Raw genomic sequence first — 144,179 nt, 5'->3', positions numbered from 1 at the left:
GGTTGATAGTTTAAGTAAATATTCTGCTGCCTGTAAGGTTACTACAGAGTAAGTAGGTTTGCATTTACACCTTATACAAAAATACAGTGGACCAAACAACATTACAGAACTAAAGCAAGTGGGCTGGAACCATCAAATACTAGAAAGTAAATACACAGGTAACTGTGTCTGTGTGCCAAGTTATGAGCTACTCTTTCAGGACATGAAAAAACCTGCTGGGCACTCAGCTGAGATAGCTGTACATAGCAAAACAGAGAACTCCAGAAAAACTGCCAATTGGCTGGAATCTATAAACGTGTTTGCCATCCCTGTGGTTTCCAAACAGTGGCATTAACAGTACCTTCAGCAGAGATTAGTTGGTCCTTCCCAATGCAAACACTGACATTTAAGGACTTTATATTCTGTTCAATTCTTTTGATTACCTTTTTTTAAGCAGACTATGAAAAGTACAAGTTGTAATTTCATAGCTGGGTGGAAGTTATGGAGATTTAACAATAGGAGAAATCACACTCACAAACTATTCCCATAGAAGGCAGTAATGTAGGAATTCACCTTTCAGCATTCTCAAGCTTCCTGTTTGCCTAGAGTATATTGAAGTGGTCAAAAGCTCTTTCCTTTTGGCTAGTGCACATGCCTTCTCTTCCTCCTAAATATATGTAATTAAACCCCTAAGGGTATAGAGCATGCCAAAGAACACAGAGGCAGAGAAAACGGAATCATCTGGAAGAAATGTGTGGAGATAAGCAAGGTGCTGAATTTAATATTAGCAAGGTCCCTTGTCAGTTGAATATAAGGAACTAGATTGATAATTATTTAGCCACCAACCCATGTCTGCCATGATTTTACCAGTCTGAAGGATTGCTGGTCATGTGCAAGATATAGTCACTGACGTATATTAATGTGTCCCAAGTTCACATTTTCAAAGCTTCTGAATGTTCCTCCACACACCAAAAAAGCAAAGCAGAAAACTAGAAAAACTCTGATCACTATAAATGTTGCTGTTAGAATTTCCTCTGGCTTTTGCTCAGTTACATTGTGGGGTATACTTCCTTGGGGATGCTTCAGCTCCATCTATGGAGATAATAGGACTTCCCTTTTACCACTGCTTTTTTATCTAGCTGTGATCTCTTGCAATATCTCAGCATACTGAGGCATTGGTTATGATGTCTGAATCAAAATTTCTAACTTTTGGATACATTTTGGAAATGTATTCAAATGCTTCACACAATCATTCCAGCACTATGTGGATTTTCACCTAGTGTATTTATTTGCAAGATGGTTACTTTGATGATCTCACTGCCCCAACACGGGTGTTTGGAAGAAGAGCAGCAGCAGATTTTATTCCTCCCTAATGGAGGACAATATTGGCTGTCATGATTCAAACCTAGTATGATGTCTGATGATACCTACCCTCATGCCCTCAGGCACAGGTAAAATTCTATTGCCTACACAAAAAACTGATTCATTTTCTTTTTTGTTGGGGGACAAAAAGACAGGAACCCAATACCACATCACTAAAAAATAGAAGTGAGATCAATAAGTCTATTCAGACCTTAGACGTCCATTTCTTGACAGGTTAAACATACAGCATTAGAATTAAAAATCACAGAAGGAATAGTTTAATCTTCTAATACTTCCTCAAAGTATTGAATATTCATTTTTTTCAGGAAAACAATACACTATTTCTGTATTACTAAGCAATAGAAAGAGAAATAATATATGAAATAATAATATGAAGTCCCTTTTCAATGTGAAAATGTTTCAAAGCAGTGCTAAGAGTATCTCTAACTGCAAAACCCAGGGAAGAAACTCTGTTTTTGTTACATGTAGGCTGAACTCTGAGCAGGCAGTGACTCATATCTTCTACAGCTGATTTAAATGTGTTTCTCATTCCAGTAGACCATTTTATTTTTCTAAAAAACCAAACCCAAACAAACCCCTCATCAAACCAAACCCCTTTGAAATACTGGAAAAAATAGTCAGAAATTGAGCAGTCTTTTTCCTCATCAATTCTAATTTTACTCATGAATGAAGCAATTGTGGTAAAAGCTGAATGGGTGTTCCTTCTATAGTCAAATTTCTGCAAATATTTTGAGACATCTTGGGCAACTTTTGCTTCAAAAAAAAGTATGAACCTCTCCTTTTTTTTGGGCATGGAGGCATCCAAGAACAAAATTTCAACACACAGAGAAATGTCACACTTCATGCTAGAGACAAGTTGTATTCATGGTTTAACTTTCGTTCAAATGGATAAATAACTGTAAAATATCATGGAATATAACTTTAAAAACCCAAGCAAGAATAAAAATCCCAACAACTCCTGAGCTCTTCTGCAACCTCAGTGACTTTCTGATATTCATAGATATGGTCCAGGTCTGTATAAAAGAGGCTTTTAATGTTAGCAAGTCTTTTAAGGTTAAAAATCAGGCAAAGTTGAGTAATACAAGTAAATACTGATAAAATAGACTTCCTACTTTTCTGCTGCAAACACTCATCTTTGGATTTAAAAAAGCAGGCAAACAGGAAAATAGTAACAAAGGACATAAACTTACATACTAAAGAAAACATACCTGGCTGTGAAAGAAAAGAAGTTTCATTTGTAGTGTAGCCAACAATTCCAACTGACTCTGAGTCAAAATGAACTATTTTAAAAGGATGAACATATTTCATCATTTCGTTTGCTAATGGAGTTTTCCCTTTAATATTTGCACTCAGGACTGTAAAATTTGCATTTTTAAGAAGAGGATCCAATAATCCACTCACACCTTCATCAAACTCATGGTTACCCAAAGCCTGCAAAAAACAAGAAGAAAATATGAGACCCTACCTCAACTATTTGGTGTAAATAGTCTCATAAGTTATATACATGGTATGTTTGAGAAAACAAAGTCTACGTTCTATGAAAGAAAACCTTAACTTGTCTAAACTAACACATTCCTGTTTCTCATGAACACAGAAGTGGTTGGGTTATTTTTCTTTTTAGATGTATGTTTTTGTTTTTCAGACTCTCTTACATGGATTCAGATGTGAAATACAGATGATGTGATACAGATACACGACACAGATTTCAAAATCCAAAACCTATCAGTTTGTGACAGTGTATCAGATCAAAAGCCATTCGTTTTACATCCTGTAGCTCTAAAAAGGAGGATTAACAATAACCACAAAGGAAAACATATATTTTGTGTATGGAAAATACGTTGTTTAAATACTGAAGAAAACAAATATTGTCATTGATATTTAGCCTTTTCTTTAAATAAAAAATGCATTTTAAGAGCTTTGTGCTTGGACTACTGTTTTTAAAACATGCTTGTGTTGCACTTAGTAAAGGTTCTTCTGTGCTTTACCATGTAACAAGAAAATATAATTTCCTATCCACCATCACTATCATTACTTGCCTGTGGAAGATGTAACGTTTATCAGTTAGGGAGAGTCACCAGAGTCAATGCACAGTGGGTGTGTGTGCACACAGGTGGGTGTGCACTTAGCAAAGTGTCGAGACTGCCACACAAAACAAGCAGTCCTGTTCATTTATTAGCAAGGCAATACCACCAGATGAGAACGTTTGGTTCGGAAAGGGACTTACCTCGAGGGAAATTTCTCCTATCTGCCCCTTTTTCATGCTCAGCCTAAACTGCCAGCCTGTAAGTTTGGTGATAAGCCTGTGCCTGTAAGTTTGGTGATAAGCCAGCAAAACCTCCATAGATGGCATTTTGCAGAAGCACAATACACGCAAGGACTTTGTAACATATTTAGGTGTTAGGCAAGGAAAAGATGGAGCCACAGAAACACGACAATTGTATAACCTGGTAAATAGTAAAACTATACGAGGTTTCGGGTTGCAGCTGGAGCAAAGCACATAAGAGGTATCAAAGCCAATGGGCCAACTCTTCCAGGCAAAAGTATTCTGAAATTCATTCTGAAATTAAGTGGGTAAAGCTGCATTCATCATCTCAGAAGGCTTATGTATCATTCTGTTCTACTTAAACAGCCTACGCACCCAGCTGTGCTTGCCCCAGCTTTTATTCTGCAAATGGCTGTATTAACCCTGATCACATTCCAAACCAAGGAGCACCTTAAGCCACCACAGGTCTGGGAGCTCCGTATTTCAGTCAATTGGTTGGCAGTGTATTTCTTTCGGGACAGACAAAGATTCCTGGCTCCTTTTATCCTCACAGGCAGGTAGTCAACTCTCAGTGGAAATTTCAGGATATCAGCAGTAACTTGCATTGGAAATCAGCTGTTCCTGCTGACACTGGTGAGAACACTGCTCACACCCCTGGGAAAAAGCCAAATTGCTTGTGTGCTGCTACAGCACTTTTCCAAAAGAACCAAGAACTATCTTTAAAAAAATCTTGACTTCGGAAGACACAGTAAACTCCAACTATGCTCCATTTCTAGCTGTATTCTAATTGCAATCTAATTTGCAGTAAAAAAAAAAAAACAACTAATAAAGAGAGAGAAAAAAAAAAAGACATTCATCTTGATGCTGTCTGGATGTTCTGAAAAGATATCTATGAACTGTTAGAGTATATAGAAAAGGTCAAAAGCTCTTTCCTTTTGGCTAGTGCACATGCCTTCTGTTCCTCCTAAATGTGCAATTAAACCCCAACAAAAAAAAGGTTGCAAATGATTAAGAAATTGAATGGGATATAACTGCCACCAGCTTGTTGGAAGAAAAAACCCCAAAATTCTAACCCAACCAATCAGTTAGGAAAGATTGTTTCTCTTGGCTTTGTTGTCTTGCATTTGGATTATTTCATGTCCATTAGGACACTAGCTTTAATCAAAACTTTTCCCATGGTGTGGGTGGTTACTAAGCTGTTAATGAGAAATCACCGGTGACTAAAAATACAGTTTTACTTTTGATGCTGCTTCTCCTCTGAGGAGGAAAATGTGGATCATTTTGGGTTGCTACACTCTACCTAACTGCCCTTACACCCAGAGCTCCTGGCACTCTACACCTGTGCAATATCCCTTAACCAAAACTGAATCTGTTGGCCAGCATAAGTGCAAGTCACAAGGGGGAATAAACAGAAATATTCAAGCACACAACATGTGATTATATAATCCTGTTTTGAACAAGCAGCAAGTATAAAAATATTTCAAAAATCAGGAGGCAAATTAACAGAAGGATGAAACTTAAAAGTAAAGCTAGAAGAATTGTATCACCTCTCCAATTACTGCCTTTGAAGAATTTATATTGGATTTTAGTCTTAATTATACCAGAAAAAAATTAAGATTTTAGTCTTAATTATACCAGAAAAAAAGGCTGGTGCCAAGAAAATTTTTGGGAGGAAATGAAGCAGGGGAAAACAGATCGGAGGTGATAACAGGTATAAATGAGAAAAAGGTAAACTTAAAGAAGGAAATTTCTCCTATTTGTGGAGAAAACCTCAAATGCTTCCAGGCCGTCCTAAATCCTCCTATTGCTCCTGCCCGCATCCTGTAAAAACTTTAATGACTCATGCTCCCTCCTTCATCCTGTTTGTTATCCTAGTCCTGTAGCTCACTTCTAAAATTTCAGTAATCCCCACCCCTACTGTCAGGGATGTGGCTTCCCAAATTCTGCTTAAAGAAACACTAGCTCACCCTTCTCAGTGCGGTTCTTACCTTGCTCCCTGTGCCCCCACCCAGCCACCATCCCCACTGCACGGCCCCCCACGGTCCACAGACGGAAGAATAGAGAGATGCTGCAGCACTGCCCGACACTGGGCATCTATTCCTTAGGGTCTTTGGCAGCAGAGAAAGACTGAGAAGCAACAGAACGTTTAGCACCTACCCTGTCACCTTCTATTCAAATTGTAATAAGCAGCACCTCCACCGAGAACAAGTGGTTGACTACTTCGCCTAAGGCATTCACATCCAGCACAAGCCTCCGGATATCTGGTATGGGGTGGGTTTATTTTTAAAGCTTATTTTGATGAAAAATTTTTGGTATCTCCAAAACCAGATTGCTCCTACATAACTTTTCTAAAACTAACAATATTTCAACACTGCCTGAAAAAATTTCTTCTTGTGATATAATCAGGAACTGTACAGGCTCGCAGGCTGCCCACGAAGCAGTTATACCAGCAAGCACAAGACTGAAAAATGACAAAGCTTTATGAAGAAAGGTAGGAAAAACCACCTCAAGCTATTTCTTGCACTGCAGAATCCCAAGGTGCTCTCCAGCTCTCAGTGAGGATGGGTCCTGAACGTACACACTCTCCATCACCATTAGGAGGAAAGACCCTGTTAATGTTAGTTTCACGATTAGAAAACCGTTCACTGGGGCACGTGAACAGGGAGCAGTATCCCTCACAGACCTGTTGGGTGCTTAGCCTAAGAAAGTGCACCGGGGCATGACTTTCCCTTCCATAGCTGTCCTGAGGCAGAGGGAATACACAGATGAAGACATTTTCACCTGGAAAGGAAAGAGCCGTCCTTTCCAGACAAAGCAAAAAAAGATGAAGACAGAGAATGTGATATGCCCAGAAGATTTTCCTCTCAAGCTGACAGTTGGGATGAAATAAAGATCCAGTCACTCTCACAACAGCAGTCATGCTCAAACATGACTTTAATCTCTCTCCTTTCCGGGGTTGTACACAAGCAAAATAAGCCACTGCTCTGAGACGAAAGATTTAAGGACATGGTGTGACATCCCCCAGTCTCAGCCACGAATTCTACCTTCCTCTCAGCACTTGCATGACCAAAAGAGGCAGAGTAAAAGTGAGCGATTAGCACAGTCTCAGAGACCTCCCTCACTATGGCGCTGTTGTGATCTCTGGGCTGTTTGTACACAACCCCTTATATACCCTGTCATGACCACAGCTCTGAGGGGACTGGACATAACCAGGGTGGGATTGATGAAAACTAAAAACCTCCACCCTTTGAAATAGCGCTGCCAACCTGTGCCACCTGTGCCCTCCCGCAGGACCGAAGTAGGACAGGCTGCAAGCCTCAGGCAGAGTTAACTCCCTTGTCTCAGACCAGACTCTTGGCCTGGCTTTTGTTGGGGTCATTTCCATGGCTTGCCAACCCCTCTCCAACAGAGCCCGTCCAGCCCTTTGCCCGCATCTGCCAAGGAGAGTTCAATTGCATCACTCTGTGTAGCCTTGCCATCATCTCCCGGTTTCTGGCTACTGGTGGGGCTGCCAGCTCACGACTTAATTCGGCCGGGAGCCCATTACCCAACAAATCACTTCCCTTCTCCTCGCCTGCCTCCCACCTGCCTTTGACCACGATTTTAGCATTACCTACAGCCTTTCTGATGCAACCTTACGCACTGGAGGAGGCGGCAAAGCGAAAAACAGGCATCGGGCGAGGAAAGGCACGAATAGACCCGGCACCCAAGGGGAGAGAGGGAGGGGAAGACCCCACCGCGCCTCTCGCCGTCCCCCGGCCCGCTTTACCATGGCATCGTAGCGCAGCAGGTTCATGAAGTGGACCGCCTCCCGGCCCTTGAAGCGGGAGAACCACACGGTGCCCTGGTACTGGTCCCCGGCGTCCAGCAGCAGCACGTTGCGGTGCGCGGCCCGCTCCGCCGCCACCCGCGCCGCTCTCCGCGCCACGCCGCCGAAGCATCCCGGCGCTCCGGCCGCGCAGCGCCGCGGGCCCGCTCCCTGCGCCTCCACCCGCCCGTGCACGTCGTTGGTGTGCAGCAGGGTCAGCCGCAGCTCCGCCGCCGCCGCCGCCGCCGTGCACAGCCACAGGCACAGCCCCAGCCCCGCCATCCCGCGGGGGCTGCGCGCCGCTCCGCCGCTCCACGCACGGGCTGGCTGCGGCCGGGGAGGAGGGCTGGGCAGCGGCGGGGCGGGAGCGGCCGAGCCTCCGGAGACACCCCGCAGGCTGCGCGCCGCCCCGGGCAGCCCCGGCGGTGACCGCCCCGCCGCCAAGCACGGGCTGCGGCGGGCGCAGGTGCTCCGCGTCCGCTCGGCGGGTGCGAGAGCGCTCGGCGCGGCCGCCCGGGCTGCCCGCTGCGCCCCGTCGCGCCTCGCTGCTCACTCGCTGTCCGCCCGTCCTCGGGGCTCTCCGAGCTCCGGGAAGTGTCCTGCGCCCGCGCACGTCCCCGTCCCCGCTGTCCCACCGATGTCCTTCGCCCGAAGACAGCTGTTGTCGGGTTGGAGAAGGGCTTTCAGCCGGCTGCCGGAGGTCAAACGGGATGAAAATCCAGCCAGCAGGGAAAGGACAAACTCCAGTGCTCACAGGAAGCCTTGGTGAATGTTTAGTACGCTGAAAGGAGTTTCCAAGCCTTCACATGGAAATGTTTGCCTCTCTCCTCCTCTTTCTCCAATGATGCTTAAAATAAAGACTGCTATTTCAGCCATAAAAAGAGCTACACTACTTTAAGAGTTGATTTAATTATAGCTCTAGTGGTTTTAGTGTAGACTCATGAATTGCTTTCAAGATTTTCCTTCCGTGGCTAAATGGAAAGCTCTTAGTTGTGGTTTGGCAAATGCATGGTGAGGGGAAAATCTGCCAATGCCTTAAATAAACAGCTTGTTAGGGGTACAGTACAGGGTGACCATCTCTTGGGAAAATCAGACTGACTGCGGATCCCACCTGCTCCCTTGATTCATGCACTCACACTGTGAGTCCACATCTTCTTCCACTATTAAACAACAAAATTATCTGGAGAAAGAATTTTTCAAGGTCGAAGTGCTGCCACCTCTGTACACTTCCTTGGAACTTCTAGACAATCACTCACTGTAAGTGGTGACTGACAGGTCACCCTTAAAAACACGAGCTCCCCCACTGTGCAGAGAAGCGGTGGTTTCTTACAGCACTACAGAAGCTGAACGAGCTGCTGTCTCCTTTCTGCTGGATGACGTCATGCCCCAGTTTCCTGGGTACCCGAAGACCACAGAATGGAATCTGGACTCATTTGGTTTGTTTGTTTCCTCAGATGGCTGGAAAGTGAATGAATCTGTATTTTCTTCCACGATGGCTATGCTCTGCTGTTCCCGTGCTCCCAGACGTGACTTGAATTAAAACAGCTGGGTGGTATCTTGTTACTGCCCTGGTCATTGCACTGTGCACTGCCCACCCCACCACAGGGCAATTCTTAATGGCATGAGCTGCATGCTAGCAAAATCTGGAGCTGTGCTTCTTGCCCTCCTTTTCACATCCTCTTTGGCTATGCTTTCTTCCTCAGCTGGCCCCTGCTGGCAGCCTGGCTGGGATTCAGTTCAAAGCCAGGACACATTCAGGTGTCCGCAAGGAGGTGACTACATGTGCTCTAGTTCACTTACACTTTCAGTGTGGCCAGAGAAAATCTGGTTGGGACAGTCATGGGCAGTTAGAGAGGGATCTGGTCACACTAAAACAGACACACCAGCTGGGATTCATCACTCAAAGGTGCTGGTTTTGCTTGGTGCTCTCCAGGTTTCCCTCTAGTAAGGAGGATCCTGTGTAGGTCTTGTGCCATACCTGCCAGCCTCATATGGCAGAGGTCTGGGTGTCTGTCTGGCTCTTTTTGGGCAGCCGAGGGTCTCACACCATGGCAGGCCTGATGGATTGCTCTTTGGGGTGCACTCCCTAGACTCGGTCTCTGCTGATCTGGTGAGTTTGGATGGCTCACAATATGTTGAAAGTAAACACCAATCCTGAGTTTAGTCACATCCACTTCATCCTCATCCAGTGGCCCTGCTCTAATCTGCTAGACAAATAGCAACACCATCATCACCAAGTGTCTCAAATCTGCTAGGAAGTCGGCTGTGTGAGAAACAAAGATAACTCTGGCCCGTTGCTCTGCTTCTGGATGTTTGTGTGCACCAACACCATTTATCTCGTTGGCATCTGTCTGGCCCTGTTTCCTCTCCTCATCAATCCCTGTCCACAGCCACACCATTTCTAAACAGATGCTGGTTCTGCCCACCACAGCTGTGTGCAAACAGAGAGACAGTAAAACCCCAAAGGAAGCAAAAAGGACTTGTATATACAATATTGTCTTTGGCTTTGGCCTGTACAGCACAGCCCTACCCCATATGCCACAGAGCTCTCCATGGCTGCAACATGCATGCTTTAGTCTGGCTGGGCAGAGTGCAGCAGAAACAGCCCCAGCTGTCCTGAATTGATCCTGCACCTCATGGAACAGGGTGGACACTGTTGGGGGGGTCACCCTGCCACCTGTGTCTGCTGGCCTTGGCCGTTCATGATGACTCTCTTAGGAAGCTGCTCCTTCTGATGCTGTGAAGGTCCCATCTCATGTGACATCCATTTACGAGGTGATCTATGCATAAATAGGCATCCTTTTGCTGTGGGAAGGGCTCTTTGATGCTGTTTTTATCCTGAAAAATAGCTTCTTGGATATTAATTCAGGCAATAAGAGGAAAATGTGTGGGACTCGCTTAATGCTAAAATGGCCTACTCCAGAATCATGATGGGATGCCCAAAATGAGGGTATCAGAGCCAAGGGATGTGCTACTAAAACAAGATGTCACTGGATACCTAATCCAACTGCTCCTATCCCTGCCTCTCCAGCCTATCACCGATGCTTTAAAGAAAAGAGTAACATCATGAAAATATACAGAAATAAACCTGAGACTGCTGGAACTGAAGTGAGAGAAGACAAGAGAGCATCAGAGTGTCTGTCTAGCAAGTCTATGAGAAAGAGAGAGAGCTATCGAGAGAGAAAAGGGCCCAGTGTGTGATGCAGTTGACTCCTTTCTTCCTTCCCTTCTGTTCCTGGGAAAGAAGTGATTAAGACTTGCTCCAGAATGTCAGTGGCACATCCCAGGACAGTGGAGATCAGTCTTCATATTCAGAACAGGCATATATCTAATAAATGCTCTTCTGAAGTTTCTTTAACCATCTTCAAACCTCTCACACGGGACTAGTTCTGACATGGGCAAGTGTTGCAAGCCCTGGTTGGTGACCTCCACAGCCAACCAGCAGTACCTTGAGAGACCATGGGTATTACCTCTCCTTTGTTGTTTCCCTCTATGCAGTAGATTGCTCTGTATTGTTCTTCTAGGTCACTCAGCAGAAGCGGATGGGAAATAAATTCTTGGTCTTACTCTGGAGGCCAGCATGGAACAAAGGCTAATTTATATATCTTGACTTTAGGGTTCAAATGTTGCTAGAAGAAATTTCTAGAGTATCCACAAAGGGCTTCCCTGTAAAAAGCTTGTTTTGTCGCTATATTTCTTCCTGACATCTCTGTTGCAATTCCTAGCAGCTCACATTAGATATTACAAAAAACTTGGTTTCCAAATGTTCTGGAATGGGCCAAGACAGGGCCCCTCAGCTGTACTGGATGAGGAACTCAGAGCAGTGAGTCCTCTCTTCAGGGACTGGCTCTGAGACAACTAAGAGCTGTCACAGAGCCTGCCAGCCAGCTGGGTAAATGTCCCACATAGGTGGAATTTCTCATGCTCTACCACAAAGATTCCAGGGTGATGTGGCTCAGCAATCTACTAAACTGCAAGGAATGGTGATTCACAGCATTTCTTTCCTTGGAGGTATTACAGGAATAACCAGACTTCCGTCTTCAGACATCATACAGGCTATCCTTCTAGTTTTGTGACAGAGGGAGTTTGAACTGAGACCCCAGAGCAATGAAATGTCTCAGCAACTTCAGAAGGCTATCAGCGACATAGAAAATGTTCTTGGCTTCTCATATAGCTCATCACCTCCAAGCATGGCTTCATTTTACCCTGGCTTACATAATCTCTGAGACATGCTGTCACTGCTTTTCCAGGGCTGAACGAGAGCATGCTCTCCTTGGGCACACTCTCACACCTCTGGTAATGGGCTCGTAGGCATGTCTTATAAGACAATACAATTCTCCACACTGTTCTTTCCCTCAGTAAATCCTTTGGACATCATTCTCACTTCCATCCTGGTGAAGTGGGGATCCTCATCTACTGTCTCTCCCTTCTGTGTCTTAGAAGTATGAATTTTCATTGCAATGTTAGTCCAGACTCAGTCCCTTTTGATGCAGCTGTATTTTTTACCTTTCTCAATATCACAGAATGGGGCATGTTGGAAGGAACCACAGTGGTTCATTTGGTCCAGCTTCCCTGCTCAAGCACAGGATTGCATCCAGATGGTTCTCAAATACCAGTGAGGGGGATTCCACACTCTCTGCGGGCAATCTGTTCCAGTGCTCAGTCACCTGCACAGTAAAGTTGTCCCTCATATTCATGGGATATTTTCTGTGCATCAGTTTCTGCTGATATCACTAATTGCTGTTAGCCTTGTGGTATTAACTGATGTAATATCTACTGCTTTATCTCCAGTACAGCAATTTTAATTTAATAAAATGAGAAGGTACTTTGCTTTCCTTGAGGACAATTCACTACTCTGTGCATATGACTGGGGAGATAGGGAAAGGAGACCGTCTGTTGCTCCTAATTTTATTTCTATAATGAAATTTCTCAGGCAGTTTAGCTAGTCAGAAATGTGCAAAAAAACTCTAGAAAAATGCCCCTTCCTTTCCACACTAGAGTAGATCTGAGTGGGAAGGTACCAGTGACTCATAGCATCCCTTCCAGCTGCTATGGGACAGTCACTACTTCTTCCCTGAGAATGGAACAGCAACCACGTGTGGTTGGTTGAAGCCTGTGCTGCTACTGAAAGCAGATTTAACTTCCTCAGTCTCTGTTTCCATTCCTATGGCACCTGCATGTAATGGTTCACTGTAGAAATTTTACCAGTACTCTTTAGCTCTCCTGGATGCAGTGCAAGATTCAGCCATGGATCTCTGACTTATGCTGCTTCACTTCTGCTTGACTGAAATCATTATGATACTGGAATTATGAGTATTTATTATTTGTTCTACGGAAGTGCTTAGTTTCAAACCCAAGAGGTGTCTCAGATGTTAGGCGTTACATAGACAGCACATAAAAAAGAGACCCTAGCCCAGAGTTTACAGTCCAGATTCAGAGTACATTGAACAGGCTGCTAAACGGAGAACTGTCTAGGGAAAAGTATCAGGTTGAAAAAAAAAAAAGGGTCTGGAAAAGATAATGTAGGAATCAAAAATAAAACAAGTTTTGAGATCAAAGTTGGGTTTTACTTACTGCTTTATTGTTTGGTCAGAAAATAATGTTTGGAAATCAAATTCACCAGATAGCTGTGTCTCTTCTTGACTGACCGGGTGTAGTCGTGTATTTTGCACATGCCATTAATAAAACACATTGGTTTTCACAAACAATGTGAAATAGCACAGTAATTTTTAAGCCATGAAGCAAAATACCTAGTTCTTAAATAAATTTTGAGAAAGCAGCTAGCAAGTAGACACAGAGAGACAAGTGCCCTGCCTGTCACGGACACCTACTTTGGAATAAAATCCCTACTGATGGGAGCAAGTCTAGATGACTAAAACTAGGTCAGATGAATCCCATGTTGGCCACACAATATTAATTTCACTTCACTCTGTGTGGGTTATGATCAGGTTTTAATTAGAAGATCATAAAATATGCTTTTCAATTCCACCTCTGATTCATGTGCAAGATGGACTATGGAATCCCTCACTGCTGTACCCTCAGTGTTACCAAAATGTTATTTAATTTCTAGATTGCTTCTCTGGGGTAATGCAGAGAATGCAATGACATCATCATGACAATTTTATAAATCAGAAATTTATGATGCACAGAAATCAAGATTAGAACTGTCACTTTCCCCAGCTTCAGTCTCCTGATACCTGGCTTTCCGGAGTACTCAAATGGGTTTAGTCCTTGTCTCAAGCATGGTACTGCTTCAGCTGTAGTCTTTGGTAGTCCTACACACTGTACACCACTGATCCTCAAGCCAAGCACCCTATGACATGATCATCACTTAGAAAACAAAACTGAGCTGAAAAAAGCAGAAGAAAACAAAAACAACTATCAAAGTTTCACTAAGTGAATTCCCAGATATCACAAAGCTAGGAAGGTGCTAAGGCACTGAAGTGCTATTGTTCAGGGTTTGTTCAGTGACCTTTACCATGTCATTGTCCTTCTCTACAAACTTCTCTCCACATGTCTTATGTCCCTTGTATTTCTGCAACAAAAGAGCTGTAAAGGGAGGGAAGTCACCCTCCTTCACTGTACAAATCTGATCACCCCCAAAACAAGCTTTTCCATACAGAAAATGAAAGAGAATTCCAGTGGCAAAAGACACAGGTGTCCATGTGCTTCAAGGACCCATCACAATGCCTTTTCACAGAGGATTGGCTAAAATCCTCTGACTGTCTCATTGCCTGACTTTTTCAGATTTGACTCTGCAAACTTAAGAAGGTTTTAAAAAATATTTTTTTCTGCAATGTCATAGTTTTTTTGCAAAAAGAAAATGAGAACAAAAAAATCATAAGTTCTATCACATGGCAGCATCTTACTATCTCCATGATACCAGAGTTAGTTTTTGGGACCTCTAAATCCACAGTATTGACCTCTTCCTGGTGCCTTTTTTCAAAAGGAGAGACAGCAACAATATGTTTTCATCATTGATAGGACAATATTATATTACGTCAGACATGGGGTTTCACAGAAACTCGCAGGAAGCAGTATAGTTCCACATATGCATCCCAAGGTCTCTGTAGAGAGATGGGTTTTTACTGGTTAACAGATTATTCCTTCTGCTTATTCCTTCTCTCTTTGATCCCACCTGTCTCATCTCTTCCAGTATGCTTTTTTATTTCCTGTCTCTGGCTTTAGGTACTAATCCTGTTCTCTTTGCCTATACTTCCTCTCATTTCATTCTCTGCTGTCAGTTCCATGAGTTCATTTATTTCCAATGTCCTGCCCTATCACCAGGCTACCCATCAACTCATTATTTCTTTGGCTGACCCCCACTCTTCCCCATGTGTCTGGCCTGGATCTTCCTAGCGCCCACTTCCAATTCCAGTCCCAGACTATTCCTCCTACTTTCCATTCCCAACACACTTATCATATACAGTCAATCATTTAAGAGCACCTAAGTATTACTCAAAAGTCAAAAATTGAAAGGTGCAATTAGTTTTCTGAGAGATTTATTTGCAACAGACACCTACTATTTTATCTTTATTGGTAGGCTGGTAGGCAAGCGGTTCTCAGCCTTCATGCTCATGCACAGCTCGTCCAGGGTGATGCTGCACTCTGCTGGAAGTGTCTAGATCTGCTACTTGTACTTTTTAGTCTGCTCTGCCCTATTTTCCTGCAATTAGTTTGCACTTTTCAATACATTTCTACTTGGCAGCATCGATTTTCATGAAAGCTGACTGACAGCCCTCTTTCTGATTCGGCTTCCATTATTCTCAAATTCTAAGCCATAAGAAAATCAGAGGAAGATAAAAAGACGTCTGACCATCCAGGTGTTTCCTTTGTGTTTGCCAGTCCCCAGTTCTGCAAGTGCCATCTCCTGTGAGAATTCTCCATAGTCCAAGCTCCTTTAAGCAAACATCCCAACTATGATAGGCTCCAGGCATCTTTCTGTAGTTCCTCTTCTTTAGAAGCACCGCTAAGGAAAGGTCTGCATGAAATTTGCAAACAATCAAGGACTCAACTGGTCTAATTAAAACAGAATGTACCAAGAATGTATAGGAAAATCAGAGTGGACTGAAAGGACTTGTCTGAGTGAGCAACTAACTCAGTTTACTCAGTAAATGTCAGGCTACGGAGGTACATCTTGGATTCATTACAAAGGAAGCAATATCTTACTTGTCCTCAGCTCCTATCCTCGGGCAGCTGTCAGCAAGACAATCTCTTCCTTCCTCTCCTTTCTGATCCTCTTGACTACAGCGTCTCAGAGACACAGCCTCCAGTGTCCGACATTTCTTGCCCCTACTGCTCCCACAAACACCGCTCCTTTATAGCCTGTGACCACTTTTGATGTTCCAGTTGTGACAGATTTCATTACCTTATAACATGCGCTGGTCACAGTTGTATTTCAACAATGAAATGTCTGCACCATCTGGGATAAGAGTCTCTCTTCTCTATACAGTGGTTAACACCTTCTAACATGACCCTCATCCCTGCCCCCTCCAGCTAACTCTGGAGTTATATTTCCCAATTTCCTTTCTCAGAACTTGGCATTTCAAAAGCCTCTTTGATCTTGCCATCACCTCAGCATGCCTGAAGGGTAAAGATGTATAGACCATGGTTTGCATGTCAGTCTCCCCTCATTCAAGGTGTTGGACTGGCTAGGTCAATTTGTCCATAAAGCAACAAGACTGGTATTTTCATATAATTTTATTATTGATACTTCTTCATAACACTGATGAATTATTGACAAATTAAAGTCCACCCATCCCAGTGACTAGGGAATTCTCTGCCTTTTGGTCCATAGAGTTCTGTTTCTGGACTGCTTTTAATTTTGCCTTTCTCATATCTATTGTGTTTAAATCACGATTGCCCTGAATTGTCAGCAAATCAAAAGAAGATTTCAGATCAGACGAATGACAAGTAAAATGAAAAGTACAACACTGCACTTCTGACTCCTTATTTATGGCAGGAACAGGTATGCAGGATCTGAAAGGCCTCACCTATAAAGAGTAAGTCCAGTCAAACTCTGGAGAATAAATTTAAACCATGTGTTCACACAGGAATGGTGTCATACTACTTAACTGATACTACCATGACCACTTAAGAGTACAAATGCAGTAATTTTGCTTCTCCAGTGCTATGCAGCCACAAAAGGCAGTATTTTACTCTACAGAAACCCAGGACAATTTCAAACTATATAGTTTTCACTGAAGGACAACCTCAAAAACCTGTAACTCTTTTCTCCTGTTCCAGCTCAGGTACTTTCCTTCTGACACTGTTCATAACATAAGCACTTCACCAAGGGCCCTGAACACAGGAAGGACCCAGCAGGCATCTTCTTTTGCCACATTATTTTGCATACTCAGAAGCCAGCTGCTGCTTCTGAGCCACTTCCATACAGCTTAGTTCCTCTTAGAAAACGACAAGTATTTTCCCTTAGCCCAATGTTTTTTACCACCCATTTCACATTTTGAAAACAGATTTTATTTTGTAGATGGTACTGCCATGGCCAAACAGTAACAGCAGGAATTGCACACTGCTACATCTAGATACTGGAGACACTGGGATTTCAGAAGAGAACTGGGATCTCATGGAATTTGTGATGCCAAATAGTGTTGGTGATATTGGAATGATGATTATTATGATGATTATTATCCCACTGGACAATGCTTACATTTGGAACAAAATGTCAAGCTAAAAGGGTCAGTTCCTATTAATCTTAATGGAAAAGTGTTTTGAAGAGATGCTAAGAGCATAACCTATTTCACCTTTTAAATTAAACTTTTTTTTTACATTTAGATGGGCACATAATTTTGAATTTTAGCTAATTTATTATTAAATTGGTGGAAAAGTGTTAAGGTCAAAATAAAACTACTTTTCAATTTTTTAGTGGATCTATTTTATTTTCTATTCCGATTATTTGCTCATGAAAATATCTATAATGGTGCCCTTTGGCTAGTTTTAGAGCAAGACTCAGTTTTCTGCTACAAATCTTTCCAGCAGAGCTATAACGCCACTTGCCTGGAGTGTGTATAGACAAGTTACTCACCAAGCTCACAGATCATAGCAGGCCTGTGGGTGACTGCAACAGAATCACAGAATCACTTATGTTGGAAAAGATCTTTGAGATCATCAAGTCCAACCTATGACTGAACACCACCTTGTCAAGTACACTGTGGCACTAAGCACCACATCTGGTCTTTCCTTTACTGCCTCCAGGGATGTGACTGCACTACTTCACTGGGCATCCCATTCCAATGTCTAATCACCCCTTCTGTGAAGAGTTCCTGCTAATGTCCTACCTAAACCTCCCCTGGTGCTGTTTTAGGCTACGTCCTCTTGTCCTGCATCTGGCTGCTTGGGAGAAGAGGCTGACCCCCATCTGGCTGTACCCTTCTTTTAGGGAGCTGTCGAGAGTGATAAGGTCACCTCTGAGCTTCCTCTTCTCCAGGCTAAACATCCCCAGCTCCTTCAGCCACTCCTCATAAGACTTGTGCTACCCAACCTTCCCCAACCCCACACGGGAAAATGCAAGAAAATACAAAATTAACATGGAGGGGTATTTAGGCAAGAAGGCTGGATCTGGACTCAGGCGGGCTTGGATCAAGCTCCGTGAGGTGCCCAGGACGCGGCACGGCCCCGAGGCTCGGCACCGAGCATCTTCAAAAGGCTGGTGGGGGTGGCGGTAGTAATGTGCGGGAAAGGTTATAGCATGAAAATTAAAATCCAGCTCTAAAACCAGCCAAAAGGCACCGCTTTAGATATTTTCACGATTCTGAATAAAAAACGGGCCCACTGAAAAGTGGAAAGGATGTTTCATTTCGACCTCAACACTCTCCCACCAATTCAGCATAAATTAGCTAAAAGTCCAAGTGATTTCCCAGGCCGTTTTCCTGTCTTTTCTAAGGCGGCTCCGAGCGCCTCCGGGCACCCGCTGCCCTGCGCTCCCGAGGCACACGCGGTGGATGCGCGGGGGATCGCGGCCCTTCCCGCGGCCCTTCCTGCGCCGCCCTCCGCACCCTGCTCACCCACCGCCCTGGGGCGCTGGCAGCGGCGGGCGGGGCCACCTCCAGCTGGGAAAGGCCGTGGCTCTGCCGGCTCCCTATCGCAGGGCTCGGTCTTCGCCCCGCTGCCTCCTTCTCGCAGCGCGGGATGATCGCGGCGGAGGCTGGAGCCCTGGGACGGGATGACCGTCGGGAGCGATTGCGTGAAGCTCTCTCTGTTAGGCGGCATGTGGCTTACTGGGGGCCGCGGGCCGCTGAGGGCACACAGCAGGTTTCCTCTTCCCCGTGGCCAGCGGGGAATTGCAGCGCCCTCCCTGAGGGGCCGGTGCCTTCAGGAGGGGCCGGGACGGAGCCCCTCGCCCCCCTCGGGTTCCGCACGGCCCGAGCAGGGCGCCTGCCTCCTCCTGCTCTCGGCCCAGAGCATCTCCTCCGAGGCAGAAACCCCTCAGGGCCAAGGGCTCGAGCAGGCCTTCCTCAGACCGAGCCGTAGGAACGTCCTTCGCCGGCGAGGGAGAGCCCTCAGGGGCCTGGAGGCTCCTCCGGGGCCGGCCGGGCTGCTGGCTCCACACGGGAGCTCTCCCAGACGGACGTGCTGAGGAGATGCCTCTTCCCCCATCCAGGGCAGTGTCTGGGTAATCCCACTCTGAGTCTCAGCTAGCTGCAATTCCATGTGGAAAAGGGACACTACGATCATAGAATCCAAGTGTTAGCTATTTCAGAACATTTAGGGTTTTATAGAATATGTAAAACTTGAGTAAAATCTGTCACAAAAAACTTTCTGCTGGTCTCTTTCATTCAAAGCTCTTATCTCCTCCTGCTTTGCTCATCAGAGGGAAAATCTAAAAATTACATTTGGTTTAGATCTTAACAATAACAATAAAATAAAGTAACAGTCAGAGAGCAGAGCTCATGTGGGTCTCTGTCAACAGGGTACAACAGACCTAGAGAAAAAAGGCTGCTGCCTTTGTGCATCTGCAGCAGTGATGGAGAATGGGGAAAATGCACACAGCTCCCTGTTTCCCTGCCACATTCCTTGGCCACCCATCATCCTTTGCACGTCTAAGGTTTTGCTCTGAAACTTTTGGGTGTCTGCATTTGTAACTTATTCAATAATGTGCAATTCTTAGTATTTTGCCTTCTTAAAGAGTGTTTGAGTGGTCAGTATTAGTATTAATTGCTGTTAACCCTAAGGTGCTGTTCATGAGTATTGTAAGGGCTTAGATATTTCAAATTTGCATTTGTTTTTTTTTTTTTTTTTGGTGTAAAATAGGGAGTGTGTGTTTGAAACCGGTTTGAGGGGATTTTTTTTCACCAGTCCTGCTACTCCAGTGGAAGGGAGAGAGGTTGCTGGGTACTGGGCACAGTCATCTTCACAAAAAACTTCAAGTCTGTGACTCTTCTACAGCTTCCAAATCAGTTTGGAAAGGACAGTTGATATCAGAGGTGATAAAATTTAAAATTATGAGCAGCCTGAAGATGCTCAATACCTGACACACAGGTAAAGTAACAGATGAGGGAGTAAAAAAATATTCCTGTTTTCTCACAGCTCTTTTGTGATTGTCTAAGGATGTAAATGAGGCAAAGTTTGCAGAGAGAGTTAACATGTTTGATTAGGTTATAGACCTTATAGAGCTAGAAAAATACATACTAGCTCTTGGGCTCTTACATGCACATAAGCACTTAACAGAGTTTACCTGTTTCCCCAGTTATATATTTTTTTTATATTCAGCTGAATATTTGAATTTTCAGGTGTCTGAATTTGTCAGAGCCTTTCAAGACCTTTCTCAGAGACTGTTACACAAATTTTGTAGTTTATGTCTTAAATTTCTTTCAGTTCATTTATTTTACAACTTGATGTATGCATATGCAGTGCCCTGATTAATATTAATACAAATATTAATACAAATGATGGAAATGGAAAGAGCATTATGCAAAAAGTTCTTTCCAAGCAAAAAAAGTTGGTTATTATAGTAGATAAGCATACAGAAGACTGTAAATGCATCCTAGTGCAGGAAGTGAGAATATCTTGTATTGCATACACAATTTAGGATGTGTCACTTTCCAGTCAACTCTTACTTCCCAGTAATAGCTGCTATCCATCAGAGGGCACTCCTGATCCTACAAAGAAATAATGTGGTTTGCTAGAACAATAGTGAACAGCCAGACTTTCCTAATCTGGAAACATGCTTTACATGATTTATATCCCATTGGCATCTGGATTATGAGTCAACAGATGATAAAGTCAGATATTTATGACACCTCCATTTACCACCCTTTACAGCACAGTGCTAAATATCATATAACTGATGCACTTGATTTAAAAGTCACTTGCAGCATAGTAGTTCTAGTGATTTCTTCACAATTTAATATGGTGCTTAGCTCAGGCTGTGAGAGAAGTTTGCTAAAAGCAATGATTAACAATAGAGCCAGTGTTTCTTTAGCAATGTCCTTAGTGTCCATGTAAGAGTGTTAGTCTGGGTCAAGATACTGAGCCTGCTGCAGTGGGGTCTGTTCTTACTGACATTCACCTGGGAGCAGCTTGTCTGGTTATGTGTGAGAGGAGTCAGACAGGTTAGCTGTGCGATTAGCAGAAAAGTTTGGTAAACTTTAATATTTCCTTTATTATGGTCTTATACCCCTGTGAATTTTGCCTTATATGTCCTTTTGTATGAGTATCCTTTTTTTTTCCTGTGAGAAACATTCCTAAAGTATGCATTTCTTTTTTTTTTTAATGCACTTCTATCCTCTCTTTGAAAGGGAGCGCTTTTTTCTCCTTGCAAAGCAAAAGCTTGAAAACTGTTTCTATTTCTTGAAAACAATTTCAAGAGTTTAGAACAAAATGTTCACAAAAGCAACAAATCAACTACCAGAACTTTTCTTTTTCCCTATCCATTGAGAAATGGGTTATGCAATGACACCTCTAATCCTAAGACAGGCATAGAAGGTGGGGAAGAACCTGTCAAACCTTGGTTTTTTACCTCCAGCCTCAGCCTCCCAGGATATTAGAAGGTTTATTCCTTGAGAATATGCAGCTTCATGCAATTGGTTATACATGGTTCCCTTTGTACCCATGTCCAGACTTCATAGAGGGATCTGACAGAGCAGGCATTGTTCACATGGCTGATCCACTGGTTTCAGTGTTGAAATTGTTCCATGCTGTTGTGATGGCACAAATTGAGCTGACTTCTAGCTTGACTCAAAATCCCAAATCCCATCCCATCAGTATGTCTCTGGGAGAGTTCTGGAGAGAATTTGCTGGCCTTTGCCACCGCTGTTCTGTGTCAGTTGATGGCTGGAGAGCAAGTGTATGTAGGCATCTTCAGAGGTGGTTTTCAAGTTTCCTGGAGTGCAAAAGGGAAAGATGTCTCCTTCATATTGTCATAATAGGCTCATTACTTCTCTAGAACTAATTTGCATCCTAAGGCATTGAGAAAATGACATGACAGAGGTCTGATTGATTACTTAATACTGTGTCTCACATAGATGACAGAAATACCCAATATGAGATAAGAGTTTGCTTTTTATGACTATGTTTCCTGTATGTAACTTGCTGTTGAGTTCTGGGCTTTTAGGAAGTATTGCTGTTGAGTCAGCTCTGTTTCTGTTTATAGTGTAGATTCAGAAATACTTTAAACTGAGCAAATTCATCCAGAGCTTTTTTTGTGGCATATTAAAATGTCTTTACTGATAGCAAAGAATATGAAAACAAAGTGTGGGTTGGGAGTACGTGCCAAAAGTAAATTTCTCTTCAACTGGTCAAATATTTCCAAGCTGGGAACAAGAAACATTTTTAATGGCCTGGCACACTCACAGGAGCTGCCTGAGGAGCATGTGTGTGTATACACTGAGCTCCCAAAAGATGACTGGAAGCATGGAGGAATGGATAGCCCCTGGGCTGGGTGGGATTTGGCCTGGATCAAGCATGCATGATGGCTAAGGTGAGGAGAGCCAAGCAATTGTCACCTGCTGGTGGGATACTTGGACTCTCTGCTTCAGGCCATGGTCAGATAACCTAAATCCCACCTCATCCCCTCTTCCTAGCATGTGGGGAGAGCCAGGCAGCTTTGATAGCTTCTGGAAAGCAGCCCAGAGACCATAAACAAGGCACTGAGCAGGGAGATACCTAAAGGAATAGGGAAGTGGAGTTAGCTTTGCTCTGTAGGAAACATGGGCAGAACGTCCTGACATGCTGAAAACTGAGATTTGGGTGGAATCACAGCTATTAGAATGTAGTTCTTCTGTTCAGTAGTTATTTCTCCCACCTTAAGGAGGGAAGTATGCAGCTGAACTGCTGAAGAAGAGGCCAAAGTCAGTCGCACTGCTCATGAGAGAGCTAGTATCCACCATAACCCATGCAATCAGGGGCCAAGAACTGATGTAGACTGCATGTTCTGTGTGATTAGAAAAACACAGACCTCATATTTTGACAAAAATTCTAAACTTCCCTTAGAAGGACAGTACAACAGATTTTCTGTGGTTCAGACTGGCAGATTACTACCTATTTGTTTTTGACTTTTTTCCTCCATGGGAAATTATGACAGAGAACTCTTGTAATTACTTGGCTAGAAAATTACTTTAAACTGTCTGTTGTTGCTGTCTATTTTGAAAGTATTTCTCTTATCAGCGTCTCCTTTTCCCCCATATTTATCTCACACTTTCACAAGATTTATTAAATGCTTTTCTGCTGGAAAGAGTTGGGCAGGGGATTTCTGCTCCTCTTAAATCAAGGGCAGCGGTCATAAGACTTAGACTGCATCTGATCATAGAACTGTTTTTTATATTTCCTTGAAATTACCCATTCATGGAGAAAAATGATTCAGGATTAAAGACATTGTTTGAAATTCAGAGGTCAAGTCTGCCTGGAAATGACCTCCAAGGGATTTAGGTGTGGTGATAGCAGCCATTACAGACCTCATGATCTGCCACCCTGTGCTGTCCCCAGAGCAGAGCTAACAGAAGAGGGCTGCTGGGGCACAACATTTTCTGCCATCTCCAAGCTAGGGGTGGTCACCTCTGGAATTGGCAAAAGGTGCAGCCTGGGGCACTGGTGTCTTAGATTGCCTCAACTGGGCCTGTCAAAGGCTGTACCATAAATCCCAAGCAGAACAAAGAGCTTGTTCAGTCACAGCCTTCCAAACAATCCCGATGAAGCTGAGCTCATCCTATTTGTCATAACTACAGAAGTGATGTGTGAGGTTGGCTGAAACATTGGGAGTGTAGAGATGCTGGGGAGGGACAGGTGGAGGGTACCAAAGTGGCCAGAACCCTGGAGGATGTGCCCTTTACAGAAACATGAAGGGTGCTGTGCTTGTACAGCCTGATGTGGAAGCAGCTATGGGCAGTCTGGAGCTGCTTGAAGGCAAGCTATGGAGATGATGAAGCTAAACCCTTCTTCACAGCTTCAAGTGGCCAAAAAGGGGTCACAACGTCAAATTGTGGCTGTGGAAGTTAGAATGAAGGCTAGGAATAATGTTTTTGCTTTGGATGATTGGAGCAGGGTACCCAAAGAAGAGGCAGAATATCTATCCCTAAAGGTTTTGGGGACTTGACTAAGGAAAACCATGGATAGCTTGGCCTGGTGCTGGTGATAGTCCTGCAGACAGGCAGCTGTAGTAGATGACTTCCAGAAGACCCCTCCAGCATCAGCATTTTGGTGATTGTGTGAACAATGTAAATTTTTTTCACAAAATCGCAGAATCAATTAGGTTGGAAAAAACCTCCAATTAGGTTGGAAAAGACCTCTGAGATCATTGAGTCCAATATTTGGCCAAACACCCCCATGTCAACTAGACCATGGAACTAAGTGCCATGTCCAGTCTTTTCTTAGAAACTTCCAGGGATGGGGATTCCACCACCTCCCTGGGCAGCCTGTTGCAATGCTTGACAATCCTTTCTGTGAGGAAATTCCTCCTAATGTCTATCCTGTCCAACCCTTTTGCCCAAGATTGGCTTAAAAAACCCCCATATTTGCAAGTTACAACATATTGCAACTCTGAAGAGGTGAATTTTTAATAAAATTGATACCCAGAAGTGTTCACAGAAAACTTACAACACTGCTTCTCAGTGTTTTAAACAATGCCAGTGTAGCTGTAGGCTTTGATTAAAATTATCTTCATTTTTAATAATCATAAAAAATGAAGTTCTGCCACTTAATTCACACAAAATAAAGAACTTTTCTTTACTTTTCTTTCATAACACTGAATAAGCACTGCAGTTGATTAGGTATTTCTCCCTATCCAGTATGTATGAATAGCTGCTGCACACATGCATGTGTGTGCATATATAGGGTATCTCTAGAAAGGATAAATGCAAACATTTTTTCACTCAGCAGACTGCTAGCTCTCAGTTGTCACCTCATAACTATAAATAATAGCTTTGGAGTTAGGTATATTTCAGACAGAGGCACAGAAAGAGCAAGCAAATAGAGTTATTTTTTTTCTCTGTCATTGGCACACCATTGTTCCGCTGTGGTCAGTGGTAGGATGTACAAACAGTATTTCAGATTCCACAGGAACCTGTTTCCTATTTATACTAGGCTAGCATCATGTGTTACTCGACCGACCGGAGGGATGGGAATGATAACCAGCAGCTTTCTTGGGCAAGAAGGAAGAGGTGCTCTTCCCTAGTTAATAAAGAGGCAGAAACTTGAAACAAAATTGGACTAAGATATATGCTTTTGGAACTTGAATTTGCCTACATCAGCTAAGTTTTGTCATAGCAGAAGTGCAAAGAGGAATGTGGGAATGCTTTCACCAGGTTGTCTTCATCTGGAAAGACAAAGCAAGAAAGTAATCAAATGTTAACCAGAAATTGAACATTAGCCACTTCTGTGAGTCCTTAAACATTAACGTCTATAGAAGGAATACTGTATTGCTGTGGCTTTTCCTCAGTGCATTTGCAGGAAATGCCAAACCGTAATGCTCTCCAGTTAAAGACATTGAGTCCTCTGACAGAAGGAAAACACACATGTAAATAATAGATTTTCTTCATAAATTTTATGGAAGTTATCATTGTTTGTTTGTTTGGTTGGTTGGTTTTAAATCAGCTTTTTGCCATAGTCATTTCTGTGGCATCACTAGAGAAAAGCAATGCAGTGCTTGCACACAGCAGTATTCTGGCAGTGTCCTGATACTCAAATGCACCGCAGTTTGCCCCTGTTGCATTAAGGGTGTTTTAAAATGGGCCATCATTTACAGAATACATCTAAAGTAGTTCTCAACTGGCCCTGCAGTGCATCTTTATTACCATTTCCTCTGCCGCATATTTGTCCTTGGAGAGTTACAAAATGCAAAGACCAAGTGGTTGTTCAGGTTCACTGAAATGCACAGGAAGGATTTCCATTGATAATTTCAAATTCTGTACTAACTTCATGGAAAAAATATTCAATATCATTAGTAACCTGACCATAGAATTCCCCATGCCACTTTATGGTATATTTTCATGCAGTTTTAAAGAAGGACAAGCCATACTTGAGTCTGACACAACTTACCTAAAAATTTTGGAGACCTTAGCCTGCCGTCTGAGATTCAGAGAATAATTGTTGTGGGTTTCTAAATTTGTATCATGGCAGATTAATGCTTTGCAGTTTGCCTACATGGAGTTGAATTGCCAAAGTGACCATTCTGTTGTTGCAGTGATGTCCTGTCAGCTCTGTCATTGATAAGCAGGCTTATCTGTGACTAATCAGGCACAGAAGGTCATAAGGAAATACAGATCCATTGGTTGCTCAAAAATTAAGAGCACCATGTGCTCTTTCAAAATAAATTACTCAAAGTCAGTTTCCAGTTAAGATTCAGTTTTATCTTTAAATACATTATTGTGGAAATCTTCTTACATCATTATTGGAAAGACTAAATGACCTGCTCAAAAGTTGCCTTTCTGCTCATTTTATGCTTTCATTGTTATAATTCAGAGAATTCTTTGGACACATTGCAGTAGAAATTACTGGTGTTTTATAAATGTATCTGTACTTTCCTATTTATTTTGGTACCAAAGGGCCAATGGCAGTTATGTACAGTAATGCAAGTTCTTAACACTTAAGTCTGGTCCTGTGTGTATAATAAATGAGATCTACTCCGAAGAATTTGGAAAGCCAGGAGGTTGCAGGGTTAGCCTGCTATGGAATACCAGGGGACTGAGGCCCTGATCCCCAGTCCATTCTTATTTGTAAAAGCACTTCAGCACATATGTATCTCTAGGCATGTGTTTAAGACCCATTGACATCAATGAGACTTTAGCTGATGCTTAACCTCTGAGCATATGCTTAAGTTTCCTGCTGAATAAGGAGGGCCTTGAGCATATGCTTAAAAATACCCTGCTGAATTGCTGATCTCTCTCAGGCCTCTAGCCTGCCCCAAATACAAACCTTTACTTGCTCCACTAGGTCACTTGTTTTGGCTTGGACTTCAGATTTTTTCCTTTTTAGCATTTCCTTTTCACTCAGCTGGCCAGATCTATTTTCTACAACCCCCATTATCACACACACATGGTGTTCATTATCACTCCACATTGCTCCACATTACGAAGTCAAGTACCCAGTTGGTTAATTTAATGCTTTCAGTGAAAGTGCTATCTATTTATAGTTTTCTGCAAATTTAAAATCATGTATGGAAAAAGCTGTTGTCAGTTAAACAAACATGTTGTTTATATTCAGGTGCTGCTGGGATACAAACCTTTCACTATAATCTTTTCACACTCTCACCGTGCAACATTATTACTGCACTAGGTGGGATATTTAAAAGGTTCCAAAAATCCATTGTAGCTCTCTCAGGCTTTTGGATAAATTGTAATTACTCTTGGCCACAGTATTTAGTGCAGAAGATTTTCTTACCAAAAATACTGTTTTGTTAATGCCGGTTTTTTTTTTTTTTGGTGTTACTTCATTTCCACTGGAAATTTTCAATTTCCCATAGCAAATGCCTCCAAAAGTTTTGGTTTTTTTTTATACTAAGTCATGTTTTTCATACTAAATCACTGCAACTTTAAAGGAAAAAGTTCAAATAAAGATTCCTTTTTTCACTTCCCATGTGAAATAAAATGTGACACATTCCTTTTACTTGTAGTTAACAATGCAAAATTTACCTGATGTCTTTTACTACTACCAAGAGAAACTTGTGAAAGAATAAGCTAAATATGGGCGGACTATTTTGAATTTTTATGCAGTCGTTGTTGTGTTAGAGGACCAACAGTGCTGATCCAAGCCATGGATGTGAAACCCCACAAAATTAATGGGTCTTAACATAAGTGTTTCTCAGGTCTAGTAAAGGCTCTGAATGTGCCTGCAACTCATGTCTTTCTGTTAGAACACAGAAAAATCCTAGCACGCACCTTGGTGCATGTGAAAAGATAAAACATATCCCAGTTCTAACAGTTGTCTTTGGAAATGAAAATTATTATTTACTTGACTGTTGTTTTCATTATCTGATGTCCACTTTCAGATGTTTGCCATTGAGCATTTATGACTGCAACGGTTTCTGCTGCACATGCTGTTTGAATACATTTCTTGGACAAATCCAGAAAACCACCAATCAACGAACTGAAACTCGAGCTCCTACTCTACTTGTCAAGAGATTCTGGATCCTCACATTACATCAAAAAATAACAAACTGCTAAGACCATTTCATGCTTTGTTGGCTTCAAATAAACCAGAGTACCCTGAAAAAGGTTTCCTCCAACTTTCATTTGCATCTGAATTTGCCAAAATTCAGATGTTCGGCACATTTTTCTCCTGGCTTCAGTCACTGCAACTTACTAGTCAGGCAATGGATTTTGATTTCCTTGCAAATAAGGAAGAATTTCTTTTTTTTTTTTTTTTTCACTGAGCAGTGTGGTTCAGGCAAAAGGGGACATTTGTATCTTGCTGCCCACACAGGCCCACAACATTAGCTTGTAAGGTGTTGTCCCTGGCTGATGGAGTCCAAACCCTCCATGCAGTGATGGAATTTGCTGTTTCACTGCAGGCACACGGGTCCCATGTGAGTGCCAGGAACTGTCATGATCAGAGTGGGTATCTTCCAAGGCAGATGGAATACAACACATATTTTATAAGATTTGAGGACAGAATGGATTCTTAATTCAATGAAAAATTCCTCCTTCTGCTGTCTTTCACCCCCCCTTTTTTTTTTTTTTTTTTTTTTTTTTTTTTTCCTGACTCAGCATATTGTTTGCAGCTGGTCCAGAGTGAGAATGCCTGTGTAGAAGAGTTATATGACTTTTTGGAAAAACTAACTAGTATGGAACTAATTGCAGCCCACCCAAACCTAGCAGGAGGCTGGGTTTTCCTTTCAATTAAAAGCATTCTGCTAGAAGGCAGCACACAAGAACTGATGTGTGTGTTCTGATGAACCCTTAATAAGAGCTTTCATGGGCTTTGAAAAAAAGAAAAAGAGGTCTTCAGGAATGAAGGCAAATAGGCCACAGAATTTAAAGAAAAATATTAGCTAGGGGGTCCAATACCAAACCAGAAACTATGAATATTTTTCTTGAAAAGAATTTCTCATCTACTAAACAGAACTGAAAGAAAGATTAAAAAGGCCATTATTAATTGGACTGTTCCCGTTTATTAGAACTTCTATAGCAAGCTGGCACTGCTGATCTCAATCCCTCTTGTTAGCTAAATTTCTGGCTTCTCCATCTCTCTTGCTTATTTGGAATCAGGTAAAAGACACTGACTCCATTCTGGTTGTAAGACAGCTGGAGTTGGGAGAGCAATTATTTCTTAAAACACAGGGAGCTGTGATTTAGGACAGGATTTTACTGAGGAAAGCTCAGAAACAGCTTGGCTCAGTTAGCAATTGTGTTTCTGCTCTTATTACTCAAATTACTGACAAAACCAACTCATCCCCACAAGGCTAAAAGATTTGGATTAAATATGGTGGAGGGGAACTCTTCAAAGCATGCTGTCTTGTCTTCCAGATGGTAAAAATGAGGTTTGAAGCTGTCTGCTGTACAAAAGAAATTGTGAGCAGGGAAGACAGGAATGGAAATGAAGCTGTGGAACAGCAGGGGGAGATGATCTGATCTCTAGTAAAAGATAGGCTAGAAATGGTGATGACTTAATGATTTACTCTCATCAAGTGGGATGGGGATTTTTCACAAAGGCTGGTAGACAGGGGAAGGTAAGAAAGGCTGAGGGAGTCTGTGTGGGGCTGGTAAAGGGCCTGAGGAATGCCCGTGGTGCTGTGAGGCACCAGCGAGGACGAGCATGAGGTACATGTGAAATGTGCTGGGCGGACTGAAAACCAAGGTACGAGAAGCTCCTGTGTCCGGGGGCTACAGGAGTCTGCATGCAGGGAAAGGACAGCTGGAGCCTGCTGGGTCAGAGGTGAGGACCACAGCACTGCTGCTGCTCTGGCACAGCCAGGGACAGAGGAATCAGGAGATCTACTGGAATTTTTATGATCCCACGGAAAGCTGGGCTACTTTGCCATCCTACACAGCCGTTATCACCCTCCTATGTTGCTCATTATTTGGGGTATTTTGTGGAGAACCTTTCCTCCTCCTCCTCCTCTTTTAGAAATATAATCAGAATTTAAAAAATAATTTTTCATGTTTTTTTAAGTGAAAGGGTCCTGCTATCTGCATAGAACCTCTGGCTGTCTTTGAAGAATAGTGTTTGAATAAGGATTGTTTTCCATCCAGTAATAACGGAGAAAGATGTAATCTTAGTATTGTGGTGCAAGTTGCAAAAATAATTTCTGCTTGCTTGGTAACTTCATCCTTTGAAGTATCCAGATTCTCTCAGGGGTGTATGTGACCTCACCTTCTAGTTACCAAACTTTTCCAAATGTCGGATTACACTCAACACCAGATTAGGAATGTGCTTGACATTTCTTTATAGGGTGCAGGAAAATATCTGGGTGGAGATGAAAGCAGATACAAGTGTAACTGGGATACTGGAATAAATTATATATTGCTACTATTACACTTCTCTTCCTGTGTTTCAACCTACCTTTGTGCTGGATCTTTGGCTAGCATTCAGTTGTCTGCATACTTGCTGAGGATTCATAAGAAATTTGTATCATTATAAATCTGAATCACCTGAGAAAAGGGACTGCAACACTTTGCTCTTTAGCATTCATATTCAGGAAAGCTGACAGCCTATTTTTACACCCTTGACTATTTACGTATGCATCTTAAATTACAGGTGGTGTTGCTAGTGCCGTACAGCTACCAGTTTGATGACTAGGGACTACTGGAAATGCCAGCAGAGTGTTTGAATCTGCTATTTGTATCCAGAATTCATGTGTGGAAAACTGTAAAGCAACGCCTGAAAATACTTCAAAGAAATTTTTGTTTTAAAATCATAGAAAATGAATATTTTAATATTTGTCAGAAGAGTCAATGACTGATCATGCACCTCACCAAGACCTCTCCTCTGTCCTTTACCAATAAACCTTTTTAAAACCTCGAGACAAAACTTCACCATTTGGAATAGAGAAGAAGCAGGAGTTTGCTGGAAGCTATGCAGAGCTACTCTGTAGGAGTGCTGAGCTCTGGTTATGACATGAATAATAGAGGCATCATCAAGATAATAATCTCCAGGCATTCAATATTTCTTATTCATTCTTATTCAATAGCATTCCTATGGTGCATTCAGTATTCAGTTGGCATGGCTTATGTTAATACATTGTTGCTTTTCTTAGGCAGCATGGATCTTAATATTTATCATAAACTTGTTTAAGTGAGTTCAATTCAATGAGCTGAAAAATAAACCAAGTGTGTCTGTTGAATAATATTTCCTGGTTTGTTTACTTTTCTTAGTAAGTTTTGTACCTATTTACTGATTGCTCTTTTTTCCCAAACAGTCTCCCTTTTCTAGCTGGGGGTGCAGCTAGAGGGACCTTTTAATTAATCTCTTGCATCTTGACCTCTTCCTTATTTGAGCCTTAGTTCTGGTACTTACTTACAGAAATGGCCATTGACTGTACCTTCTCACCAAGTGATGCTCTGCTTTTCTCTCTTAGCAAGTTCTTTCTCTCTGGCCATTGTCTGGTTACTTTAAGCAAACTATCACTTGTGTCTCTCATTCTGGTTTTCACTGAGAGCAATGCATGTGCTCTCTCTGCCATTTTCAGGCTTTTTCCCCCTTATGACCTAGTAGGATTGTCTGATTGTCAACAGATAATGTGGTTTTACCTTTCCATGGTATCTAATTCAGATTCAATGTTCTTATGTGAATGAGTTTGTAGCTGCTCATTCACTCTACTCCCTTCACAGTTCTTGAATAGCTGGGTTCCTCTGCCAAGCCTCAAGTCTCTCCTGCCAACAACACTTCAGCCCAGAGGTCTGCTTTGGCTTCATACTGCTTAGCGTCTCCTAAGGAAGAAGCTGTGACTTATGGACCTTTTTGACAGTGTAAACATAATTTTTGCTTCCTTCCGAACCATTAGATTTGACATCAGGATGAGTTTCTTTGTGGAAAGTGCTGTCACACCCAATGCATTGGCTGCCTAGGGAACTGCTGGAGAAACAGCCATCACCTGAAAGTGCTTCACCCTGGATGTGCTCAAGAACCAGCTGAACATGGCATTTAGTGCTGTGGTTTAGTTGACAAGAGGGTGTTCAGCCAAAGGTTGGACTTCATGATGGTGGAGGTCTAAGGATTCTATGATTCTATTGTTACAGCCCCCAGCAGTTATCCACAGCCCTTTTTATCCTGCAGCTGGCAGTGGGAATGAAGGTAAGGGTGAATTAAGTGCTGATGCTATGCTGCCTGTGTCAATAGCGGGCTGTGGCCTTGTCTTGCCACATCATCTGCTGTCACTCACCCAGGGACTCCCAGTATGGTAGCTTATAAGACAGAAGCAAGTGATAGAGAGGATCTGCAGCTGAATAACACTGGGGTTAGCAGACCATAATGTTTAGAGCTGAGCAGTACTTGAGATTTAAGTGTTTACTCTTCTAATAATTTTGAAAGCTGCATGTGTCTGGACTACCTTGTATTATGCTTTATCTCATGAGGCTTTAGCTATAATTTTGATTTCTGAACTGCGGGTTTGATGTGTCCCCAAGTCTTTCTTGGCAAGCAAAAGCAATTAATAAAATGCTTTTGGCCACTAAGGTTTTTTTTGCCTTGTTCCTAGAGGAAGGACAGCATGGGGGTTGAGTGTGTGCCTCTGAGGTTGAGGCAGTGGCTGTGGTCTCGCCCTGAGTGATCAGTGGCACTTGTCAGTCCTGCCCATGCAATGCAGACTGAAGCATCTGCACAGGACAGGACTGGGTGGAGCCCTCTGCAGCCAGCTTATCCTGAGGAAAGTGGGTGGCTCATTGGCATGTTCTGTGGTTACTGAACCTGTACATAACATGTACAGTGGAAGGTGAACCCTATCCCTGGCAGAAACCTGAGAGTGACTGTGAGCCTGTTGTTGCTGTTGACCTCTGTCTGTCACGGATTATGTTTTTGTTTTGTTTTCACTATTGGGCAATATGCCCTACTAAACTATAGTTAATTTTGAAGGCATTATGAAGTTTCCTTGGAAGCCAAAGAGGCCACTTTTTTCTTGTGCAAGTATTTAAGAATGATTGCTGACTTGTGACTACTTTTCAAACCTGAGGGAATATTCCAGAGAGCACCAATATCTGCTGATTACTTAGTGTTCATTAAAAAAAAAATGAGACAAAGGACACTTGTGATATTGTAATTGCACTTCCTGAAAAACAGACCTGGCTGTAACTCAGACCGAGGCATTTCTCATACAAAACCCTGTCAGTCTGATCGGTTTTGTAAGAATTCTTGATAAATTATGCAGCTTCAAAACTGAGAAGCAAGTAACAAGGATAACAGTGAGAAGGAATGGGAATCTTTTTGGGTTTCACAGGCTGATGTCCAGTATTTGGAAAGATCAGGAAGAGAAGACTGTGAGGGGATTGAAAGGAGCACAAAACTATTTGTGGCAGTAGTGGAGGGAGGGGAGCAGGATGGGTGTACTTACTTTGGGGAAATATTTGGGCTATTCATGTTAGGCCAGTGGGGAGAGTTCTGTTCTGTATCTACATCTGTAGGAGCTGCTCTCGACTAACTGTGGAGAGAGCCAAGAGGAATTAGCATCTTTAGGCTAAAATTAGCTTTACTGGAGTCTGCTTTAGGAAATGACTGAGCTCATCTACTCCACTGCTTATTCCAAGGCAATTATCTACATTTTATTGCAGGCATTGATGAAAGTTGTTCATAAAACTTGTTAATAGATTGGGACTGTTGAGTTTCCACTGCACCACCTCACTAGTCTTGCTAGAGAAAGAAGTCTCTAATGTCAACCTAAACCTCTTTTGCTGCAAGTTCAGAGCATTTTTGACCAATTCAAAATCAGACATGCTCATGCTTACTGGTCAATCTCCTTCATGTTGCACTACTCTATCTTTAGAGTATTATCACAATTTTGTAAATCAGTCTGGATTTTTTTCCCCCGGACTTAAATGCTCTGAGTTCCTTCAGCAATTCCTAATTTTCCTTGTATTTCTAGACATCTTCTTCAGACTCCCCATCTTTTGTGAAGTGCTGTGCCACCATCTGACAGTGAGACATGGATTGGAAGAATTACTGCTTTTTGACAATGCCCTCATTGCCGCCTTTTTAAAGAACTGGACTCCTTTTCTTCCCCCTAACCTGTTAAAATGGCATTTCTTGATATCTATTTTCCTAAATTCCATTGTCCTTTTTGCTCATTGCCACTTTGTCTTCCAAAAATCCCCGGTCACAAACCCACTTCCACTTTTCACCCCATTCTTCCCTATTCCTTAGAGTGGAGTCCAGGCAAGTGCTGTCCTTTTTGGTCCAGGACAGATACATTTCAAGAACTTGCTGGGACAGAGTCAGCTCATGTATCCTACACATCTAGACATTGGATATCTAGACCAGATGTCCAGGCTGTCTCTTCAGGCAGTGGATAGGAGCACCCCCAAGATTGTTTGACTCCATTTAGAATATCTGACTAGGATTAATAGTTCTTGTCAAATATTTATGACTATAAAAGCATTTGAATATTTGGCCAACTTGAACAGGCCTTGTAATATACCTTTTTTTCAGCTAAAGGTTGAGAAATTCAAAACACCAAATTATACACTTGAGGTGATTTTTGTTGCAACTGTCACAAGCTTTGCCGTGTGAATTTCCCAGTGTGATGTTATTCTGTGTTCTAATCCAAGACAGTCCCAATAGTCTTCTAGCCCTTTTAATATTGTCCAAAGATCTTAAAGCAGCACGTCTCCCTCTGTTTGGACTTCAGAGAAAGTGTATGCATGATTAGTATGTCAGATTTTTCCTTTCCACTGAACAAACTGTAACCTTCTCTAAATATGCCAGTTCTATATATCATCCACTGCTATTGAAATATTGCAGTAAGACCTTGGGCTCAACAGTCTTTTCCCCTTAATTGGTTCATGGAAAAGGGATGGTTCCATACCCACCATTGTCCTTTAGCCTCTATGACTGTAGTGCTAATTTACCTTTAATTATTTTAAGCCCCGCCTGTGGCTGCCCTCATTTAACCATTCCCTGAGAACTTCAAGTGTAAGTGTCCAGCAGTTCTGGTTTAAAACCATGCTCGTTATGTTAGTAAGCCAGTGTGTAAATATATTGTTCTTTGTTAACAGGGAGCTTACTTTCTGAGGAAAGATGGTGAAATGGTGGATCACTGGAGAAAAAAATCTGCAAAAGAGGTCAAAACACAAGCCTAAATCCATTTGACTTCGAAAGTATAAACAGAAATTTGAAAAACAAAATTGAAATCCAAGTTTCTATCCAAAATTTTGCAGTTCTGGCAAGCCTCTTTACTAAACTAAAGTAAAAGGCTAGTTTTTTAATGCTAGTTAGTCATCTCACATTAAAAGAAAAATCAGGTTTATTTTAGCAAGACAGGTTTTCTTGTGGTTTGTTTCCAGTCTCTTTCACAGTGTGGTGATGCTAACAGAACTTGACAGTGGAGTAGAGAAGGATTTGAAATAGTATGTGAAACATAAAAGAAGAGACTTCAAATTTATCACTGGAACTTTTGTACTGCAGGGTAGTTTGAAGTAGAGTTTTTCTTTATTCTAAAATTAGTTTGAGTCTGAGAGATCTTGTAAGAACAAATCTGCATGCCTGGCAGTCATCTATGTGATTTCCATGCTGCTCCAGTGTGAAATGTTGCTTTCTAAGCAGGCAATGAAATTCTCTAATGCTCTAACTTTTTCCGTTGGCCTTAGGAAAATGTAAAACCTGGTTGTGATTGTACTTCATTAAATAAAATAGCTGTTAAAGAGTGTTTCATAGAATCACAGAATGGCTTGGACTGGAAGAGACCATAGTTTCAATGAATTTCAGTTCACATCCAGTTACTAGAGAACTGGCCCCACTGAACGCATCCCATCAGACTTAAACAGCTTAACAGTTTTAACATTCTGCATTGATTTTGGAATTTCAGATGGCTGTTCAAACACCAGATTTTCAAGCAAGATGGGAGATTGTATTGGCTCATCCTTGCAGAGAGGCAAAACTATTTGCAATTTCAGCCTAGGTGTCACATCTAGCTCTCTGGAACTTTTGCTGTTGCACCCAAATCTGGTCTAAGCTCATTTGTGAGTCCTTCTGCTCAAGACTTCTGATGGATTAATAGCTGCTTTCTTTTGATGGCAGAGGAGTCTGCTTTATCCTCTTTCTTTTGTACCACTGGTGGTCCTGGGAATCTAGGCCTTCTATGTGCTTGAAAAATTGCTGGATAAAGGGTGTCAGTGATTCAGTAGACTGCCAAAATGACATGGTCTGCGTGTTAGTGATGGCAGCTATGCAAGTGATGGAGTTGCTTAACAAATGAGCTCATAAGAACTTGAATACAGGTATGCAAATAACTGCTTCAGAAAGTATTGGAAAACTTCACACATTGATTTACTTGCCTTAGGTGTTGATATTTCTTCTCTGTAATCTTAGGATATCAGATTCATCTGAAGTGTCATTGTAGACCTGGGAAAGAATTCTTTTATAGGACGTCTCCTACAGAACTTGGTCCTTAATTTTGTGAAATGGGAGTTTAAGTGTTTAGATACTTATTAATACATTTAGTCTGTAGGTCTATTCTCTAATCAGAAGCTAGAAAAAATTGAGCATTTTTGTGACTTGAGAAAGGTTGAACTTATGAAGAACAAGCTTTTATTTATAAATAGGACTCAGAATAAAGCTGATTATGGTGGCTTACTGTACGACCATGAAGATCAGACCCTCAGTTTATCTGAACCCTCAGCAAATTACCATGCCTTCACTGAATTCAGAGAAGCTGCATCCATTTATACCAGTTGAAGATGACAAATTTTCAAGGCCTGGAAGTGGGTGGAGGCATGAAATTACTTCAGTATTATTACTTCAGCAAGGCCTTCTACACATGTTCCTACCATGGGACCACCATGGAGCATTTGTCTGAGGAGCAGTTTTGTCACATCAAACTAAATGAGTTTCTGTTGCGGCTCTCAGCACTCAGTCCCATCCAGGCCCCTCACATGGCTGCTCCAGCACACAAGAATGCATTCAGGAAGGAGCTGTGATCAAAGCTCTGCTGAAGCTGGGAGTCTGGACAGAGGACCCGAGCAGTTCCACAGAGCAGCACCCCCGGGGTGTGTACTCATGCGGCAAGGAGGAGGTGAACTCCCTGCAGCTGGTGGGCGTGGATTTCAGTTCTGCTCCAAGTTACATGTCTTCACTTATGTTTCCTTCAATGCAAAATTATGTTTATATGTATTTAATTCACTTTAACGATTTGCTCTAATTTGTCTGTCTTTATTCGACTTCATAGAAAAAGTCCAGACTGTATCAAAGAAAGGCCAAGTCAACTGAACAAATTTGCCTGGTGTAGGTTTCTCAAGAGCCCGTGATCCACAGTAGCTGTAGTCTTGGCCTTACTTAGTTATGCAGATTTTGCTGAGAGTAGGGGTAGATCTGGGGTAGTTTCCTGATTGCAAGTTGCAGCAGATGACTTAGAGCTCCTCTGTCCTCAGAAATGGACCTTCTGAACATGAACTGGCAATCGAGCAACCAGTTTCCTGAGCCAAAAATGCTGTCAAAGTGGTCTCCTTCACACTTCCCGTCTGCATGTGCAACCACATAGGGCTGTCTGTGGGACTGAGAGACCCTCTGGGAGCTGATCCAGCTCACTGTAGTAGCAGAAAACAAGCCCTGCAAAGAAGTGGATGATTTTCTGCTGTGCAGTGAGTTAAACTGCCACAGCAAGGGTCCCGTGAGCATCACAGCACAACAGAAGGGATGGCTTGGTGGGGCGGGGAGTAAGAGTGGGAACAGGAGTGAGATACCCTCCCTAACTCCTTTTGGGAGTGTGCTCAGTTGGCCTTGCTGAGCATGGAGCTGTGAATTAGTTGCCTGCAGTGTTCTCAGGCAGAGGAGGAGAGTGCCTGATTTATTTGAGTGCCTAAAAGGTTAGACAGTTCTCAAAAGAAGGCAGAATGGATCACTCTTGGTTTACGTGGATTTTAGAGGCTGAAGTTTCATCTTTGGCAGGATTTGAGCAAGCCGGATCCCACCCTGGAAGATCTGCTTATAAAACAAACAAACAAAAGAGTTGTTCTGTGTTTTTCACTGGAACGCCACTAACTGTGTTAATGACAATGGGGACCACCAATAGTGTGAACTCCCTGTTCTAATGCAATACTTCCAGGCTTCTTTATAAGAGGCATCAAAGGCGAAAAAATTCTGCATTAGCTCTATGGGAGCTGTGTGCATACATCAGAGGGCAAATTTGACCCCCAGCATTCTCCCTGCAGTGAATTTGAGTCTCTGATAGCATCAGTGCAAGAAGAATAGAGCAGTAGCTTAGGAGGCATGTGGCATTTCCTGGCTGGGTGCAATGGATTCCCCAGCTGAAACCAATAAAAATCAGTTCAGGAAGAATTTTTCAGAAAATCAGTGGTGAAAATGACAGTCTTGAAATGCTCACACAATTCTTGCAGCTGTGGAGTCCTTAAAGTCAATGAGTTCCAGGAAAAATGACAATAGTTCTGGAAACTTTCCCATGACTGCCTCTGGGCAGGCATTCAGAATAGCTCATTTACTTCAACGATGCTAATTCATTAATCATTAGAATACTTTTGTTCAGTTCCCTTTGAAGTTGGCCACAACTTTTCTTTTCTCCTAAGATGAAATGTGGTCAATTATATCCATACATGGATATAACACGGGGCAGGTTCTTCTCTTTGACAAATTATTTACTTGCTTTGTCAGCCCAGACTTCTCTCTCTCTGATGTTTCTCAATTGTATATACTAACCAGAAAATGTTGCATGTGGTCCAGTTTTGCAGTGTTAGATCGGCTTTTATTTCAGCTCAGGCCTTTATGTCCTCAGTCGCTGTGGTAAACTTTGTTGTGATTGGTCCTTAATTTTCTTATTGGAGGACACATCATTTTTTGTGCTCACAGCCAACTGTAGCACTACCCTTTCAAAGGCATGACCAGTCCAGCAGTACCCCTGCTCCAGGGACTGATAGGCATTGACAGCCTCCCTTGCCCTTCCTGCCTCTCCTTCCACTGGGAGCTGATGGGTGATCAAACTTCAAGCCAGAGGGTATCACAACTCTCCTCTGAGAAGACTTACCTAGCCCTGATTTTCTAGCAGCTTGGGCCCTCCAGCACTGCAGCTGGACTAGAAAGGTCTCATTCTATCTCTCCCAGTCCTCTTCAGAATATCTGGCCTCTCCAACAGGTTTTATCCTCTCTTGTGGGTGAGGCTTCATGAGACAGCTGATTCAGCCCACGAACTTGCTGCTGGTGAAAGGGCCAGGCCTGTTCCTGGACACACACCCCATTTGTCTCCCTTCTGTCATCCCTGGGATGTGTCTGATCCATTAGCTCACTAAAGTGGTGAAAAGTATTCACTTTTTCTTGATTTGTTTTGTTTTGTTGGGTTAGATTTCTGCCAGTTTAGTGAGCTAAATTCACTTTCCAAGGGGTCAAATTAATGCAAGAGCTGGTGAAAGGGAAGGGTAGGTCTCCATAGCTGGCAGCAAGAGAGGGACCAAATCCAGTGCTGGTTAAACTGAGCTGTTTTGGAAAAGTATGGCAGCCTCCACTGCCTTTTGCATGTTCCTTCAAGCACTTGCTGGATTGAGTGTCACAGGAGAGATTAACAGAGTTTGTGGATCTGAAGAAGATTCAGGCCTCCGGTAGGTGTTGAGCTGCTCAGGCAGTTCATCCTGTGGTGTTTCCCAGTGGTTGTCCAGAGATGGATTTTGAAGGGCTTCAGGGGAGATGTAATTTGGGGACATCAAGAAGAACAGTTTTGGAGATTAGTCCTAAGTTCTCTTGTATGTCCCATTTGTTTGTGGGTACTTCTGCCTTCCGTTTGGCCAAGAAAGTTGTGGTGGTGAGGATGACTCTATAGCAGGATATCATACTGGTCCTTATAGGCTCTATTTGGACTTGCAGTTTTGGCATGTAGCTCTGAAAATTATCTACAAGAGAGGGTCAATGAATCCTGCAGTAGGCAAGAGACCTCTCCAATACCTCTTGTGAGATATGACAGAGCAGGAGAACAAATTTCTGTAACAAACACTATAATGTTAGAGACCTTGGCTACTCACTGTTTTGGGGAGAGTAGGATTGACACTAAAAAATAACTGTGACCTGCAAGGAAATCTGCTGCTGGCTGTGATCCTTAACTCTGAAGGTACTTACATCTTATTTTGAAGTTGTTCTGCATTTCTGCATCTCAACTAGTCACTCAAAATCAAGACAAGTAGAGAACTAAGAATACACAAATCTTTCCCTATTTTAGTTGTTCATCCTACAAGATCTGTGTTTCTAAACTGGAGAAACATGATGTTATGGACGAACCACTCAGTGGATAAATAATTGGCTAGATGATCATTCTCAAAGACTGGGATATCCCTCAAGGACTGGTGTTGGGATGGGGGTTGTTTAACATCTTTGTCAGTGACAGGGACAGTGGTACTGACTGCATCCTCAGCAGGTTTGCTGATGGCACCAAGCTACAAGGAGCAGTCAACACACTGGAGGGAAGGGATGTTATCCAGAGGGACCTGGACAGGCTTGAGGGATGGGTCTGAGTGAACATCATGAAGTTCAACAGAGCCAATGCAAGGTCCTGCCCCTGGGCAGATCAATCCCCAGCACAAACACAAACTGGGTGGAGAACGGATTGAGAGCAGCCCAGAGGAGAAGGCTTTGGGAGTGATGGTTGATAAGACACTCAACATGACCCACAATGTGCCCTCACAGCCCAGACAGCCAACCATGACCTGGGCTGAGTCAAAGGGAGGGTGACCAGCAGATTGAGGAAGGTGATTCTGCCCCTCTGCCCTGCTCTTGTGAGACCCACCCAGAGTGCTGCATCCAGCTCTGGGGCCCCAGCACCAGAGGGATGTGGAGCTGCTGGAGCAAGTCCAGGAGAGGACCATAAAGATGATCAGAGGGCTGGAGAACCTCTCCTATGACCAACAGGCTGAGAGAGCTGGGGTTGTTCACCCTGGAGAAGGGAAGCTCAGGGGAGACCTTCTAGCACCTTGCGTTACGTAAAAGGGAGTGGCAAGAAAGCTGGAGAGGAACTTTCTACAAGGGCTTGTAGTGACAAGGGAAAATGGCTTTAAGCTGAAACAGGGTAGGTTTAGATTAGTATTAGGAAGAAATTCTTTTACTCTGAGAGTGGTGAGGCACTGGAACAGATTGCACAGAGAAGTTGTGGATGCCCCATCCCTGACAGTGTGCAAGGCCAGGTTGGATGGGGATTTGAGCAAACTGTTTACAGGAAGGTGTTCCTGCACAAATCAGGAACTAGATGATTTTTTTATCATCCCTTCTTACCCAAACTATTCTACGATTCTATGATTTGATCGTCATCATCAGGGGGAGTATTGCCATCTGTTTCTGTGTTACTCATTCTGGAGGAGAAAAAGAGAAGTTCACCAACACTCTTTTCTTATATGTAGGAGCTATTTGTGTTCCTGGTGGCCCTGTTCAGCTATTTCTGGGCAAATTTGTGGCTGTAGGAAGGTTCTATATGTCTCTGCTTGAGTGGAAGGGCTAAGAGTCGGCAGACCTACAGGCAACTGAACCCACGCCAGAAATGGGACACTTTCCTGGGGAGGAAACACAGAGGTCTGAAAACCTCCTAGTAGATACAAACAAACAAACAAAGTGACAGATCCTAGTTTCAGCAATCTCCTTCAGAAAAAATCAGGCAAATTAATTGATGTTTAATGCTTTCGGTGAGTGGTTGAAATGCTGAACCTTAGTCTCCAAAAATTACACCTTCAGGATGAAATAGTTAATTCTGACTGATTTTTTTTGGTGATAAGTTGAGGCCAAATAATTTTTGCAGGGCGTTAACATACATGGGAGTTAGCTATACAAAAAGAGAAGTACAGTAAGTCCTTAGATCTATTTTCTCTATTGATTATGCTTTGCCAATTAAATTGAGTTCTTGGCTTGCATCTGTGGAATATTTGACATTTCTTATATACTTTCATCAGGTACACTTCTCTGTTTGCATACTTTTTATTGCATGGGAGGAAGTGAGATTAATTCCCATTATAAACTGAGGTGAATTGATTATACATTAAGTGGACTTGCATTCCTTTGTCTCTCTGGTGTCCTAGGCTGTTCTTTTCCAGCACATGGAACTTTTTTCCCTTCTCTTTTTTTCTTAGTGTCTTAATACAGCAAGAACTGCTGAATAAACTGAATTGGAGACTGTTTTGTCCTCTGGACATATGATTATTAATTATCAGAATACATAGGTCTCTCAGAATTGCATACATACAAAAATAATGGTGGTAAATATTTTCCCCTCCTTTATATAGTAGAGACACCTAACACCATCTCATTTGTCCCAGTGTCAAATGACCTCTGTCAAAATATTGCCTAAACACAGTGTGGGCAAATGTAGATTTGCTGAATATCTGTCATGTTTTTGGTATGGAACATCAGATAGGTTAGGCTTGTCTTCAAAGGAGAAGCAACCCTGTTGGACATTTTGATATGAAAAGTGACTTACACATTTGCTGGAGGGTAGAGAGGAAGAAGAAGTAAGCAAGAAGTACCACTTGGAGAGTAAAAGAGAAAACAAACCTCCCATTTATCTAACTTGGTGTTGAGGGATACTTTGGCCTCTCAGGAGCCATACTCATGCACCTGATGCAATCAGCCACTCCTATCAATGACTTCAAGCCTGAGAGTTACACCCATCTTCATTAGGGAATGGAAATATTCCTCAAAGAATACTTAATTCTTTAGGACTTCAACCTTTAAGATACTCTACTTTATAATTTGTTTTCTGACCAATCCCATTTCTGTGATTTAATTCCAACTGCTGCAAAACTTGGCTTACAGTGTACTGAACCAGGCAGGCAAAGCAGAGCTAACTTTGTGAATCTAATTATTCAAGGAAGCAACTATTTTAGTTACAAACTAGAGCTGGTTTTGCTCCAAATCTTAATTCTGACCCTTCTCTGTTATTGTTTTTACTAGACTAACTGATAAAATAACGCAGACAAGATTTCAGGCATACAAGCCCTCTTTCAGATATGAAGCAGGAGCAAATGTCAAGGGTGTAATTCATTGCATGTGTCCATGCCCCATTCCATGAACACTCGTTCTTCATGCCAGTCTCTGTCTGCTGACTCCTGTGTTATGCTGACAGAACCATTTGCAACAGCTCCTACTGAATTTGATCAGAAAACTGATGCAGGTGAGGAATGGTTGCGTTTTCCTTCTTACTTCTCATCCAGGTGAGCTCTTTGGTGCATTGCTGCCTCAGTGCTTGTGCTTGCACAAGGGAGAAAAGAGCTGAGTGTGCAGCAAAACAGGGTGACACCAAGCCAAGGGCAGGGTCTGGGGGCACCATCTCCAGCCCTGCCTATGTTCAACACAAAGTTAGGATTTAGCAGTATGATGTAGTAGTTGCACCCAGGAGGACTCATCTCAGCTTACATTGCAAAGACACATATCCTTGGAAATTGTTCTTTATCTCACCTTTCTTTTTAGCTCAACTTACTTGTCCTGGCAATTTCACGTTTCTATTATGACCCATCTCATATTTTCCTGCTGTCTGTTCCTCGCCTGTCTAGTCTGTTGTGCAAGTTTTTATGTGGTATCACCATTCTTGTGCATATTATCCCCTTTTCCACGTGTACCTCATTTCCATTCCCTGCACAAGTTTCTCCTTGAGTTATTCTTCTGCAGATTTGTTTTGTGGTATCTGCCTGTCTCTCTCATTGATTCCAGGAGGATTTGAAGTTATTCTGAAAACACCGTGACATTGTACTTGCAAATACCTCTTGTGAACTGAAGGTAAGAAAAACCTACTGGAATTTATTTAGTGTCCAGCTCATCCTAAATGGTCCAGCAGGGAACAGTGGTCACCCTCTCCCCTTGGACATCTTGTCACAAACGCCATTGCATTGTCATGCTGTTGCATAAAGGATGAGAGCTGTGCTGCAATGGATTTTATCTGTTTGCAGTATTTCTCTGTTTAATTGTGTCCTTACTTCTGAAACTAGGAACAGTACATTCCTGGGAATTATGTTTCTGAGAAACAACGGCAGCACAAAATGGCATGCTGCTCTGCTGAGAGTGACCCTTTGAAATAAAATGAATGTTCTCTGACATTCTTTCTCTCTTCATTGTAGCATAACTGGCATCAATACAAAGGTTTACATCTGTATTAAAGATGTTGGTGATTGCTGAATGCATGATACATGAATGGCCATTATCATCTGCAGAGAGTTAGTGTACTATGCATATAATCAATCAGATTCTGTTCATGTCAGGAGCTGGCCAGTTCATTACAGCCTGTATCATATTAACCCTTGCAGCAGAGTGATAAAAGGCAGAAATATTCTGGAACAGGCCAAGTGGTCATCCAATCTACCTACTTTTTTTACGTGACAGCCCCATAGAAAAGCAGATTTATTGGACACCAACCCAGACAGCCTGAACACTTTCATTTAGTCACTCGTGTCTAGTCTTGAATCTGTTTCTCACTCATTCAAGAGAGGAGTTTATTTCCCATTTAACACTGTCCTAATATTCAAATTCTAGGCATTCTGGTACTGTGTCTGGTCAGGGAAGCAACTATCCTCATCTGACATGCTGCCATCTGCCTCGAGCAGGAGGTAGAAGGGAGCCTGACTTGTCCTTTACTCTGCTTGGGCCAAGGGCAGAATTGGGATTTCAGATCATGCTCCCAGAGCTCTTTTGTTTTATTCAGTGAAAAATCATTGAAGGAAAATGAAAACAAAATTGAGAGCATGGCCTGGAAGGCCAGCTTCCTAATGTGCACACTCTCCAGCAATCACCAAAGTAAATAATACTTTGCCAGTAAAATAATACAGGAAATTATGCATTTCCTGGAAAAGTTAAACAGCACTGATAAAGCTACTTCAGCTGTGAGATATATAGATTTGAGGAATTTTATCTGTTACAAAGGATAATCTATCTGGCATCATAATCTATGAAAGGCCTTGATTCCCGGATTTGTTGATCTACTAATGCTTCACAGCAACAATGCTGGCTTGACTGGCCACATCCAGCAGGGGAGGAGACATGGCTTCAGCAACAGCTGGAGAAAGATTATGTGATGTGTAAATCTGTCATTTTGCCATGACCTTTTCAAGGAATATGAAAAAGCAAAGAACCTCATGTTTCAACCAGAGTTAGTTTAGCATGATTGTGGCTTTTGGTGCTCAACTCATTGCTAATTTCCATGATAAGTCTCAGGCTCTACGGGATACTGAACATGCACTGAGGAAAGTCCAATGCACGTTTGAGAAGCCCAGAGATGTCCTCAAACATGTGCTCCCACCTCTTGAGTTGACTGTGCTGAGAGCTGAATCCCTATAAACAGCTGAGGAACCTCTTAAAATAGCCTTAATTTTTACAGCAAGATGATGACATCTTTGAAACTGTAGTCAGGCTTTGAAGCTGACAGTAGCAAAGCTGAAGCTTCTGGAACTGCAGTCCCAGACCAGCACAGATGCCTGCTCTTCACCCTGCCTTTGATTCATAATTGTTGGTATAATTTTTGAGTTATTAGAATTTCAAGAATAAGAAATTCATCTAATCTAAACAAGTAAAATAGCACTATAAATAACATTTAATCTTCATTGTGACTAAATTAAGTGAAGCAAGACATTATTAAACACATTTCAATTCATTGCCATAGCTTCTCTTAAATTTTATGTGAAGCAGGAAGCTGCAGTTGAAAGCAGGGAAAGACAAAAGTTTCTGGCTGAGCCAAGGATGTGGCACAGCTGGGAAAAAAGTAAATATAAATCTCAAGCAGAATATTGCTAGCAGAAGCATTAAACAAAAGAGGAATTTTTTTGTGTGGTGCCAATATGTATGACCTTAGCTGAATTCTCATACAATTTTATCTGCTTATGTTAAAAACCACAAAAAATATTCAAATTGAAACAGGTGCAGAGAAGGGTGGAAGAGGAAGCCTGCTTCAGGAGGGCAGACTAAAAATAATTTATATTTAACCTGATTGATGAAGGTTGATAAGGGATGTAAATAGTTGATAGATGTATTTTGTGGGTTAGGGCAATAAGAATAAACACAGTTGAGATCTACTCAGTCTTACTAACTCTCTTACTAACTCTCCTAACTCTGGAAGAAAGGCACAGGGCTGCAAAATGATATAGATACATTCAGACTGAAAAGTAGGAGAGCATCTGTAACCTCTAGATTATGGTTATTTTACCACTAGATTGTGGTTATTTTGTCCTTTTCCTTTTAGGACTAATGTTCAGTCCTAACCAAGTCTTCATCAGCTGGGAGGGGGCCAAAAAGAAGGAAACAGAGGAATTAGGCCATGAAGAGGACTGATGAAAGCTGAAATAACATGGCATAAAGGCTGGGAAAGGGATTGCTAAGGGATGGGTTGTGGGACACTGAGTGCCCAGGGAAATCGTGGGAGCTTCCTGGTGTGCCAGGTTCTACTCAGAAAGGGGAGTGAAATAGGGGATGCATGTCACCCCCCGAATTTACTGTGATCCTTGCTGTCATTTATCCTCCTCCTGCAGACCTGGGGTGCCTGCTTTGCCAGGCCAGGAGGTGACAGTGGAGGAGACTTGATGAAGTTGCCTTGCAGTGTGGCTCTCAAAGGTAAAAAAAACTGTTACCGTGAAGCTGGGACTTCTCTGCACGGGAAAGAACTGTATGTTTAACTTCCAAGGTGAAGCCAATTCATAGGAAGAGTCCATATGGTTTTCTGCTCTTACTGTCTGAGAAAAATCCCTCCAAATCTAACTCTTCCTCTGGTCAACAGTATAACTGATGTCTGCAGATTTGTTTTGTCCCAGAAGAAGCTGATTTGCTCATAAAGCTCATTAGAAACCTGCTAACTAGCATCATTTTGCATTTACAGCTTTGGGAAGCATAAGTCAGGCTTTTGGCTGTTTTGTCTTTTTTCTTCTCTTTTCTTGAGAGGTATGGTAAAAGGCTTCAGGTTTCATATCAAGCTCTGATCACAGTAAAGAAAGCTGGACAGAGCCAGTTGTAATGACAACTGCCTGTTTGATATTGACATACAGCAGGATTTTGTTGTGAGGCTCTTTTAACCTAGAAGTGAAAAAAATGCTTCTTGGATTAATATCTTTATGTGTCCATATTTCATTCACTGCATGGAAATGGGTGAGAGCCTTGACAATGTTATGTGCTGGAAACTGCCTTGTGAAGACATCTTTCAAGCACCTGGCATTGTTAGGTTTTCAATGTCTCTAAGATTTAGACAAGAATGAAGAGAAAACTCATGACATTGCAGCTAGAGTTAGGTGCAAATTTCTGGAGCTATTTTGATACAAGTGGCAAAGAAAATAAATTTCCACTTGTCTGGAAGAAACCTCATAAGAGTTCATACCAGACTCAAAGTGGAAGCATAATTCCATCAATGTTGCTCAGAGATTCTTTTAAATTACCCTTTTATTTTTCCTTTCCAGCTCTGCAGCTAGTTCTAGTCACCATGAATTTGTTGGAAGAATGGATACCACTAGAGTGTGTAAGCACCATCTGACATGTCCTATGAATCTCTTTTGTTTCCTTGTCAAAATGATTCCTTTTGGTATGAAATAGGCTCTTGCTGTGGTATGACAAGATGCATATATGACACATAACATACAACATCATTGCTGTTGTTGGATGACCTTCTGAAATCAGTCTGAGACACCAGAGAAAGGTTAATCCCTAACTTATTATATACCTGAATTCATTATCAAACCCTAACTGTTAAACAGCCTTAGAAAGGTTGTTTAACAAGCTTGTATCCTTGGGAAAATATGAATTCACATATAATAACCCTAAGTGGAAGTAATAATTTTTATTGGACGTTTTTATGTTAAGCAAAGCAAAAAAGATCGCCTCAAAACTCTCCAAACCAACCTCCTCTTTAAACACTTGTATTTTTACTGCCCTGTGATAAAAGCTTATCAATGCTATGAAAATAAAATAATGCCCAAAATCTATAATGATATCTACTGGAAGAGCAAGTTTCATGGAACCATCTTGAATCTCCAACATCTAATGGGTTTTTTCTTTTACATTAGCCTGAATAGCAATAATCTGAATCCATCAGAGGTCATATTAATTATGGAATAGTGTTTCTTCTGTGTCTGAATTTTAATGTTTTCCCTACCCTGTTTTATGCATTGTCTCTTTCAACACTGTTTTTTTTACAGTAGAACAGCTGGACATGCATTGAAGCATATTATTTCTCTATTTGCATAAAGCATACATTCATCTGAATATAAATTTAAAAAATCCAAAAACCAAATAGTTTTAAGATGCTTCAAAGGTCTTCCTCCCAAGCAAGAATGACAAAGCATTACACATATAAGAAGTAGAGACCTAGAAGTATTTTGCTATCTAAAAACAGACTTATTGACCTTGGTTAATTTTACATTATTTTCCTGGCATCATTAAGAAGACTGTCCCACATTTGGCTGGCATTTTTCTCATCTGAATTTACGTGTTCAACTTAACTAGGAGTTTTGTCTAGACTGTCTCTACACTGAGACAGGTGACTTTAGTCAGCTGGTCGAGGGTTGGATGTCCCACCCTCAGAAGCATTTCCCTCCCTCTCTTAAATACATCTAGAATTTAGGGTGAGCTTTGAATAAGGATTTAACCTTTGAATGACCACCTTGGGATAGCATGTAATGAACCTACACCAATTAGGTAAATGTGGTTGTGACTCCAAGGCATTGAAACTTTTTCCCATTATGTATTTAGGGTTAATTATGGCTAGGCCTATTTTAAGTAATCAGCTCTACTAATGATACTCTCTGCAACTAGTATTTTACTAAGTTGTACTACAGACTTCATAATTTGGTCTTGAGAAAATAGTGTTTTTTATCTAGCTCAACAGTTTGTGTGAAAGCAAGAAAAAAAGTATTTTCTAACTTGTATTAGTTATGCTATCTCTTGGACAGCATATACTCGAGATAAGAAATGGGCAGTTTGTGCAGATTTAAAACATGTGATTTGAAACAAACATGCATTTAAGAAAAGGAAACATTTGGAACTTGTTAGCTTTGTGAGCACTTCTTGCAAATAGATGTAATTCTAATGGTTTTAAGGATCTATGCAAGGAAGAGAAGGACTTTATCTTCGTTGACCTCTGAAGAAGAGTAATGGGCAAGTATTGGGACTTAATTTGTTGGAAAACAAGTGATCTCATGGCTTAAGTGGCTTTGTCAGTGAGTGCAGTAAGAATTATGAAGATGCAAATCACAGGGAATGAAAGAAATTTGGTTCCACATCATTTTATTGTCATGAATGTTTTCAGTAATGTGTTTACTCTAGTATTGTCTATGCCGATGTACAGAAACATCTGTTAGTCAGAGAAGTCCAAGTTTTAATAATTGTCTTTTCAAGGCACAAAAAGATCAAGTAGCTTGCTCAAGGTCACAAGAGAGTGAGATTCAGTTTGTGTTTGCAGAGAAGTATTGCTGGATCCCAGCCTTTTGTTTAGCCGGTGGAGCTCATATTCTCCTTAATATTTAGAACTTGTTCCATATAGCACATGATTAAAGCGCTTGCGGCTACAGCTTCAAAACCTGCTGTTATTTGAGTTGGAACCTAAAGCACTTCCATTCAGAGTGCAAATTAAAGGTATTAGATAGAAAAGTAAACAAACCACGATTTTGTAATATGTAGCTCTAATCATTTGGAAAAGTTAAGTTTGCAGAGGATAGTACAGCTGCTAGCAGCATAAAAAGTAAGGTGCAGTATTTTAATCCTGCTGTTTAGAAACATTTTTGACATTACTTCTAGACAACTGGGAACAGAAAATGATCTATTCTTGTCTTATGTATTTGTTATTTAACACACCAAACAGGTTTTAAAACACATTATAGTTCTAATCTCCTTAAAATTTGTTATTATTTAAAGAAGAATCTTTGCTTGTTGTTTTAATTTAAAAGATGTCTAAAAGAAATATTTTGGAAAAAAACCTCCTTCTTTTTAAAGATGGAATCTATAACTATTGTAAAGACAATTAATTTTAATAAAAATTTAGGTGTGTGATGATGCAGAATGTGAAATTTCTTTTGCTCCTGCATGAGTTTGCAGATTGCTGCCACATCCTGCTTGTTTCAATTGTGGCTCTTGCCCTTTGATAGCTATATGATGGCTCTTTGCAGTGGAAGCTGCCATGTGTATTTGAACCCTTCTTCACGCTACCCAGAAATGTAGGCCCACCTAAATTTACAGTATAAACCAGCCTAAGATAGCTTTTAAATTTCTCAGTGATTCCCAGATCTCCTCAGGTTGTATTTTTATATATATTTTACAGACTTGCCCAAGAGGCCATTTTGTGCTTTCATGTTTGCCCTACTTTCAGTGTTTAACAACTCAGCTCCCAGCTTTCCTATCAGGTCTGTCTAGGGTAATTTTTATTTAAAAAACCTTGGGTTTGTTGCCTATGCAGTAATCTTTAGGCCATGATAGAAGGAAGATTCACTTTGAATTATGTTTAACTGTTTTTCACTATTCTTGTTTCCTTGTTTTTAATGCCCATAATTTAATCTTATTCTTAATTTTCTTAATTAAAAACTAGAATGCTAAAAATATAAAATCTCAGGTTCTCAAATATTACAATGAGAGGACTGGAAAAAGAGTAGATATTTTTAGTACATTAATATTACAAATTTTGAGCAACCCTGGTACCTTGCTTAAGTTCTGTGCACCGTTTCAGTTCCTGTTCCCTTTATTTTTTCAGACAGATGGATCTGAAAAAATAAGGCGCAGTGAAATTGCCAATTAAAAAAACCTATTTCAGTCATAAAGCTTATCCTGAATAAATAGCTTACTTTTAACAGAATCATAAAAATAAATATAATATTTCATGCTTTTTTTACTTTTAAGGGTAATGTTGGCAGCTTTCCACAATATTCTTCAAAACATTCAGTTCCATCAAATCTCAGGCTGTGGTGAGGTATTTGGCACAAGCACCAAACAGTCTGGCAAAACCAGATCCTGACAGTCCTTGAGCCTTCATTGCTGCTCTTGTGTCTGATCACCCAGTCTCCTGACATGTCCCTGTGTATATAAGCTACAGAGATGCATGTGTAAATGTGACTGGTATTGGAAAATATGTCTTTAAAATAAATGTTGCCTGCCACACTTTATCCATTCCAACACTTAGATGGTGAAAAAAAATGATGTAAAAGGACTTGGAACACTGGTAGGAGTCTTTTCCATTGGAAAGGAAGGTGCAGTATGGTATTAAGCAACTGCTGGGGAAAATGGCTTAAGTGGTGAGATATAGAGTCACTCTTGTCCAGAACTGTCCTGAGGTACTCAGCTTGCCAAAAATAAAATTTACTCTGCTTTTGGTAAAAAAATATCACTGCCAGTCTCAGGCATTTGAAAATCATAAATCAGGCCTCAAAAATCACATGATTAAGAAGAAAAGAAGAACTTTTAGAAACAGGACACATTTGAAGATATTTGTACCCTGTTTTTTCAGTATTTCCCGTACATTACAACATGTTTTCCTAGTAATCTCCCACACCTTTGAGGGTTAGCAGATACTCTCAAAAATTGAGAATTTCATGAGGTAACATGACTTGAAGAGCTTGGGTTTTGTGAAAACTATTGGCTATCAGAAACTTGGATAATACATTCAAAAGAGTTGGCAATAAAGAGTAAAAGAATGGGGAAATGAAGTACAAAGGCTTCAGAAAGCTTAAACTGCCTCTCTGAGTGAGTTGACAGCACTGTTACTGAAATTAAAGTGAGGCTGGCCAGATGAGAAGAGACTGTAAAGATTTTATCGATTAACCTTGTGCAGGGAACGCACATCTCATTTTTCCTGGTAAAACAGAACAGGCTCCAAAGAGTAAAATGTGGTGATTTAGGAAACAGCTCAAAGGAGAAGCAATGACAGGATTTATGGCATTCCTAAAAACACAGAAAATAACTAAAATGTGGGAATGTTGTCTCTGTCACTTAGACAATCCTTGCATTTTGATAGTCTTATGTAAAGATCTTAAAGGGCAGAAGCACAAAACCCCTCAAGATACATTGTTTTCTGTTTCCAGAATTATCAAACTCAGCTATAATTTTTTACAGGCAGCTGGGAAGAACAATGAGGAGCTGTATAAGAACAGAATTATCTGTTTCGATGACAATTACTACCCTGAAGTTCAGAAAATTTGGAGACGTATTGGAACTAAGCAAAACCATCTTAGGAAAAGGAATAAGGTTCCTTCATTTCATAATCATCTCAGCTAAGATGAATATTATTATATAAGAACAAAAGATCCTAAAGAAACGCTGCCAGTGCTTGACAGTTCAGGCATTGTGATTCTTCAGAGAGAAGCAGCAGCAGGATTAAACCTCCAGGCTGCTGTAATTAGACCAACATCTAACTTTATAGCAAATTCACCTAGATTTTTAGACATGAGGCCTGATGTACACTGGCATTCCAGAAAGGGAAGCAGAGAGAAAGAAGTGAAATATGAAGTCCGGATGCTCTATTATGTCCAAAGAGCAAAAAGGACACCCAGGGGAGGAAGTATAAAGCTGCCTTTTTCTGAGTTGCAGTATTCCTGCATCCAGATCCTTCAGAAACTTCCAGCAAACTTAAGGCTGTTTGGGGTTATGTATTATCTGGCAATGGACTCAAGGGTCCAATAAAGCAGCTGGGGATCAGATTAGAGAAATACTATCTCCTGTGGAGGCAGCAAGAAGAAGGGGAAATTCTGAATCTAAATTTCTCATTTTCTAGCAGGCATAAGAACATCTCTACAGCTGTATGAATCCCTTGCAGACTGGATATGTCAGGCGTAAAAGCAAAATCTTTGGGCTGTGGAGCCACACTATCAAAAAAAGCAACAAACTTTATAAACTCCATGTTTTACATTGTGCTATCATGGTAGGTTTAATAACCAGGTGTCAAAGATGGGTATTATGGATACCAGGAAGGAAAAGAAATGATGGGATAAAGCTATTAAAAAGAAAAGGCTGTATGCTGGGTAAAATGTGTGAGGAAATACTGATAGAAGAAGGGGTAAGTAAGCAGAGGAATATACAGACTGCTTGAGTCAACCCCATCTATTTCAGACTTACTTTGTTCCTTGTTTTCTAATTCTGAAGAGTAAAAGAGCAAAAATTAACAAAAAAAGGTAAAATATATTGCAGTTTTCTGAACTGTTTCTCTTTTCTTCTTACTCTTTTAATAAGAAGCAAAAGTTTTCTGGGGAACCTTCTGGAAAGGCAATTCTTTGTCTGCTTCTGCTGTTAAAAACAGTAGTCGTAGCTCCCAGCCTACTGATCCTTGAAACCACACAGGTTTTCTGTCCAAACGAATTTGAGTTCAGGGACTACTAGTTTAAGTTATTTGCTGATCATAACCAAGTTAGGATCAATCTGTTTTCACCAGTCAGAATGACTTTATATCCAGAAAATATTTAATTATAGCTGCTATCTTTATTGCACTGTGCTAGATACATTTGTATTGGTGTATCAGGAACCCAAATTTGGAACAAAAGACTTGCCTTTTTGGGGGGGGGGAGGGGGTCTGCTTTTTTCTTTCTTCAGTCCCTCTGCTTACAGAAGTAGGTCCCTACCAATACATTAGAAAAACCACAGCCCTTCTGTCTTTTATGTGGGACAACAGCAGTGGTGTTTTTCTTCTTTGCATTAGTTTAATTTTCAGGATTATTAATGTGAATATATAGATTTTTGTACAAGATTTTGTGGCTCGATTATAAAGCATGAATACTGAGAATTTAATAGGTGACATTTGATATTTTAAGGTAATGGTGAAAGAAATTTTGGACATTATTCACGTAGAAAGAAGTTTGAGAATTGAACATCACAGAACATCTACAGTATTAATTGTCAATTAACGTTTCTGAGCATGGGCTCCTAAAACTCAGATGCCAGCAAGGGGTAGAAACACCTGAAATTTAGTCAGCAGGTTGTGGGCTAAAACTTCTGGACCTCCTCAGCTGTGCTGTGATTACTTACAGCGGTATGAACACCAAATTAGCTTTGCATTAAGCTCAAAACACAGCCAACCAGCCATAGGGACTTTAGGGCTGAATAGATTCTGCTTTGTTCAAATACAGCTAATACAAGCAACACATCTGCTGATGGTTAAAGAGACCTCAGTGTGGCTGGGAGACAATGTATTGTAAATTGTATAAGCAAATTATTGTTGGCTCTGTCTGTTACTATGACAGTAATAGTGTGTAAAATATGGAGCTACAGCCAAGGTCAGGATGGACAGTATCTCAGTGAGTAAGATACTAAGGCATGGCTTTCTCTGTTATTCTGGCCAAATATAAATTTATGCTTTCTATGTTTTTTAATGTGGCACAGCTTAAGTCTCTGAAGACAGAACAGAAAACTATGCTGGCCTTAACTCTCAGATGATTTATTTAAAGATAATAATAGGTACAAGTAACCCCGTATAGATAGCTATTTTGTATGGAATATTTACCCCTGTTCTCTACAGCCTTGTCATAACAGTGCAAAATCTACATAGGCATTCTGCTTATGTGAATTTAACAGATGACATAACTTATTGGTGCTAAGATTTGCTTGTATCTGAGCTGTCAGAAATATGAGATCATCCTTCTTTCTTGCTTAGGCTGACCTTTTCCTCTAGAAAATACTTTAACCATAATTTCCATTACAGTCCTGCTTTAGGCATTATGTACATGAACAAAAAGGACAGAACATTTTAACTAAACAACACTTTCATCCTCCTCTCCAAACTTGAGAAGAGTACCTGTCCTCATATTCCACATCAAATGGAAAAAGTAAATAAAGAAGAGAAAACAAGGAAAGCCAGCAACTAGTTGTAAACTGTGTAATTAATAAATGAGGTCTTAGCACTTCAACTGAGAATCTTCAAGCCTACTTGTCCTAACTTGTTTTATATATTATTCATCTTTTCTTGCAAGACATGTTCAGATACTTCTAACTTTACTGCCACAGTCTACCAATCATTTTGGTTTATTTTCAGCTGTAATATATTTAGTTACACATCCAGGGGTACAGAGTAGAAGGGTGAAAGCTCAAGCAACGTGATGGTAAATTGCTGAATCTTGTCTTTGAATTCAAGAATTAGGATTTAAAACAGTCCAGAGCCTACCTGTTCCTAGGCTAACTGGAATAACTAAACTAGGCCCAGAAAACTGCAGACTTTGGAGTATGATGGTGAAAATCATTATCTGGTTCCTGCAGGTAACATTTAATAACAATTCATTTTAAAGGTAGAGTAGCATAGCGACTTTGTTGAGACTTTGTGCACTTTTGGTTTAATAATGCATATTTTTACAAATGTGGCAGTGCCAAATGCAATTGTTCTCTACCTGAAGTTCTTGAATTAGTCATATTTTCTGGTACCACATTCCAGAGGACGAGAAGGGTTGGAATGCTGGAAAGCTGACTGGCCCAACAAATGTGATGTTACTGCTTTCTTTATTGCGTGGGTGAGGTTGAGCTTTTTCCTCACATCATTGTCTGGCTTGGTGACTTTTCTCAATCTGGAGTTCTGCTTAGTAATTGTCCTTCCAGTGGTCGTGCTCTCTTGTGCATCTCTTTGAAGTGTTTCAGTCACTGGATGTCCAAGCTGCCAGGCTCAAATTTCTGAATGGTGGGCTAGTAACCCTACATGATTCCTTGGTATATGTTGTTCTCAATTTTTTTTTTTTAACCTCTGAGTTCCTTCTTGTGTAGAGCCAGTCTGCTCCATTCCTAATTAAATACTGAAGGCCTGCCCAAGTCTAGCCTTGCCTCTCGTGTATTAGATTGCTTGCCCAGACTCTGTCTTCCTTAATGGTCTCAAAGGGAGCTTCTGATTTCTTTTTTTCTCATTTGGAGCTTCTAATTTCTTCTTTTCTCATTTGTGAATTCAAGCTTGTGTGGAAATTTGTCATGATCCTTTTGTCATTTTTTCACTTTTTCCCTTTTCTTATTACTTTGTACTGCCTTCCTCTGCTTGCTCTTTCTCTTTTGTCCCTTGCCCCAATACTTCTATTGATCTCATCCTGTGGATGAACAACTGCTTTTCTGACACACCAAGGTCAGATGTTGCAAAAGACTTTTGTTTCCTTCCTCTTCCTTCAATTTAGTCCCTCTGGGCTAAAGTTGTGAGCAGCAGGCAATGCTGCAGAAAACACCTTTGCAAACAACTACAATATATTTAAAATCAGTTCATAAGACAGCACATCAGGGGAGTACTTACATTGCAGTGGTCAAAATTAGCAAGCTCCCTGCCTTTCTTATTAGGGTACAACATCTCCATCCTCAGATTTGGTGGTGTTCCTCTGATGGACTCCTCCAGCACAAACTAGTGTGGTCAGGACAAATAACCCACGACAAATAACTCTGCTAAAGGTCAGTTCTTCTCTCAGAAGAACTCTGAAGGAGAGGACATTCACTAACTTAAACATTGTAAGAGGCAGTTTCCAATCTTCCTTTTGGAGCTGGGTATAAATAAATGCAAATTTCCTGTAACGTGATAGGTGTCTTTGTGTCTGAGTAAGTGAGTGTTACTTGGTGGAGACCAGAGCTGAGCTCTGATCAAGTCTTTTAAGGCTCTACACTATTTTACCTGAAATTAAAATCCCAAATGTGCAGGCTACTTCTCTGTAGCATTTTCTGTTGGTTTTTCAGTATGGTCCCAATTCCCAATCCTATCTTCCTCTGCCTGATAGCCCTGAGCAGAATGCAGAGAGCACCAGTGGCTGTTCAATCCTGTGGAATTGACACTAATGGCCATGCACTATAAAAGATTGTCATCACTTACCTGAGTCCCTCTGTGGGTCAAGGCAAGTGTGTCTTATTAAAATAATTAGAAAAGACTTGGAGAGGGAGGCAATACATATGCAGTCCTCAGAAGTTTGCCCCTAACAGTGGTCCATGCTTCTCTCCTGGAATGGATGATGCCCTTCTCTTCACCTTTGTAGCTCTGCCCAGTCTACAGCTTCTGCTCTTTGCTTTTATTTCACTCAAATATTCTCAGTCTCCAGCTGGTTCTCCCATCCCAGTCACTGGATCACAAGGCAGACTAGGGCTGAGTGACATACTGGGTAGTATTTCAAAAGGTAGTAAACAAAGGCTTATTTATTCAAAGGAAATGAAATACATAATAATGAACAAATTCATTGATTTTAGCTTAAGAAAATAAGTCTAGTGAGATTTATTTGAAGTGTAGATTTTTTTTTTGCATGTGTTTATTTTTTAAAAAAGTGCATGGATGCCAAAGTTCCAGATATTTTTTTAGAATAAGTTCATGAAGTTGTCAGATGCAACTTTGAAGCTTTTCCCAACCTTTTGAAAGTAATAAAACTGGGTGGGTTCAGTGCCTCAGATGGAATCTCCTAGACGTAAAATCCATCTACTAAGGTGTTTCATATTTTCTAGAAGCCAAAATCGTGCAAACTGCAGCCCGAACTACGAGGTGCTTGTTAAGCGTAGGCAGAAAACAGTGTCAAATGTTCTTTAGGCTGCCTTTCATAATCACTTGTTGGCTCCACTCCTGCAGGACCTCCTAGAAGGAGGTCTTGGCCATGTTCTAAAATAATACTTTTATCCATAAGCAGCAAAGGCTACAGCTGCAGCCTGGTGTTTGTGTGAGATTTAAACACCAATGGAAAGGTCTTTTAACTTCTCTGAATTCCTCATTAAAATACTGGTGTGATTTTCTGCAGCCACCTCAGCTAAGAGTAGCAGTCCAACAAAGAAGCACTGGAAGAGATTGGCATTGTACAATTCCCTTTGAAATGTGGCAAACCGAGGAATAAATTTGGATCCCCCATCAAGAAAAATTGGAGCAGGAAAAGTATTTTCACCACTAGCTGCTGTGGGGAGGGATTCTGTGGAGACAGCTCTCCAGCAAGGAGCTGGTGGTGAGAAGTTCAACAAAAGACTGTGGTCTCAAAATGCTGCATGTCTTTGTGGGTGCTGTTGTCTTCTCAAAAAAAAAAAAAAAAAAAAAAAAGAACAACAAAACAGCTTTCTTAAGTGCAGTATTTTCCCTAGCTGTGTTTTCCCCTTTTTAACACATGAGCTAGTTTGCCTTTGCCATCTGTTCAGATCTCTGGGAGCTGCAGAAAAAGCAGGATAGGAGCTGTATATCTATGTGTATGATTATGAACAGGTTTATTTGCCCAAGGAATAATGAAAACCAATACCCTGAAACTGAAGCCAGACAAAATCATATTGGAAACAAGACACAAGTTTTAACAGGGAAAAGACTAACCTTTGGAAAATACCACTGTGGGGAATGTTGGTGTCTCCATCTCTGGATATCTGCACATTAAACCAGAGCCCCGGTGCCTGATGGGTGTGCTGCATTTGCAGGAGTCAGCCAAGCTCAGCCTGCTGAGCCCAGCACAGGGGTAACTGGGTGTGAGTTAAAGACCTGTGAAGTCAGACTGTGGGATCCAGATCTAGCACATTGTCCTCACTTTTTGGGTATGAGAAGCTTTATAAGGAAAATAAGAACATTGAGATACAACCCAGCTTGAGATTGACAGGCTTGACTTTTACATCTGCTTGTTTTTACTAGATGTGTAATGGCATAGTTTTGAGGTATAATAAATAGTTATATTTCAGGTCTTCTAATGTGTATGAGCTTCTGAAGGCAGTTTCCCAAGGCTAGCATGCACCTGATTTGTAGAAGTTTCCTGAGGCAAATGTAGTCAATTTTGTCATATTTTTATCACCTCTTCTAGACTGTTACAGATTTCCTACCTGGTCCTTGTGAAGTGATCGTACATATACCATATGAAGAAGGCTGAGTCTCTTCTTGGATGCACAATGTAGGACTGTGTGACACACTCAGGTGAACTAAAAGGGGTGGGACCATCTGCTCAGTATTAGGATGAAATTTTCAGTCAATGACAGTTAATATTTCTTACTCATACATGACCAGAAACATTTTGCTTTTGGAAAATACCATATGTTTTCAAAACCTAAAATAAAAAAATCAGAGTTTGACATTCTTACAATGATTATCCTGACATGACTCCATGGTGGCACTGGATGGGCCAGATTTGAATGCAGTGTGAGTGACAGGTCTAAAAATCAGCCCTGTTACCAGAGAAAATACTTAATGAGAGAAGAAAAAGAAAGTTGAAAACAAATGGAATTAGAAATATTTTTTCCCTAGCATCCCTTGAAGAGAAATATGTGTCTATATCCCTGTCTTGGAGGTGAAGTTTAAAAGTGTGCTTGATTTTATTTTGTTTAGAATATCTGTGATTCTGTTGTTGTTGTGTCTGAAAATCTACATTATATATTTTGTCACATTTCAAATACCATCAAACTTTCTAGATGTTGTACAAATCTGCTCAGCTATACAAAGCTTTTTGTACAGGATTAAATAATTTGATCTTCTCTTGACTTTGGAAAGGCCACAAGATCTACATGCTTGATAGAGATTTAGAGTAAAAATTATAATTTTGTTATAGAATTAGGGGAAGGAATCAAATTGTGGCTAGGATGAATGTTCATGCTGACAGGTAGACATTGGGTCTGAAAAACTTTGTGCTGCTTGTGAAATGGTGGTTGGGGTTGATTTTTATTTGGGTTTTTTTAGTTTTGTTTGTTTGGGTTTTTGTTTTTGGGGTTTTTTTTTTAAGAAGAAAGTTAAAATACATCAGTGCTTATGAAATGAAAGAAAGCATCATACATGGTAAATTACCACTGTGCAGTAAATAACCAAGGAGGAAGAGATCTACAAGACTTCACCCAGAATTTTGTTGGCCTTTATATATTTCTGTCCCAGAAGAAGTTGAATCTGGCTGGGAACTGTACTGGGACATGTATGTGGAGGGGTAATCACTGGTGTGAGCCCAGTAGATGCACCAGCCAGAACGGAAGGAGAATCCAACTGTGTAGCTGAATCCAACATTACCCAAAGAGACTTTGGAAAAGAAAGGTCATCAAACTGTGGCACTAAAAGGCACTGCAGTAAGAGAGCAGGTGTAGAGCAGAAGGAGTGTGAGTGCAACTGAATATCTGCTGACATAATTATATTCCTCCTTCCCATTCAGATTCAGGAGCGCAAATCATTCACCATATCCTGGCCTTAAATACTGTGAAGAGCTTCTGTGCTTTGCTAAGCATTTGTGACAGGTTGTCTTAGAGGCTGAGCACATTTCTGTGGTGGATGAAGAGGTTCCTGTATACACTGGCCATGTATCAGCTGAAGTTTGTAAAGCACTTTGGAATCCATTGGGCCATAAGTCCATGTAATGTAAGGCCATTATCATGTTTGCTATGAAAGCTGGATTTGTTGCCAAAAATGACAAAGTCTCCTTTAAGCTTTGCAAGCCCGTAGCTAGACTCTCCATTAAAGTAGGGCAAGAACAAAGTAAAATAGGACACACCAGTAATTCTTGTGCTGCCTTGGCACTGCCTCTTCTCCCTGTAGGCCATGTTGATCCTATTCCTTTTCACCTTCTTCCTCTGGGTTCTCCAAAATCCACGGCTATAATCATGGGGTGGACTTGGCAGCAGTGTGTAGGACCTGGAATGTGTTTTTCCAGCAGCTGTGTCTGGCTTTGTGGCTGAGTTCTCTGGCTGACGCCGTGGCTGGCTCTGCTGGCAGACACATCTTCTTTGGGGGTGTTTTGGGTTCACAGGGCTGTCAGCTTACTTTCTCTTCTGCCCTGGATGCTTTTTTTCCTTGAGTCACATTTCCTTTATTTTTTCTTTTCTTTCTTTCTTTTTTTTTTTTTTTTATTTTTGGAGGGCTGTGTTTACAGACAAACTTTTTATTATGAAAACACCTGATAGAGCAAAACTCTTTCCATATTTCAGTGCTCTTGTAACTGTTTCCCTGGGAACCAAGTGTAAATGTGCACATTTGCTCAGAAAAGTAGCTGCTGCTGTACACATGATCATTTCCAAAGAAAGCTGCTCAGCTTGGGACCTTCTTTAGAAATTTCTGTCACTGGTAATGTGGTGAATCTCAATTTCCAAGGCAAATAATGCCCTATTGTGCCCTTTGCTGAAATAAGACCTGGATCTGCAAAGGTATTTAGGTGACTAACTGTTATGTAGGTGCTTCATTTCCACTGACCTCTATTAAATGCACTAACTGGTTTTAAGGATGTGGGCATTAAACCTTGCAGAGAGCTGGAGCCAGCAGGTCATGGCTGTGATGCCAGCTTGGCAGAATGGATTCTCTTTCTCAGTTGTGGACTTCCACCTGTTTGCTCCTTTGTTTACTAATTGCTCAGCCAATGTTTTTGGTAGATTTCCATGAGTAGTTTCACCAGGACATGAGATAGTAACCTGAAAGCCCCTCATTGGATCCTGATGAGACTTCTCCACCTTTATGTTTTTGCTTTTTCTGGTATTTTGAAATATATTTTCCATGGTCAATTTTTGTTTTCTCTCTCACATCTTTCTTCCCCCTTTTCTTCTCACTTTTTCTGCTTTTAGTTTCTAGACTCATTCCTTCTGGGATGGCCTGGAAAGTAAGAAAAAAAACCTGAAAAAATAAGAGCGCACAAAACACTTAAATTTGAAAAAGCAGTCTCTGCTTTTTAGAAATGCTTTGAATGGAGAATGTTGGTAGCTGTAATCTTAGTAAGCAGACTGACACAACAATTCTCCACCTATGTTCGAATTGTTTTTTGGAAAAAGTGATTTCCCTTTCTATATTAGATACTCTTACAAGCATTTTGTATTTTGCTGTCTGTCCCCCTTAGCTAAAACTCTGTGTACTATAGGCTGTACCAGCATGTCAGCAAAGTTCCTTTGGCTTGTTCTCTCTTTTGGCTGTAGACCCTGGTTCCTAGCTGAAGAGGCACTTGTTTACTACTGGAATTTAATTTTCTCAAATGAGACAGCTCTTGGTATAATCTCCTTTCCTGCATTGTTGACTAGTGGATTGATGTCAGATTAAGATCTTTTTTGACCCAGAGATGGGGCAGCTGAGAGGCATTTAAAAAACTTTTATTCTGTTTTCAGTCTCATGTGAAAGGTGAGAAAATACAGATGTTATAATTAATGCTATTACAATCAGAAGCATGGAAGCATGGAAGTCAATCTCCCAAAGGACTTCTGTAAGACCTTTGATCTCCCTTCTCTTTGGGGAGACCTTTTAGCCCCTTCCAGTACCTAAAGGGGACTTACAAGAGAGCTGTTTTACAAGGGTCTGTTGTAACAGCACAAGGGGCAATTGCTTTAAATTGAACAAGGGTCAGTTTAGACTAGCCATAAGGAAGATTTTTTTACAGAGAGAGCAGCAATGCACTGGAAGAAGTTGCCCAGAGTTACTGGTACTTGCCCTAACCCTGAAAATTTTCAAGGCCAGGCCGGATGGGGCTCTGAGCAACCTGGTTCTAGTTAAAGATGTCCCAGCTTATTGCAGGGGAGTTGGAGCTAGATGACCTTCCAATGTCTCTTCCAACCCAAACTGTTCCTTCCAACCCATTCTGTTTCTTATGACCTTTGTTTGTCTGAGCTTGAGTCTAATTATTTCCAGAGCAGATTTTTTTTTTTTTGAGGTGAATTTTCCCTGGAGTTGACCTAGAGAACATTTTTATCTTTTACACCTTCTAATCCATCTTTAAACACAGAAGCAGGACTAAGAGGGAGTTAGTAAATAACGATATGGCTTTGTGTAAGAGGAGTGGGAATATCAAGTTCCTCTTTTGCAAATAAATGGGAATTCCAGCCTTTTGACAAGGAACAAACTTTTCTTCTTACAACAGCAGGGTTGAGTAGCAAAGGAGAAGTACAAGAAAACATTTCTGAAGCTGCAGAAGAAAAGAAGACTCCCTGAATTCTGGATTACAAATGCAGAAGATGCTGGTTTTCTGTTAATGGTTCCAACTTTGTGTCCTAAACAATTGCGTAGGAACAATTTTGTTTGTTGGTTTATTTTAAATGTGCAGTGTTACTGGTTTAATTACTTTGAAAAATATCTGACAGAAAATACCTTCAGGAAGTGTTCATGAATATAGTTTGCATAAGGGTGTTATTTTATTTGCTCTAACATTTTAGAAAAGTAGGGTTAATTGAGGTAAATAGCTATTTCAATTCATTGAGTGACCACTTGTGTTTTGCATTTTGATTTATAAATACCACAGAGGAAGATATTATCAAACAATAATAGCTGTCAAGCTCTCTTGCCAACAAGCCCCAAATAGATATTTAATTTTTTTTCAGTGATTTGTCCAGTTTACTCTCAAAGTTACGAGGAAAAATGAGACTCCTGCTGCTTTTCTTCAGATGCTTATCTGTAATTAACAAAGCTCATTGTTAAGAATTTCCCCTAAGATATTTATTTCCTGTATTTTTAGTTACACCTTCTTGTTGTAGTCTAGTTAATTATTCGCGTGTTTGCCTTTTACACTCTTCAGATACTCAAAGTGTTTAACATATGGCTTTTGGACATTGTGCTGACAATCAAACATCATTCCTTTAATGTCTCTTCATAAATCAAACCCCCCGGCTGTTCAATTATTTTTGTGTTGGTTCTTTTTTCCACATGCCCATCTTTCCACTGCCTTTTTCTGGTATTAAAATATCCAGAATTGTGCAGTGATTCCTGCATATAATCCCCCAGAGGGAGGCTGAATCATTCACCCTTCACTGGTACAGTATCTGTGACCCCATACACAGCTAGCTATGAACTTCAATTTGTGTTGCTCTCTGACATCTGATAATTTGGTGCTTTGTAACATGTCTTTAATTCTGGTTAAACGAGAACAACATTTTGGCCAGTTTGAAAGGAATTATAAAATTAATAAATTAATAAATTAATAAATTTATACAATGTCAGAGAAGGAGATCTAAATGGAACAAATGGTTTGACATGGCACGTAAGGAAGAGATGTGGTATTCACATACACTGAAGGATAATTGGTCATATTAGTGAATAGGGAAAATAAGTCTGTAAGGATCTAAGACATCACTTTGTCCATTATCCTGTCTAGAGGTACAATGCAGTATAGCTCTGTTGCTCCTGTGGAGTTTATCTTTCCCATTATTATGCACATCTACTAAAGAGGCTGTAGTTCATACAGGAAATCTATTCCAGTATTCACAAAGTAATCCCACTAAAAGACTTTTTCTATTTCCCAACCTGCATAATCCTGGTGTTTGATTTAAAATTGCCTTTTTTCTACTTGAAATGACAGAGTTGATGAAATATGGGGCTGGGACCTGGGTCCACCTGTTCCTTGCAACAAAAAAAAAGAAAGACATGAAAGAAATATCATTACTGTTGGCCTATCATTATTAATCTACTTCTCTAGTCATAAAATATTTGAGCAGCCATAACCAGTGCTCTTGAGAATGACTGTCTGGGAGGGAGATGCTGACAAGGAGAAGTGCTATTAATTCAACAAGAAAGGCTTTCCCCATGCCAGAGACCCAGCTGCTGATAAAGCAGATTTCAGTAGTGCTGTGCTGATTTGCTGCATCCAAAGGTCTGTGATTTATGTACACTGAGTTTGTTTGAAAAATATAAAACTACCATATCATTTTTGCTCCAGTTCCTTACGTGTCTACCCCAAGTTTCCTCTGAACTAACTAAACTTCACTTGCAAAATACTATCAAATAAAAACAGTCCTAAGAGAATAAAATAGCAGGGCAAGATGCAAAGCCTGCAGAACTACTCTGGAAGTACTGTAAGAATCTCTTTCTATTTAAGTTATATTTGGAATACTAAATTATTTGGGGGCGATGGGGGTTAAGTACATTGCAAGTGATTTGTAGCTTTATTGATAATTCAATTCCACATTCTAGCTAGTGTCAGGAAATGCAGGGAGACATCATGGAGGAAATGGTACCCACGCCTAGTGGTCTGGGAAATGGGCCAAATTAGATATTCAAAGCAAAATATAGCACATCTTTTAAAAGTCTCAGAAGTATTCCAGTTTCCACTTACAGGAAATGTAGTACAGACATACACATGGGTCATTCTTATCCAAAACCAGACTCATTTGATGAATAAGTAAACACAGTTTTAAAGTAGGTGCTCAATTTCTCAGTTTTGAGGTGTGGTTATTGTAGAAATCCGATGTTCAGATGATCACATGCCATACTCTGTTGCTCTTTGCTGCTCCCAAATGAGCTAGTATTAATATCCTCTCCATGGATGAGCCTGGGATTTTTTTTTCCAGATTTTGTTCCCAGAAAACACACAAGAAATGCTTCATGCTTCACAGAAGGATGGAATAGGTAAGAGTAATTATTTGGAATTTGCCCCTGTCAAGCAGGAATAAGGTCATTAAATATCTCAAGAGTGTGACCCAACATCCTCTCTGATGTTGGGTCACACTCTTGAGTTCCTTTTAAAAATCACAACAAATGAAATCCAATAAAATGGCCCCATTGCACAACTCCATAGCTGAAAATCACAATACACTGCCACATAAACTTGTAGGGCTTGGTTTACACTACCTCACTATGAGCACTCAGCTGAAATTAAATGCTTGAGTAATGAGGAAAGTTCTTCAGGAAGTTATCTACAGTCAGCGGACAGTGATGGACAGCAGTAGAAGGCAATAGGTCTTCGAGTCTAAACGGTAGTCTTGGTAGACAAAAATTCTGCTTTCTTCCCCAGAACAAACCTGAAAATATATTTAAATTAGAAAAAGTAATTCAATTTACCAAGTAAACTAAAATGCACACCTTAGTAGTCTTTTAATCACACGGACTTGCAACTTTCCCAGTCAGCCTCACTGTGGGATACTTTGGAGAAAGGGATACTGATGTACAACAGATATAAAAAGCAGTAAAATTAGACTTTGGGGAAAAAGTGAGGAAAGAATATTTCAGAATCAATATTTTCTAATTAAATTGTCCCGTATCTAATATGATCCTTTCTTATTTAAATTGGAATTTAGTCATGTTAGGTGGAATTCCTGGGTTTTAGGGACGGCACTTAGAACTGTCTAGAAAATTGTTTTATACTTCAAACAATTTGAAACCCACAACTAAGGATGTATGTTTCTCTATATTGTGGATTTTATATGAACATATAAGGTATATAACAATCTATTATATGTTTCATACAGATTTCTGGGTTTCTAAGCCCATGCCACCATTGAATTTTCCTATTTTGAGTGTAACTAAGAGTTAAAGCCTGGAAACCTTCAACAAGGAATGTTTTCAAGGACAAATGTATCTAGCAATATGTACTTTACTGAGCAATAATGCTCTACAGTGTCTCAATTTTAGTGAAGTTTTCTGTTCTAAAAGTAATATTTCTCTCTTGCAACTGACCCTATCTAAAATTGAGTAGTGAATGCCTAACCCCGCCAGCTTCATCTCCATTTATATTCAATGAAAAAAAAATGGACATCCCCAGGGAGCAAATGCATCTGTGCCTGTCTTTTCCTAAAATAAAACCACAGAGTGGTGCAGGTTAGAAGCAAACTCTAGAGCTCATCTAACCCAGTTCTTGGCCCAAAACCAGGCCAGTTGCTCAGGGCTTGTGCAGCCTGGTTTTTGAAAATCTTCTGGGAAACCAGTGTTTGATCAGCCTGTGGTAAAAAATTTTCTCTTTTTACTAGATCAGAATTTCTGATTCAACTAAGCTCCAAGTGGCTTCTCTTACTTCTTATTTTGTGCCTGTCCACCCCTGAGGTGAGGCTCCCTCTGTCTTTCTTATTCCCTTTCCTGAGCTAGTTACAGGCAACAGTAAGGTCTGCTCAAGCCTTCTGTTCTGAAAACTGAACAAACCCAGCTCAGGCAGCCTCTTTTTGAGCATCCTGGGCATTGGTGTCCTGCTCATCCTTCTGGCCCTGCACTGGGCTCCCCCCAGCATGTTCCTCAGCTTTGTGGTACTCAGCTTTAAGCTGCTCAGTCTTTGTGGTACTGAGCAGCTTAAAACTACATGCCCGACTCCAGGTGCAGTTTCACAAGGGCAAATAGAGGCAAACATTTTGACTTGTAGAAACAGTATTTTTTTTTTTGCCAACAGAGTTCAGTTAGCTTTCTTTGCTGCAGAGGGACAGTGCCAATTTGCATTCAGCATATTGTCCATCAGGGTGCCCCAGTCCTTTTCTGCCAAGCTTCTCCACATGCTTGAACCCCAGCCCTTATTGCTGCCTGGAGCTGTTCTCTCACAGATACAGGACTTTGCCTTAGTCCTCATAAGGCTCCTATCAGCACAATTCCTTCAGCTTTTCCAGGTCCCTCTGAACTGCAGTCTGTGCCCCTGCATGTTGTCTGGTATTACCTGCAAAGAGGCTGAGTGTCTTCAGTTATTAGTAAAGACTGAACAGTATCAGCCTTGCTGAAGTCAAGATATAAAACATCTTTTGTTTTTCCATTGTCCATGAAGCTCGTTGGTTCATCACAGAAATTGGTGGGATTGGTTGGGCATGATTTGCCCTTGCTAGAATCCCTTCATCTTCTTGCTTTTCGTGTGATCAGCAATGTCTTCCCAGAGGATTTGCTCCATGATGTGCCCAGGAATTGAGGTGAGGCTATTTGACTTGAGTCACCCTGCTTGCTCCTTCTGAAGATGGGTGTGATGTTGACCTTCTTTTCTGTCATCAGGAACTTCCCCTGAGTGCAGTGACCTTTCAAAGATGACATCTCTTTCTAGAATGATGTCAGACAGCTCCCTCAGTACCCTTTGATGCAGCTGATCTGCTCCCCTGGGCTGCATGTGCTCAGTTTGCAGAGGTTGACCCTGCCTTCCTCTGCTGCAGATTCCACATCATTCCCATGGACTCGGCTGGCAGCCTTCGAGGGCTGCAATGCCTGGGACACATCTGCCGAGTGAAAAATGAGGAGAAAAAAAGAGATGGAGAACCTCTGCCTTTTTCATGCCTGTTGTCACTCAATCCCTTACTCCATTGAGCAACATGCCCACACTCACATGAATCTTTTCCCAACTGGACATATTTGTCTTCAATAAATATAAAGACAGAGCAGGCTGATTAGCTTATTCTTCATTAATTTACAAAAGCCTGGAAAACAATGACATCAATCGTATTTCAGCTCCAAATAACCCTTTGTTTTGTGAGTGATTGTTACCATTACCAACCTGCACTGGGTTGTTGGCATATTTGCAGTGGCTGATAGCTGCCTTCAGCAGCCCGGCAGGCTAGTGCCACCACATTGCACAAGAAGCACAGGCTTTGATCAAGCATCAAAACCAGGGGTTCCAGGCTTTTATTCTTTGTTGTGTGCTGACTTGAATAATGGTTTTAATTATTTGAAGAGTGATTCATGGCAGGGGAACACAGCTCTATCTTCAGTACAGTCTCAAGAAGTTACTGAGCCTGTGATGATGTGGATCACCAGAAGTCTTCCAGCTCTTTGGAGGTTCCTGAGGGTGTGCAGAGGTTCATGTGCTTGGCTTACTTGTCCCATACAGTTTTGTAAGTTTAACTTCAACATGAAGGGGTATTACGTCAAATAAAGATGTCAAACATTAAATTTCTCTCATGAACTAGCAAGAATGAAAGGTGGGACAGAAGGAGCCTCTATTTAGAAGCACTTAAGGGAAGTCATTCTTATGCTGTTGTTCTGCAATATTGTTCTTTCTGGGGCAGTTTTACTCAAGGAGTTAAGATAGATGTTGTCTTTATTGGTTCTTCCAATGCTCAGTGCCTCTTAAATGCTGGGTGTGCTTTTGGATGCCTGATTTAGGTCATGTTTTAGACATAAATTTAATGGTAAAAATCAAAACATTTGACTTAATCTGAGCAGAGAAAAAGACAGTTTCTACCTTTAAACTCCTGAAGAGAATGTTCTAAATAATATTTGAGGGGGCACAGTTAAGGGTGTCATGACAATAGAGTGAGAAAAGGCGTATTATTTCTGAGAAAATAAAAATAAAATGGTGAAAAAGAAGAGAGAGGTTATCTCATTAACCTCTCTCTAGTGGAGTCCTTCCATAATATCTGATATAATAACTATTCCAGGAGATCCTTGCCTGCCAAAAAAACAGTGCTCCATGGAGCATGCAACACGCTGAGGGTCTGTGCCGCTGCCAGAGAGGTGAGGAACGGATTCCAGGTGACCATAATGCCTTTTCAATCCAGGTCTAAAGCCTACAGCTAGCCCAAGACAACAGTTAATTAAGACCTTACTGTGCTTAAAGGCCGAGATTCTCCATAGTAGTCAGAGCCAGATTAGAGAGGCAAAAATGACTTTATAGATCTTTAGGCTGCTGTAAAGCTATTATAAATTAATCTTGGCTACTTGTGACCCTGAAGAGTACATCTGGCAGCAAGAGAGGAATGTGGTATTGATACTGCACCCTCCAGCTGAAGAAGAGAAGGTGGCATGCAGCCACTATTTCTGCTTTGAATTACCCAGTATTCCCCCTGAGGAAAGACCATCAGGAGAGCAAGACTGCTGGGTCTCTGGCTCTTTTGCACTGCTGAAGTAGCAAAAAGCAGCTGAGACAGACCTGAGAATTGAAGCTGCACAGCTTATTTCATTTAACATGCTAATACATTTTCTTCCTGCTTCTGAGCTATATGGAAAATTGCAAAACCTTTGATTGCTTTTAATTGCACAATATGTGAAATTATAACTAAGCACTCTTCTTACGTTAATTGCCCACAGCTTTCTGAAGACACTTAATGACATGGAATAATTACACAGGAGATGTGCATCTCTCATAAAATGGTTAATCTTCAATAAGTTAATTTCTTGCAATCATTCTATAATTATTTTACATTAACTATATTTAAATTTAGTAGCATAAATAAAAAAAATACTAAATTATTATTTAAAACAATATTTTAAAAGTCTAAACTGTGTAAATTAATCCTAAAGAAATGTGTCTTCAATAATCAGCTGGTATTTTTGAAAAAATGCAATTAGAATCTTATTAAATCTAAATTAAAAGCTTAAATGCAAAACAATTTAAAAATAGATATTGAAACTTTAGAATTCACACTCTTTCGTGTTTGCTCCTATTACAATGCAGACTTAAGAATTTAATAATTTTTTCCAGGTGGACAAAAACAAAAAGGGTTTCAATTTGTAGCTAGTTTCAGATTTTAAAGTAAACAGGCTATTTAAATGGAAGGACATGGTTTGCTGTGTTGTAGCCATATGGGAACATTTAATATTAAACACATCATAAAAATAAGGGAGATTAACATTTTTAAGCAGCTTTGTGCCATTTGAAGGGAGGTTTTATTTTTATTTTTATTTCAGGCACTGAGCTTGGTTTTTCCAACATGTGAATTCTGAATCAAGGATAGACACAGCAAAGCAAAAACGAGGATGCGGTAGGCAGGCGTTCCTCTTCACAAGGTGAGTCAAAGCCAAAAAATCTGCAGAGAGCACAGGCTACGAGGGCATAAATCATAACAAATGTGCTCAGTCACTGGAGTGGTGCTAAGCTTGATACAACTGGTTAAGCCTGAATCCATGGTTTGCTCTCCTTGCTTCTGTACAAGGGTCAAAGTCCCAGCTCTTCATTATTAGGAAGCAAATTTTTGGTAAATACTTCCAAACTGGGCTATTATGAGGTACTTCTCTTACCACGGCACATAATATGTTTATGCATTGAAATCTGTGCTTGGCATTTCTTGTGTCATATCCACAGGGCAGAAGCAGAATTAGGCATAGAAGCAGAGGGATCCCTGCAGAGACAGCAGCAATGGCAGAGTGTGAATTATTTTTGGTATTGCATAGAGCTGTGTAATATATAATCTGTAGTTGGAGGCTGTACTTTTGAGCTCAGATGTTCGATAGCTGATAGCTTCGCATGCTGAGAGCTATCAGGATAACATAATAGCTATATGACAGTCGTGGTTTTACTTTTGCAGGCTTTATGGGAATTTTTTCCATCTTTACTATATAGTTAATGAGCACAGAAGTCTATCAAATGTCCATTGTTCTCAAAGGATTGCCTTTGGGAACTCAAGGGATGCTTGCTTGCTTTTTTTTTGTGGAAGGAAGATAATTAACTTATTGGAAGAAAATCAGGCACATTGGAGCCGGGTATACTTACAGTGTTTCCAACAGTTTGTGGTGGGTTTTCTGAAACATAAATTTTCTTCTCAGCTGCAGGATTGGATTGGTGACTCCTGATGAAAACAGTGAAGTGACTAGAACATGGCTTTTTTTTCTCCAGAAGGTTGTAATAACAAGACAGTATCATCATCTCTATGGCTTGTCTGTCTTACTCAATGTCTGAGGAAAGGGATGGTCTTGGGGCAATAAAAGGGAGGCACCATGAACAAACACAGCATGTGTTGTTTGATCTTTCATGTCCATCATGCAACAGCATATCCTCTGCACCTCTCTGTGTTCCCTATGTGTAATACCTGTAAATGCATGTCAATAATTAGATGTCTGTGGAGGTACCAGTCATCAGTTTTTCTGGGTCTGGATTGAAGGCAGACCCAGAAAATTACTGTCTTGAGACAGTAATTCATGTTCAGACTCAAGTGCTTATTAATTATTATCAGTAAAACTACTGTGAGTTCAGCAGCTTTTCATTAGAAGGCACAAAATGGATAACAATCTCTGGTTACAAGGTCTTTTAAGACGAAACTATCCAATTAAGAACTGACACCTAGATTATTTTCCCTTTTAACCCAATCACTGATCCCAAAGAGCCCGCAGTGCGGACTTTTCTGCCTAATTACAAAATGCCACCCAAACCCATGAAGAAGAAGGAAGAAGAAGCATGAAGAAGAAACCCAGGACAACGCCCTGTGCCCTCCATCTTGCTTCCATCCACAACATACTAAAAATCCCAAAACCTAAATTTCTCACCAAGTGATATACCTCTCTGTAATCTATTTCACAATTTTGTGGATTCTAGTCTATCTTCAAGTCTAGGAAACTTTCTCCATGAATGAGGGTCAAAGTCAGTGCTCCCCTGGGGGTCAGGACACCCCAGAGCAGACAGAGAAATATTCCCAATGCCCTGGGTTTCCACAAATGTCAATCATCTTGGGGAGTTGGTTTTTGGTTTAGCAGCAGAAGAAATGCTGACCTACCAAAGCATATGGAAAGCAGCAAGTAGAAATGCCTAGGAAGAGCAGGGTCTCCATGATGTGGGAATTCACAGTGCTGATAGGAAAGGGTGTAGGCCAGCCAAGAGTGGATGTCTGGCAGATGTATAGACTGTGTTCTGTGAAAGAGACCTCTCAGTAATTTGAAATACTGCTACACCCACACGAGTTTCTATGCAGAACTGCGCTATAAAGAGCACTTTGAGACACTCTGAAGGTCTGAACCAAAGAGCTCCTCTGATGGGGAACACTTGCCTTCCATTCTGTTCCCATTGAAGAGTTCTGTAGAAGCTGCTGATGTGAGTTAAGTATTTATTAGCTTAGAAAAGACTTGTGTAACACGGTCCCTCATGCTTTCATTGCCTTTTTGAGCTGTTACAATGGATGGGCTTGATACTCAAATCCTTCTTTTGTCTAGAGGAACACTTTCATTTTGTGTTACCAAGGACTTACTTTCTAAGAAAGGATTTGTAAAAAGTGGCTTTCAGTCTTCTTTCTAGCCTCAGAAGGCAGATACCATTGCTTATACAGATGTCCCAAGTGAAATATCTGCTGGCCTAGCAGCAGCTGATTAGGTTCAAGGATGTATCTGATCCTCTTTTCTACCTTTCTACCTTTGATATATGCCCCAGATAAAGACTTAAACCCCTACTGCTGAGCTCCTGCAGAGGTCAGGAAAGAGTTTTGCCACCTAAAGTTTTCCTGAGATGGCATGAATGTTCAGTTCTTGTTCCTCAGTCTGTGGAAACTGAAAGCCCCAAATGTTGGATAGAGTCATCCTTATGGCAGTGCCGTTGGCAACCTTTGAAGAGTCTGCTTGAGGACCTCCAAATCAAGTTTACTTTCTCTCTTTTTCCAGATGTTCATAATCCCAAGTGACTAAAAAAGAATCTGGACAACCACCTTAGTCAGAGATGCCTCCTCTGTTTAACGCTGGGCAAGCAAAGTCCTGCTGCAAAACCTCCTCAAAATCTCAACCTGAGTATGCCTAGTGGTGTTTAGCTCTATTAAATCCCTTTGCCCCATAGCCCACTTTCCTGAGGGTTGGCAGATGTCTTAAATTCTGTGACAGAGTGTTTAGGAAGTTTCCAGCTTCCTAGCTGGAAATAACTCTTTTCTGAAAGCATCCTCTGGTTTTCTCTTTAAAGGATTAGCCACAAAATATGTGTTTATAAGCAACTGGTACCCAAATACTACAGCCAGGTGAATGGTGGATGACTCTCATTCTGGAATATTTTATGCCAGGAGTCCTAGCAGAAATCTCAAATATTTATTCTTAAGAAGACAAGGTTTCTTAACTTAATTAACTTACATTTTCCTGTGGTATCCATCCCTATGAGCTGTGACCCAAAATATTCCCCAGAACTGAAAAGAGGTAAAAGAGAGGAAGGTATATATAGTTCATTACCATTATAACACTGAAATATTTAAATTTTAGTTAGATGGATGAGGCAAATGCATATTACTTACAGGAGACATAAAAATTCTATGTGCTGCTTTATAGAAAGAAATATGTGTTTATATTTTTCTCAGGCTCACTCTCAGTTTGGCAAACCTTGATTTGTTTTTAAATGTCTTTGTGTGATGAATATTTTCTGAATTTCTTAAACCTTTCACATACATACCTTACGATTACAGGGCAGGTAAGTCAGAGTGAGTTTTCTTGGGCTGCAGGTCAGGTGTTGTAGTTTGAACACTGTGTTTATAATGCTCCTGTTTGCCTTTTCTCATCATCCTGCCTGTACAGACCACTGGTGAACATGAGCTGCTTTTTCTCTTTTTGTGACCTTCTGATTTGCAGAGTTTTGTTGTCCCTAAACCATAATATGAGAGGGTTGTGAGAGAATTGGATAGTCACTTCATTCTCTCTTCAGTCTTACCCAGGTTGGACGGATCAGTATGACAAAGGCTATATAATGTCAGACCTTCTGAATTATTCAGGGATTTTCAAAGGCTTTCCTTTACTGTCTGAATTATTCATCTGTTTCATTTATGTCTTTAAAGGATGATGAAATTAAAAGTTGAGTATGAAAGCAGTGACATTCTTTTAATATTTTTCCAACTGCAGGTTTGATTCTGCTTCCTGATAGCTCCAAGTGTATATTTGTACCTCATCCTCAGAATTTCCTGTGGTTTGAAATTATTTTGCTGACATGAAAACAGTTGTGATTTGAAAAACAGATTCAGCATTAAAACTGGTAATACATAAAGCAGTTGAACTTATTAATATGACTCAGAAACAGGATAGAAGTAAAAGGTGTCATTTCCTATGTGTAAATGGAAAACCTATGAAACTGAGGTCTGGGAATCTCTTGTGATTGCATTGACAGACTGTAAAAATAGCAGGATCCACTTATAGAGACTGACTTGAAGGACCTGAAGACAAATCCAGTGTCATCCCAGCAGCAAATCTCTGTGAAGCTATTTTGTGCAAGGAATTGTTATTGATGTGATGAAATAGCTAAATGCTCCTTCAGAAACTCTCTCTTTGGGAACCTGTTGTTACCTTTAAAGGGATGGATGGCAGGAGAAGGGATATTCCCTTGCTTTTTAGTGAAAGAGTCCTAGGAATAAGAAACTTGAATTGAGTGTGCATGGCATGGTTTTGGTAGCAGGAGGATGCAGGGGTGGCTTCTGTGAGAAGCTGCCAGAACTTCCCCCTGTCTGACACAGCCAATGCCAGCTGGCTCCAGGATGGACCCAGAGCTGGTCAAGGCCGAGCCCATCAGTGGTGGTGGTTGTGCCTCTGGGATAACAGGCTTAAGAAGGGGGAAAAGACCCTGCTCAACAATCAGGGAGAGGGGAGTGAGCCTGTGTGGGAGGAACCAAGGTCAGTGAAGAAGGAGGGGATGAGGTGTCTCAGGAGCTGCAGAGACTCTCCTGCAGTAGGGAAGTGCATAGTGAGGCAGCTCTTGGACTGCAGCCCATGGAGGGCCATGGGAGAGCAGAAATCCACCTGCAGCCCGTGGAGGATCCCACACCAGAGCAGGTGGATGTCCAGAGGAGGCTGTGACCCAGTGAGAGGTCTGCACTGGAGCACGGTCCTGGCAGGACCTGTGGACCTGTGGACAGAGGAACCCACACTGGAGCAGGTTTGCTGGCAGGACTTGTGACCCCTTGGGGGACCCAGACTGAAGCAGCCTGCTCCTGAAGCACTGCACCCTGTTGAAGTTCATGAAGAACTGTAGCCCACTGGAATGACTCATGTTGGAAAAGATTGTGGAAGGATGTCTCCCAAGGGAAGGACCCCACACTGGAGCTCTGGAAGAACATGAGGGGTCTTCCCTCTGAGTAGGAGGGAACAGCAGATGGAACGTGATAAAACTGACCACAACCCTCAGTCCTTGTTCTCCTGCACCACTATGGGGCAGTAGGTAGAAAAAAATGGGTGTGAAATTGAGCCCAGGAGGAAGAGAGAGATGGGGAGAAGGTGCTTTAAATGTAGCTTTATTTCTCATTACCCTACTCTGATTTGATTGGTAATAAATTAATCTGATTTCCCCAGGCTGAGTCTGTTTTGCCCGTGATGGTAACTGGTGAGTGATCTCTCCTTGCCCTTATCTCAGCCCAGGAGAGTTTTATTTTATTTTCCCTATGCTGTCCAGCTGAGATGAGGAAATGGTAGGGTGGCTTTGGTGGGCACTTGGCAGCTAGCCAGGCTCACCTACTAGAAAAATTGTACTACCTTTATTTTGAACCCCACAAAGAGCTGAACTTTTCTTTGACCACTGATGAGTATCTCACCCCTTGGAAACCCCTGTTCCCTGTCACAGACAGGGACTGGAGACAGCTGAGGCCATGAGAAGCATCACAATTCAGAGCTCCTCTTCTGTGCTTGGGTCCTGGTGCACAGACACTTAATGCTGATCTCTCTGGGGTTTATTTTAGTAGGGAATGGGTATTCCCTTGTGCCCCCAAGCTAGATGGGAGTGCTGATCTTCTGGAGGTCAGGAAGGCTCTGCAGACAGATCTGGACCAGCTGGAGTCATGGGCCCAAGGCAATTTTATGATGCTTGACGTGCACAAAGCAAAGTGCTGGGTCCTGTGTTTGGGTCACAGCAACCCTATGCAGTGCTACAGGCTTGGAGAAAAGTTCTGAAGCCAGAAAAAGATGAGGGGGTAGTGGTTGGTAGCCAGCAGCGTGTCTGGGTGGCCAAGAAGGCCAATGGCACCCTGGCTTGGGTCAGCACTAGTGTGGCCAGCAGGACAGGGCAGTGATTGTCCCCCTCTGCTTGGCTCTGGTGAGGCCACACCTTGAGCGCCGTGTCCAGTTCTGGGCTCCACCACTACAAGACACTGAGGTGCTGGAGCGTGTCCAGACACGGGGAACAAGGCTGGGAGAGGGTCTGGAGCACAAGCCCTGTCAGAAGGGGCTGAGGGAGCTGGGGCTGCTTGCACTGGAGGAGAGGAGATTGAGGGGGAGCTGTGTGGCTCACTACACCTGCCTGAAAGGAGGCTGTAGCCATGTGGGTGTCAGGCTCTGCTTCCAGATAACAAACGACAGGGCAAGAGGAAGTGGCTTCAAGCTGCACCAGGACAGGTTTAGGCTGGATATTAGGAAAAATGTCTTTGCTGAAAGGGTTGTCAAATATTGGAACAGATTGCCCAGGGAAGTGGTTGAATCACCATCCCTAGAGGTTTTTAAATATGCGTAGGTGTGGCTCTTTGGGACATGGTTTAGTGGGGGGCCTGATAATCTTAAGGGTCTTTTTCCAAGATAAACAATTCTATGATTTTATGATTCTGTGATTTATATCCAGAATGAAGCATTTCAGCATTGTGAGAGGAAACAGTGAATTGAAATGTAAACTTTCAGCTGGATATATTTGTTTCAAAATGTATGTCCAAAGAAAAAATGTTTTTTAAGAGCAATTCAAAGCTTAAAACATATTCAAGGCATACACATTTCCTAAATCATTAGGAAATCAGATTTTCTGAGAAAAAACCTTTGCACATCTTTTATGTGGGAGCCTACAGAGCAGCAAATATGAAGATTCCCATTGTATTCTCACCTCTGTTGGTGTAGTCAAGTTCAAATCCATCGAGCTTAAGGGATTTTAACTGATATAGAACTTGTCTGAGTACAGAAACAGCCTTAAAGCTTAGTAGCATGACAATCTAACTGAGAACCACAATACATTGAAACTGAAAGCAAATCCATGTTTTCAGTAGTAAGGCACAAACATTGCAAAGGCAAACAGTTACAAATAGGCAATACTAATTAAGTATTTAAATTTACAGAGAAAATGCAACTAACTCTAACTTTCAGGGGAGTCAGGATGTATGGTCTCCATTAGTTGTAATACACATAGTTAAAACTAATAAACAAGCAAAGAAACAAACAATTTATCATTGCCATGACTATTTTTTGTGTCATGGCAATCCCCCCCCAGCTGTTTATTCCCTCATTGTTGCAGCTTTTTACCTTCTGTATGATGTTCACAGCTTAATAAAAATTGCCTGCCGGGTGTTCTTTCCCTAGTGAAATGCATAAGTACAAGTAACACAAGTTTAGGACAATATATGTATTGGTGCAAAATATTTTAAACCACATCTTCTGCCCTCAGTGTCCACTTTTGTGCCTAAATATACATGATGTTGTTCTGATACAGTGGCATCTGTTTTTCTGATTCTTTGGTGTGCCCCACAAAATTTGTAGCATGGTGTTTGGTTGATATCAGAGGATGAGCAGCTTAAATCATATAATTCTTCTGTGTTTGGAGGATTCTCATTTTAATATTGAATTCATCTCTCCCTCCTTCCTTTTCTTGCTCTCTCTTTCTTGTCCACCTTTGTTTCTTACCTGCTCCTTTGCCATTTTTTCTTCTGATGCTTTGTGGGTGTTTTATTATGCAAAATTTAATCTTAGGTTCTCTGGTTTTTTACCTGACCTGGTTTGGTATGGTGGGCATAGAACAGGAAGATTTACATCTGTAGTAGTAGGTATGTGTCTGAGCTGAAAAAAGTTTTTCTTAGTTTTCTTATTGACAAAATGAGTTGGGTTTTCTTTAAACTGCCTCATGCTTCTTATGGTGAACTCTTGTTGTTGGGCCATGGGGAAAGCTGGTGTTTTTGAACCACTGACTATAACAAGAGGGCAGATATCTGTACGTTCCTGTGCTGCCCCCAGCAAGGAAATCTTTCTAGGAAGGGTTTCTCTTAGGGTAGCTTGTTGCAGCCTGGGGAAAGGTGACAGCTGGGGAGAGTCAATCATGAGGAGGTCAGCACCGTCTTTATCAAGTTGCCTCTGTGCTGGGGTGTGAATATTGTCATACACCACCTTCAGAAGGTGTTTAAACCTCATGTCCTGTCGAGGCAAAGGACTTTTGGTAATAATTCTGTTTTCCACCAGGGACCGTGGAGGTACTTTTTTTGTACTTGGCATTGCTTGATCGTTTGAAGAGGGAGATTGCTTATTTGCTGGTGTGGATGGGGTTTTCTCATGAAGACATGGTCTTCTGGTCTCTGTCAAGTCTTCAAAGCCATTCTGATTGTTCTGAGAGTCCAAAAGGGGCTGATAAATGGGTTCACGTGGCGTACTTTTTCTTGGTGACTTAGGAGGCCCACAGCGGGCTAATTCTCTGCCTGCAAACTTGGAAACTAAATAGAATATAGAACAAATCAGATCAGCTTCTGCTGGAATGACATTTGCAAGAAAACAACATATTATTATCAAATCAGCTTCATCCCACAATAAAATCAGTATTTGCAAAGGCATAAATAAAAGTAAATCTTGACACAGAATGCAATTTTGCACTGATGATTTCAGGCAGATGTTGATCTGCAGGTAGGCAATTGTCAGTTTTTTGGTTGGGTGAACAGTCTGAAATGAGCATCTCTGCATAAAGTTGTCTGGTTTAATTTTATTGAGTACAATAAAATCAAAGAATCATAGAATACTTTGGGTTGGAAGGAACCTTAAAAATCTTATTCCAATCCCCATTCACCATTGTGTAGATCAGGTTTCTCAGAGCTCCAACCTATGTAGCCTTTAATACTTTTAGGACTGGGGCATCCACAGCTTCTCTGGGCAACAAATGCATGTATGCTTCTGGGGATATTTATCACACCATTTGAAACATAGCACATATCTAAATTGTCATGAGGGTGCAATAACTGGAGCAGAAATAAATCCAGATATGGAGTTTGATTATCCATTACTGGGCTTCTTCTATATTTTTGAGACTGTGGAAAATGATCTCATGAATATGAGTACAATCCCTCATTGAGTATAGTGAAGTTGTGACACTTGCACCATGCTCATGTTCAGCCTGGAAATGTAAATAAATGCCCTTTTACTCATGTATGTCTGTTCTTGGAAGAGTTTTGAGGTACTTGTACTGTCTCAGGGTTATTCATAGAGGAAATAACCTACACATGGGCATGGACCAGTTATTTGTAGTCCATATCTGCAGAATATGCACTGGATCAGATGTTCATCTGCTAATTACTTCACCTGACCAAAATTAACTCTATCACCAGATTTGGGCCTGGGAAACAATCGATCAAAATACTCGCAATTTCAAAACAAAATGCAAAGATATTTCTATAGCATTTTCAGGAATTGCATTCCCTTTTTTCCTCAGACAACCACCCTTTTACCCTTTTACCCTTTTGAACTAACATTCTGAGACTTATTTCAGAACAGTACCTTTTGACAAGTTTTCCTGGTTTTCCAATGCAATTGTGATCTCATCTTCTTGAACAGTGTTTGGCACTGCCAGGGTTGATACAGTAGGAAATGCCCTATTGCCATAATTTCTGAGGTTTTCCAGAGTGTCCACTTCAGCCTTCGGGGAAATCTTAGTTTCTGACTCCTTATTCAGCTGTTTATCGGGATTAATACTGTATTTTTCTGCTTCATATTCCCTCTGTAAAATGATCAGACACCATTTGATTTGAAGGGAACAAAAAGCACCGAAACTTTAAAAGAAATCACATATAAGGTGTAATAGGAAATCTTGTCTCCACACAAGCCTTAGTTACACACATCAATATTTCATCTGAACAGGCCCTACGCCAGAGGATCTTCCTGAAACCCAGCTGCACATGGGCTGGCAGACCCTTCCCTTTACCACGCAGATTGTGGGGAGAATGGGGAGAAAGTTTTAATGACAATCCATTGGGCACTAGCATGCCATCTTTGGAGAGCCCATGGCACTTCCTTCAAGGCTCGTGGCTCACAGAGTCTCCCAAGATGTGTGAGGAAGGTCAAGGTACCACGGAGCTCATGCTGCAAAGCAGAAGCATCACAGAATGCTGTGAGCCACTCCCTGATCCAGAAGGAAGATTGTCACGGGCAAGTTGCCACTTGCTGTGAGGGCAAGTAGTCAGCACAAGACTAGAACAGATCTGGGGAGGTTTTGCAGTGGAATTACAGCAGGAAGATGTCCATGGAGTTGTGGTAACTGGACCATTCGTCCCAACAAGAACACAGGCTTCAGAACTCACTCCTTGCTGCAGTGCCACTTCCCTCACTCCTACAAGCATCTTCCATGCACAAGGGATAGGTTCTCATATGGAGGTCACTTGTCTATCCTATGATCCAAATTTCCAGCGTCCTCACTGTGTCACCCTCATTCACACTGAGTTTAAGTTACCAAAACCTAGTTAAAATGGAAGGGCTGTGAAATATAATGTTAGCTTTAAAATATATTTTTCACAAGGGGAGCATTTGCAAAGCAAAGAATAGAAGAAAGAAATCCCTTCCTACAGAATCAAGTCCTGTGATGAGCTGACTGCTCTGTGTGATGCCTCTGCCATAGAACATCTCCCTTCAGGTCTGGCACTTCTGAAAAAGAAATTTCTGAAATGTAGTTTCTGAAACCAAGACAGCTACCCACATGGATATTCCAGTCCAATACCAAGCTTTATTTGCTGCTCTCCATATCATCTTTGACAGACCCACTTTGTTGTTACATGGCCACCACTTCAAGGGTTATCTCTAGTGGCTTTTGATTTTTTACTGCCATCCTCACATAATACAGACTTCTTGCTTCCAGAATCAGAGAAGTTATTAAGTGTACTTATCTTTTTCATGGTTTTCTTCTAAGATTTGTATTGCAAAGTGCTCCCCTTATGAAAAAGATGTTTTTAATCTAACATGTCATTTTTAAAAGTGGGTGTAATTTGTGGAGAAAAGGCACTTTTGATAGGTTGAATGTATTTTGTGAGTTAGCAAAAATGTTTGGAAAAATTTGATGGGCCCCAAACCTCAAATTTGTGGGGTCACCCCATCCTTCCTATGTACTTGTCGTACCCAATCAAAATTAGGGAAATTATTTTAAGAATATTTATAAAAAGAAACAAAATATGTTCAAGTTGACAACGTATTGCTAAAACCACACTAGATCAATTGGGAATTTGAGATGTCATAAGTATTTTAGCCTATGCAATCAAATAGTCTCCCAGGATTTTACACACTGCTAGTTAAGAAAACAAATTTTCATCTTACATTTTGCAAGCTGTCACCTTATATACAGTATATCAGAAAACTTGCCATGACTGGTTTTACTGCCAGACCTCTTAAGAGCTAATTGGTTAAGCACCTGGGCAGGAAGCTTTTTGGCAGAAATGCTATTTTCTGCAAGGACTAGCTATAAAGTTCTGGATGGCAAATTGTAATCATTAAGGCTCCCTCTTCTACAGCAGAACACATAAAATGTAAATACATTGCTAGGAGAAACTACGATGCATAAAAGGAGACGGGCTGTGTTTTAAGTTTATCCAATGACTTATGGCTCGAATTTTAACATGGAAAGGATCTTATGCTTTTTTAAGGGTAAATCTTTCAACAGACTTTTCTAATTGTAGCCAGAAAAATGAGAATCACATCTGTTTGCATCCAACAAAACTATTATTTGCATGTTCAACTGTTAACTTCTGTATACAAGGAGATGGTGCAAATACAACGACTCATACTGGTTTTTCAAGTGCAGGGGGTTTGTACACGAACAGTAATTTCCACAGACTTTTTTTCAGTTTTAGGTTACAATTCCTTCTGAAAATTTTTCCTCAGGAAATTGTATGTTTCTTGGTATTCTGTTAAAAATCATAGCATATTCTGCTGCCTGGAATGGGTTGTATGTACTGTTTTGTGAATATGCACTTGAATTCCAAACAATGTCTGGGCTGATTGTGTTGGTAGAATATTGTATTGCTTTTTTTTCATAGGCATTATCATGAATGCAATTACTTTGCTGTTTGTGTTGATATTTGATATGTTTTGTTCTTTTTGGACAGAATATTTAGAAGAGCCAGATGCCAACTTTTTCTACTAGTCACGTAGAGGAAAAGAGATTTCTCATTTGCTCAAAAATGCCGGAGTAATTTTTTTACTATAAATTTGCTCTTCTCTACAGAAGATAATATTTATATATTATCTTCCTGTAATTTCATAGGCAGACAGAAATATGCAATAATCTTTATGGTCCTAGAAAGAAATAGTGTAAATAAATGGCAACTAGTTTTCAGGTTGCTTCATTTTACCTGTGACTCTTAACTATTACTTGTCTGTTTCCATAATTTAGATTTGATTTATATGCAAATTCTAATTTTTTGCTTTAATTTTATACAGACAAGCTGTCTTGTTGAGCTCAGTGAAACTATCCATGTCCCTAAAGTTAAAGCAGATGCATACATTTGCAAGATCTGGAGAGCTGAAAGGAAATAATGTGATTTAAAGATGGATCACACACTGCTAGTAATAAATAGCAAATAGTTGGCTTTATACAGAATATAGAGAACATCTATCTATGCATTTTGAAATATCCTTGGCATAATTTGTAACACAAATATCAAATACCCATGCTGTTGTAATTAAGCTCTAGTAACATCAGGATCTCAAAAAGAAGATGAATAAAAAGTGGGAAATTTCCCCCTTGCATTCAGTTAACAATCTTTACTCCTCTTCCTCAGTTTCAGCTCTCTGTGGCTGGGTGGTCAGAGGAGTGCATTGCAGCCTGCCAAAGAGGTGGTTGAACTTGGCCTCTTTCAGATCAAAGCAGAGAATCCTCCCCGCCAGATAATCCCCTGCCAGCCGCCGTGCCAGCGCAGCATGGGCCAGTCTCCAGGGAAGCTGGGGCTGCTCTTGGCTCTGCCTCTGCCCAAAAACGTCATGCCACCCGTGTGGGGCTCCGCCTTGGGATCCAAGAGATGCATTCTTCTCTTTTCCCTATATACTCCGCATATGCTTAGGGCTAAGTTTTGCCATTGTGCAAGTATGTGCATAAAGTAGCTTTAGCTGAAGAACAGGCCAGAGGAGACTGGAAAAATACGAGCATTGATTGAGTAAGAATGCCCAGCTTGATTTCTTAGCCAGCCTTCCTCTCTTTCTTCCCAGTTTTTGCACAAATTCCAGCCTTGCTGGGAAACACGAATATTATTGAATGTTGGAGAAACTGGCATAAAGTGCTAGCAACGACAGCCATGGTTTAAAAGGAGAGGACTGATTGCACAGGTTAATTATCCAAAAGGCTTGAATAAGAAACAATCAAGAGATCATTATTAACTGCAAAAAGTTGCAGAGCCAAACAACTAGAAAGGGAGAAATATTAATTTTCATAATAGAGAAGACTGTAAGAGGGAACAGAGGGACAAAAATAAGAAAAAAGTTATGTAGAGTGATTATCTAGGGAAAAAACAGTGACTTTACCACAATCTTAGATAACAGAATGATCTCTAAACTGTGCTAGTAGCAGGCTTTGTGTTCATGTCTTTAAAGGTAGCATTTACAAACTTTGTGCTGATGGAAAAAGGGAAACAAACTTTTAATGACATGAAAAGATGGTATAAATTGGTCTGTTCTCATTTCCTAATTTGTATGTCTTAGTAACAGATATTGGAAGGTATTTGTGGCAGAATCCACTCTGCTAAATTTAGACATTCATCTTGTGCCTGTATTTCAAGTTCTCAGCAAAGATGTCCTACTAAAAGTGAGTCATTTCCCTGCGCAACCATCAAAGGGAGATTCTGTCAGCAATTTTAAGAACTCCCCACATTGATCACGTGAAAATTTGCAGACTGGCATGGTTTTGAGATGCAGAAGAAAGCTCTACACACCTGGGAGTTATGAGGAAGGTGTAGAAATGGAGAGTTGGGCCATGACACAATTTAATAGACTCCAGGGTGCATATCCAGTTTACAAGGTTAGACGTGCTGAGTTTAGTCCAGAAGTGCAAAGTCCAGCTTCTGGGCAAGACCAACCCCAGGCACCAGCAGATGCTGGGGCCACCAGGCTGGAAAGCAGCTGGAGATCCTGGTCAACACCAAGTTGGCCGTGGGTCAGCACCATGGCCCTGCTGCAGAGAAAGCTGATGGTTTCCTGGGCTGCAAGAGGAGTTGCCAATCTTGCCAGCAGGTCGAGGCATGTGATGCACCCCCTCTGCTCAGCAGTGGTGAGGCCATACCCAGAGCGCTGCATCTGGCTCTGTGCTCCTCAGTAAGAGAGACACGTACATATTACAGAGAGTTCTGGCCACAGAGATGACTGAGAGACTGAAGCACTCACAAGAGTTTCCCTCTGAACATCAAACAGTTTTTCACTGTGAGGGTGACCAAGCACCGCCACAAGTTGCCCAGGGATGCTGGTGCTCATCCTTGGAGACAATAAAAAGCTGTCCAGATATGGTTCTGGGCAACCGTCTGTAGATGGCCCTGCTTGAGCAGGGGCCTTAGGTCAGATGGCTTCCAGAGATCCCTGCCAACTTCAGCCTGTCTGCCATGCTGTGATTTTGTGAAAGTCATTACTGTTTTGAGCTGGAAGCTGGTCAGATTATTTTGCATCAGTACTGATTTGGTTTTAAACCTTTAACTGGAAAAATGTCAACGAAGAGAAGAGAAGAGAAGAGAAGAGAAGAGAAGAGAAGAGAAGAGAAGAGAAGAGAAGAGAAGAGAAGAGAGAAGAGAAGAGAAGAGAAGAGAAGAGAAGAGAAGAGAAGAGAAGAGAAGAGAAGAGAAGAGAAGAGAAGAGAAGAGAGAAGATGTCATTTACTTCTTCATTAATCTTCCCCTCTTTTCCTCCTTGCTCTACCAAAAGTTTCATTCTGCTTGGGAAGTGTATTTACTAGGACTTCAAAACAATATTTTTTAGTGAAATTAACTTTCAATCAGAGCTAATTTAAGGGTTTGTGCTTGAATTCAGTTTGAGTCTCTGCCTTAAGAGGGCATTTTGGATGTCAGGAGTGGCAGGAAGTATCACAGACCCTTAATCAGCTTGCAGCTTTATGTACACGATCACTGCCCTCTTCCACCCGGGTAAGATGCTGAAAGAGGTCATACACAACATGAAACACTGCCACTTGCCTGGAAGGCTAGATCTCTGCTGGCTGTAAATCAGCTTGATATCCAGAGGTATTAGAAAGCTGGTCAATAGCCTTCACAATATGGGTCTTTTTGAGTGACTTATGAGTTCGCAGATCCTACTTAAAATCGTAATATGAAAAAATTCGCATATGTGAAGAAAAGCCTCCTCTCCCTAAGCATGCACACACACGCTCTCCAACTCATATTTTTGAGTTATGGCTCTGTCTGCAGACACTGCACAGACTGTTGCGACCTTGGGGCTGTGTGCTGGCATGGAGATCTGGATCTGCTCAAGCTCATCTGAATAATTTCTAGAGGAGTCAACTGGACCTTCTCAAAATACAGCTTCTCCAGGGTGAAGGCTTTGAATGGGAGGCTAATCGCTAATGTGTGTGTTTTTGTAGCTGAAACTTTTCCCATTGCACTTGTGTGTTAGAAGCTGGAATTTGGCTTCCTGTCTGCCTAGTTTCTGCCCGAAGCAAAATTTTTATGGCTGAGCTGTGAACCCCTTAGTGGAGACGGTTGTAAAAGAAAAGCTTACAGCCTTTTTGACTAATTGTGGCCTTACCAATGATTACCATAATTTTTTTGGATTTATTTTTAAAATGTTTGTCCCCTCTGATCTCACTCCACGTTCCTGAATGAGCTGGAGCTGAAGTGTGAGAATAAGGTACAGGGGTAAAAAACATGAAGAAAGAAAGATGCTGGGAAAAGATTTTACAATTTTCACAGCTTCCCACTCACCTCCCCAGATTTTGGATTAAACCTTCGCAGACCAGTCAGAAAGGAAAGGGATGGCGAGGTCACTGAGATGCTAATGCTCCTTTTCCCAATGGAAAAGTAATCTTATATGTAAAACAAAATAATTCTCAATCCCATTACAACCAGCAGCTCATTTAAAAAAAATCATTAGTCATAAAAAAGATATATTTATCTCTGGGAATAAAAAAATCTCATAAATTGATCACCTCTGAGAATGCCAGAATGTAGGTTTCTTAAGACTGCACTTGGATCTGCAATTTCATAACTATTTTTTGATGAATTTTCCTCTGTTCCTTGGATAACCACCTTTTTCATGTGTGCTACATAGCTGCTGCTTTGTTCCTTATAAAAATCCAGGGAGCACTTTATGCCTCTTATGACAGTAATATCTTACCTGAACTCTTTTGCAGTCTTTCTGGTGCCTGAGCAGTTTCTTCAGCAATAAGCAATAAGAAGACATGGCAGGAGAGGGTCTGTTATTTATTAAACTGTTGATAACTTCTGAAAGACTGAACTCCATAACGTTTGTCATGTAGTTCAAAACGACAGGATTCAACCCACTGGGGCAAAATCTAAAATATCAGGGAAAAGTATTTTAATACAAATGATGCAACCAGGTACAATATCAGAATTTAGAGTAAGCAGACAGTACACTTCTTGTGGTGCAGCTGGAGCTGGCTAAGTTGCTTTTACAGGCAAGTTATGATACACAGTTGTGCAATAATCTTCTTGTCTGGCTGTGCTAACTTCACTGCTGGGCTGAGGCTCTGTTACTGCATCATTAAACATCCTATTGTTGATATAATTGATTACTCTGAAAGGACACCCACCAGGATTAAGCTTGGGAAATTAAAATATGGAAACCAGCATTTTCTCATTTTAATCAAATGTGTGTATTTCAGTTCTCAGTGCAATAGCCTCAAATGGATAAAAAGGGTGATAGTGCCTCAAATGGATAAAAAGGGAGAGTGTGTGTGTGTGTATGTGTGTGTGTAAGAAGTAGCAAAGGCAGGAAAACTTGGAAGGGCAAAAGAGAATGAAAGAAAGTACAGGAGGATTCCAATTTTTATATAAATCTGATTGTGAAATAAAACATTTTGTTATAAGGACAATTGTTTTACTCACAGGCTTCTGTGAGCAGCAAAGTCTAGCAAAGGAATTCTAGAAATCATCCTTTACAACAAAATTATGAGACTCCTGAGACATTTTTTTCAAACTTCAGTATGAATGAGAACAGACAGGTGAAGGAAGAAAGGGGGGCAAAGGCAGGAGCAGTGGGCAATTCTCACAGAAACTGCACATAGATTTCTAACAGTTCTGGCTGTGACTGGCAGTGGATCACCATGGTAGGAAAACCTGCTAAGTGTCCTCTGGACACCAATGCAGACGGTACAAATTATTCTCTTTTCCAATTAGTGTGAAATACTGACCTTTAGAGAACAGTTTGGGAATAAAAGATGTGACCCATTACTAGCTTCTTTCAGCTGTGAGTGTGATGTAAAAGGTCCATCACCAAATTTAGGCATTTAAAGACATTTAGGGATTTAAAGACATGAAAAGTATGCCTCCCAGTATGAACGATGGATAAAATGAAAACTGGCAACATTTATGTGAAGTGTTGCATTGCACTTATCTTCAAACTTTTATAATAATCTTAAACCATAAAGTTTTGCTTTAAGTAAAAATGGAGACTAGTTGAAACCACTTACAAAGATGGATGAGAATAAAAATTATTAGAATAACAAGAACTTTGGCGTAATATAAAAATACTTCCTCAGGTGGGCACGTGAGACCTAGTTTTGTAGGAAAGGATTAGAAGCACACTGAAATTAGTAGCAGATGTGAAGCATGTTAAGAAAAAAATTATTAATACCATGGATATAAACCTTTCTATAAGGATATTTCCTCTTAAATAAAATTTGCCCGCAGTTAGAAGTGTTGATGTGGTGTGTTTTCTGAAGTAAAACTGTCATTTTGGAACAGCACATAATAGATAACAAAAATCTTCTAAAACAAATAAACAAACAAATCTAAAAAACGCTTTCCTCCCAAATCCCCAATCCTGAAATCCCAAGGTAGAAGACAGATGACAAAACTGTTACCTGTTCTTGTAGGCAGCAGTGTTCAGTATTTTCCTGGTGAAACCTTCGTTCAACCATTTGTCTTTTATTGCTTCTTTGACTCCAGGCCTCTTTGCAGGGTCTGGCTCAAGTAGAGACTGCATGAAGTGTACAGCTCCTGTGCAGTATTCCAAGGAAATGGCTTGTTTGCCAGTAAAATTTCACTATCTGACCACTGCATATTTTTTCTGTTTCAGAAATGGGGCACTTGCCCTTCTTTTCCACACTGTAAGAGCCTCAGGCAATATTCAGTCTCTGGGGCTTTTCTTTGAGTCTGCTGTGTTCCTGTAGGGTGACCCTTTTCCCCCAAGAACAGGGTGGGCAGCAGTGGCCAAGCCATGCTGGGATGCCTGTGAGGGACCTTTGGATGCTGCTGTAGGTGCAGTACTGAAATTCAGTTCCTAATTTTCTTGATTTACCCCAGTGAATGCAGCCAATGCTATCAGCAGCAATCTCAGCATTGTGCTCGCTCAGCATTTGATCAGGTCTCTGAGAAGGCACTTCTGGGCCAGCTGACTACACAGGAGTTATGTTCCTCTCCCAAAGAAGCCAATTGCATGGATAAAACTCTCTGCAATGAGGGATGGAGAGGGACTCCTGTGCTCACAGGTTGTGTTGTGCTTTGGCTCCCTGGAACTGGGGCAGAGAGAGCTCAAACATTTCTGTATGTGAGTCACTGAGCTCCAACATTCCATACAGACCCTTTCTCTTTTTTTTTCCCATTCTTGGGGAAACTTTACTGAATTCTTCCGTATTCCTTGGGGAAGTGGGGAAGTTTTGAAATGAACAAATGGCAAGTGAACATTAAACTGGGGACATACTGCTCCTTTCACTTGTAATCTCCTTCAGAAGAATTTAGATCTAAAGTATGCAAAGCCAGTTTATTACTGCTCTCTCACTGAATTCCCAGTGGGTAAGAGAACAATGGAGTTATCCACAATCTTCCACTAACTGTGTGGGCTTTGTAGAAAAGCACAGATAATGCATTTATTAGTAGAAACTATAGCAATAACGTAAATAAGAAAAATTAGAAATAAAATAACTGTAGCTAAGGAGGGATTTTACAGAAAAGAAGCTGCTATCTGACTACCGATTTCCAAAGAAAGAGAAATGAGAGACTAATGCACAGACATTCTTGACAGCTATGGATAGATATCCTTATTCCATTTGCTAGGGGAGAGAGAGAAATTGAATCATCACATTATCTTAATGCTCCAGACTAGATCCAGCTAGCTTGGTCTGGAGCTGCCCGCTGCTCCCCAGTGCTGGCTGCAGGCTGAGGCAGCAGCCACTGAAGCTAATCCTGGTTCCTGGGATCATTCCTGCCTAACATCACAGTGCTCAAACCCTGGGGAGATCTGAACTCTTGCTGGTGGATAGCTGGGCAGAACACGTCTCATTCTGCTCTGCTTGCCCACCTGGTCAGTGAAGGTGACAGCTGTGAGAAGGGGCCCAAGCCTGTGATGGCCAACAGAGAGGATGCTACTCCAGGCGGAGAGAAAATAGGGACTAAAGGCAGAGGTGGATAAGAATCATTGTAAAGCAGCAGAATTTTGAACTTTGGGGGAGCGAACCTTGTACTGCTGACTGAGAGTGAATGCACACCAGTGTGAATTCTGGGGTTTAGAGCCATGGATTGTAATCCAGGCTAGAATTTTTGAGAACTATCTTTCTCAGTTGTCCCAAAAATACTTCATTGACTGTACCTCATTAAAGATTGCCAGTAAAACTAATTGGAAAATGCTAGATTTCAGTTCTTTCTCATGAAAAATATGAACAGGCTCTTCACAAAAATAGCCCTCCCATGTCTTGAATAATCTCTGTGTTGTAGGGTCTGTCAGTAGCCAAAAGATAAGGTCTCCAGGAAAAAATATCTAAGGTTTAGATAACTTATTTGTGGGAAAAACAGGAAAGAATGCCTGGCTGTGACACACAGCATGGGACATACTAAACATGGCCGTGTTCTCATTTATTCTCATTTATTACAGAGCTGCTCCACTTATGTAAAAGCAACGTACATTTTATTCCCCCTGTAAATAAGAACCAAGAACAATGGTCTGTTCAAAAGAAAGCAATGTTATTTTTCTTGTAGCCTTAGATAAAATGATATTGCCACAGCCTCAAAAAAGTTATTTCTAAATGCAAACAAAGCCACTGGAAAAGGTACATGTTAATTTCCAGAAGGCTGTGTTGTTGCTAAATTCACGTGATTACACAGGTTAAAACTTTTTTGCATCAGTATTTTTTATAAAAACTGAAGTGCTTTACCAGGGGATATATCTGATGGAATAGGGCTGATTTCTCCAATTAACATCTTTTGATGTAGTTGCTTGATATTAAAAGGTTCCACCGTGAAGGGCAATGTGCCAGTTAGCATAGCAAACATGCTCACACCTCTGTCAAAAGACAAGACAAACATCAGAGCTCCATATAATGCTAATAAACACTTATTTTAAAATCTCACAAAGCTATGAGTCAGTTTTCAGAGTTGCCTTGAGCATCACAAATGAGGTTACAAATTACCTCTAAGCAGAAATTTGTACTGACTACAGATCTTACGCCTTTTTTTCTTTGTGTAAATGCCATTTTATCTAGAAAAGAATGCTGTGGGAAGTGTGCATAAAATAGAGTGTACAGTGAGTGACGGGCAAGCCTGCAGTGTTGAAAGTGGAGACCTGCTGTTTATTTTAAAAATAAGCTAATTGGAGTGACAGTGTAATGTACCCAGCCCACCAGAATAAAGCATTTTGGTTTGGAGGTTGAGTGACAACACAGAGCTAGGACTGATGCAATAGATCTTGTTCCAAATAGTAATTCAGTTCTCTTGCTTTGCTCAGATTGCTAAATTAGGTGTGACTTATGCCTAGAAGGCTTTCGTTTGGTAACAGCTTGCTGTTGGCTAAAGACTTAAATCTTTAACTCTTGCAAAAGACTAACAGTCTGCTAGCAGCAATCAGCCAGCTTTGTGAAGGGTTGCCATCCAGTCTGGAAAAGTACCAACATTTGGAAAACTTGCTTAGCTGTCCTGAGTCTGTGAACAGGGAGGCTTCCTTGAACACTCTCCATGGTACTTCCTTGCTCCAGCTGAACTGCTCTACCACGACAGCACTGCTCTTCACCGTGGAGTGAGTCACTGAACCATGGAATGGCCTGGGTTGGAAGGAATCTTAAAGATAATGCAGTTCCAATCCCTCTGCTGAGGGCACTGACACCTTTCTCTAGACCAGGTTGCTCAGACCTCCCTCCAGCTGTCCTTTACTATTTCTCTGCTGAGCTCAGCGGAGACAATAATTTTAGGAATTCAGGCAATTCTAATTTAATTGTTGGTGCGCGAGTGCAGATGATATCTGTGAAACAAATCTGTTATGTGCTCAACTATGATTTTCATTAATGTGTTCAAACAATTGAAAAACATGAGATGGAGCTGCCATCTAAAATCTCTTTTAAAATGTTACACGCAGTTATAGCTAGTAAACACTAACACACTTGGTAGTTGCTTGCAGATGGAATCTGATGTTAAACATGAAGGTTTATTAGCCAAAGCAAACTGCTTCTCCTCTGTCCTCTTGAACTATCTGGATTTGCTTGAACACAAAAGCTGTTTCCTCAATTCAGCTGCAGCATGAAAACCAATCACTTTGCAGTCTCCAACAAACCTTTAAAACCTTCTGCACAAAAGACATGATTAGGCAAACAGGCACTGCAGTTCACTGCTGCATCTCAGGAGCCTTGGCTGTACTGCAGCTTGATCTGGTTGGGTTTGTGAGTGTGCTTTTGACTGACTGGCTTTCTGCTTCCTCTTGTAATGACTCCTCATCAGTTCTGCTGCATAAAGTCAGTTCCTTCTGCACTATGCTGAAACATTTTGATTCTAGAGCCCCGTGAGTTTGTAGTCCTTGAACTATTTTCTGGCAATAGAAGTAACTTATCTTTTCAACTAATATTTTAGTCCATCAGAATTCCCTTTCCCAGTATGATAATGTGAATAATTCTGATTTAAATTTTAAATATGCTTTATGCCTGAGGTGCAGAACCTGTCTGTGTTAAACGCCAAGGGCCATATAGATGTTTTATATGGACCTTCACCAGTTATTTGCTGTTTATTAACAGAGTAAGCTCAGTAAATTGTTCTAACGTTACTGCTTTGCCCTCATTCAAATAGCTGAAATGTGAAGTCAGTATTATCCTATTTAAGTACTGACAGCATCATCTAGACCTGATTAATCTGTGCTATGTTTACATAAATTCAGAGTAGCACTCTTGAATACCAGACAATTGAAGTAGCTTGGTAGTGTGTGTTCCTTCATACTTAATTTTGTGTGCTATTCACACCCTGTACATTTAGAAGAAGCTGACACATAGGAATCATGGTTATATAAAACCCCAAATACATAGTAAGTCTGGCAGAGCAGGTCTTGAGGGGAACAACATACTTTATACATGTATATAAATCCTTTTAACCTTTTGAATGTATAGGAAACCTAATCTTCTGTTTTAGGCACCTGAACCAGATGCCTGTATGTAGGTACCAGCAACTCTTTAGAGCAAATTAAAACACTTTGTCCTTTGTGAACACACATTTTAGTCTTTACAACACATTCATGGAATGGTTTGGATTGGAAGTGACCCTAAACATCCTCTCATTCCACCCTCCTGGCATGGGCAGGGACACCTCCCACTAGACCAGGCTGACTAAGGCCCCACCAAGCTTGGCCTTGAACACTTCCAGGGATGGGATATCCACAACTTCTTCAGACAACCTGTTCCAGAAGCATAACATTGCAACCTTTAAATCAATATACTTGTGGGGTGGGATGGGAGGGGGCATTTCTAAACCAAAAAGTGCTGTTACTCTTAGAGGCCTTGTGAGCTATTTGAAATCCATGGGATTTTATCACTGGCTTCAATAACTGGATTTTCATTCTAACAGTTGTTAGTCAGGATAGTCTAAGGAATTATGACCATAATTGTAAGTAACTGGGAGGAGGCTAGATGAAGGTGGATTTGACAGGCTGTTTTTTTTAAATCTTAATGCTCTAGGCAAAGATTTGGTTTAGTCTATATTACTGATGCCCATTTGCCATGCCCTGAATCACCTGCTAGAAATTGGCTTAAAAAATATCTCCTAGGTGGAGACCCAGACACCTGGTTACTATCAAAAGGCTGAGGAGAAGCTGATACACTGTACACACATATATATATGTATACACACACACACACATGCACACATGTATATATCTATACAGATAAACATGAACTGCCTTTGGCAAAATGATGGATATGGAGGACTGTTCTCCTGTCCAGATCCATGAAGATTAAAGAATACAAAAGTCAACTAATGGACTTAATAAATCATCACTTTCCCAGCTCCACCTAGGGCAAAAAAGTAAAAACACCCATAACCTGCCTACTAGAACTACAAACTACAAATACATTTGAAAATTTGAAGATACTCTATGTGAAAAACTGCTCTTCTCCTGGCGCCTTCTGTATTCTTGCTTATTACAGGAGATATATCCTGTAGATGTAACAAAAAAGGGACAATGGAGTCCATGAAGGTTTGTGTCATCTATGATGGAAAATAACTCCACTTTATTATCATAGTTCAGTATAAAAGGCCTCACTAATGTATGGGTGAAAGTCTCATAGCTCTGTTATAGCCACATCTTTGGCCTGTGTGTCCCTGAGACTCAATTTTTCTGTATAGGTTTCTTTTTTTAGGCAAAATACGCCTTGGACAGAAAATACCCATTTGTCAGTCCAGGGCTTTCAAGGAGTCTGATTTTGACACAAGTTACTCAGCTATCAGCTGATACTGCCTGCCAGGACAGGAGGGTAGGGGGTTCATTTGAAGGGGTTGATATGCACAATTCTTTCTCTGACTTTTCAGCACAGGTTCCTATCTACACTCTCAGATACCCAACCTTCCGCTGGCTTCTTGTGGCACATAGTTTCTCCAGAATAGCATGCGTATTGACTATTCTTTTTTTTTTCCTCTGGTGCTTTGCAATGTAGGCACATTTCAAGATCCTGTTTGTTTTTTTTTTCTGGCAACCCTTCCCTGACATATCTCTGCTTTTGCCTTTAATGACCCAAAACTGAATGCCACCAACCCATTTACATCAGTCTTGTCTAAAGCAATCTGTGCTGAGAGTGTTTCAATAAGTACATTTTTAGATCTACTTACATGGACCAGACATCTACCTTTGGACCATATTTCTTATGAGCAAGGAGTTCTGGGGCAGCATAAGCTGGACTTCCACACTGGGTATGTAGCAGCTCCTGGGAGAGACCCTCGAACCTTGCAGTATTGCTCAGTCCAAAATCTGATGGTGAAAAAGCCAAAGGCAAAGTTTGAGTCTCTTTTCAAATTACTTTAACTTTACCAATTATCCGACAATAGGAGAAAGACAAATACAGCAGCTAGTTGTAGCATCTAATGGTGTCTCAGCCACGGATGCCAAGTTGGGTTCAAATAAACAGGCCATGAGTTAGCAGGAGCCTCATAGTGAAGTTACCCAGCCATGGAGCTGCTTTGGTTGGTCTTGGTTTCATTATTTTGGTTTGCCCCTGTTGACTGTGTGAGCCTAACAACACAGGCACATTAGCATGGCTTAATGAGCTATGGCATTGGGCTCAGCTCTGTGTGCTTGAGCCCATGGTAAATGTGGGGGGAAAAGTGCTACCTTAAGCCTTTTTCTCTGTGTATGTGCATGTGTGCAAGGGGGAGGAAGGAGAAAGGTGTGATTGTGAAGGACCGGCTGGCTATAAAACAGGGGTGAAGAGTTGGTGCCTTTTTTTCTCAGAGGTGTTAAGCTTTTAAAAGTTTGGGAAACACTGGGTTAAACATGTGGCTTCTCTAAGATTTAGCATCCCTTGTGGGGATTTTTCTGTGAGGTTTCCGTAGAATAAAATTAATGTTTCTCTGAGCTGTGTTAACTGCTTGGTGCAAATTCTCTCATTTTTATAAACGTTTGCTTCACAGCCCTAGCAAGATTTCTGTTGGTGACCAAAACTTGTTTTTTTTTTTAAACACATACCAAATGATGAGGTCTCTAGCTCAAGTAAGACTCAAAAGAAACTAATGTGTCCATACCTGTGTTTCACCCCAGAAGATTTATTTCTTTGTTTGCAAATCACTTCTGCTAGGAACAGTTTTCTACGCATAAAAGCTGTAATTGTTTCTGGTTCACCAGCAATACACAAGGGAAAACAATAGGTAAAATTGTTTTCCTTGCTCTCTTAAAAATACATTTTACCCAAACTTCAAATAACCAAACCGTTTAGGTATACTTCATAATTTAAATTAATTCTAAAAGCTCAAATATGTTTACTGGATAATCACAGGCTCACTCATCAAGTATGGAGTTTGAACAGGAGCTGAAGCTGCACACGCACAAAAAAAAGCAGAAAACAAGCCTCAAAGATAGTGGTGCACGTACCAATGATTTTGATGTTGTTGTTCTCATCAAGAAGAAAATTTTCAATTTTTAGGTCCCTGAAATTAAGACAGAAAACAAACTTCAGGATGCTTGATTTTCTGGCTAAACGTTTGGAGATAGCTTTGAGAAAAATTTAATCAAAGTTATAACAATAGTTCTGCAAAGATCTGCCTACAATTGTAACAAGATCCTTTTTCCTTCCTGAAGATTTCAGTCAGAAAAATGGAAACTGTGTCTGTATTTCAGGGAATATTTTATGACTATATAATTTAAATAAAGTATTATTAAGTTTAGAAAACATCTGTTCTACTGATTTAGACTTTTTAAAAATGAATTGCATTTATTTCTTCTTTTGAGTAAAAAAGTTGCACATATTGGACCACAGTTCTTTTGGCTTTTTCAAGTACTGAGCACTGCCGTATATTCCTGATTTCTTTGCAAGTAAATCATGCCTGCGAAATGTGAAGGATGAGAGAGGAACTGGAAAGTGAGATTTGCCTTGCTTGAAGAACAAGGGAGATGTACCAAAGCTGTGCTGGAGACAGCTACCCTGAAAGTGGAGGCATCTTCAGTGTTGTTTGTGTAAGTGGGATCAACCAGTACCAGCCACCCCCCGCCAGGAGAATGTAATTCAAGCTGCAAGAAAAATGCTGGCTCAGGTACTTGTGTGAAGGTTTACATATTCCCAAATTAAAAGCAAAAGCCAGAATAGTGCCTGGCTGTGGGCAGTGCCTGAAGTGGCAACTGAAATATTTTTCACCATGGAGGAGTCCTCAGCCAATGTGGTCTCAGAGCTGGGAGCCAGTCGAAGAGCCTGCGATGCTTTGCTAAGTCCTGGATTTGCCTCCCACCTGCTCTGAAGTTGTGAAGTGCTTTTGTGAGCTCTTGGAGAGACCTACCTTGGAGGAAAAACCAAAAGAAGGGATGAGAACACGGAACAAGGGCTGGATGGGTGGTGCTGCACAATCAGCACTGCATTGCTGGAGGGGATCAAGCCTGGAAGTGGTCAGGATGGGTGAGTTTAGGGCAGCATCCTTTTAACTCTGTGGCTCTGGATGGGACAGCATTGCATTCAAAACCCTCTTCTGCCCCAGGCCGAGAATGGGAATGGTTTTAATGATATCTCTTTAACACATTTTCATTTGAATAGCATGTTTTCTGGAGTGGCAAATTAGCCGGTGCCTAAAAACTGGGAGGTAGAATTAAGGTAAATTCATTCATAGCCTGCCCGTGTCATAACCCTGTGCACTGAATTGCTGAAGTTTAAAACTATTTGTGTTTCAGACTACTGCAAATCTGACATTTCTATCAGATTAAGCACCCCACAGTGCTCTCTGATGACCTTTACTCACTGCCATTAAATAATGTTATGTTTGATTGCTACAACTGCTGCTCTATAGGCTGACCTGATTGCTCACAGAGTTAATAAAAATGTAGACTTTCTTGCCTGAAAAACCCGATAATGGTCACTATGAAAGCTTACATAATGTCAGAAGTTATCTTACATGAAAGATACATCATGTTCTCTTTTTTTCCCAAAGGAAACTTTCCAAGGAATGTTGTAAATTTAAGCAACACCATGATTTCTTTCCTCCTCATTCCCGTGGGGACTTCAGAGAGAGAGAGAACCTAGCGGGCAGCTTGTGATGTTTCTCCAGGACTTTGGTTCAGTAGGGATTCAAAGGGATATATGACATTTTTATATGAGGGAAGGGAAAATATCCAGGAAAAACAGCCAGGAAAAATTAGGAACTGTGCAAACAAGTAAGTTACTGTCACCTCGCAAGCGCCAGCTGCAGGGGTTGGTGAGTGACCGCGCACGCGCTGCCCCAGTCCAGTTGCAAGGCAGTGGGATTTAGCTTACACATCTTTATTTGAGGCTTCTAAGCTCAGATGCATTACCTCACCTCTTGGCCGTGTCCAGAGCAGGCATAGGGATAGTAAGCAGAACTCAGTTGATGAGTGTTAGCTTGTGGAGCTGTTGAGCCAGATCTTGTGCCTGAGCCTTCCTATATCTGGCACAGTAAAATGCTGGGGGTTGATGCTCTGTCTTCTGGGTCATTTTGGTGACTGTGAGAAAAGATCAGCCATGATCTTGCATGGACAAGAAAGGTTACTACCTTTACTCTGAAGCGTGAACTCGATTTAACCTGTAAGGATTTGTTGCATTAGTGCTGATTTAAGCGATGAATTGGAGAAGCAAAGGTTAAGAAACCAAATAGCTGTCTGAACACAGTGTCAAATTTCTGTTGAGATATATCAATTTAGACTAAAACCAGCTACAAATTTGGCCAATTTTTCATCAAGTATATTGTTAAGACAGTAGAAAACATTGTTTTTCTGAGATACATGCAGGGTTAAAAATCAGGAATGCTCATAAGACACTTTTGAGAAAAGTGAATTAAATTAACACATTCCTAAGTGATGAGTTTAGGGATGAGACCCTACAATCAGCAGACACCTCAATTATTGGCATAGACCCAAGCATTGGCACACAATTATCCATCTCATGAATTCATAACTGGTGTCGTTCTACCCGGATCCTCCCCATGGATCAGCAGCTGTTCCCAACAGACAGCTTGAGAATCCTCCTTTCCAAGTGTTAAAGCAATGCAAGGAGTTGAGCTTTGCTCAGTGCTTAGATGGGAAAACCAGACTGGCTTTGTAAGGTAACTTTCCTACTTCTTCACTCATCTTTCTGGGAACACTGATGCCTTCTTTTCAGAAGAGCGTACACCCAAAATTATCCTTGTTGGTTTAACCTCTGCAGTGAGTGGCAATAAATCACTGCAGCTGGGTTGAGCAGGGAAGCCCTTCCACACCCTTCCCAATCTGCTTCTGGTAAGAGGTCAAGGCCACAGCTCTGAATCTCAAAGCTAGCAGCAGGTCATGAGTTGTAGTACTGCTGACTGAACCTACACCTGTGACTGGGCTCCTGCCAGACCATGGAACTTCATAAACCTTATGACAAAGTGCTGGAGAGACAGGAATGAATTTTCCTTTGGTCAGGGCAGTTTGATGGTAAATCAAGTCACCAGAGAAGCTCATGCTACTTTGTACCTGCCTACTCTCAGGGTATACAGCAAAGTTCTCTCTCACAAAGCTTTTCCAGCAAAGCCTGAACAACAGAAAAAGAAAGAAGTAAGGCAAGAAGTCAAGATAGTCTCCAGCTCACTGTGAAGAATTATTCCAAAAAAAAGATGGGAATGGGACTTGAGAAATTAATGGTGAATGTCATCATGGGAAGAACATAAATGTTATGGTCGTGAGCATTGAAGAAATGCTGTAAAATAGATTTGTTAGGGAACCAGGGAGGTCAGCTGGTGAAGATCCTTGGGTTTCTTTTCTGGGGTTTTTTGTTGTTCGTTTAAATTCTCTAGGTCAGATACTGACTATTTCTTTCTTGACCACTCCTTGTTAATTGACAAACCCAGTGTAATGAAGTGCTGGATTGCAAGCATTTTGAGTCACAAAGCACTTGTAAATGCTGAGACATCACATTTACAGCGTATTTGTTTCATGGTTGCTGTAACGATGCAGTCAACTGCATTACTTTTTAGGTCCTGTGGGCTTCCTTGGTGAGTGCATTTACCTTTTAAAACTAAGAATCTGATTGACTGTGAATCATCAAGTAAAACAGAAAAACTGTGGGAAAAAACTGTGTCTTGCCTATTCTTCCAGCTAAAATGGAAGTCTCATGCTGCAGCTCTTGGCATATGTGCCAAGATCCCTGATGGAGGGGAAGATCAGCCCTCCTTGTGTGGGCTGCTCAGGTTCCCTAGCTGTGACTGAGGCCATGATCTGTCCTCGTAACGCAAAAGCCAACACGGAGAGTCATCAACCTGTCACAGACCCAGATCTGCAGGACCCGTCCTCTTGACAAGCAGTGGGCTGTGATTGCTTGGATTTCTCTTCTCAGTGACATATGGTTATTTCAATATGTTGTGGCTAACCAAAGGACAACAATACTCATGTGCATAGCCGCACTGAAATATTTGAATTAGATACACATTTGTCATGAACTAATTCTGAGATAATTGTGGCAAAGTATTGGTTTGTTGTGCTCACCAGCTCTTATCCCTAGGATAAATATCTTTTTTACTTTACTGCCCAAGGAGTTCATAACCACTCATAACAGTACTAACCGCTACTGAGATTAAAATGCTTTGTTAATATGAGCTGAGAGAACACAGTCTCCTTTTTAACCCCTGTTTTTATGATGGAAAAATAAAGAAACGCTCTTGGTGAAGAAAAGTACTCTATGTTCTTACACACTTCCTTTTCTTACTGTTTGAAAGAAGAGAAACATCTTACCTGTGAACAATCCCCTGGCAATGCAGGTGCTCTACGGCAGACAGAATTTGCCTGGTGTATCTCCTTACTTCCTGTTCCACCAGCCTCTTTTTGTCACAGATTCTGTCCAGGAGGTCCCCACCGAGGCAGAGCTCCATCACCATGTAATAGGAGTTGTCTGTCTCCAGGGTCTCATATAGCTGGACAATGTTGGGGTGCTTAATCATCTGGTGTATCCGTGGCTCACGCTTCATGTTTTTTAAAACATAGTAATCCTGCTTGGCTTTCCTCTTGTCAATGACTTTTATAGCTACCTAAATGGCAGGATATGTGCAAATTAGTAACAAGCTTCACAACAGGAATTAGTTTTCAGGAGGATAAGGAATAAGATGACATGGGGGAGAGGCTTTTTTGGATATGGTGCTGATAATCAGAATCACAGAGGGAGATGTTCCTGATGGAAGAATGTGCTTTTTGTTTCTCTTGAAGGCCAAAACAAGAAGGCTGAAGTCTGTCATATCTGTCATTCTCATAGTATTAATAAAGATGTATATATGAAATATTCTGAAATGAGAAAATCCCTTAATGTGTGACTTGTAACTGCATCTGAAATGTACCGCATTTTTTTCCTAACATGCTCTCTTCTGACTTAGTCTAAAAGCCATTCCAGATACTGGCTATTATGGGCTGGGGTTGGACTCTTTGCAGTTTGGGGACCTAGTAAGACAAGTGTAGCTACTGAAGCCACAAGAAAAATAAAAGTCAAAAAGTCATTTGAGAGTAACCCACCTCTCGACACTGTGTCTAGTGGTGTGTTATTTTAGCCCAGCTGAGATATCTGGAGATAACTGATGCTATCCCTGTCCTGCCATATAAATATTAGCTGTTGGAATGGTTGGCTTTTCAGTCAGTGCTGTCCATAATTTTAAAGATGCATGGCACTAATTGCTCAATGAGGAGTATTAGGCAAAGCAGATTTGAAATTCTCTTTATGCCAGCACCCTTTTCTCTTTCAGCAGGAAGATATCTTTGTCGTCTATATTTTATAATTGTGAAAATAGTTGCACTCAGTACATATTCACACATGTGATTAATTATACGCAATAAACTGAATTTATGAGGTTAATTTATGAGGATAAGGTTCAGAGGATAATTCACTGAGTAGATTGTGGTTTTCAGATTAAACAGTCTGATTTTTTCTGCTGTAAATTAGTGTGAGGTTACTTGGAATTCCTTTACCCTCTTCTTACGAGCTTACCTTCTCCCCTGTGGGGATGTGCAGTCCCTCCATCACTTTGGCAAAGGAGCCCTTGTTGATCATTTTGCCTACTAGGTAATTCCCGACTTGTTTGGAGTGAGGGAAAGTCTTCCCAGTCTCTTGGAGCATCTCATGAACAAAAGCAGGTATTTTTAAATCCTTCAAGTTTTTCTCCCATTCTGGTAATTTCTCATCCCAGTTGTCAGTATCTGTCATTTTGTCATCCAAGCCTGCTTTCATTGCCATGGGCATCCCTGGTGAGCTGCACTTGTACTGCTGTTTTCCAGATGTAGCTTCTGATTCACAGCAGATCCAGGCATTAGGTCTGAACATCTCCTGGTGCAAGTGCCATCCTGCTGATCACAGAGCAATTAATCCTTTTCCCCTGAGACTCCAGGTTTGTCAACTGATCCTTAGTTTGGGCACACAGATCTGCTCAAGCAGAACCAAGTGGTGGATTATTAACCTAACCTGATATGCATTGCCAGTTAATGCCCCAGAGCTGCCAAGTCAGATGACACATAATCCCAGCCTTAGCCTGGAATAAAAGGCTCTCTTCCTCCTGCAATAGTTCCCTAAACACTGAGTCAAAATTTTGACACACATATGGCTGGCGTGCAAGGACACAAGTTTACTCTAAAAACACTGTGGTAGCATGAATGCAAAGCTGCAAAGCTGAGTTATGCACCTCATGCTGCTCAAGCACTTATATATTTGCTGTGTAAAACATATAATTATGCACTTGTAGCACATTTAAGTGCTGGTCCAGGTCGCCCAGAGGTCTTTTGTGTTTCATGGGATATAATTCTTGTTCTCTGTCCAGGGGAGACTCTGAATGTCTGTGTGTATATGTGTGCATGAGCTTTTCCCCCTGTACAGCAATGATTGATTAAAGAAAAAAAAAAAAAAAAAAAAAAAAAGAGTTGTTTTTTTTCCCTACAGCTGTTGTCTATCTATATCTGTCTTCATCACCTGGGTTCTTTCCAAAGTCATGGAGAGAGAAGAGAGCTTTTCCAAAGAGTGCTTTCACATACCTGCAATTTGAGATGGGAGTTGCCATCTCTCTCCACTGACTACAATGTTTGGGACCCAAAGCCTTTCCCAGAACTCAGTGCGATGACAAATCCTTTCTCCACCCTTCAGCACTTGGAGTTGAAAAATAAGCAGTGTCCTGCTTGCCTGATTTGACTTGTGAAGCTCACTAAGGGCAAAAATTTCCCAGAATGAGTGAAAATTAGAAGGAATTAAAAAAAAAAAAACCAAAACAAACCACCAAAAAAAAGTGTTTATACTCCCAAATGGATTTACTGTTTGCTTTGCAGTTCAAACTGGGTGGGTTCAGTGCATCACCATCTGTACGCAGCTGCTTGCAGGCACAGGCACTTGTCTCCTAGTGTCTAACAGAAAGAAAAACCACTAGGTTGAACAGGTTGTCACACTTCAAGATATATCTCTTGGATATATGCTTTTAGCAAATATCTGTTGTACAGGATGCTTTTAGCTATTTGTTACAGAAAGCCTGAAACAAATGAGACTTATTTTTTAAGCAAGGAAATTGTCCCTGATTTGTGCTTACTATTTGTTCTGCCTCTTTCCTGCCCTCCTAAATCACTGTTCCTACTGAAAACAAGACAATTAAAGTGAGGGGAACCATTGATTAGAACAGAAACCCCATATTTCTGGCACATTTCAGAAGAAAGGAAAAAACCCCTTAAAAAATATAACAAACATTTAAAACATGATAGTTAGCTAACTTAACTATTGCTATTTTTGGGGAAAGTCCCAGCCAAACACCTTTAAAAATGTTGAAATCAAAAAGCTTCCAAATACCTTTCAAAGTTTGGGGTTTTTTTGGCACAGTGGAATATTTAAAAAAGGGGGGTAGGGCAGAAGGAGCATAAGAGAGTCCATCTCTCTGTTAGGGAGTCATGGCTACTGATCACAAGCCAAGTGAAGCTGAAATGCTGGATGAGAAGGGAGCCACCCTCCAGTGCTAGTTGTGTCTCTGCTCTGTGGTTCAGCTGTTATGTGATGTGCTGCAAAGCAACGTGAAAAAAGTGTGAGGAGAGACCAAACAGAACAGACCTCTGGCAGAAGAAAGGTGCCAATAAGGAGTAATCTCCAACAAGGAAAAGAAAAAAGGAAGGAATGACCTTCTGAAGGAATAACCACAGAAGGAATGACAACCTCAGTGGCTTCAATAAACAAGCAGCCTTCCTCCCCAAACAAGCCCTGTGGAGTAACCACCTTGCATACATTTAGGGGTGGGATGGGAGGGGAAAGAGTTCTGCTTCCTTGAAAAATAAAACAAACCAAAGCAGCAAACCTGCAGATCTGCAGTTTTGCTATCAACAAGTGGAAATTTCTTTTATATAAATAGGAGACTAGCTCCATGTTTAAGAAGAAAACTTTTGCTTTATCATTCCATATTCTTACCACCTTCTACAGAAACTGAAGAGTGTTTCTCATGATACCTGTGGTACTGATCCAAAAACATGAGGCCATCTGGGTGCAAGAGGCATCTACAGTGATTATGTTAGTGCCAGGCTCGTTAAACAGGCTCATTTGGTTCGGCAGAAATTAAACAGCACAAGCAGGAATGTGTCACTTTGCAGCCACCATCTTGGATTTCCTCCTGCAAAGCAAAATCCTGCCTGCAGCTCTTTCCAAATCTCTTCTTTTTTTACATTAGAGATGAGAAGAAGTGGTCCTGGCATCTGGGCTTTGCTGTTGCAGGACGGAGCCTTGGCTTGATGAAAGGTTGGGATTTATTTCTTGGAGGAATTCTTTTTGAAGTCCTAACCTATACTCTCGTGAATACTGTCAGTTTTGCAAGATCTAGTGTGAGAATTTTTGAAAGAGCCAAAAAGTCAGTTTCTTATAGCTGTGAAGTCCCTCTGAATTGACTCAAGAGTTCCCCCAAAACCTGGACTTTAGGGATTGCAGAGCATATGCCCTACCTAAAGATGTGCTTTCCACAGGTACCGAGGCATGCCAGCTTGGCGGAGTCCGTGTTGCTGCGCAGGAGTGATGCTGCAGTGGGCTGGCAAACAAGGTTCATTAGTCAGGGGCCAGCATCCTGCTGGAGACAGGTCTGGTTAACTGGGAGGCAGCATCCTGCTCACAGGACAAAGTCAGCATCTCCCGAAACAACATTGTTGTGGAAATGTACCAGCATGTGCAGAACTCACGTGAGCATCCCTTTTCCAAGAGTCGTGCTTTAATGCACACAGATTCTTTGGTGCTTTGGCAGTGCTCCCCACTTCCTTGACTTCCTACTTCCCCACTAACTGGTGGTGTCTGCTGCTTGAGGTATTAATGGTGCTGGCTCAAGTCCTGAGCTTGGCCCACTGTGAAGGTCTTGAAGGTTGTGAAGAGTTTGTATTTCCATGTGGCTTAGGTTACCTGGCTGTAGGATGTCGGCTCAGCAGCTCCTTCTAAGACTGAAAGCTTTTCAGGTTTTGTGCTGAGAAGTGGGGATTTCCTCTGCTGAGAAGGAAATCCAAGATGGTGGCACCTAAATGTGGTGAATGTAGCAAATAAAGGGGGAAAAAATTGGTTTGAAGACATGGTAGGAGGAATTCAATCTAAATAGCAACCACACGGTCTGTATCGTAATAACTCTTAGATCCTGGAACCACTTCAGTCTGTGTTTTATAATGTACCTAAGATATGCCCTTATTGCACTGTAACACCTGCCATATTGTAAGTTATTCCTGACTTCTCATACACTTTTTGGCAGCCATGGAGTTTACTTTAGAAGTTACTGCTTGTGCAAGTTCAGCAGCTTTTCTGCAGGATTTACTTAGTGCCATGTGTTAAGGAGTTAAGAAAGCATGCACTCAAGGGCAGGTCACACTCTCCCCCAGAATGGAGTAAATCAGGGATTGCTCTCTTTGAGAGTCCTAGTACTTCCTTAGTCAAAGAAGTGTCTGTTCTTCACCACCCAAAGACCAGTGGAATCAGAAACATATGGTCTGTTATTTTCTCTGTATCAATCTGCTCCAGCATTCACACAAGTGAATGGGAATATTTCTTTTGTCTTCAGGGCTTGGATCAGGCTGCTAAAGTGCAAAAGATTTTATTCTCCATAATATATTAAATTTTACTTCATGTATTTCCAAGATGTCACTTGTGAATGTATTTCACTCACACCATCCATACCACCACTAAATTTACATCTGATTCTGCATGGATTCCTTAGGGTAGAGGTTAAATTTAAAGACGAATAGGTTTACTTTGCAGATAGTCTTTGTCTTCTGCAATGCAATATATGCCTACCAGATTTACAAAAATTTTCTCATGCATGTTGATATTTCTTTTAAGATAATTTTCCATTTCTAGGAATGAAATCTTGCATGTTTCATTAATTGTCCTTGAGCACTGGCTCATGGTATATTTTAGATGAACTATTTATGTCAGACATGTATTTTCTCCAAGCGTGGGTGTCTGTATTTCAAATATATTGGCAATTTTGTTCTAGTGATCCTCACTTCATTCCTTGACATAGCTTAGCATTTTCATTCATGTTTCAGTATTGTGTCAGGCTCTTGCATGTGTACATGATTATGAATTACAAAAAGCATCCCTAAGCCTTTGAGTAAGGCCAAAACCAGGTATCTGGATTTGAGAATGTCAGGTGAAGCCTGTGTGGTACCTCTCAGCCTCCAGCCACTTGCCCACTCAAGGGCTTTGTGTGACAAAGGTGGGTTCTGTTGACTATTTGCAACACTGTTTACAGTGGTATCTTTCAAACTCTTTCAAACCCAAACACTTTTATCCTTAAACTCAACATATTCTTCAGTGCTATGCTATGATGAGAAGTGCTAGTCCTTCATTGGTGTGTGGAGCAGGAATGGCAAAAGTATCTCTGCAATCTACTTCCAATTTGGTTTGAAGGGAGCAGTGGTAGTAGAGATAAGAATAATTCTCCCAAAGAAACTCAAATTGTATTTGACATCTGCCACCAAAAGTGCCCATAGATTATATTTATATTCATCTTTTGGAAACTGAACTGAAACATTCTGCTCTTTTCACTAAGGTATTAAGAATGTGTGGTCAGAAGCATAAGGTGGACTCAGATTGCTGATAGAAGTAGAAAGTGTCAAAGATTTTGCTGAAACTGGAGGGGCTTTTTTTCAGCTATATCAGGTTTTGTTTTCCTGTTTTATCAATTTATTTTTACTCCCCAAATAATAAGCATTTAGTGCAGATTGTGAGGAGCTGGGTCTGTTGAGGCTTTTTTGTTTCTGGGACAAGATACTCACCGAGGTGGCTGCAAATACTATAGCATCTGGGTTGTTTTTCTTGTTTACCTGATGAAGGGAAGGACCAATTACTATGCATTCAGAAATGGGGTTATTTAGTTATTAATAACCCTCATTATTGGCTAGGATTATTTACTTTTTGACCTGTGGTAATTCCATCTAACTGTGGTGGAAAAAAGTTCAAGAATAAGACAGCTTAACGTGATCATTTACAGTTAGGTGTCCTCATGGGGGCCAGTAAAGGGGGTCTGTTGGTTGAGTTTAGGCACTTAGTGGTCCTTGAATTGCCCACAGATATCCTGTCAGCTTTCAGATTCTGCTTAAGATAGACATGGCTATCCCCAGGATCCCATGCCACATCTGCCAGCCCCAGGGGGTGTCTTGGGTGCCATGCAGTGTCTCAAGCGGAGCTACACAGCAATGTTAGACAACAGGACTGATCTTTCAGTGCCAAGATAAGGATGAGATTTATCACTGCTGGGGCTTCTCCAACTGTGCTGGGATCTCCACGGAGTACAGCACAAACTCTGAGCCTCCTCTTGCATGTAGGAATTTCCATGTAGGAAATTTGATCTCAGACAGTAACCACTGCTCAGTGTACTAAGGGGGTGTGTGTGTGTGTGTGTGTGTGTGTGTGTGTGTGTGTGAAGATAATCCCTTGCTCTTGATAACCTGCTCATTTAAAGGTGGTTTTTATCTCTGCAGCATTGTGAAGTTTTACGTGCAACATTATGATTGGCAGCAGCTTGATGAATACATCTTCAGGAGATGAAGTTGTATTGCTAGGGCTATTTATTCACTGCTTAGATAAACTCAGATTCCATTATTATGTTTCTTCATTCATGTCTTTTGGAAAAAGATAGCTATGTTCTTTTTTTTTTGTGAGTTTGTCTTTATTGAACTCAGGGGAAATCAACAGTATCAAACTGTAACTCTTAATGAACTGAACTTAGAATGAACTCCCCTTTATTTGTCAGTTTTTTGTTGCTTGTTTTATATTTGCTTTACTTCTCTGAATATATGAAAGTGATACTATTATTGTCTGGAGCCTGTTGCAATCAGCTATTTTTTTTTTCTCCCTTAAAACTCTCAGTATAGACCTAACACTGTCCTTGCTCAAGTAAAAGAAAAACTAACTCTCACTGAAATGGGAGCAGAATCATGGTGATAAAAAGTCATGAGATCCCACTGAAGATGGGTGGAGATCATACCATTTCCTGATGGATTTTAATGGAAACATATCTTGGACTTTCAATTAATAATGGTCATTGGAGACCAAGAGGAGGGTGGACAATTAAAAAAAATTCTTAGAGATTTTGTTTATGTTCAGAGGTTTAATATCTTGCTGGCAAAAGAGAGGCAAATGGGAGCCATTAGTTCATACATTTGTGAGATTTCTCCTTGGTTTCCTTCTCTCTGAGTCCTCAGCATCCAGAGATTTCAGGCATGCAGGAGTAGGAGTGATGCCCTCTGCCCAGCACCCAAGATTACTGACATCTGAACCTGTAAAGGTACCAAATTGTACAAGATCAATGCATGTTTTTGTGATGCCAACAATACAAAGAATTACATCACAGTATCCATGTTCTCAGCTGTCCATCTGCTGCTGAGTTCTGTATTGAATTGCATCTTCTGTTTGTTGAATTGTAGTTTGCAAGAAATGTGATATGCTGTTTGCAGGTTGTTTTTCTACAGCAGCATTGCTTCGAGGCCCGATGGCCACCACTTCCATGGTCCCTGAGCACAGGGAAAAATGAAAGCTGCAGAGATCCTTGCCTTTGCAAGCTCCACAACTTCTGCCAGGGTGAGGTCCCTGCCGTGATCTTGCAAATGAAGAGATCATGCTCAGGTGATAGCCAGGTTTCCACAGTAGTAGAATTTTTCAACCAAGCTAGAGACTAGTCCCTTTTACTTGGCTGAAGGGTAAGAAGATAGGAGAAAGGATGTATCTCTTGATCTTTCAAGGTTCCTGCAATGGGAAAAGAGTGAGCATCTTTCATGTTTTCTTCTTTCTGAGGGGTTAATCAGTCCTGAGGGAGACAACTCGTATTGTTACACCTGCCCTTGCTCCCAGATGAGAAAAGGAGAGATGTCAATACTGTCTGGGTGGTATGGGGAAAATATAGTACTCCAAATAACAGCATGAGACTAAACTCTCAATGAATGCTGTGGAGGGGACAGCCTTAGTGGAAATCTCCATCCTCTATCCTCACAGTTCTTTAACTGTTTCACAGGATCCTTTTCCTCATTTTGCAGGATTCATTGTACTCTAATCTTTGCATGCATGGATTTGTAATCTCTGAACAACACTAAAATGGTAGAAAAAAGGGGAAATATTAACCCATTCTCTATGTTTTACATGGGTTGTCCCCTTAACACCTTTCCATTAAATTAATTGGATTTTGGATTTTTAAAGTACTTAATAAGGACTACAGATCATGTTTACAAGTAAGTTACTTAATTTATTTCTTTAAATGAACATCTGCAGATTTTGTACTAACGAAGTGAACAACAGGAATGGGCTGGAGAGTAAGGCCAATTGTGCAAACCTATTGACAAGCTGTCAGGTTTAAACTGACCTGGAATTTTTTATACCATGACAATGCAGTGAGAACATGACAAGGATGCCCATTTTCAGAAATAGTTACAAGAAAGAAGAGGAGCTAAAACCCTTTTCTCCTAAAGAACCTGTGCAGAATGAAATTTGTACTGCCTTCAGGTTCTTATTCCTCTGTGGATCAATAAATTAAGGAGCACATCAATACCAGATAGCAAATTAATCTCTTCAAAGGACAGCTTCCCACTGAGAGTTTCTGTCTTGCCATGAGAAGTGCTTGATCTGGGTGTGCTGTCAGGGAAAAAAAAAACCTGTTTCATCATCTTTGGGGATTTTTGATTTACTAGCTAAAATTGATGAGATACCTATTTCTCAGCCTTAATCTGAGATTATTTGTTATTATGAATTTATTCCTTTGTTACAGGGTTTGCTTTTAGGCGGAGAATAAATAGCACACCAAGTAAATAGTTGGGGTACTTGACTGTCTTTGAGCAGGCAGTGCTAGGCTGGCATGCAAAAGGCAGATGAGGGCAGAGCAGTAACTCCAGTAAACCTTCCTTGTGCTAGCAGTGTTTGCCAGGCCCAGACTGCTAAATCAATACTGGATGCAGGAATTTGGAAATGGTTAACACTCCTCATGGACCCCTCTGCATGGCCTCAAGGAGAGCTGGGGAGCTCTGCTGGGTGTGCAGGGGGCTCCCTGCCAGGCCATGGGCCCCCCTCCCTTAAAATGCAGCACAAGGTTTTTATACACAGCAAGGTAATTCCCCACTGATTTACATCAGGAATCCAGTCTGGGAAATGTCTGGGCAGGGTGGGGGTGCTTTCGTGCACACTCATATAGTTTTGCCTCCTGGAACACCTTTCCTCGGTGTTCCTCCACAGTATCTGGAGCTGTGTTGTATTCCTGGCCATTCTCTGAAGTAAATCCCCTTTTCCTTGGGGTCTGTGCTGTCACAAGAGGGAGGCCAGTGGCTGGGGAGGGCATGGGGACACAGCACACCCAGCAGCTGAGGGCATCTCTTTTTCAGGACAGTGAGGAAGAGGCATATTAAGCCCACGTGCCTCTTCTAGTCAGACAAATAACATGTGCATGTAACACATGCAACAGGGTTGCTTATAAATCAGATAATTAAAGATGTAGCTGACTATAATGTCTTGAAGGGAGCTTAGTATTGGGCAGTGACTTTTATTTACAATTTAACAGCTAAACGTATTATACCACATAAACCTTGAAATGGCTTGATTATAAAATGTGTTTTGGAAAGTCCATGTGCCTTCCCCACAGAGTGCTAAATCTGGTGAAAAATGGGTAGCATCAATAAACACCAAACCTTGTACCTATAAATGTGTTCCCTTCATTACTCAGAGAGCCCAGAGCTAGGGAGGTATAAAGGGCCCCATTCTCCCCTCCAGGGGAATAACACATGCAGGGTAGAGGAAACTCAATGAATTTCAGCATGCAGCTTCCTGCTCATTTCTCCATGGAAGGGGGATGGGTAAGGACTAAGTGCATGCATTCTCCGTGGAACAAATTAAAGACCTGCCTCCATAACTTGCAGATGGAACATCTTTTCTAGTTAGTTGTCCTACAGACTGCTTTTGCAGCAGTCATCATGAGGTGGCCCTTAGAAAACACCAGGCAAATAAGCCGAGTGTTCCAACCTTGCCGTTAGCACAAGAGGGGTGGCAGCTCTGTTTCCACGCAGCAGACCTTCACACCAGCAGTGTTTGGCTGTAAATTGCAACCTTTGAGTTCTTGCAGTCCTAACAGGCAGTGTGAGGTCTGCTGTGTTTTTGAATAAAATAAAATTGCATTGTTGCCATTAAGTTATGCCAGATAGGTTTAATGCTCCTGATATTATGTGTGCTTTATGTCTATATAGAGAAAATATACAGACAGGGGGTGTGTGATTTGTCTCAAGTATCTAAAGAAACCTGTTAATCTGGTGCAGGTATAGTGGCATTTGTTGACTCATATCACAGCAGCATTTATCTCTTTCAGCCCAAGAACTGAGCTTGGGGACTGTCCCCGAGCCAACCCTGTGCACATGAAGGTGTCTGATGGGAGGCAGAGCTGGCTCTGTGGGGGGAAAAGGAGAAGACAGACAATTCAGTCCATGATTTTCTCTTTGATTTGAGGTGTATGTGTGTGGAGAGGATGTTTTCTACCCTCTCCTCCTCCCTCTTGCACTCTGCAAAGATGAATTCCTGAAAGACCAGGATAAAATTGTGCTAGACTGCAGTGACTGAGTTCCCAAATGCCATTTTTTGCAGCAAAATTTCTTCCTTCAGTTGGCCCATATCTCAGTTTGAGTCCAAGAGATATCTTTACCCAGACTTTGAATCAGATCCACAGATGGGTATATACATTTTCTATGTATGTCTGTTGAATGCTTTAAAGTATCTGCAAAGTTATGGCAACCTTACTCTTTTAGATTATTCCCTTTATGTGAGGTTTTTTTACCCAATGCATATATTGAATAAGGCTTCTCCCATGCAGCTTTAGCCTTGATCTGGAAGAAAAGGTTGAATTTGATTGTGTTGTTTTTTGTTTTGCTTTGTTGGGTTTTTTGGTTTGTTTGTTTGGGTTTCTTTGTTTAATAAGCTTTCTTTTTTGCACCTGACTTTCTCAAACATAAATCCTAAACCAAGCATGAAGGCAGAAGGGCTCCCCTCCATGTGTCTCTGCAACCTCTCTAAAAAGGCAAAGTGGGAGCCTCCCCAGACATGACTGTTGTTGCAGATGCATTGCCCCTGTGTGGCAGATGAGAGAATAATCAACATGTGGGAGCAGCGAAATGCTGCTCCAACGCTGTAGCAAGGAGCACAGGATGAGAGCCCCTGTAAAACAAAATAGACTTTTTGCCCTGATCTCTTTCCAAGTGCCATAAAATTGCATTTATTTCAGGCACATTTCCTTAACTCTTGCTTTCATTATGTTGTTCTCGAAGATTTAAGCTGTATCTGAGCACAGACTCCATGCAATTTCTTGGATAATCAGAAAGATGTTTATCCTGAAAATTCAGTTGAGCTGCTGAATTTCACAAGCTGGCTTTTCCTTTTCCATACCAGGGATTGCTACCCCTGTAGCATGGTGGAAACCAGCAGCTCCTAGCCACACTCATGTTTGTTCCCCATATATGCCAAGAGACGCTCTGCAGACCCCCATGCTGCCTCTGCCCTGAGCCCCCCAGCATGCCAGGAGGCTGTTCAATCCAGAGCACACTACAGTGGCTGTTTCATCCAGGCAGGACAGACCTTCTCCTGTAAGCACTTCAACACAAGTGTGTTACCTCCAAGAAAGGTGCTTTTGTTGCTAAATATCTGACAAAGATCAAAGAACTTATAATTTTGCACTCTGAACCTACTTTGTTAGTGAAAGCACAAGTTGTTATTTTCCCTTGCTGTAGACAGCTGTAACAGTTATAACAACTTCATTCTTTTGTTTTCCCCACTTGGAGAAATCCTCATTACCTAAACATCACCTCTGACCTTATTTTATATTTTCAGCATGCATTTTATTAACTCCTTTTTCACACGGGGCATGTGGTGTCTGCCGCTTGGTACAAAAAAGACAAAGTTTGCACTTCCGATGCAAAGACTGACAGTGGGAAAGCTGGATCCTTCCCAACTGTTTACACAAAAAACCCTAAAAAATTGTGGGGATGGGTGAATTCAATCTGTGCATATGCAGCCAGATTTTCTTTGGGCTTCCTGATGGAACAAACCTATTGGACTTAATGGGATTCAGCTAAGGAGAGTGCAGTGCATCCTCATCCCACCCCCTGCAAGCACTTTATGCAGCGATGATAAATTTCAATCAGTTGCCTGAGGAATTTATTTTCACAGCACCTCTTTACTTCCCAGGCTAAGAAACAAGGCATCCAGCCCTTCTCTGCCAGTAACACTGGAGGTTTTGCATTTATTATACATTTGGTGAAACAGTATGCGACAGTGAAAATTTACTAGATGTTGCAGAAAGAAGCAAGGGAAAGTTAAAGCGCAGCCTAGAAATAAAAAATTAGTACTGTTTGCATGTACTTTTATTGATTTCTGACAGCCATGCTATTTTCAGGGACAACAGAAGGGAAAAGAATTTCAGTCTTTGAATGGATTAGTGATATACTACCCTCTCCTTTTTAACTAGTCTTATATATTTATTTTTTTGTGCTAGCGTGTGCATGTGCAGAAGAGTGTCTACCTAATTGGCCTCAAGAGGGGATTAAACTAAATAAAATCACGGCCCACAGGGGGCCTCTAAATATGGAATTTTAATTTGAAAATTTTTGTGGGTTCCAGTGTAATTCAAGCTTTTCAAGCTTTATTAGTGCAGAGTCGTTTGTGCAGCTTGCAAAGCTCCCATCTCGGCGAGTTTGATACGCCCGCCCCTGCCGGAGGAGCAGCGGGCAGAGCGCTGCCTTCCGCCGGGAAAGGCGCTCGGCGGCACAGGCAGAGCCCGCCGTAAATAAAACGCGCTCCCGACAGTGACAGGCGGCGGCGGAAAGCGGCCAGGCGCACCCAGGCAGCGATGCCACTTGAAAGAGGCGCTGGAGAGAGGCAATGACAGTCAGCAAACATCTCTGCTCTGCTCTGCTCTGCTCTGCCTGCCTCGGAGGCGCTGGGAGCAGATAGGGGTAAATAGCAGCGATTTTACATGTTCGCTTGTAGTAAAAGTCAAAATATGCAGCTTGGTGTAACTAATTGCTGTGGAAGGAGAACGAACCAATAGTGCTCGTTGCTGTGAAACTGTTAATGGAGAACTTATGGAGAGAAAGTCCAAGTTCTCTCGTCCAAATTGGAATGTGAAAGAAATCTGTTGGAAGGTGATGACAGAAATGAAGTAAAACAGTTGTTTCCTGATCCATGTGCCAGATGTGTCACATACTGTGATAAATAAGATCTGCATCTTGCACTCCAGAAATTGGGGAATATTACAAGCGTTTATTATAGTGAGGTACAAAAAAATGTACTTGAAATGCTTTGTTTCTCCTGGCACCAAGCAGTGAGAAGTTATTGCACAATGCCTGGAGCTGCTAATTCTTTTGTTTAGGTTCAATCCAACACAGCCTATTAAAAGCTTAAATTCAATTTTATTGTTAAGGTATTTATTAACTGATTATGAAAAGACATTAAAGGGCTCATAATTAAACTATTAAAATGTTCCTTACCTTGACGAATCCTCAATTTTCCAAGACTGACTTCCACAGTATAAAATATCAGAGTTTTAATTTGGAGAAGAATGCCTCTCACAGGAAAACCCCTACTCTTGCTTCAGCTCTTGAGCTGATCCCAGGCTGCCTTGCTGCTGTTCATAAGCCCAGAATATCATGGCAGACAGCCTAATGCATTGGTGGCATTTTTTGGGAGGACTGCTCTGTAGGTTTGTGGCATGTTGTCACACATTTGCAGAAATAGCTGCATGTTGATATTGGATAACCCAACCTTATTACTCAGGAAAGAAGTCGCATTGACTTTTGGCCCATGTGCTCTTGAAACTGTGTGCTGTGAACAGCTTGCTAGCCCTGCTGGGACTGAGGGCACGTGCTTCCAGGCAAAGCAGATTCCCAGAATAAGATGCCGTTCCCCCAGTTTCAAAGCCTGGGAAGACAGTGGAAGCTGAGTGACTGCATCTCCCACAGCAGCTCAGCAAAGGACCTCAAAGAATCCGCAGACCCTCTGAGTCAATGTTTTCATACAGGCAACTGCGTTGTGGCTTCATCCAGATGGCTGATGTTTGGGTGGGGTGAGATGGGTGCAGCAGGCAGACGAGGGAGCTGAGTCTCTTTGTGGTTTCCCTTTGGAAATTGCTCTATTCTTCAGAAAGACCATATGTCCAGCACCTGCACCAGGGATAAAAGATTGACTGGGCTGTCCTCCCAGAGGTCTTACAGCTCTCAGCTCTGTCTGACTGCCTGTGTCCTCGCATAGCTTACCTGCAGAGCTGAAATGCTCCTTTTATACAGACTCCACCAGGAGGCTTTTGCCATGAGAACAGACAGAAAATACACATCTGATTATCACAAGTAGAGATGAAAATTTGAAACCCCTCACAAGTATGATTTGGGTGAACCTCTGCAGTCCCAGGAAGCTGGTGATGGACGTTGATTCCCAGAATATGGGAGCTGTCTTTAAAAGAGAAACCTGTAAGTTGGTCTGTCCCACCTTGATGATGAGACATCACCTATGACCCTTACTCATATTTCAGAGAAAAAGATCTCTGCACCAGTTTTATAATTCTTACAAACAAATTTTTTCTTAGGTTATGTCTTTGCTGCTGGATGAGTGCTTGCTCACCCCATGGTTTTACCCAATGGTAAAACCCCAATTCAGAGCAGCACAGGTAGCCTTTACTTTGAGATATGTCTTCACTCCTCCTGGGATTTGCCTTCATTAGTCATACGCTCTTTCACCCTCCTTTCCATTGAAATTTCCCAGTGAGATGCTGCATTTAGCAACCTTATTGGAAAAACCACCCTTTATTTTTGGCAGAGAAGCTGCAGCTGTAAGTGTTTATGGGAAATAAAGATATCTGATTAGGGTTTTTTTTTACACACTAAGCTGCATACCCTCTGGTAACCTTGTTGTTTGTTATACTGTTGGAGGCTGTGAAAGAATGGAAAGACTGTAGTCTCTCAGCAGCACAGCTAGAGCTGGCTCACCTTCGAAAATACAGAGGTGCTGTTGCTTTTCAAAGATACTTTACTGAAGAAAGTGATACTGTTTTTGACAAAACCAGGCAGAGCCTTACAGAAAGGGCTGGTTAGGAGCCTCAGCAAAATGTTATTTTCATCTGGAGTCATATTTAACCTTAGGGGACACATTAGAAAAGACAATGGACAGTGGGCCACACTGACAGCTTATGGGAGGAAATACATGAAAGAAATAAAGCTTCCCATACTTTTGTGAAGCTGACACAAAGAGAACTGACAAAGGTCAGTACTTTATGGCTTTGAAAGTGGCAAAACTATCGATTGTCCTGACTTGTCAGGGAAAGTGAAAACACCTATGGTGCAGGCTGAGTATATGAAAAAAGAGATGATACTGCAGTGAATAGTCAGTGATGAATGTGGTGAGTAACACGTGATGCACATTGCCTAAGCCAGTGAGCAGATCCCCTTGAGGAAGGCAAGATTTTTGTGTTGCTTCTTTGTACAGTGTATGATTTGTTTCTCCTAAATAGAGAACCTAAGACCTAAAGAGTTTAGTCAAGCCACTTTTCCAACTTCACAGGAAGCTAAATTCCCTAGGTTCTCCCCCCCTTAAGCTGAAGGATCCCAGAGAAATGAATGTTCGTGGCCAGAAACACCAGTTCTGGGAATGGGATTCTCATCTCCCCACACACACCATCCCAGAAGTCGGTGTGACCCAGAAGTGATTGGAGAAGAGCCTCAGCTCTGCATGGGGTCTTGGTGGAGTCCAAGTACAGAGATGCAGTGGAGATGAGACATCTGCTACCTGAGACAGGAACTGAAACCTGAAACTAGGACACACTCAAGTCAGAATCCAAAGGACTGGATGCACTGGATTCCTTCCAGTGTAACCAGTGACATTATGGTTCCAGTCAGGTTCACAGAGAATCTGTGCCACAGGGCTCACAGGTAACAACTGGGATTATTTACATTTTCAGAGTTTTCATGGTGGATTTCTTGGTCTAGCACAGATTTGATCTAGCACAGATGGTCCAGCATTGCCAAATAAAGTACATTCCTAACACTGGCTAGATGACCTAACTTCATCCTTTCAATCTGAATTCACTGGGAAAACAACATGACTTGGGTTTTAGGCAATGCCCGTGTCTTCAAACCAGGTTTACACAGGAGACTGGAGCAGCTCACCCAGGCTGTGGTAGCTTTGGGGCTCTTTTCACCCAAGGCAAGGAAATTAGAGCAGAAAGCTTTAGGGTCCAAGAACCTTGTAAGAACTCTTTAGAATTTTGTCCACTGTGGCTCAGTGGCCATACAGTGCCTGTGGCTGCAAGAGGTGCCCAGTGTGACCCAGGGATGGATGCAGGACCCCATCCTGTCTAGAGAGTACCTGGGTTAGCTTCCCTCCTGAGCCCATGCCATGGTTTGTCCATTCCTATTTCACAGTTTGTACTGCTCTTTGCACTTCAGAAATAAAAGCTGGTCCTGTCTTTGCAAACAGAGCACTGAATGGGGTTCCAGCGACCCCTCGGTGAGAGGAGGGCAGTGTGGGTGCATGAAAAGTGCAGTGTCTCTCCTGCAAGCCTGGGCCTGCCGTCAGCCTGGCTGAAGAAATGTGTGCTGGCAGTTCCTGTCCATACGTGTTACTGGCTGACAGATAGTGATGGAAGCAGAAAAATGTCAAAGTGTTAGAAAAGTCAATATTATTAAGACCTTGCTCCCCTTGCTTCCCTGTTCCGAGTAGTTTCTTGAGTATGACCAATTACATTCTTTTTTTATGACCAGTCAGAAAAGCAGTTTTTATTAGCTGGTTTGCTCAATGATTCAAATGTATAGACTTAATTTCAGTCTCATTTGAGTTGGAGGAAAGCATACAAAGATTTTTGCTGGCTTAAATTAGTGGAACTGCCCCTTTGGCTGAATGACAGGGCCCTCGCCTTGCAGAGCACAGCTCCAGCCCCGTCTCTGACTTTTGCCTGTAAATTAGTTTGTGAAGTGGTGTTTATTGCTACATTGGGAGGTTAAGACAGCCTAATTGTATGTTTGTACAGGAGAAAACATCACGCCAGAGCCTTAAGCAATTATTCTTTCCATGTCCTTTCACTGTTTAATCTTGACACTGTTCAGAGGGGAAAGGAGACAATTTGTCTTCACCCTACAGCCAATTAGCAGTAAAAGTGCAGAATGGCTCATGCAATATCCACTGAAGTGCCATCATCCATTCATCAAGATAAGATCCTGAAATAACATGCATCTAGAACCCCTTGTTGGGAATTGTTCTGAGTCCAAGCCTCATCACAGCCAAGGATATCTCTGTGATTTATAACCAGCATGTGGTTTCCACATCTGACAGTGCTCTGCACCTCTCCTCCTACTTTTCCTCTCCAGTGGCCACCTTCTCTTTGTGGAAAAGCTATTCTCCAGAGTATAGGTCTTTAAAACAGACCATTGCTCACTGCAATGTTTTATCTTTTCTAAGCAGCTATGGTGAGTCACAGGGAATTACCTTTCTTTCGTAAGGGGGACCTGCCAAATATAAAGGAGACATGTAGTGTCTTCTCTGAGTTGACTAAAAGCATGACAGCAAAAGTAGTCCTTTGATATGAAAGCCACTCTGTTAGAGAGAAGAAATCTCTCTTACAGACTATATAATTTACAGAAGTGGCAAATAACTTAAAACCATCCGGGCCTTGAGCCCCACATTTACGTGCAGGGATCCTACAGGGACACAGTCAGACCCAAGGCAACTTTTGGACACCAGTGGAGTTCTGGTCATGGACGAGGGATCTGTATTTGGTTCTGAATGTCCAGGATTCAGTTTCCTTGGGAGTGTCTGCAGGCAGGTTTTCTAGTTGGTTTTTTGATGTTGTTGTTCACAAAACACTTCCCCATAAGTTTTAAAAAACCCACCAGGTCTATCTTTCTTGGGCCCAGCTCAAGAGGGCCCCAAGTATTTTTCACTGGATACTTAGGTATATGCAGTAAGAACAAGATCATGCTCTGATTTTGCTTTCAGTTGGCAGGGCAGAAATTTTCTGGGCTCTTGCCCAAGAGTGATCTAGTCCTATATGTTTTAAGAGGTTGAATTCAGCCCCTGGTTTTGGTAATTGCATTCCATCAGGAATGGGCATGACCCCTAATTTCACTGTTCAATCCTTAGTGAGCTTCATTATCCTGACCCATTTTGCTGGAGCAAACAAAGTTTTCTCTAAAAGGTGCTGAGTTTTGATACAGGAAAACTACACTTTTTCAAAGAGACTTTATTTGCTGGATGGAATAAAAGGGAGGTGCCAAGAACATTTTAATCAAATGCTCGTTATGGAGAAGATCCAAGAAAAAAAAGCACTGCCTGCCCTATTCCTTTCCAAGTCAACAGGCTATTTTGAAGGCTTCAGCATCTTTCTAGCTATGTGTACATGCACAAGATGTTCTTAAGCTTCCAACAAAGGATGAGGTGGAGGAGGACTAGTGGTTAGCAAGATGGGAACAGGACTGTGTTTCAGACAGATCTGGGAAATGTGTTAGACTGTTCCAAAAGCTTCAGTTCTGACCTTTCTTCAGGGGGGAAAAAAGTGCTTTCTGTAAAAACCCTCAGATCTTTAGCTTCTCAGAGAAATTTCCTTCTGCCAAGTAACACAGCCACTTACATTCCATACATCTCTGCTAGAGGGTATGTCCCAGCCCAATGTGCTAATAAAAGGGGGAGTGAATCTGGCCCGGATGCTGACGCCAGCCTTGCGGATGTGAGAGCACCAGAGACCGGCTTCAAAAGCGCCACGGCGGCCTCGGAACGCGCCCGAGAAGGCGCTCGTGGGTGCTGCAGTGCGTGTGGAAATCCTGCTGCCCCGTGCCCCAGGGACAGGAGAAATGACATCACAATGATGTCATGCTCATCCTGAGCTTCCCTAATGTTAAACACAGCAGCATCTGCCTCAGGGGAGCGTTTCTGAGAGAAAGGTGTAAAAAACATGACACTTTCCAACTCCAGTCAGAGTGGGGAGTTCCAGGCAGCGGAGCGCTGATGCCGTGTCCCCCGGGGCCTGAACCAACTTCTCTTCTAGGTGTCTGACTGTCAAATGTGCCATGGCACGTTTTTCCTCTCTTCCATTTGCTTTATTGAGGACGGCATCGGTTACAGCTGTTTAAAAAATATCTGAGCAGGTTATTATGGGAAAGGACAGAAGAAGTTCTGGCTGCCCAAATGCAAAACTCAGATGGCTTTCTTTGCAAGAGTGAAGATCGTTAGTGGTTTTTCTTCCTGGGCTGTTTCTGGGGAGGGGAGGCATCTTTGGTGTGAGAGAGCTAGCAGAATGGGCAGTTGGGGATTTTGAAGAGCTGACTGCAGCTCTGGCACTGATTCCCTCTGAAACTTAGCTAAAAATTTCAAACTGGAGTCTCTGAAAGGTCAATAATAATAAGTAATAGGGCTGGCCAGAAAACAAGAATTCTGTTTTGTGAAAAATGTTGCGGTTTCAAAATTTGTTTTCATTCCAGTGTAGAAAGAATATGAGATCTTTCTTCCTTTTTTTTTTTTTTTAATTTTTCAAGGGAGAGAGGAGAAAATAAAACAATAGACATATTAAAAAGAAGCTTAGTGGCCTAGTAGGGTAGGGCAATGGTTCAGATGAGGAACTTGACCTAACATCTCCCCATCCAAGGTGAGATGGGGGATCTTGGCTTTACAAAGGTGGTTTTCTCACAGAGTAATTCTATCCCAGAGAATAAAAATTTTCTTGGAAACTTTTCAAAAAACATTTTTGTTTCTTTAAAAAGTTTTAATACTATGACTTTATTTTTCTTATTTAGAAAGAGATTTGGGACATTTCTTGATCACTTCTAATAGCCCCTTGCAAATGCCAGACAGAGAGACAGAGTCCTTCATCTCACAGACACTGTCCAAATGCTTGTTGAAATTAGGGGAGATCTATAATGGCAACACTGACTGTCTTGCCATTTACATATAAGGTTGTTAAAAATTCTGGTGGTGTGTCTTGCTCTGCAACTTCAGACAGATGTGCTAGAAATACAGGTCTTAGCATCTCTGACTTCACCTCTGCCACCTCTGAGATGTTGATGGTGATACAAGGATCTTTTCCCACCTGGCATAGGTGTTGATAAGTTTATTTAAATCTGCACAGCTCTATGAATATGAACATGCAGTCTTAATAGCAGTTTAGAATACCTCACCTCAGATAACTTCTGTGGACAGCACAAGACAGAGGTGTAACCATAGATACTGACATGCAAAAATATCGGAGGAGCACTCCAGACTGTCCAGCACAACCCAGCCCAAACAAAGGTCTGGTTGACAGGCCAGCTAATGACCGTTCTCAGTTTTGGATGTGGTACAACAACACAAGGTTGGTTTTAAATGGTGTTTTTTTTTTTTTTAACATTTTACCCAATTTTCCTCGTGTGAAAGCTTTGGAGGGTTCTAGGTAAAGTGAGCAATTATGAAGTGCAATGGGGATGAAGTGCAGCTGCAGCTTACTTTACTTGTTATAGCTAATATCAAGTGCATTAGTGGTGCTAGAGGAGATGAGATTGCAATTACTGGAACTGACACAAGAAACAGACTTCTTTGCAGAGCACTGCAGACATTAGATTGACAAATGCAGCCTGTGAACTTGTAAAGTAATTTCAAAATTCAACTGGGGCTTTCCAAAGCAGAATAAATTTTCTGTAGGCAAAGTAGGTTTAGCACCTATTCTTGCATAGCTGTGAGTCTCCTTAACTACCACTGAAACCAATTCAATTAAAAAAAAAATCAGACTATTGGTATATAATATTCTGTACTGACTAATTCTCAGATCACAACATTTTTAGCCCAGCAGGAAAAAAATCCTTGACAGGCCTGTCAATTCCCTTTGTAGGGAGTGTGAAATGCCACCCTGTGTTTTTGTAATGTGACAGAGACTCTAGCGAGTTAATCCTTAAAAAACAACCTCCAAAGCAGCTTAAATGGGTTGAAGTGGGAAGATGGGGTTAAACAGTCAAATTTGGGTTTACATGGAAAGGCAACTAAATATGAGAATCTCAGTTTTTCCCTTTGAAAGGGAGCATGCTCTGAGCTGCTTTACTTGGTGATGTCCAGGTAAATTGTTTTACAGGACACAGGATTTACTCTCCGATCTTTCTTGAGGAGGCCCAATGTGGGTTTTTCCCAAAATGAGCATTTCCCCAGCTGTCTGAGCACAGGCTTTGGTTCAGCCCTCTGTTTAGACCTGAGAACAGAAACATACATCTCTTCTTTTGGGGGTGAAGAAAACAACCATAGGTAAAATTAAGCAAATATGATTATTTTACAACATAAAGATTTGGGGAAGAAAGTCCATGCCTATCTTCTACATTTGGAAACTCCTTGACATTTAATGGGCATTGCAGAAACAGAAGCAGCCAGTCCATGATGCAGGACACACAATTATGCTGTTGAATAAGGGAATTAAATAGAATAATACCTGAACCACAAGCAATAATTGTTATGTTAATACTGTGCTGCACTGAATTAATCCTATTTAGCAGCTGGAGCTGGCCTAGATGGTTTTTAGACTGTGCTGCTATGTCAGGTTTAGGTGCACATCATGATTACAGCTTTCACATCATCATTGGCTCAGAAATCTAACAAACAGATGATTTGAACTGTTAATGCTGCAAGAAATAAGCCAAAGAGCTAGGAAAAATCACTGCATTAAAGGCAAGCCCTCCCCAAAAAACCTGTTTTGAGGCCTGGATCAGTGTTGCTGTATGGAAAGTGTGTGTAACTGTGAGACTGGGAGGGAGCTCCAGGGGATGGGCGGCCCCAGGCAAAGAGCTCTCACAAAGATGGGGTTAAAACAGTCAAATTTTCTTGTGACATTATTCTTGCTGCCTTTCTCATAAATATGGTCAGCAATGCCAGACAAATAAATACATGTATCCATGTGCTAGTAGAGCTATGCCTCAGGACATATCTTACAGGTTTGACAGGGGGCTCAGAAATAAACAAAAAAATCCACCACAATCCTTTTCATAAACACAGGAAAGTAACTGAAGGTTCTCTGCAGGGGTAGGGATCTATTGAGGGTGGATACTTACCCCAGGAAACAGAAGATTTGGCTGTTGCCACAGATCCTTTTTCCCAAGAATAAAAATAACATAGAGGAAGAGTTTGTGGAACCAGCTCCTGAGACATTAGGTTTTCGGAATTTGGAATCAAAAAATGATTCTTTTGGCCCACGTTTGGTGAAAACAGTGGAAAGACTAGATTTATTTGAAAGAGAAATTAAAAAAACATGAGCAGTAATAAAAAATAGTACTGACTATGACAGTAGAACAATTTATAATTGGGGGTCAAGTATCCTATTAGTTCGGGGCTATTTCTCTTTAAATAGAAGACCAGTCACAAAGGATTCCTGAGAGATGATATAATCTGAAACTATATTGGAAAAAAGTTTGCTCCTCTCTTAAATTACCAGGGCCTTTTGTATCCTAGTAAAATTCTTTATTACTTGATCTGGCTCTAGAGAAACAGCGATTCCATAACAAACCTTTCCCAGGACTTTAATTATTTCCTTATTATATCCTGAAAAAGGACTAGGTCACTTCTGAAGGCCACAGAAAGAGTACAATTTTCTTTTTTCCTGGGCAAACTAACAAAAAACAAAGGAATGTGTCTTTCTATCACAATACCAAATTGAAGTTAGGTTGCTACATACCAAGAGTGCACCAGTTCTGCTCCCAGAAACAGTCTCAGATTATATTTCAAAGAGTCATCTGACCATCTTCCAGCGCATCTCTTAAAAACAGCCCTACCCCAACACAACAGAATCTTCTTTGCCACCATAAAAATAAGGAGGGCTTTCAAATGGAAGGCCATGTGGCTGTGAATCATTGAGGTGCTTCTACAAAGGCCCTGACATTTGAAGTTCCAGTGATGGACCCACCTGTGCATCACAGCACAAGTTCATGTGATTTCAAGGGACTGAGGGCAGACCTCAGTGCAGTTGCAGCTTCTCCTGAGGGGAAGAGGAGATCAGGAACTGCTCTCTTGTCCTTGGTCATCAGCGACAGGACCCAAGGGAATGGCCTGAAGTTGTGTCAGGAAGGCTTAGTTTGGATTTTAGCAAAAGATTCTTCACCCAGAGGGTGTTTGGGCACTGGAAGAGGCTCTCCAGGGAAGGGTCACAGCACCAACCATGACAGAGTTCAAGAAGCTTTGGACAATGCTCTCAGGCACCTGCTGTGACTCTTGGGGATGGTGCTGCGCAGGGCCAGGAGCTGGATTCGATGATCCTTGGGGATCCTTTCCAACTTAGCATTTCCTGTGATTCTGTGAAACATCTGACAGCACTCAACCAGCTCTCTCTATGATAGCCCATTTCATATATTGCCCCCCTGAAATCTGCCTGCTGACATGGGCACTCAGCGCAGAGCAGCCAGTGAAAACCAGAAAGATGTGCAAAAATGTTTGTCACCTTGAACAATAAACATCTCAGGGGCCTCCTGTTTGTAATTCTTCTGATTTTTTTTTTTTTTTTTTTTTTTGTAACAGAAAACTAGAGCTTAATTCACATTTCAATTGCTTATTTTTCCTCCCTCCCTCCTTCCTTTCTTTCTTCATTCTTTTCTTCCTTTCTCTGCTAATTCCTTCCTTGATAGTGAACTGCAAAGCATTTGCTTATCTACAAGATATGATTTCTGTATGTGCAGGTCATGATTTTCTTCCCCAAGAAGAAAAGGAAAAAAGAAAAACCACAAGCCATGCAACAGTCTAATCAAATATAGAAAAAAAATAACCATCTTCATTATGACTCACATCCTATTCCTCTATCACTATATTTCAGGGCATTCAAAACCTGTTGTTTATAGAAATACCCTGAGTAATAGGTGGTCCCTAATTAACTACATGGGTAGAATTCAATCACGATCTTCTAGTGACAGGGGGAACCACCAGGGTACAACTTGAGGCTTTATGAATGGCAGAAAAGTTCCAAGATTGAATAATTACCCTGTTATTCAATCCAAGAATATGTTTTGTTATTTATAGCATATAGAAAATTAATTTCGCATTTTTCAGGTGAAAAATGACAGAGGAACAAAATAAAAAAAAAACCAAACAACCTCTAATTTCAAATGAAAAATCTGTGGAGTAAGTACAGAAAGAAGGATTAATGTGCACATGATGCAAAATTATTAGGGTTTGATTGGAAGGGCTGAGGATGGTTTACAAGGAAATCAAAGGGAAAATTTCACTGGAAAATAAGCACTTTCTGTGAAAGATATTAGATGACCAACTACTATAACTAGTCCTAAAACCATAGTAACAAAACCCAAACAGAAAGACAGATTTCATCAATGGCTACTCCCTCCCATACCACCTCAGGTCTGTTTTACTTTCAAGCATGTTGTTTATAGAATTGTCAGAGGCAGTACCCTTCAGTATCTCCTGTACTTGTTGCTCTGGAGTACTTGCAAGTCTGCTCATGCCAGCAGACCTGGCATTTCAAGGGAAAGCCAACAAAGCACTGGTCTGACAGGCAGAAACTCATGCAGATTTCTGACAACATGAACTCATATGTACTTTTTTCTTTGTTTCTTTCAGCGTGTTTTATGGTGGGAAGAAAAAAAGAAGCAAAATGGTCATTACTGGTTATTACTAGTTAGTTGTGAGGACTTTTATAGCCAGTGGTGATTCTTGGTTATTGATTCTCAGGCATGTGAAGCCTGATTCTTCAATGGACCAATTTAAACTTGTCTGGAGTGGCTTTGCAATCTGTTTACCTGATCCTGCTCTCCCACCATCTTTTCAATACTTTGAGCCTCATTTCCTATATAACAGTTAATAAAAACACACTGGCAAGAAATCGTCTTTCCAAATTTATGAAACTGTTGTCTTGCTGTTATTTCACTTTTTTTTTCCTTTTTTCTTCTTTTTGTTTTTTTTTTTTTGTTTTTTTTTTTTTCCCCAGGTTTTGCTTGCCTGTCAAGCTCATAGAGTACAAATATTTTTCAATTTTAAAAACCTAAGTTCACACAGTAATTGGAAGAACAGTCCCATAATTTCCAGCTCCAGGGGGAAGCTATCTTGGAACACAACAGCAAAAAGAAATCCTTGGGTGAAAGAAGAAACCTGGTCAAAATAAAATCACAGGTCATTGATTGAAAATGTAGATGCAATTACTTCTAATAAGCAATGAAGGAAGGCAATTAGAAGAAACTGTACATTTCTGGAGCCTAGCTGAGTAGTAATTTTTAGAGTGATGAAGATTTATCTGACTTAAAGAAACAAATGCAAATATTATGGGGACCTATCCTTTAAGTTATCCTTTAGGCATGTGCTTAACAAGGCATCACTGGGATTTAACTAGTGGGTAGAGCTGAAGGGCTCCCTGATGATTCTGTTTTTACTCCTTCCATGCCACTCTGAACAACTGCATCTTTCTGGGTGGGAGACTTGCTCTCACAGAAAGCCCCACCAACCTTATTAGCAGGTAGTGTGTTTATTGCTCTGATCAGGATGGCTGACAAAACAAGTGTGGTCCGGTGTTTCCCTTGGAAGCACCTTGCTGGGAGTACCGACATTATTCATTTGTAACCCATCAGGCTAACATCAGTGCTCTTCTCAGCCCTTGAAGTGACTCTCAGTCACTTCTGCTGATGCCTTAGGATTTTAGCTTTTATATTTTTCAAATCCTACGTGGTATTAGTGTATAACTCCAAACTCCATATAGAGTGTTAGTTAACTCTCTTCGCATTTTGGTCAGACAAAACAATCCCTCTAGGCCTGAGATTCAAGGGCAGCCTACAGCCTCAGGACCTGAAAATATAAACAAAAGTGAATTGGGGAGGAGCAAACTGGAGGTATATAACTTCATTACCTGAAGATGTAATTGGAGGATACCTGAACGAGGTAGGAAGTGTTAGGGCTCGCTCTGTGTTTTCTGTACTCAGGAAAGCTAGGAATGTTTTATCCCACATCATCTCTTCCTTCGCTATAAGCAGTTTCTCATCCCCAGTCTCTGCTCTGCAGCAGGCAGTGATGAGGTGTTTCCCCGCCTGCAGGCAGTTCAGGATACATTTTCTCTGGCAGGAAGAGGCAACAAAAGCAGTTCCTGGCTGCTCTCTTCTGCTCCCCATTCACAACTTGTTGCCCTGGCAGTGGGGCTGGCCTGGGGAGCCATGCTGTAACCAAAATAACAATAACAATCCAGGTTAAAAAAAATACCAACACATCTTTTCCAGGAGAAGGTCATTTTTGTTTTCAGTCTAAAACACGCATAGTCCCCACATGCATACTTGCCTCCTCAGGTAAGGGCTGGCAAACAGGATGCAGAAATGAACAGTTGCACGTAGAGGGGAGAAGGAAAAATGTGACTTCACTGCCAAAGGAAGTGTATCATGCATCAGCTTGGCTACTGAAATTAGACAGAGCAAGTCCTCGCAGTGTGCTCGCCAGGTCTGACTCAAGCGCAAACAAAGGCAGCAGCCCTGGCTCTCCCTGGTCTAGGCTCTATTTTCATATCCCTGAGAAATAAATAACATAACACATACTTCCTACAGAAGGTAGCCAAGGACTTTTCCACACTGCATTGCACATTGTCATATAATCTTCGCGTCCAAGGAAAATGATTCCTCAAATTATTCCTCTTTTTTCAATATGTGAAATATATCTAACATATTCATAGATGGGTGCAACAATTAGGAAGTACATTCCTATTTGTGAATTACCCTGAGATCCTGTCACACTCTCTGTCATACATAAAGCAGAAGTTTGGAAATTCAATTTAAAGTTCTGAGTTTATTCATTGGCGCAATTCTCCTCCTGCTTGGCAGAACCAGGATTTCACCCAAAGCATTGCTAATACCCAATTAATCAGCTGACACAAAGTCAACAAATGCAGAACTTTGTGAGCACAGGAAAGCAAAATGTTACAAGAACAAAAATTTATAGTGGTCAAGCTCTCTGTGGAGCAGACCAGGAGGCTCACTCCATTCCCCATTGCAATTAGGATCATGTCCCTGTTCCCAGTCAAAGGAATGGACCTTGCCATGGCTTTTTCATTTCACAGAGCTGTTCCTGGGGATGCAGCAGCTGCTAACAGGCTTTGCTCCAGGTGTTCTCTCCTATTAAGCTGGTCTTAATCTCTGCTCTCTGTCTTGAGTTAAACAGGCAGCTGCAAACTAGAAGAAAGGAAGTGGTTACTCCAGTGCCTATGGGAAAGGCATTGATGTTGCAAGAGGGCTTATCAACAACTTCTATATGTACAAAATTCATGGAACAGCTCCCTCCCCAGGGGCTGGAAAAAGAGAGTTCCCACTTCTGCTGCTTCTGAGACTGACTCTGCAGAGACTTCTGCTGATGCTGTAATGTCAGTGTGCAGTATGGTAGCTTTTAGGAAATGTGTATATTGATAAAACCCTCAGTGGAACTACAGCTTGCAACAGCAAAGACAGACATTTGTTTTACAAATGTTGTAGACTGCTTTCTTATTTCAATTTCACCTTCCAGGACCACTATAAGATCAGGGGTGGGGAGATGTTTCTGCACTAACTCCTGCAAATGGGGACATTTGCAAAGTGGCAGCTGCCCTAATAGTGCTAACAGCTGTGCCTGCCACCAGTTTATACACTATTGCAAACTCATAAGCAATTAGGATTTTGAGTAGTAGAAGTAGAGAGAGGAAAGAAGCAATCTGCATTCTCTCAGGTTTTGAATAATTGTTGCTGCTTTTAACTAATTTTTTCCACCACAGTTTGATTTTCTGGGGGCACTGAAAAGCTCCAGCTGAATATTGAAATATGGAACACTGCATTTTCCCCTGGAGCAGTGCTGGAGATAGCCTTTCTGTTTTCAGATGAGAAGCTTGACCACCTCTGCCCCTCATGGTGAGAAGACTCAGGAGCTGCAGGTTCAGCTGCTCAGTCCAGTTAGCAGCAGCTCTTTGTGGGCTTCTGGTATAGGTGCTACACACTCTGCCTGCCAGGATCTCACAGTAGGGAGAAACATTCCTGCCTTCTAGTCATACAACAGTGTTGAGGGGGACACCTGCATCCTCCAACACAGATGGGTGAGAAATCTTTTATGGTTGGGGACAGATTTGGGACTGTGCTTACTTCCCAGTACCTTTAGCAGCAGGCTCTTGGATGCCCAGTGATTTTAACTGCAGGAAACATTGGGACACATGGACTTCATGGTCTCCAAGGGGATGGATGGGCAGTCAAGCACAGTTCACAGGAAATGAATTTTGGGCTCAGACCTCCAAAATCAAGTAGTGGGATGGTGGGATGGTTGTGTACTTAAGCTATTGAGTGGCTTTGGCCTTTCTGTGCATTTGCACATGCAAACATGCCAGAGTCAACAACACAGCTGCTCCTAGAACCCCTAGAGATGTGCCTGTGGATTCCCTGACCTCAGCAGAGTCATAAGGGTTTGACCAAAGCCAGGGGGAATTGTGCAGTCAAGTCCTGTGGCATCAGGTCAGATCACAGGAGACCCAGCACTTTCCTGATAGTATTCCAAAGATATCCCAGAGAGATAACTGACCAGCCACTTTTGGCACACAAGTCAGAAGACACAAGATTTCTTCAATGTAGAGGAATATGTCTGCCAATGATTTCAGGCAGAGTGCCCTTGGACAATCTCACTGGCCTCTCATCTGCTGGTAAATCACAACTGACCTGGAAAATTTCTTTCTGGAGCGGTAAAGGGCAGGTGACAAGGGCACAAGTGATTGCTGATCAGCAGGGAAGGTAGTGTGTTTTATCTGGTGTAAGGCTGGCCCTGTGACTGCCGTGGTATGGGGGAAAGGACGAGGGGGCCATTTCAGGGGGCAGCCAACCACCCCTTCACCCAGCCCCCCCATCCTGCAGGGGAGGTGGGCACAGCTGCAGGGGTAGCAGGGCCATGGCCAATTTGCTGTCACAAATAGTTTCACCACTTTCCTGTGCCTGTGCCCTCCTCTCCTTTCTGTTTGGCTTATGGCAAGGTATTCATTGTCAGTGAAGAAACACAACCACACATTTGAAGGATGCACATTTGCACTAGCAACCAGCCCACTGCAACTGTACCTGCTCTTGCTTATCCAAAAACTGATACACTAACTGCAGCTTATTAGGGTCATCTTTATTATACATTGAGTCTGTCAGGGTTGGGTCCACAGAGATAAAAACGGAATGATGAGACTGTCAGGTTCAAAAGATACTGTGTGAGAGCTTTCCTACAGCAAATTGTATGGGGAAGGAATATGGAATATTATTGTGGTAATGTGGCTTCCATCTCCTTAGTTCTAAAGGACCCCATATGAAATATATTTATTGCTAAAAAGGTATTATGTTTTTTTAGGTCCAGAGTTCTTTAGTAGGAAGAGAAGTCACACCTAAATTGTTCAATATAGAGATATTTTCTCAAGGATGAAATTCTGCCATTCTAGAAGTCAACATGAATTTCCAAAAGGAAAACTCCCACTCATTTCAGTAGGACCAAGTTTTCACTCTATGAGTTGCTTCATTTATCCCACAACACACAAATATTTAAAATATTTAAAAATATGGTAGAATCTTATTCTATGAAATTTAATTAGAACCTGCTAAAACAGTTCAGTGAAATACCTAATCCACCAAAATAATCTAAAACCATATGCTTTTCAAATCACCCTAGAAAGGGTCAGCTCTGCACACAGGTTCCAACATATTTGGACAGTAAAATGTTTCTTAATTTATGTTCTTTGGCTTGTCTCCAGCAGCTCAAGCCTTCACTATTGTCTTGATGCCATCCTCAAGACATCCAGTGCCTTGTTCTCCACAGGGATAGCTGTGGTCTGAAGTCACAGGTCTGTGTGGTTTTGAGTACACATTACTATGCCAAGGTGCAGGAAATTAATCCAGAGTTCTACCAATAGTTTCAGTGAGGCAGACTGTACTTTGTGTTCAATGCAAAATTCTATGTTCATTACTGTAAATAATCCTTGAATCTGCTTTAGCTCTACTTGGGAAACACATTTCTGATGATTTTATCTATTAAAGGTCAGGCTTTGTCTAAGCATGCAGAATTGGCTAGTCTAAAATAGCACTTCTGCTTGGGCAATTCCATTAATTTAACAACAGCAGGGTAACTCCTTTATTCTCTCATAGGATGAGAGTAACTTATAGGATACAACTACTTACCTTGCAAGATAAATACAACTTTGTTAAAAATAATGAATATTCAACACGCAAAGTTGGAGTTAATTACTTTTACTCTGGTAGAGAGAGTTTCCCTGAGGAGCGGAAAGTGCCATGCCAGGAAGCTTGAGGAAGGGAGTGATGGGGAGGGAAGCCGGGGTGATTTTCTTGATTGTACCTGGAAACATGAACCCCAGGGAACTCATTAGGGCAATTCTGTACCTTTTCTTTGGACCCACTTCTCCATGCTCTTCCCTGTGTCATTTCCAGTTATAAAGCCCTGCCTGTTTATGCAACAATTTTCTGTGGGGGCTTTTTACTGGACCCATCCCAGCTTATTCCCCAAGTGCATTTGCTGAGGATGTGAGCTCACTGGCTGCAGTGTGTGAAAGTTGAGGTGCCTCATCACTGAGCCCAGCCCAATGCCATTCCACATGCAGCTGATGCTGGTTTAACATCAGATTACTCTCCTTTAATATCCTGAAGCTCTGCCCCCAGTGCCTTTCTGGAACCTGCTCCTCAGTATTCCATCTGAGCATCTGCAAACCTGTCCTCCTGCAGAAAGCCTAAGGATGTGTGAGGCAGAAAAGATAAAGAGGTCCAGACAAGTTTTTCTGCTTCAACACTAAGAGAGGATCCCCCTTCCCTGTAGCTAAAGAATTGAGTAAAATGAGCATTTTTTTTTTCTTTTCTGATAGATTGACAGATCAAAAGAATGACTAATTGACCAAGTCTGAGTGGGTCTAATTGACTTCAGCCCTAGACTAACTCACTGTTCTGCACCTGTTTTGAAGAGCTGATTCACAGCTTGATCCAAAGCTCTCTATTGACTTTAGTTTTTATTAGGACTCACAATTGCAACTGAAAAGGAGAATTTCTTGCTGTTTTTGGTGAATTCCATTGCAATCCTTGGCTGTTTGATAGTGTTTTAAATAATTTCTTAAACTTCCCAATGAAGCATTATAAAGCATTATTGAGTACATCTGAGTATTAGCAAGACACTGAAGAATATACTGTAGGCCATATGTAGAACATGGGTATCACACAGAACAAGGCAACTTTGAAGCAAATAAATGTATAAAATTCCCATTTTACTTTTTTTTTTCCTCAATGTGGAGAAACAGCTGCATTCCATTCTCTGCTTCAAAAGTGTTCAGTTTCCAGTAGCCAAATAATTTTATCAGCCTTTTGTGTTTTAATATTTCTAGACTTGTAGCTGAAAATGAGAAACTATTTTGGTCTTTAGATGATTTCACAGGATGTACTGATGGCCTGAGAGCTTTCATCAACCATTTATTCTCTTAACTTTATTCCACATGATGCATCCCAGTCTGTGGATTCTCAGTACATGGAGAGACTTTTGAGTTCATCTTCACAAGAAGTATGTGACTGATTTTAGGGAAACTTTCAGATTTGTTTGTCTTCCATCATCCACTTGAACCTGCTGTTCTATCCTCCAGGTTCTGGGTGCAACAAGAAGCCTGCAGCATCCCTTAGGTGGGCAGTGTGCCTCAGGGAAGGACTCTTCTCCTCCTTCTCTAGCATACCACAGTCCACAAGGTCTCAAGGCTCCCATTTCCTGCTGAATGAAGGGTAAGAGAATCTTAATCTTCCAGGACAATGGCCTTGTCTGAGGTAGATGCTCTCCATACCACTGAAATTCTTTGTAAATTCCACACTTAAAATTGTGTTAAGTCCCTGCATAGATGGTGTTCCTTTTCCTTTTCCTCTTCCTTTTCCTATTCCTTTTCCTTTCCCTTTCCCTTTCCCTTTCCCTTTCCCTTTCCCTTTCCCTTTCCCTTTTCATTTCTTTCCCTTTCCCTTTCCACTCCCCTCTCCCCTCTTCTTATTGTTTTGTTTTCTTCTTATTTTTCTTCTTCTTTTCCATCTTCTTTGTTTTTCCTATCACTGCAGTATTTTAACATTTCTATGCAGTCACAGAAAACCAAGTCATGGTCTGGTCTTCAAGATTCTGTGAGAACTGACAGATTTGGTCGAGGGTGAGATTTTGCAAATGCTGTTAAAAACACAGCTTTTCATGTGGCAACATGTTCTTTTATACTGGAACACATCCTAAATTTTCACACATGTGCAGGAAGTGAAATCACACCTTTTTTATGGCAGAAACAGCTTAGCACAGTGAAATGACAGCTTTTGCCTATAAAAAAATGCCTTTAGTTTTTGTGGAAACCAGTGAATTACTTAAGGCAAAACCACAAAGTGTTTCATCAGCAGCACAATGGATTTTAATGCAGCTCCTCCTTGAAAAGAGCTTGAGGAAGGCGGACATCAGGAGATGCCACCACCAGGTATATCGGCCCCGCAGCCCAAATATGCTGTACGAGGTCTGAGTGCTTTTTCAAAGACTTTAACAGTGTCTTCTAAGTCTTCCTTTCCCTCCTTCCTCATCTTCAAAGTCTGTTATTTCCTCTCCTTTGATCCCAAAATTTTATCCCATGGTATTTTTAACTCTCCCTGACTCCCATCCCCACTGCCCTCCACATGTGGCTGCCTCCCTCTGCCAGCCAGGGAGGCCAAGGGCCATGTGAGCTGTAGGCATGGCTGGAGCTCCTGGTGTGCTTTAGTGGGACCTGCACAGCCTGGGGTGTGTCTGGTCCAGCAGGACATTTGATAGCCCTGCCATCATAATTTTATTTGTTTTCAGTGGGAACAAGTGCTGCAACTGGAAGAGCAAAGAAATTACTTTTTGTTGGGAAGATCATTCTGTAGAGCTCATAGCTGGATATACAACTCGGAAGAAAATGTATTTTAATTTTGCTTCTTCATGGGGCAGGAGTTGCAGTGAGGCAAGATGGTGTGCCATGAATTCTATATTCTCTGCCAGACTAAACCATTCTTAGACATATTTTCTTTTCCCTCTCCCTCCTCTTTAACATCTGTGTGTGCTTCTTTTCCCTAGGTTGCAGAAAAACCTGTAGGTTTGGAGGAGGCTTACCATTGTCACTCATGGGGGAGCTCTCAACGTGGGCTGTTTAGAAGCCCTCCAGATGCTTCCACCACGAGCCACAAAGAGGCACTTCATGACCTCAGTGGATGCAGAGTAATTCCAGTTCCTGTGCTGATATTGAGAGCCTAAATTGTGGCATAAGAGCACGGAGAGGTGAAGCAGAATTTGCAGCAGTTGAAATACAAAAGTAAATCAGTAAGTAGTCAACGAAATGCGTGCACACTCTGTCCTGCATTTGCAGGTACATTTGTGTGTGTGGGAAAGTGAAGTAGGCATTTGTTCAAGTTTCTGGGCAGGTTGAATGCTCTGGAGCTGAACTGCCTGTTTGTTGAAGGAGAGGTTTTAAACCTGCCTCTAAGTCCAATAATCGGCTTTCTAACCACACACATCCCACACCTACATTTTTGTGTTCTGCAGCTTTCATGTTGGTCAAATAAAAAGCATCAGCAACACATCTACTTGTTTGCATTGAGGACCAATATGTTTTCTTTGCACTTTAAATACTGTTTAGAGCTCTCTTTATGAGCTTCAATTAGGAGTTTGCTATGGAGGGCTTATTAGAGCAGTTTTATTGGTACTTTGACACATTTTCTTTGTTAAAAGCTAGTTTAGAAGCTAGTTTAAGAAGCTTGTAAATGGGAGCCACAGTGAGCTGTCTATTTCACTGACAAACACTTATCAACAGGCCTCCCAAAACTTCCTCATGTCACCTGGTCCACCCCTGTGTGAGCTTCTGCAGTGAACCCCAGCATCTGCCAAGCACTCAGAAAAGGGAGTTGCATGGAGTCCTGAGGGAATAAATATTAATTATGGGGAAAAAACAACCCCCAAGCTGGAATTTTTGCATTTGATATAAACTTGCATCCAGCCAATATGGTATCCAGAGCAATCTGGTAAAAAAGCCACAAAGAGATTACCCAGACTGATTTCACCAGCAGAAACAGAGGTTAGGACTGAAAGTGAGCAAGTTTTCCTGCTGCCCAGGTATTGCTTCTGGAGCTTAGGCTGGAGAAAACCACAGCATTGGGCCACCTTCTTTCCTAGCTGTGACCTGGGGAAAGTCTTCTCCCTTTTGTCTCTGGATACTCCACACCAGGGAGAAGATCCCTTCCTGGGACAAAGTGCAGTGGAGAGCAGCCAAGAGGCTGTGTCCATCCTCATTGTCACACGTGTCTGCTTGCCTCTGGAGCAGAAACCATGTGCTAGTTTTTGTTTTCTTTTTAGTATACTTCCTGATTTAAAGTCACCCATATCTGAACTGTAGCTACTCAGGACTGGGCTCTGGGAACAGGGAAAGATGCTGCAGCAGAGGAAAGGGTGTGAAGGTTTGTCCAAGAGCGCTGCCCACCTTGAAAGGCATCAACAGCCCCTCCCAGGTGGCAGGACCATGGAAAACAATTCATGCTTTGGATTGCCCTTCACCTGCTGTAGCTGTGTTTGGATGTGGACACCCCATGCCCACTGGCTCCCTGCAGCTCCTGGCTCTCCCAGGCAGGGTGCTCCTGAGATGGATCCCCAGCTGAGCAGCTGCCCTGTCAAACACCAGTGGCTGCCACGTCAGCCCCAAGGCACTGTCAGTCCCCCAGACACAGCTTTCTGCAAAAGCCTGCACAGCCCCTGCCCACGAGGGTCTCACCTCAGAACCCCAACCTCAACTGCTGAAGGGAGTTTAGGAGTAGATGGAAAGTATCTCCTGCAGATCCCTCGGGGAGTGCCACGGAGTATCTAAACAAGTCTGTTTCATTAGCTACATTTCTATTTTCCTAGGAAAAGTATGCAAGTAAATATTTTCTCCAGACTTTTTTCTTTTCTCTCCTCTTTTTCTTGGCTCCATTTTTCTCTCTAAGCCTACAGTACATCACTCATGATGACTTAAATAGTGAAAACTGTCTACAGTTTATCTAAGGATCAAACAGCTGTTGTCTTCACAGGCCTTTTTTATTAATATGAATTAATGTTTTCCAACTTATTTCCTACATTTCTGCTGGGAAGAAAAACCCTTCCCAGAAGCATTCTTTGGCAGATAGCAAAATAATTTGAGTAGCAGATATATGATCTCATTTTTTTCTGGACAGATTACAAATTGGAGATTGGCTGAAAGCGGATGAACACAATAAGTATTTTAATCTTGCAGTGATTTCATGTGCCTAAATGCTTCAGCTGCCTACACTTTCCAAGCTATGAGCTGCATCCTTAAGCACTTAGAGTGTCTCTAATTACGGAGGATACCTTGGTCTGTTTCTATTGAAATGGAAGAGGGAGTTGGTTGTTTCCATTCGTAGGTCACTGCAGAGGTCTCTGAGCATTGACTGCTTGCCTGACCAGCATTTCTCAGATGAAGTGCTTTGGAAACATCAATGTCCACGTTCTGCTCCAGCCCAACAGTCACAATAATAGGTTGCTTTTGACAAGATGGGCTGGTCCTCCTCTGCAGCTGGATCCTGCAAAGTGGGTCTGGAGGTAAAGACCTAAGAACACTGCCTTAGACAACTCTAGTATTATCTCCAGACACAGTCTTCACCACTTTAAATTTTCTTTAAACAGCTCTATGGAGAGTCAGTCCTGCTACAAGATTACAGTTGGGCCTGAGAACCTTCCTGGGTTTATTCATGTGAGCTTTATAACCTACATGTGTGTCACAGAGACTTTTGCCACTTGATGCACCTGCTTTTGGAACATCCATGGTTATGGTAGTGGCACATGGACCAGCACACTCCCACAGCACTCTATTTCTGAAGCAGGTAATTTTGCACATCTCCTACATCTCTTACACAGAGAACTTTGCACCCAAGGGAGGGATGGTCATCAGAGACACAGCAGATGCAAGAGGAAGAGTTGGCTCTCAAATACAATTATATCTCCTTCTGGAGAAGGTTTAGAATTTGCAGTTGCATTTACTTTGTGTAAGTAAGTAAATAGTGCTGTTGGCAGTCTTTGCATGTAAGATCTGTGCTCCTCAGTAGTCCTTGTTTCTTCAGTGCTTCTCTCATCAACTCCAGAATGATAAATAACTAGAAACACAGTCTCCTCTGCATCTCAAATTATATTTCAATATAATACTTGGAAATCATGGAGCAGATAGTTCCTTTTCCTTCAGTGATGTTTGATAAGCAGCGTACATGAACCAATAAGTTGACGGGAAAGCTCTCAGTGACCTCTTGGAGCCTTGCACTAGAACTCTGCTCTCCCAAACCATGCAGAGAGGCTGACAAAATATGGGAAAGCTGCTCTTTTCCTTCTGAAAAACGACTGAATGGAGTACTCTGTTCAGGTATAACAGGCACTGGTGCAACTGGGAGGCCCTGGCACATGCGGCAGGTCTGTGACTGAGCCCAGGCTGGGCATGCTGTATGTCATAACCAGCACTGCACTGTAGTAACTTACACTTGAGTCATTTACTTAAATCCATGCCAATTTTGCATCTCTGTTCCTTTTTCTTTCTTTTCGTTTGATATTATTCTCTCTGGTTTCCTACTTGCCTTGATTATTTTCTTCCTTCAAGAGGGCTTTTCTATATGTAGGTGATAGGGGCAGCTGAAGGAAACAACACAGGATTCTATGTCGTAAGAGACCCATCGTATTAGAGTGACCTCCACAAAACTGATTTCTTGGTGCCTCAATCTCCTTCAGGCCTTGCACATAGCTGCAAACCAGTGGGCAGGTTTTCATCAGTATCTTTAATCAGGTTTCAAGACACTATAAAAACACAACAAAAATCATAAAAATTCCTTTTGTCTCAAACACATACCTTAGCAGTAAGGGATGTATCCCTAAATATTTCCTCAGGAAAAATTAATGAAGCAAATTAAAAGAAAAATTCTTTCAAGCTGTTCCAAACAAACTCATTTCACAGCCTTTTATCATACTTCCTTGCCGTTTGGGAAATTTATTTAAGTTATTAAAAAATTCCCTAAAATTCTCAGCTGAAAAGTTGGCTTCTGTTTTTTCTACAAAGCTAACTCACCTGATTTGTCAGAACAGCTCGAAAATGAAGTGCTAACTGGTGGGTTTTATTGAAAGGAAACCAAGTGGAACAACATATGTATTTTCTTAGGAAACTAAAAAGCTCACAGTCCTGTGGTGTTCCTTGGGGTAAATTCTTTGTTATGAATTACAACCTGCTTACTGATGAGTTGTTAATAAAAAGTAGACCTGCTGGGCCATTATTTTTTTCCACACAGTATACCCAGTTTAGCTTTTTTTTACGTTTTCATTAATACACTGAGTGTGAATAAATCTGTTTCTAATTTGTAATTGTTTTCCCTTCATCTGGACATTAATTTATTGCCAAATCTAACACTCTTCTATTTTTAATATCCCTCCAAACTGAAGAGTTGTTTTAAAAAGAAAAAGAAAGTGGGAAGGATTTCTTTCTTTCTTTCTTTCTTTCTTTCTTTCTTTCTTTCTTTCTTTCTTTCTTTCTTTCTTTCTTTCTTTCTTTCTTTCTTTCTTTCTTTCTTTCTTTCTTTCTTTCTTTCTTTCTTTCTTTCTTTCTTTCTTTCTTTCTTTCTTTCTTTCTTTCTTTCTTTCTTTCTTTCTTTCTTTCTTTCTTTCTTTCTTTCTTTCTTTCTTTCTTTCTTTCTTTCTTTCTTTCTTTCTTCATTATCTTCTTCCTTCTTTCTCTCTTTCTCTCCTAGATCATATCCCAGGGTCTGGGACCAGGAGAATGGGGCACTGTGGTTCTCCTGAGGCCCCACTGTGTTTAGAAACAACAGCCGCCAGCTGAACTCATAAGTAGTAGACAAAATGGTTGAAAGAAACACTGGAATCAAAGTAGAAACAGATGGTAAACCTGAGGTGGCAGTACAACTTCATCTAATGTGGGATGGTGTTTTATTTATTTGATTAGTTTGTTTATTTTCTGGCTAAGCCCCTCTTTGCATGTGGGAGCTTCCTTCCTCACTCATTACTGCTCTGTAATCTGGGCTACAGCTCCAAATCTCATTTGTGGAAGAAAATGAAAGGATTGAGCAGAGGGCAGTCAAATGCCAGTATATTTCAATGCCTATTATTAGCAAGTGGCTCTCTTCCTATTTTGGTTCTACACATTTGAAAGTGTTCACACGGACTGGGGGCGAGTCCAGCCCCTGATGATGGAGCACTACTGTGGCAGGCAGGAACACCTGCGGAATCAACACCAAAAATGAGTCTGTTCTTCCAGCCTGTTCTTGCTGTGAGGAGAAGGAGGATGCAGGGAGGAAAGGGTAAGGGAGGGTTAGTGGTTCCTGGGATGTTTTCAGAAGCAGCAGCTACTGGGGTGGCAAACCTGTTGGCAGGCTTTAAGGCGCACTTGTTCATGGAAGGAGAGATGCCAGGAGAGGGATGCAGATGCATCAATTAAAAGCAGGTGAAGCAGTCCTGCTTGGGTGCGGGGGTCCAGCCGACAGCTCAGGCGTGGTGGCTTGGAGGCACACTGCACACAGCCAGCAGCAGAGTCATTACCAGGAGCACCTGAGCACCAAGGAGCCATAAGGATCCATCTGCCTTGCCCAGGAGAGCTACTGCCAGAGAATGGGACGTTCACGTGTGATTTTGCTGTGGCCTTCTGCCTACCACCCATTCAACTTCATAAAGGCCTTTTCCTTGGCATTTCACTTCCCTCAAGAGCCCAGGCCATGGTTTTAAGGGGCAAAGAGCCACCAGAGGCCCTCAGGCTCCCTCACAGTCAGAGGAACTCACAGAACTACAGAATCATTAGGTTCAGAAGAAACCTCTGGAGATCACCCAGCCTAACCTCCCTGCCAAGGCAGGGTCACAGGTTATGCAGGAACATGTCCAGGTAGGTTTCAAATTTTTCCAGAGAGGAGATCCATGATCTTTCTGGGCACCCTGTTCCAGGGCTCTGCCACCTCAAAGTAAAGAAATTCTTCCTAAAGTTGAGGTGGAACTTCTTGAGGTTTAGATTATGGCCACTGCTCCTCACCCTCTCACTGGGCACCTCTGAAAAGTGTCTGGCACCATCCTCTTGGCACCCATCTTTGAGATATTTATGTTTTGATGAGATCCCCTCTCAGTCTTCTCCTCTCTAGACTAAACAGGCCCAGCTCCTGCAGGCTGTCCTCATGAGAGACGTGCTCCAGACCCCAAATCATCTTTGTGGCCCCTGCTGGACTCTCTCCAGTAGCTCCTTGTCTTTCTTGTACAGAGGAGTCCAGAGCTGGACACAGCACTCCAGACGTGGGCTCACCAGGGCTGAGTAGAGGGGCAGGATCCCCTCTCCTGACCTGCTGGCCACACTCTTCCTGGCCACCCCAGGGTCCCTCTGGCCCTTCTGGCTACAAGGACACGCTGCCAGCTCAGGTTAACTTGCCATCCACTGAGACTCCCAGGTCCTTCTCAGCAGAGCCGCTCTCCAGCAGGTCAGCCCACAGCCTCTACTGGCACTTGGGGTTATTCCTCCGCAGGTGGCAAGGGAGACCAGTCATGTTTTTCCCCTTTGAAAGCCCCCAGGTTTCCAGGGAAGAGGACAGACACAGAAATCCAAACCTTTCTGGGCACTTAAGCTGACATTAGTCAAGGCTAGTTTTAAGGCTGTCCCAAGCAGACACTCTCTGGGCCCTTGGACTCACCCCTGCTGCAAAAGCCAGGGGGCTCAGGTGTTACTGACATTGTTTTGTTGTGCATTAAACACGGTCAGGACATGGATGAAAGTGCCAAAACAGATAACCATACGTGTGGTGTTTGTGCAGCAACTGCACCCACGGCACGTACCAGTGCCAGAGGCAGTTCTGGGATGGACTGGATGTGCTTATCCTAAAACTCCTGGCAGCAGTTGCAGGTACTTTAACTACTCAGATGCTAGCATGGAAGCACAGGCTACAAGACATAAAATAAAGAGAAAGGGAAAAGAAATAAGCTTTCCCCTACTCCCACATGGCGCCAGTATTCAGTTCCCTGCTGTGGGGAGCAGTGGGGACCCAGCACGTTGCAGAGAGCAGTTGCAGAGTTTCTTTGTCTCCAATGATTTTGACAGCAACTTCTGTTGCCTCTGCTCCCCAGAGAAGCTGGTTTTCTCACTGTGTGAGCTGTACACTTTGGCAAGACAGAGAAACTGATGCAGACACATTTTATATCTCAAATATTTTTCTTTTTTTCTTTTTTTTTTTTTTAACCACAGTTAATTCTTCCCTTTTGCCCTGGGTTATAGGACTTGTGTCCGGAAACAATAGGAGCCTAGCACCTTCCCATATGATCTCTTTCTTCGTTTTAGCTGCTTGTAAAAACCTATCTTGGTCCCTGGAGTCCTAAACTGTAATAAGTCCATTGCCTCCACAATTGCCTACTCCATCTGGGACTCTCATTGGGATTCAGTCCACACATTCAGTTCAGGTGGGATCTTCAGAAAAATCAATAACCAACATGTCTGGCAGCACTTTACTGCATGGTATCTGTGTCCTGCTTCCTGGCTGGGATTCTCAAAATACTGATGTTCTGTTGAATTGGGTTTTTTTCCAAGGTTTCCAGCCACCTCTCTGTTGCTCTGTGATTTTTTTTTTTCCAGTTGACTGTAATCTATCTCTCATAATCTGTACAGAGATGGTCATTCTTCCTGCTTCACTGTTTCCCTTCTAGCTGAGGCCCTGCAGTTTGCAGCGTTCAAGTTACAGCCTTTGGCATTATGGAATGATGCTGCTACTTGGGAAAGCTGCGGGTGACTGCAGCCTGACAGTGACACCCTCTGCTGCTGCCAGCACGCTCCTGCCACAGCACAGCGGCCCCTGGTCCCAACAAGAGAGCATGGCCATGCAGGACCTGTGCCCCAAGGTCGCCTGGGCGGCGGGGGAGACGGGAGGAGTTGTTTTTCTGGGGTCATGTTTGTACTGAAGCAGTGAGACAGGGTGATACTGTCACCCACAAACTCTAAGCCAGCTTTAAATTCGCTTGTTTGGGTACAGGTAACAGCCTGCCTGAGGCAGCGTGGAGCTATAAAACTGCACAAGCTGTAAAACTGCTGAAGGACCTGGACCTGCTCCATCCTGAGCTTTTGCATCCTGCTGCTAGCTCGGGGTTGAGGGCTGATAGTGCAGGTCTGTGAGGCTGCAGCTAATGTAAGGAGCTGCTGTGCAGCTGCTCCCCCAGGGAAAGGAACAGAGCTCCGTGCTGGACTGAAATGGCCCCTTTCACCCCATTCAGTGAATTTAGCCATTCATGCTTGGGGAAATATCACTGCTGTTTTTAGTGTGGGGAAGGTGAGGCACAAGGAGATAATTGCCTGATTTGCAGCCATGCTGGCCATTTCTACCTCTTGCTAATGGATATATAATGAAACCTGGTTGTCACTGCTGAAGAAATCAAGCCTCAGCTGACTTACTTAACGTTATAGAGGCAGTACCTGGAGAAGTACTGACCCTATAAATGCTTAGTCTTTTTGCTGGTGCGACAGCTGGGAGAGCATTTTTCCACCCTTCAAAAGCATCTTCCTTGAGCAAGCACTAACAAAGCTTTGCCAGTGTTGAAAATGGCCTGATTGTGTGTGATTATTCATTCTGCTGAGGCTGGCCCTGATTCAGTGCTTCTGCATGCTTTGGAGCATGAAGCCTGCAGAAAGCTGTTGGTCTGTGCAATAGAGAGTTAATGTCATCGCTCCTGCAGAGCTCCAGCTTTGGAAGGAAGGAAGGCTGATGATGAGTCTGGATTTCAGTTTTCCCTACTATGACACTCGTTTCTCTTTAAGGAGTGGGAAGGGTGAGTACTGAGGTCCCCTGGAGAGATGGGGGCCCCTTATCTTCACTCTCCAAACAATGATAAACAATTGCACTTTTGCTACTCTACCGCCAAACACTGACATAATTTCAGCCCTGAACATGAAATAATTTCGTTGCCACGAAACAGCAGCAAGTATCACCACTTTTAACTTGTCCTTTTCCACTACTCAGAAGTCTAAAGAGCATTTTAAGCTGGCCAGTGAAGGATTGACCAGCTTTCCAGGCCTGTGGAGAAAGTGTATGGGTTGGCTTTGGAGCACCTGAATTCTGTCATCTTGTAGCAGGGACACCTTCACAGGGCTGCTCTTCCATATAAGACAGGATGCCTATTTCTAATGCAGCATCTGCAAAAATTCTTTAAAGATTTCTGGAAATTTTGAATTATCTATAATTTTATTCATATTTACATTGGATGTGGGTACAATAGAAAAGGAATAATTAAAAAAAAAAAGCTTTAGGTCACTTGCTTCCCAAATTATTGGTAGCTAACCATAATGCTTTTTAGTAAACATACAAAAACATACATATATGTGGGCATTTCTACTTTGGAAATGACTCTTTGCCATTATTTAGAATAAAACAATATGTTAGAATAAAAAAGATCTGTTTAGGAAAAAAGATTAAATTGATCTTAAGGGTCTAGCCCAACTCTTTGGCAGGTTGAAACTGATAAAGTATCATCCACAAATATTCTCCCCTTGTGTATTTAAATTAATGAAATAGCTGTTGCGTTTTGATAACTTCATATTCAGGAAATTTTCTTCCATCTAATAACCAATTTAAACATTCATAGCTAATTTTTTCTGGTACTACATCCCATGCTTCTGGGGAATAGTCAGGCAAATTTTCTCTTTTAACATTTTTTTGGATAATTAGACTGCCTTTTTGGTTCTGTTTGTGGTTGATGCTTAGCACAAGGTCCATGGTGAAGAAGTACCATTGCCCAATAGCACTGCAGAAAGCTCCAATTTAGCAGATTCAGGATAGAGAAGACTTGTCCTGAGGACCACTGCCAAAAAAAATCTATGAGTAAAAGGCAAAGCACAGTATGACTATTCCATTTCCTATAAAGATAAAAAGAAAATCTTCAAATGACCTGAATATTAAAATGCAACTTGTCTGGGTATATTACAGGGAAAAAAATGAGTAAGAATACCATATAAAACTTTGAATTACATTTTTCACCTCATCTATCCTGTGATTAATGTTAAAGGAAAAAATATGAAGGATAAAAGGAAAAAAAGAGAAACTTTTATTATTTTATGCCTTAGTCAAACTCAAAATATTCCCAACCATTGAAAATCCAAGGCACTTTGTGTTTAGCAAATAAGTCACTGGGGAAAAATTCTTCTTGAAGAGGTGTGTTATTCTAGAGATTTTTAGGTGGATTCCACGTTAGCATTTACTAAAGTATCATCAGAAGCTGAAATCCCCAGCACAGTTTCCTGTCCATTTCATTCTCTTGTGTCCTGATCTATGCCACGTAGCCCATTTTAGATTAATCATCCTTCCCAAGCTCTGATTCAGAAAACCATTATGAACTGCAGGCATTTGCAACACGTGACATTTAGCAGGAACAAATTATCTGGAATGAAGGAATTTAAGGCTTTTTTTCTCTCAAACAAATATCTATGTATTTTCCTTATGGTAATGCTGGGCTTAATGAATCTGATCTTCTTTCAACTCAGGACCAAAGATGTTTTAGGCTGGTTAATGGAGAAACTTGGCTCAGGCCACAGACTCTGTATGAGAATTTGATGATTATTAAACCACAGAAACTGAGTGGAAACTCTGCTTTAGGAGCACTGCAGAGCAGATGGACAAGAACACAAATTAATAACTTTCCCTTTACTGTTTCTGAAAAT

General features: G+C 41.5%; 2 protein-coding genes across 2 annotated transcripts in view; both read right to left on the bottom strand.

Moving 5' to 3' along the window:
* NT5E (5'-nucleotidase ecto) overlaps positions 1 to 7,715 on the bottom strand; it is a gene marked incomplete at its 5' end in the record, with an annotated part of 25,093 nt that extends 17,378 nt beyond the window's left edge. The window contains 2 exons of the mRNA XM_084202491.1: positions 2,571 to 2,793; positions 7,395 to 7,715. Of these exons, the coding sequence (XP_084058617.1) occupies positions 2,571 to 2,793; positions 7,395 to 7,715 (544 nt within the window). The remainder of the gene's footprint in view (positions 1 to 2,570; positions 2,794 to 7,394) is intronic.
* A 17,417-nt stretch (positions 7,716 to 25,132) lies between these two features.
* Positions 25,133 to 101,284, bottom strand: LOC311151906 (uncharacterized protein; the record flags this gene model as incomplete). The annotated part of the gene is made up of 11 exons (XM_084202613.1): positions 25,133 to 25,197; positions 76,868 to 76,932; positions 77,747 to 78,455; positions 79,507 to 79,726; positions 86,314 to 86,491; positions 88,022 to 88,157; positions 90,308 to 90,435; positions 94,227 to 94,365; positions 95,482 to 95,537; positions 99,796 to 100,088; positions 101,033 to 101,284. The coding sequence occupies 11 exons, from the start codon at positions 101,282 to 101,284 to the stop codon at positions 25,133 to 25,135; spliced, it is 2,241 nt and encodes a 746-aa protein (XP_084058739.1).
* Between the last annotated feature and the right edge of the window lie 42,895 nt (positions 101,285 to 144,179).

The sequence above is a fragment of the Fringilla coelebs genome, assembly GCF_963513975.1.
Source record: "Fringilla coelebs genome assembly, chromosome: 3".
NCBI classification, from domain to species: domain Eukaryota; kingdom Metazoa; phylum Chordata; class Aves; order Passeriformes; family Fringillidae; genus Fringilla; species Fringilla coelebs.
Note: the sequence above shows the minus strand (reverse complement) of the source record. Positions and strands in the feature narration are given on the sequence as shown.